General features: G+C 35.9%; 1 protein-coding gene, 1 non-coding gene and 1 pseudogene across 7 annotated transcripts; 1 reads left to right on the top strand and 2 right to left on the bottom strand.

Moving 5' to 3' along the window:
- Nucleotides 1–2,873: 2,873 nt before the first annotated feature.
- LOC141684852 (uncharacterized) lies at nucleotides 2,874–67,859 on the bottom strand (annotated as a pseudogene).
- LOC141709918 (small nucleolar RNA R71) lies at nucleotides 5,355–5,461 on the bottom strand. The gene has a single exon (XR_012570472.1). It is a non-coding gene; the product is annotated as a small nucleolar RNA R71 (small nucleolar RNA).
- A 28,723-nt stretch (nucleotides 67,860–96,582) lies between the features above and the next one.
- On the top strand, nucleotides 96,583–102,945 carry LOC141706816 (putative nucleoredoxin 1). Of its 6 annotated transcripts, none has more exons than XM_074509664.1 (9): nucleotides 96,583–96,706; nucleotides 97,321–97,389; nucleotides 97,470–97,706; nucleotides 97,799–97,867; nucleotides 97,969–98,184; nucleotides 98,572–98,735; nucleotides 98,980–99,528; nucleotides 101,599–102,093; nucleotides 102,306–102,944. In XM_074509664.1, exons 2-9 carry the CDS (start codon nucleotides 97,347–97,349, stop codon nucleotides 102,798–102,800), a joined length of 2,268 nt encoding a protein of 755 aa, XP_074365765.1. In that variant the 5' UTR covers nucleotides 96,583–96,706; nucleotides 97,321–97,346; the 3' UTR covers nucleotides 102,801–102,944. The 6 variants fall into 6 exon arrangements, with proteins under 6 accessions (XP_074365765.1, XP_074365760.1, XP_074365762.1 ...); XM_074509659.1 differs by having other exon boundaries at nucleotides 96,595–96,770; nucleotides 102,306–102,945; XM_074509661.1 differs by having other exon boundaries at nucleotides 96,595–96,770; nucleotides 97,969–98,105; nucleotides 98,571–98,735; nucleotides 102,306–102,945.
- Nucleotides 102,946–144,179: the final 41,234 nt, after the last annotated feature.

Genomic DNA, 144,179 nt, shown 5'->3' on the forward strand with positions numbered 1-144,179 from the left:
AGATTATGTCACGGTTAATCTAAAGCGTTTCATGAAAATGCACATCACATTGGAGTATCATGCTTCTTGTATTTACACCATGGAAATGTTTAGAAGAATTCAATATTAATTGGTTGAGTCTTCAAAACACTTTGTTAAAAAAAACCGATGAGCTTGTGAAGATGGGGATAGACGAGGGGATGTCTACACGTATTATGGTTGTTATAGGCCCATGTCCGAGCCTACGAGAAGAAATGTTTATTTTGTTGCATTCGACAAAGCAAGCTTGTTGGGAATGTGTATGTGTAGAATGTTTGAACATTCGGGGCTACCTTGTAGACACCTACTGGCGGTCTTTACTAAGAAATAGATATTGGAAATTCCCCCGTATTTCATACATTCGAGGTGGACAATGCATGCCAATAGAGTTGATGGTGTCTTGCCTTACGATATTGATGTTGGACAAAGTCATGAGATGACCTCAAACGATCGATTTAATAGCATGACAATGCTAACCATTAGTTTTTGTCAAAGTAGAATTATATCTAAGGGATGGTATGATTATGCCGTTGGAGTGATGAATCGAGAAATACCAATTCACGAAAGAATGAGCCTTGATGTAATTAATTCTTTCGAAAGCAATTCTCATGCTCCAAATGCAAGTGCTCATGAAGAACCAATTCTTGACCCTATTATTTCCCAAACTAAAGGGAGGAAAAATGACGTTTCTTTTAAAAGTCCCATAGAATCGGTTGGTAAAAAGGAGAAGCCCCCAAGAAAGTGCACCTATTGTCAAAGGGAAGGCCATGATAAAAGAAAGTGTGCTAGTAGACTAGAAGATCTTAAAAATGCTCAAGAATCATAATATAATTAGTAGTGTAGTATTTGTAACATAATGTTGTAATATTTTAATGAATTTGAATTTTTAGTATTTATTTTCATATAAATGTGTTTAATTGTCATATAATTGTGTTTTATTGTGATAGGTTATATAACTAGCGAATATAGTGGCAGCAACAACTCTGGTCATAGTTGTGATTTGGTTTCCTATGTTAGCAACACATTCTCGGACTCCCAACCAAGCGACTCGTGGTATGAGGACAATGACGAGGAAGTTGTGGTCTCACCAATCTTTAGTGAGATGGAAGATGCATGTGGTGAGTTGATGCTCCTTGTGGACAATGATGAGCCGCCCCATGTGGAGGAAGAGGAAACAGATTGTACCCTCCCGCTGAGGAGGCTTACAGGGATAAAAATTGGATCGAGGCATGCAATTAGATGGGGGTAGTGAACTGTGGACATTGGTGAACTCTCATCCAGATCCTTACTTCCTTCTGATCTTGAATTTAGGCAACAACACGCCCGATGGCAAATGGAAAAAATTTGGATGGGATGGCGGCAAACTAGTTAAATATGATCGGATTGCCGAAATTATAAAGTTGAGGCCTCGTGAGGGTTGTAATATGGATAAAATGCGCATTGAATATGTGAAGGGTTGGGTTTCACACCTAACGGGAGGGAAGGAGAGGGAACACGACACATGTTTTGCAATATTTCGTCTATATGATGGCTCAAGTACCATTCTTGTAACCATTTGGAACGACTCCAACCCTTACCTATGGAAACTTACGCAAGGGAATATCTGTGATGGTTGTGTACTTGTTCTTTACCACATTACAAACTTCGTGGATACTACGCAATGAATTGCTCATCACCGGTTATCCGGGGGTCTTTCTAACATACTAGGTATCTTTGGTTAGAGGACCAAATATAATAATTTATTTCTATCTATTTCGTAATAATTAGTGGATTCTGGTGATCATGTAATTTTCAGTCGTTTCTATGTATTTCATAATTTTCAGTGAATTTGAGTAGATTGTATGTATTTCGTAACATTTCAAGTATAAAATTTAAGATTGAAAGTGTACCTATAAATTTAAGATTGAAAATGTACCTATAAATTTAAGATTGAAAATGTACCTATAAATTTAAGATTTAAATTAGAAATTACAAGTCCAAGTATACATTAGAAATTTTTATGAAACAAAAAATTGTTTTTTTACCTTTGGACAAAATGTTGACTTTTTTGACTTTTTCACGATTTTTCATTTTAATGTAAAAATTGAAAAAAAAAATCTTAAAATCATTTAATCATCTATTTTAAGAACTTTGAGAGTGATTAGGAATTTTGGAAGTTAGTTTAAGACTAACTTCCAAATTTTAAGCAAAAATTGCAGAAGCCCCCAAATGATTTTGTGAATTTCCCTTGTTTTTTGCTCTGTTTCTGGGCTGGAGAAAAAAAAGCTGTAGGACGGACCGCGGAAATTGTCTGTGGTTGGGGCTGGAGCTTTTTTTTTTCTCCAGTCCAGAAACAGAGCAACCTGCCAAATCCAAAAACCTAACATAAATCCACCAACATAAAAACCTACAATCCAATAATTTACCATTAACCAACAATCCAAAAATCCACCAAAAATTAACAATCCAAAAATCCACCAAAAATCCAAATATTCACCAATAATCCAAAAATCCACCAAAAATATTCCGACTACACAACCAAAATAAATCAAAGTAAAATTCGACTACATAACCAAATTCGAACTACGACTACGTAATTCCCACTACATAAATCCGACAACATAAATCCATAAATCCGACAACTACGAATAAAAGCTAACAACATAAAAGGTAATCCGACCACATAAATCAAAATGAAATTCGAATAAAAGCTAACTACTAGGGAAGAAATCTAACTACTACAAAGCTTCGTGACGTCGCATACGAATCCCGGGAATTCCCCTTGTCTTCCCCAGCTGAACCTCCCTGGCTATCCGTTACTTGAAGGTATCCACCTCCTCTTGTGACCAATTCGATACTGCGGCTAAGTCATATCCTTATGTGAAGTAGTCCATGTATTTCATCATATAAACACCGCAATCATTACAGTTTCGTTGCTTTGGTCTAGACGGTAGAGTTAGGACCTCGGCTGAAGTAGGGTCACGCCCCTCGACTGGCTGTATCATATGCAATAGCCTCAGCAACAACCATGACTGCAATGAAATCATGATCATATAATGAATACAATATACAATTGGTAAGGACTATATAGAAGTCATTAAAAGTTTAAAAGACCATACCACCATTCGTATTTCCTCCCGATATGATGGCTCGTCATTCATTGAATCTAGGATAAGCCCTTCAAATCGTCTAATACTGAACATGAAAAAAACCCAATATGTTGAGTGGCATTTATGACACTTTATAACGCTCCACTAAGCTTTGAATTGATGTTTTTGTACTCAAGTTATTGGTGTTTTAATGTGTTTTTATTGTTTTTGCATTTCAGGCATTAATCCGGAATTCAGGTGAATTAACATTGATTTTATGCTAATATGGTGTTAGGACGGTGTCCAAGGAATAAAGCTCGGGAAACCAACTCATTGCAGCAAGAAAAGAAGGAAATTGGATTTTTCTCTAGAAGGCTAGCGCGGTCGCGCTGTCATAGCAAACGGCCGCGCTGTCATAGCACGCGGCCGCGCCTAAACTACAGAGACACAGTGCGCCCGCGCTGATCAAGCGTGCGACCGCGCCGGGTCGGGAACTTTGTATCCTGATTCCATTGGGGTTATGATTGGAGGACTTCTACTTTGTGTGGACTGCTATATATACATAAATAGAGGACGTTTTTCACAAGGAGACGTACCAGAGTACAAGGAGAAGGCATAAGAAGATCGTTTTAGCACAATTCAATGAATGCGAAGAAGATCTAGTTTATACTTGTGATTCTTTGTTCTAAGTTGTAACTTTGGATGCTAGTTTTCTTATTCGTGAACCTATACTCTTGTTTCGTACTTGGATTATTATTTATTCAGTATAAAGACTACGTTTATTATACCATGCTTTCATTGGAACCCACATTGATGATGAGTCCGATTATGGGCTAATCGTTATCGTGGGGTTCTGGCGGATTTATTTATGGATTTCTTTAGTTAATTTATTTCGATACCTTAATGTGTGGTGATTGTATGATAACCTAGTATTGGTTGTGATTATTCGTCTTATGAGTGTCGCGAACTTATAAGATAGCGTGTTAATCTTTAATGAAGCGATAGTGAATTTAAGGATTTAGAAATTGCCATGCTAACATAGGTTCATGTGTTATTGTTATGCATGATTCGTAGGTAATTTTAACCATCTTACTTGCCCTATATAATCATGATAGATAACTTGTGCATTAAGGCATTATGTTGTCAAATTCTATAGACATATAGGGTCTTAATATAATTGGTGTCTATTCAGCTTCTATCTCTTTTGTGGATGTCTGATAGTATGTTATTCATGCAACGAAAGTTGGCGTTTAGCAGTTTCGTGTTATCTGATTAGTATCATCACCATTGCATGCTAAGGTTAATATCAATAAGGCTATTGAATGAAGTATTTAATGAAGTTAGAATCCCATGTTTGTGTCATATAATATTCAACCCTCTTTAATCTCTTAGTTTATGTTAGTTAATCGTAGTTATAATCAAAACCCAAATTGTTATCGTTTTAACATTGAATAATAGCCATATCATTGTTGCATAAGTGCATAAATCAAAAAGTTAACCTAAACCAGTCCATGTGGGAACGAACTAGAAATAATTCTATATTACTTGCGATCGCGTATACTTGCGTGAATTATTAGCGCGTGTTTATCCCTAACAAGTTTTTGGCGCCCCTGCCAGGGAACTCGGTGTTAACTTTTAGTTTATATGTTTGTCATCCGTGATCGTTAAAGTTCATTGACTCGGACATTGTTACTTTCTTACTTTTTTCTTGTCGTGTTTCAGATACTCTAGCGATCGTGTATGCATACGCATTCTCGGCATCGTAAGAGAATTCTGGATAAAGCCGAGGAATAAGTTGTAGTGGACCAAAGGGAAGATTTTGAGGATGAAGGGAAAGTAGAAGAAAAAGAGAAAATTGAAGAACCGGCTTTAATAGAGATGGGAGATCAAGCAGATAACCCTAAGGCTTTGATGGACGATTCTCAGCCTAAGATCAATGATATTCAGTCAAACATCATCAGACCAGCCATCGTGGCTAACACTTTTGAGATCAAGTCGAGCATGATTCAGATGATACAGAACTCAGTTCAGTTTGGGGGTTCTCCTATTGAAGACCCCAACATGCACATCAGGAATATCATCGAGATCTGCGATACTTTGAAGTTCAAAGATGTGACTGAAGATGCTATCAAGCTATAACTTTTCCCATTCTCTCTGAGGGATAAAGCGAAATGCTGGTTACATTCTCTACCACCAAGGTCTATCACCAGATGGGAGGATCTTGCTCAAAAGTTTCTCACTAAATTCTTTCCTATGGCGAAGACTACTGCAATCAGGAATGCTCTTACTCAGTTTGCGCAACAAACTGGTGAATCTCTGTGTGAGGCTTGGGATCGATACAAGGAGATGCTAAGGAAGTGCCCACACCATGACATGCCTGATTGGATGATTATAAACTATTTCTACAATGGTTTAGGCGCATAATCTAGACCTATGCTCGATGCAGCATCTGGTGGAGCCTTATGGGCTCAAAGCTATAATGAAGCTTATGAGTTGATTGAGCTAATGGCAGCTAATGAATACCAGAATCCTATGCAAAGAATGTTGTAAGGCAAAATATCAGGAATTCTGGAAGTGGATACAGCTACTGTTATAGCTGCTCAACTTCAAGCTTTGACGATGAAAGTGGACTCTCTGGCTAATTATGGAGTTAATCAAATCACTAGTGTTTGTGAGCTTTGTGCGGGGGCACATGACACTGAGCAATGTGCTATTTCTAGCGAATCAGCTCAATTTGTGAGCAACTTTCAGAGAACACAGCAACAAGCTCCAACCACTTATCATTCAAATAACCACAATCATCCTAACTTCAGCTGGAGCAACAATCAGAATGCGGTGCAACAGTCTTATCAGCCATACACAGCAAAGCAGTATAACCCTTCTGGTTTTCAGCAACCGCAATATGCCCCGAGGCAACAACTTCAACTTCAGCAGTTACCGCATGTTAATGAAAAATCTGAATTGGAGGAGTTGAGGCTCATATGCAAGAGCCAAACTGTTTCTATCAAGACCTTGGAGAATCAGATTGGGCAAATTGCTAATGCATTACTGAACCGTCAACCTGGCACTACGCCATAGATGACCTATCGCAATAGTTTGATCATAAGTATTACAAATTTATGTTACATTAGCTATGCTCGTCTTTGTCTACCGCAACATCGCACATTTGATGTTACCATAGACTCAGGAATATGTTTCTATAGAAAGAAAGTGTTACACACTGCAACATCTGTGAACTTGTGTTATCATAGGGTATTAACGGATAAAATATTATCATTTTACAAAATAACTAAATATATACACATACATATAATATTTGAATTCAAATTAATTAACTTTGTATTATATTTAAATAGAAATTAAAAAATTTAACTTCAATCAAATAAGTGAACAATTCTTTTTGTTTTAAATATTAAGGTAATATTATGTTTTTAACATGTTTTAATATTTATATTTTATCTTTAAAAACTCTATGTTATAATTAATTATATTGTAGTAAGTGATATTTAAATAATAAAGAATTTGGTTACAATTTTAATAAAAAAATTTATTTCAAGAATAAAATAAAATGCAAAACAGTGAATCAGAGCGGTGGGAAAGTTATTTGGGCCAAAATTTGAACAAAAGGGCAAAAATTTGGATAAGCGGGTTAAATTTTTGGAAAAGTCAAAATACACACACTCTCTCGCCTGGTTCTCTCTCAATCATTTCTGCAATATTCTACATTTCTCTCAGATTTAAGTGTAAATTAAAACTGGTTTCATTCAATTCATAGATAAACTTTCACAGGATTTGGAAGCTGCTTGAACTGATTCGAGCTTCGAAACAAACTAAGGTTTTTATATTTGATTTGGGGTTTTTTGGTTTTTTTACACAATTCTCCTTTTAATTTGTTTTATCTCTTTGTTCCAGTGTTGATTTGTTTTGCTTTGAGGTCTAATTCAATTTCACAGCTTGCGCTTAGCTTGCACTTCTACATCAAGGTACTCCCTTTTTTCTATATATTCTCTCTCTCTCAATCTCTCTCTGTAAACATATATTTTTATGTTACAAGTTTCTTGTTAAAAATATCAACCCAATTCGACTTAGTTTCGTGATATTTAGTGTTGTTAGTTATTAGTTTTGCATTTTTTTATTATGTTATCTCGAGAATTTTGGTGTTGTTGAATTGAGATAATTATGGTGCATTTGTAGTGCAGATTTTAGGGATTTTATGATAATTGTTTATGTTTATACGAGTTCGTTAAGATTGGTAGTAGTCTGGTTTAAAATTTAGGTGGTATATTTGGTTTTCTTATTGTTTGAAAAGTGTATATTTTGCCTTATCCATGTAAATTTAAAAATGACCAGATTTTGTAGTTTACAAGGGAAAAGATAGCGTAGAGGATGACCGCAGTATTTTGCAACTAAAGATTTTCGATGACCTGCGATGGAGGAACAGGTTGAGGGTTATACATAAACACATGTTTTATAATCAGGTATTATGTTATGTTATTATAATCCCATGTTCTTGTTCTTGTTTGATTATAATTTCCTCAAAACTGCTTTCTTTTTAGTACTTGCATATATACAAACATGCTCAACTTCATAATTCTTCAGCTAGTAAAACTGAATTCTTTTATTATATCATTAAACATGATGGGAACATTATCTAATTATTTCTATGATAACTCTGTTGTCGAATATTGTCAGATTAAAAGAATTCCCTATAACAATTTTATCTTTATTTTCATCCATTAGAAATTTGCTCTTTTTTTCACTTACGGGGCTAGCAAATTGATGTTTCATTATTCCACCAAACACGTACTTTCAAGTCATATATTACATTCAGTAACAATAAATTGATATCCGTACGAAAACTTTAATTGAACTTGAAAAACTACCGATTTATGTCTAGCATAAAACTTTGTCTTCGTAATTGTTGTCAGTGTTCTAAAAATTAGTAAGCACACATGGGTGGTGGCGCAATGCACCTGATTTGGGATCAATCACCTTTTCATTTGGCATTGTTTCCTAGAGACGAGTGTCTAGGAGGCTGGAAAAATTGAAATGTTAGATGAGCACTTGGCGCCTTTCTGGAAACCTGGACGAGATGGGATTCTTTTAACCCTGGTAATGCTATTACCATATGCTTATAGTTTTCAGAAGGATATATGCATCTTAGGTTGTAATATTAATCCCCTCATTTCTTGCAGTCAGTGCCACTAATTGTAACAGAGAAGTAAAATGTAAAGATATGCATATGTTTTGTAATACTAATCACATGAAGCTGAAGTATGTTGCCATATAAATCCTAAATTGACATAAACAGATTCAGTACTGTCTATTGCACACCAGGAGCCATGTATGCTGCCCTATCTACTTTTGCTAATTAGATAACTATTTAATAATATTAAATTTTCTGGATATGCTAGTTATATATTATCTTTATGTTGGTCTTGTTGTGATTAATTTATGATCTTAATGCAGCTACACGAAATATGACAAATAAAAAGGAGTTCCTCTCCTGCTCCTGCCTTCAAAAAAGATATAAAGGTTGCTCATTTTGTATCTTGGTAATATTGATCGGTGTTGCTGACTTGATATGGAATATTATGGTTTAAATAGGTACGCCTAATCTGGGTGATTACTTTCCTGTCTTAAAGAAGATGGACTTGCAAGGTATATTACAGAGGATGACAGGTAATTTTGGGAATATATTAATGATATTAGATGGTTTAGTAATAGAGCAACTGGCTTTAGAGAGGTCAGGCACTCTGGTAAAGAAGAATGACGCGCTTGATGAACTAATCAAGATCTCTCTAGGGAGCCGAGAAGAATTTGACAAAACTCATATTGAACACCTTTTGATGGTATGTTAACTCTCTTCTCTCGTTTAAATGAATTTAAGTTTTATAATTTTGTAGATCAAAATAAACAGTAACCTAAAATATTGAAGATGAACTAAGTGCTTATTGAACCAGGATAACCTTCCATATCAGTCACTGATTTAATATGTACAATATCACTAAAAGATATTTGGGTTCTTTTCATATTGAGGAGTGGGTATCCAATCTACAACATTGCAGCCCTTCGGAAGAAATACATGATCTATCCATGACCTGTAACTATCCAGCAGACACTGAGGGCAAAGTGTCAAATGGTTTGTCAACTTCAAAATAGGATAGCAAGATTACGCCTGGCATAGAAAGTGTCAAGAAATATATCTCTTCACCGAGTGCTACATCCACTAGTGCACAGCTTGCTAACCATGGACTGGTTGTGATACCTTTTCTCTTAGAGCTTAAAAATATGTGTCTGAAGGGCAATTTAGTGTTTCACTACCTTGTGATTTTTGGGAAGGTAGATGTTTTCCAGATAAGTAATATCTATATAGGTCTTATGAAATATTCCTAACACATCAGAGTGTTTTGGAGTTCTTCAAATCAAGTCATACAATTCATCATGTTGTTATGGCATGTTCAATTTACAAATAAAAGCTGTCAATTTTTTTTGAGATATATGTTATATTAGGTACTTAAATGTTACAAACAAATTAGTATAATATAATACAATTAATTATAAGCTTCTTTTTAGATAGAGTTGTCTGATTGTGGTGCAATGGTGTCTGAGCAGGAGCATTTTATTCCTGAGGAGCACACCCAGAGTTACGAGGTCAAGGAGCAGCTTTTCAATTTTCAGAGAATGAGCAGCAAATAAAACACAGAGAAATATCAATTATTGTGTGCAAGTTACAAAATCTTGATGAATAAAATAATTATTGTTATCATGGTTTTAGACATGTGATAGTTTGAATGTTTGAGTTGGTTTGGATGTAATACATTTTGTGGCATGTAATGATATTTTGGGATTGCTCAATTTCGAATAGCAGAATTTGCTTTTTACGTATGAAAAACATGTTAATGGTATATATGTTCAATTTACAAACAAATCATGTTGAATTAATATAATACAAATCATTATAAAAATGGGGCCCACCTGTGGGTCCCAATATGGGCCCCACAAGTGGGTCCCATTTTTTTTGCAAATTCAAAGTCCAAAGGTAACATACATAGTGTGATACTATAGACATATATTGATGTTACCTTTGATATCTATTGTAACAAAAAAGTCCATGTTGCACCAGGGCAAATGAAATGTTACCTTAGGGGCCAAAGGTAACTCGAAAAAAAGCAACTTAAATTTTATGTTACCTTAGGTCTTTTGGGTGGCTATGGTAACATTTTTTTGGCCTGTTGTAACATTTTTTGGGTGTTGCTGTAGGCCATCTATGGCGTAGTGTGGCACGCTTCCAAGCGATACTGAATTTCCAGGCAAGAAGGAAGCCAAGGAGCATGTTAAGGCAATTACATCGAGGTCTGGTAAGGTTGTGAATCCTGAAAAAGCTAAGACTCCAGATCTTGAAGTTGAGACTGAAGAAGAAGAAGTGCAGAAGGAAGCAGAAGTGGAACCAAGGAAGACTACTGTTGAGCACACTCCTCCTTAGGGTAATACAGGGGAGAAACAGATCTATCCTCCACCTCCTTTTCCTAAGAGGCTGCAGAAGAAAAAGCTGGATAAGCAGTTTGTGAAGTTTCTGGAGGTGTTCAAGAAACTTCACATCAACATACCTTTCGCTGAAACTCTTGAACAACTGCCTTGTTATGTGAAGTTCATGAAAGGTATTCTCTCTAGAAAGGTGAAGCTTGATGACTTAGAGACCGTTGCTCTCACGGAGGAATACAGTGCTGTGCTGCAACAGAAATTACCTCTGAAGCTTAAAGATCCTGGAAGCTTCACTATTCCTTGCACCATTGGAAATGTGTCATTTGACAAGTGTCTATGTGACTTGGGAGCTAGCATCAATCTGATGCCGTTGTCAATCTTCAAAAAGTTGGACTTGCCTGATTTAAAGCCTACATACATGACCTTGCAGTTGGCCGATCGTTCTATTACATATCCGCGAGGTATTGTGGAGGATGTCTTGGTCAAGGTGGATAAACTCATCTTCCCTGCTGATTTTGTAATTCTTGATTTCGAGGAGGATAAGAAGATTCCCATAATCTTGGGAAGACCTTTCTTGGCTACTGGCCGAACCTTGATAGATGTGTAGAAAGGTGAGCTCACCATGCGAGTGATGGATCAGGATGTAACTTTTAATGTGTTCAATGCCTTGAAATTCCATACGGAAAATGAGGAGTGTCTTAAGGTGGAGATGGTCGATTCTGTGGTTAATTCTGAACTCGATCGATTGCTAAGGTCTGATGCCTTAGAGAAGGCCTTGTTGGGGAATTCCGATAGCGAAGATGACGAAGGTGATGAGCACTTGCAATATTTGAATGCTTCTCCCTGGAAGCGAAAGATGAATATGCCTTTTGAATCTCTTGGATCGGAGGAACTGAAAAGTTCTCCAAAGCGCCTCAAGCCATCTATTGAGGAAGCTCCTACTCTTGAGCTTAAACCTTTACCTGAACATTTGAGGTATGCATTTTTAGGTGATGCATCCATTTTGCCTGTTATTATTGCATCTGACCTTTCAGGTAGCGATGAGGAGAAGCTTTTGAGAATTCTTAGAGAATTCAAATCGGTAATTGGTTGGACTATAGTAGATATCTGTAACGACTGGGAAATTTACGTTTATTTTATATCATAATTATAATAAAATATGTGTATTACTATGTCATTTATGTGTGATTATCTGATAAACCCTAACTGTTATGTGTTACGTGTATTCCATGTCATTTCTGTATTTTAAGGTATTTTTTTCAGATATTTTATTATGCATTCATAGGTTTTATTTCAAACGTTTTACGACCCAAACAATGATTTTAAAGCCAGTATTTCAAATAAAATAATGGGCCTTATTTTTCATCAAATGGCTTTTACAATCGCAATATTCTGAACATCTAGATATTTTATAAATTTTCTCGTTTTGCGAAAATTGACTTTTCCGGGCCCATTGGGTGTCAAAACCCCCACAAAAATCACATTTTTATTTTTATAAAATTATAAGACTTTCATTTATATTATTTCTTTACATTTTTGCATTATTCACAATTTTTGGGAATTTTTGGCATATATATTGTATATATAAAATATTTATAAATTAAATTTTAATACTCAAAAATTATAAAATTAGGGGGCTACTAATTTTAAAAAGTGTAGAATTAGGGCCTTAATTTTAATTAGGAGTATTATTTTTACTACTATAAATAGCCTAATTTTTATTTAATTAATTATAATTAATCATTAAAATCTGCAAAAATACACAAAATTCTCTGAAATCGGGTCGGGAAGAACAGGTTCGGGTCGAAGAATCAAGTCGTGATTTCTCTCTGATTACAGCATCAAATCGTGTGATTCAAGTACTCAAATCGAAGGTTTTGATCCGTTCTTTCTGTTTCTTGCATCAATTTCACGTTTTATTGCATCGTTTTTGATTTTCGATTTCTAGGGTTTATGTTCGAATTAAGACTTTTTAATTCTGGGGTTATTTTGATATTTTGATGATTGATATAGTTTTGTTAGATGATTTACAGTCGATTCATGGTGTTTAATTGAACAAATGATGCCTGGATAGTGATTCACGATTTCTAGGGTTTATACCGAATTTTCAAAACACAACTCGATGATTTCTGTGAATCTTTGGTTCCTGAAAGTTTAGGGCTTTGATTGTATGTATTCATAGCTTTAATTTGCACTATTAAATGTTAAGTTTCATGTACAAACGAATGATTTCATATTTTGGCCGGAGTTGAAGTCGGTTTTGACCGGAGATGGTGATTCCGTGATGTTTGTGGTTTGTTTTGGCCTGAGTCAGATTGGGGAAGTTGTTTTGAGTTGAAACCCTGTAAAAATCAGTACAAACGGTACTGATTTTGGCCTGAATCGTGGTTGCCGGAGTCCGGGGAACCCACCGGAATCTGGAAAATTTCCGGGGTGTTCATCCCGACCCGGATTGTTCTTGGCAACCCGGTTTCTGACCCAATTTCAACCCGCCTTTGATCCGTTTCTGACAAATTCTGGTTTCTGACAAATGTATCTGTAATTTATTTTATTTTTATTTTTATTTTAATTCTAAAAATTAGATTTATTTATTTTATAAATTGTTTAATTAATTGATTTATATTATAAATAATTCTGAATTATTTTCTAAAAATCAGATTGAATTATTTTCTTAATTATTTATCATTTAATTATTATTTATTAATTATTTAAAAGTGATTAATTATTTTGACAATTAATCAAATAATTTTCAATAAATCATAATAAATTTATTTTAATTCCAAAAATTATAGAAAAATCATTTTTAATTCTGATTTTTCTTAAATAATGATTTAAAAATTATTTTTGAATTTAAAAAATTAATAATAATTATTTATAATGATTACTAAATGGAATTATCAGTATTTAATTGATAATAATTTAACCGTTAGTCCGATTTGCGTTACTTTTTTGATTATCAGTCGAGTTACGTGCCGAGATAAGTCCGAAAAATTCCGGAAAAATGGGAAACGAGTCAGATAACGATCAGTTGAGCGATCAGCGAGTCGATTTTGGTTTTAAAAATTATTTTAACCATAAAAATGATTATGTGCTTATGTGTATTCCGTGGTTAATCGAGTCTTACTTGCTTATATGTAATACATGAGTCAGTCATAAACGCATGGATAGATGTTAGGAACGGTGTGAAGTCGATTCAAGATACAATTAAAGTACGATGTGACTTAACCAGTCTGTTTTGCCAACAGAAGCTAAGCCATCCAGGCAAGTTAAGTCGGTAATAGTCCAAGGTGATAGACAGAAGTGATTCAATTGCAGTGAGTCGCGCAGAAGGCAAGTTTTTCCCCTATTCTACTTTCAGAATAGTGATATTGATTCAAATGCTTATCACAGTTGCACTCTTTTGATTATTGTTCTTAATCACTGATACACACTTGCTATTCCTTTGTTCATATTTCATTTCGATTCTTGATTTCTCCGTTTCTTTGAATACTTGGTTCATATTCCATTGATGATACATTGAGATTGATATATTCTGGTGATTAGTGTAACACCCCCAGATCCGGGGTCAGGGATCCAGGTCGTCACGGTCTTTCTTTCCACAATTATCACTTAACTTAATTAATAATAAACAACCTCATGCTGTGACCCCACACTAACACACACCACTACACGTCATAGTCTCAGAGATGAAATTGAAATAAGTACAAGTCCTTGAATCCACAATTAAAAGTTACTACAACCCAAAATGATTACTTGAGAAGTTTACAGTTAATTGCCATTATCTGCCACAAGTTATAATTATACATAATTGATTCTCGAAAGTAGAATGTCTGATCTACAGATAGATCTACCTCTGCAGCTATGGCAGCTACGATCTCAACGGGAAGGCGCGGGGTGCTTCCCACGCTCTTGCGCTGGGTCTGCTTGAGCCTGACCATCTTTCCTAACTGTTGTTGTGTGATGAAGAAATGAAGCAAGAGTGAGCATTACAGCTCGCAAGATAATATATAGTGTAAACAATAACGCAAGCATCTAAATGGATAACTTGCTGGAAACCTTTATCAGGTGAAAGATAATTACTTACGGGATATAAGCAAAAATAAGGGATGAAGTTATCAAATACTTCACTATACTTATATCATTTATAAAGCTACTTGAACTACCACTGTTCAAAGTATTATAGGTTTCAAAAGGGTCATCCCATAGATGAGACCACAAGTTAAGACTTGAATAAATTCAATCTTTAAAATATTATTGAATGAAATAAAGTTACGAGATACTTTATTTAGTCCTGATATATATATCCACATATATATCTCTTAAACATTTCCTGGAACCTCTGTTATGCAAAGTATGAACAGAGTTTGAAACATCCAATGAATTTTGGAAAGGAAAAGAATTTTAGCATAAACCCGATATCTTGCTGATCAGGCAAAGATACCAATAAGTAACCTTTTTTACTAGTAGATGGATGAATCCCCCACCGGTCATCACCCTGGCCACATAAGGACCTTATGCTGGACCGCCACCCGGCCTCTTACGCGTTGATGGACTGCCACCCAGCCACTTACACTTTGATAGACCGTACCCCGGCCTGTCGCTTATGCCGACTCAATTAGATGGGCTTACTTCCCGAACGTTGGGTAAGTAATCAATTCATTTGTCAAAATAACAACCTCGTTGTGAATATAATATACACCACAGAGCCGGATACCTCAGGTTTTGAGCGAGTATTTAAATCCCCTTCGAAAGGAGGATCTTAAATATAAAAATGAGTTTTGGGATCCGCCCTAACTTTTAAAAGTCATTTTGAAGACTCGAAAACATTTTTAAGAATGTTTGGAGTACTGTTGATTTATTAAAATAAATCAGTCCCGATATATTAGAAATATCTGAATATTATTATTTAAATAATATTCTCATAAAGATAATCCTTATAAAAATATTCGAAGTAGAAGTTGTAAAACTTATATTTGAAATGAGTATTAAATAACCAAAGATATACTTATTCGAAAGTATTATCTTTATTTGAATAAAAAAAATAAGTTTGATTATCGACACCTTATTCTTTAATAAAATAAAGTATATATATCTCAGCAAATAATCGGAGTCATAGATCCTCAAATGAATATTCAAATAATATTCATTAAATAATATAACTGAGTCATAAGCCCTCGAATGAATATTCATAATAATATTCAATAAATAAAATAAAAGGAGTCATAAGCCCTCGAATGAATATTCGTAATAATATTCATTAAATAAAATAAAAGGAGTCATAAGCCCTCGAATGAATATTCGTAATAATATTCATTAAATAAAATAAAAGTTATCGAATAAACCTTATTCGATTAATAGTTTTGAAAACTATAACAATATATATATATATATATATATATTTAAATATGTATATATATAATATACTCGGGAACATCGACTCCCGGTTTTAGAAAAAAATTCACCTTTTTATCCCCTATACTAAGGGTATACTCATATACCGCTTATCTCTAGCATAGGTATTATGCAACTACATGCATTTGAACCAACAGATATATAAATCAAGAATATGAAACAGGCATGCATATATACCATATCACATGCTACAATATATCGCAAGAATTTGCTAATAACAAATATGCATTTATCACAAGATCATGCATATATACATATACATCACAACAACAGTATAACGGGTAGAAAACTTGCCTGAGCGACTGGGGGTTATTAATGGCTTGGGACGAGTCTGGTAACCTATAAACAACATATAAGTTGGAATTAAACCAAAGTCACTTGTAAATCTATACTTTAACCAATTTAGACTCTAACGCTCTCTTTGCGCTTAATGATTCTCTTAAGTCGCTCGAGTACCCTCGGCTCCACCATTTTTAATAAATTAACCATTACGAGTTTTAAGGCGATTCCTTCGCGAATGTCTTACCAACTGCCTATTACACTTTACATAAATGTTTCATACTCCAATTAGCCGTTTAAGGTCTTTAACCTATGTTTCAAAGTAAGGCGAGGGGTAATGTTTCGTTCGCGAAATGTCGTTACTTAAAATGGCCGTTTCTTCTAAACCGTACATCGGAATCAAACGAACCACATATCAAAATGAAGCTCGTAACATGAACTATCTAAACATGGCAATGGTCAAAACCTAGCAGGGAGTTCTCGGGTCCTAATGTTATGAACAAAAGCAGTCTAAAGTAAATCGGACATTACGACGACTATGTTTACGCGATTTCCCAATTTTATACCATTCCAATTCAACCACCAATCAATCCCAATTCATTCATACAACCAACATCCATCCAAAACACACTACAACAGCCCCAACACCTCAAGTTCTTCCAATTTATGTTATTCTCATCATGAATTTAAACTATACTTAATTCCTTTAACAAATCAACAAGATTGAACATTCATTTCACTACCACTCCAACCCAAACTCTAAACAAACAAGCTTCATGCTTCACATATACTATATCAATCATAACCATTCCTAAATACTTAAAACTTAAAGCTAGGGTTTGGATTTTATACCTTCTTGAAGCTTCTTAACACAACACAAGAGCTTTGAATGCCTAAAGAACCTTGATCCTTGCTTGTATAACCTTAAACTTTCATAAAATTCAAGAAAACTAAAGTTATTTTTTTGAAAGTTACTATTCACCATATTCTTCCTTGAATTATTGGAAGAGATTGTGAAGGAATTTGAAGCTTAAACTCATGGAATAGCTATATCTATGCATAAGGAGTACTAGATAATTATCTTACCAATTAAGGAAGCTTGGAACTTGAATTTTGAAATTCTTCTTCTTGAAAATGGGGAAAAGCCGAGAGCAAGCTTCTTGGTGAAGAGAAATAAAATTTTTGTTTTGATGAAATGATTTGTTTTGGCTTGGTGGATGTAGTTTTGTTTGGATTTTTGGTTAATTACCTTATTAACCTTGTCTTTGTGTGGTTATAAACCAACCACACCTCCTCCCTCCCTATGTCATGCTTACATCACCTTATTGTGTCATCATCCCTTACTTGTCCTCTCCTTATTGGTTGGATGACCTCATCATCCCTAACCTCCTTGATTAACTTCCTAATTGTTTGCCTAATGACCGCTGATCTGTTATACGGTTCGCTTAACTTTCGTTTTCGTTTATCATTTGAGGGATCATACCCGGGATCTTATTACTTGGGTTTCCTTAACCTTTCTCAATACATTCTAATCCTTTTATGATCCTCTCCTATAATCCTTTTATTTAAATCCTTTTTATCCTGTTACCTTATACTCAATTCTTTCCGTATCTTGTGGATTTCTGGGAAAAATCAAAGTGTTCGGAATTGGATTCTGACGATCTTTACATACACTTATATACCATATAGAGTACTAATAAAATCTCAGAATATCCATAACAGAACCCCTACATAGTGTGGCATGAAAAGTTTTCTCATTCAGCAAAAACACTATTCATAAGGGTTACAAAAAGTTCAAAATTTTGGGGGTTATTACAGTCTCCCCTCCTTAAAAGGATTCCGTCTCGGAATCAAATAGAAAACAAATGGGGGTACTTTTCTAGCATTGCGCTCTCTAGTTCCCAAGTTGATTCTTCCACATTATGATTCTGCCATAGCACTCTGACTAGCTTGATTACTTTGTTCCGAAGCACCTGCTCCTTCTTATCTATAATCCTTACTGGCTTCTCCACGTAAGTCAGATCTAGTTGCATATCCACCTGCTCGTACTCCACTATGTGTCTGGCATCCCGATGATACTTCCTTAGCATTGACACATGGAACACATTATGAACTTGTTGCAAGTTAGGGGGTAAGGCTAGCTCGTACGCTAGCTTTCCAATCCGTCTTAATATCTCAAAAGGTCCAATGTATCTTGGGCTTAGTTTTCCTTTCTTTCCAAATCTCATTAATCCCTTCCAAGGGGATACCTTCTGCAGTACTAAGTCCTCTACTTCATATTCCTTGTCCTTTCGGGCTAGGTCTGCATATTTCTTCTGTCTGTCTTGGGCTGCTACAAGCCGCCCTCTGATAAGATCCACTATGTCTTTGGTCCTTTGGACCACTTCGGGTCCGAGCATCTTCCGCTCCCCTACTTCATCCCAGTATAAGGGAGATCGACACCTTCTTCCGTACAGGGCCTCATAAGGCGGCATTCCGATGCTAGCATGAAAGCTATTGTTATAAGAAAACTCGATCAACGGCAAGTGATCATCCCAACTTCCTTTAAAGTCTATTGCACAGACTCTCAACATATCCTCTAGTGTCTGGATGGTCCTTTCACTCTGCCCATCCGTCTGGGGATGGTACGCGGTACACATATTTAACTTGGTCCCCGCACATTCTTGAAAGCTCCTCCAAAATCTGGAGTTGAACCTGGGGTCTCGGTCTGAGACAATGGACGCTGGGACTCCATGTCGCGTCACTATTTCCTTAAGGTAAATGTCCACCAGTCTATCAACTGTGTATCTCTCATTGATAGGAATGAAATGAGCTGACTTTGTCAGTCGGTCTATAATTACCCATATGGCGTCATAATTGGCTTTCGTCCTTGGCAAGACTACAACAAAATCCATCGCTATCTGTTCCCATTTCCATTCGGGAATCTCCAGGGGTCGTAAAAGTCCACTGGGTCTCTGGTGCTCTGCCTTTACTCTTTGGCAAGTCAAACATTTGCTTACCCATTCTGCTACGTCCCTCTTCATGTTGGGCCGCCAGTAATATTCCTTCAAATCCCCATACATCTTGGTACTTCCCGGGTGAATGGAATACCTTGAACTATGGCTTTCATCCAAAATCTCATTTTTAAGCTCTTGAACGTTCGGAACCCAAATCCGGTAGGAGTACCTCATTATCCCTTTATCATCTTTCTCAGTATGGATCTCCTCTCCAGTCATTGACTTTCTGCCTTCATTCATTATTTTCTCTTGGCACAATCTGATCTTTTCCAATAACTCTGGCTGCATTGAGATCTCAAAAAGCTTTTCAGTTCCGGTTCCGGTTACCTTTACTTCTATTTCCATTCTCTCAAAATCCCTTATCAATTCTTCCGAAGTCGTTATCATTCTGAGTCTTTCCTTTCTACTAAGGGCATCAGCCACCACATTGGCTTTCCCCGGATGATAGAGAATCTCACAATCATAGTCCTTGATTAGCTCTAACCATCTCCTCTGGCGCATGTTGAGCTCTTTCTGCGTAAATATGTACTTGAGGCTCTTATGGTCTGTGAAAATCTTGCACTTCTCTCCGTACAAGTAGTGCCTCCAAATTTTTAAGGCAAAAACTATTGCCGCGAGCTCAAGGTCATGAGTAGGATATCTAATCTCGTATTACTTCAGTTGACTCGATGCATACGCAATCACCTTACCGTGCTGCATAAGCACACACCCTAATCCTTTGTGCGACGCGTCCCTATATATCACAAAATCTCCTTTTCCGTCTGGCAATGCCAACACCGGGGCCGTTACCAACCTTTTCTTTAATTCCTGAAAACTGTTCTCGCATTTCTCCGTCCATTCAAACTTCTCTGTCTTACGAGTAAGTCGTGTCAAAGGGGCTGCGATCTTCGCAAAGTACTGCACAAATCTACGATAGTAGCCGACCAATCCTATGAAACTCCTTACCTCTGTGGGTGTGGTTGGCCTTTCCCAATTTGAGACCGCCTCTATCTTGGAGGGGTCGACCAATACTCCTTCTTTATTGATCACATGTCCTAAAAACTGTACTTCATTCCGCCAGAATTCACACTTTGGAGAATTTGGCATATAACTGTTCCTCTCTGAGTATTCCTAGAGCTATCCTCAAATGCTCTGCATGTTCTGCCTCAGTCCTTGAGTAGATCAAAATATCATCGATAAAAACTATCACACACTTGTCCAAGTACTTCTTAAATACTCTATTCATTAAATCCATGAAAGCCGCTGGGGCGTTGGTTAATCCAAAGGACATTACCAAGAACTCATAATGCCCATACCTGGTACGGCACGCTGTCTTGGAAATATCTTCGGGTTTAATCTTTAGTTGGTGATATCCAGTTCTCAGGTCAATCTTGGAAAAATAAATAGCATCCTTTAGCTGGTCAAACAGATCGTCTATTCTAGGTAATGGGTACCTGTTCTTTATGGTTAGCTTGTTCAACTCTCGATAGTCGATGCACAGCCTCATGCTCCCATCTTTCTTCTTAACAAATAAAACTGGTGCTCCCCACGGAGACACACTGGGTCTTATCATACCCTTATCCAAGAGTTCCTGCAATTGGATAGCTAATTCCTTCATTTCTAACGGGGCTAACCGGTAAGGTGCTTTTGAAACTGGCGCCGTCCCTGGGGCCAACTCAATAGCAAATTCAATCACTCTATCCCGTTACCTTATACTCAATTCTTTCCGTATCTAGTGGATTTCCGGGAAAAATCAAAGTGTTCGGAATTGGATTCTGACGATCTTTACATACACTTATATACCATATTGAGTACTAATAAAATCTCAGAATATCCATAACAGAACCCCTACATAGTGTGGCATGAAAAGTTTTCTCATTCAGCAAAAACACTATTCATAAGGGTTACAAAAAGTTCAAAATTTTGGGGGTTATTACAATTAGAATATGTCAAAGCATACCGATTGTTCCGGTTGCTAAGCGATGGACTGGATAATGATATTTTGGGATTGAGTGTGTCTTAATCCTGAGGACCGGGATGATTGGTGGCTCGACGTGGGCCATAGTGCCTGGGGACCTGACTGGATCTATTTATTAAGATATGGATCTGCATTATATTCTGACTGATCAGCAGAATATAGATGCGAACTTGTGTCCAGTTTAGTTCATTTGTACTCGCCAGTAATGGCCTTCTTTCTATTCTCGTGGGGTTGATATACTCGGGATGACGGATTCATTTAAAATGCTTTAACACTGTTTATATTTTGTGGACTTGTTGAGCAATTTTTGGCTCACCCCTTTGTTGTTATTCACCTTATTGTTTTCAGTTAAGAAGGAATATGAAACCAATCAGGACTCGAGTGGTAAAGAAGCGGGTCAAGCCTCGGGATCCTCTCATACCCAAGGTGTTGATCCCAATCCAGGAAGAAAGCTTTGAGTTGCCCGAGCAGGTGGAGTGTTGATAGATAGTGTGTGTGTTTGAATAAAAGCTGAACTTAGTTAAAAATGAAATAGATAATGGTTTGTAATAAAGAGAGTTTGTGAGACTTTGAATGTTGGTTTATAATAAAAGTAGTTAGTGGTTCTTGTTTTCATACTTCAACCTAAAAATATCATGGTTAGTGTTAAAGGGGTTTAATTTCATTTCTTTATTAATTGTTAATCAGATTGAACAGGTTTGGTGATTAGCTAGTAACCCCCAGACTTATACCCCGGGTCTGGAGGGCGTTACAATATCAAGAGAATCAGCTCTTCGTATTGCATGCACAAAATTCTGGTAGAGGAAGGAAGCAAGCCTACTGTTTAGCAACAGAGAAGGCTAAATCCGATCATGAAAGAAGTTGTGAAGAAGAAAATCCTCAAGTGGCTAGATGCAGGGATCATCTATCCTATTTATGACAGTTCATGGGTAAGCCCAATTTAGTGTGTGCCAAAGAAATGTGGTATCACTGTGGTAGAAAATGAGAAGAATGAGCTTATTCCTACACGAACAGTCAATGGGTGGAGAGTTTGCATGGATTATAGAAAGATAAACAAGGCTATAAGGAAGGATCACTTCCCTCTTCCTTTCATTGATCAGATGATTGATAGATTGGTCAGGCATGATTACTATTATCTTCTGGATGGCTATTCAGGATATAATCAGATCTGTATCGCTCCATAAGATCAAGAGAAGACTATATTCACATGTCCCTTTGGTACTTTTGCTTTTCGAAGAGTTTCTTTTGGACTATGTGGTGCGCTAACCACTTTTCAGAGATGCATGATGGCTATCTTCTCTGATATGATTGGAAATAATATAGAAGTATTCATGGACGATTTCTCAGTCTTTGGAACTTCTTATGATAAATGCTTGCACAATCTTGGGTTAGTGCTAAAAGGTGCGTTGAGACCAATTTGGTTCTCAATTGGGAGAAATGTCATTTTATGGTGAGCCAATGCATCATTCTTGGTCACAAGGTTTCTAGTAAGGGTCTTGAGGTGGACAAAGCCAAGGTGGGGGTTATTGAAAATCTTCCTCCACCAATTGCTGTTAAGGGAATTCGCAGTTTTCTTGGTCATGCGGGTTTCTATAGGCGTTTCATCAAGGACTTCTCTAAGATTTCGAAGCCGTTGTTCAATTTGCTAGAGAAAGATGTTCCTTTCCAGTTTGATGATGAGTGTCATGCTGCTTTTGAGACACTGAAGAAGAGTTTGATTACGGTACCTGTCATAACTGCACCTGATTGGGCTGAACCATTTGAAATGATGTGCGATGCAAGTGACTAGCAGTTGGAGCAGTTCTTGGGCAACGAAAGAACAACATATTTTATGTAGTCTACTATGCTATTAAGACTCTTAATGGTGCTCAACTGAATTACACCACTACTGAGAAAGAACTTTTGGCTATTGTCTATGGCTTTGAGAAATTTTGATCTTATCTACTTGGGACGAAGGTGACAGTTTTCACTAATCACGCTGCCATTCGATATCTCGTCTCAAAGAAGGACTCGAAGCCTATATTGATTTGATGGGTTCTTTTACTTCAGGAGTTTGAATTATAGATCAAGGACATAAAAGGGACTGAAAATCAATTCATTGATCATCTTTCGCGTTTAGAGGATCCAGTTGCTACTTCACAAGATAAGTCTTTGATAAACGAATCTTTTCCCGATGAGCAATTATTTGGAGTACAAGCAGAAGAACCGTGGTTCACCGACATTGTGAACTACCTTGTGAGTAACATTATGCCTCCAAAGTTGACTTCAGCTCAAAGGAAGAAGTTTCTGCATGAAGTGAAGTGGTATATGTGGGATGAGCCGTTTCTCATTTCTTTTTCGACAAGGAGCTGACCAAATCATCAGGAGATGTATTCCTTACAGCGAAATGGGGGGGGGGGATCTTGCGAGATTGCCACTCAACGGCTTATGGAGGACATTATGGTGGAGAAAAGATAACATCTCGTATTCTTCAAGCAGGTTTCTTTTGGCCGACCTTGTTTAAAGATGCTCATCAGTTTGTTTTGAAATGTGATCGATGTCAACATGTGGGTAATATGTCCAAGAGGGATGAGATGTCTCTTAATGTGCTTCTCAAGGTTGAAGTCTTCGATGTTTGGGGAATTGACTTCATAGGGCCATTTGTCTCATCTTGTAACAATTAGTATATCTTGTTGGCAGTTGATTATGTCTCGAAATAGGTTGAAGTTAAGGCGTTGCCAACAAACAATACGAATGTAGTGCTTAATTTTCTTCACAAGCAGATATTCACAAGATTTGGAACTCCAAGAGTCATAATCAGTGATGAGGGGTCGCATTTATGCAACCGCAAGTTCACGGCTGTGATGCAAATGTATAATGTGAATCATCGCATTGCTACGGCTTATCATCCTCAGATGAATGGTCAAGCTGAGGTATCTAATAGAGAGATCAAGCACATTTTAGAGAAAGTTGTGTGTCCATTGAGAAAAGATTGGTCTTTGAAGCTTGATGAAGCTATTTGGGCGTATCGAACAGCATACAAGACTCTGCTAGGGATGTCACCGTATCAGTTGGTTTATGGTAAGAGGTGTCATTTACCGGTGGAGCTAGAGCATAAGCGTATTGGGCTTTAAAGAAGTTGAATCTTGATTTGGATGCAGCTGAAAAGAAGAGGATGCTTCAATTGAATGAGCTCGATGAGTTTCAACTTCAAGCGTATGAAGACAACAAAATGTATAAGGAGAAAGTCAAGAGGTGGCACGATTGGGGTCTAGTGCTCAAATCATTTGTGCCGGGGCAACAAGTTCTTTTGTTCAACTCTCATCTCCGTCTTTTTCCTGGAAAGTTGAAGTCAAGATGGTCAAGGTCATTTATTGTCAAAACTGTGTTTCCACATGGAGCGGTGGAGATTTTTGAGAATGATCTGGACCAAGCATTCAAGGTAAATGGTCAGAGGTTGAAGCATTACTATGGTGACACGGTAAACTGCGAGGTGGTTAGTGCCATTTTGTTTTCCGTTTGATCTCGAGTTTCTACGTCAAGCTAACGACGTAAAGCAAGCGCTTCTTGGGAGGCAACCCAAGTTTGTTGTACATTAGTAGATAGAGGAAGAAGAAAGAAAGGAGAAAAACACAAAAAATTCAAAAATTTGAAAAATTTCGGGGCCAACTAAAGTAGCACGGTGCGCCCACACTGAGGAAGCGGGGCGGCCGCGCCAGTTATCCAGAAGTATAGCGCGCCCACGCTGCCTAGCGGGGCAGCCGCGTTGAAACAACAGAAGCACGGTGTGGCCGCGCTGCCCCCCGAATTCTGAAAAAAAATAAACAGTTGGGAATTAAGAAAAAATCGGGGACTTCTTTTAAAAATCAACTCATACCCGAATTTTACTCTTCCACATCCCAAATTTCCCTCTCCAAATCAAACCCATTATTCCCACTATTTCCATAATCAATTCCCACTTCTATTCCATATCTAATACTCTTCTCACCTCCTATATATACATACACTTATACACAAACTTCTCCACCACTTCTCAAATTCTCAAACACAATTCTCTCTCAAACACTTATCTCTTATTCTCTCTTATTCAATCCCAATGGCACCCAAGAAACAAAGAACTCAAGTAAGTAGCAGCATTATCGATTCTTCGAGTGAAGGTGGTGTGAGTCCAAGGTTTTCTACTGCTAAGGCTGAAGCGGAGTATACGAGGCTTCTCTCGAAGCCTATAGCCAAGGAGCGTGGTTTTCTGCCATCGGGGAAGGATGGTAGGCTATTGGAAATGATCTTGGAGATGTGCTGGGTTTCTTTTTGCGAGGCACCCGCTGCCGTGCCCATGAGTGTTGTTCGTAAGTTTTATGCTAATGCGAAGGTGGAGAAGAATGGTTTCACAGTGGTCAGGGGGTGACGGTGGAGTATAGTGCTGATGCGATAACGAGGGTGATTGATCAGCCTGCGAGGAGGTCCGGTTAAGACACCTGGTACGATAAGACTCCGGAGGAATTTGATTTGGATTTGATTGTTGCTACTCTGTGCATACTTGATACTCACTGGAAGTTCAAGAGGGGCACGAATAAATATTTCACGTTCCCTGCTTCGAGCATGAACAAGTTTGACCGTGCATGGAATGTGTTTATTTGTGCGAATGTCATGCCATATTCTCATGTGCATGATGTGACTGTGGAGCGTGCACAGCTGTTGTGAGGCATTCTTCAGGGTGATTATGTGGATCTTGGGATGGTTATTTACCAGGGGATTCTGAGATTTTTGCGAGGGAGTACTACGGGTTGTATACCCTATGCGTCCATTGTGATGAAGTTGTGCTTGGCAGTTCGTGTCCGTTAAGCTGCACATGAGCAGCTTCAGCTTCCTAGTTCTGCTATTGATAGTTCGACTATATTGAATATGGTGGAGTGGTATGGTGGTAAGCCCAATCCTAAGGGGCTTGGTTATTCATTTGATCTTCTTCCGGGCAAGTGGCCTTATGATCAGATGTATGCTGGTGGTTCAAAGTTTGCCCGTGAGGCGGGTTAGAGAGCTCAGTTGGGTGAGGAAGTAGAGTCGTCCCAGTCACAGCAGCCATCGCAGCAGGAGCATGAGGAAGCATGAGTGGATGTTGGAATTGGTATGAACATGACGCAGTATAGGCGTCTAGCGAGGAGGATGGATGCGATGCTTGACATCCATAGTCGGTTTGCACGTGATCTCACCCAGGCATTGAGGACTGCATTCAGAGCCACATGTGTTGACATCTAGTGGCCAGTATTTGGTGAGGACTCCGTGTATCCACCTCTAGACACGCCTGACACTCCACCCGTTGAGGGTGAGGATCCCGATTCCGAGTAGGTATGCCTGATTCCTTACTATTACCTTCACCGAGGACAGTGAAAATTTTAAGTTTGGTGGGGGTAGTAGTTGAAGGATTATGTTTGTTTGAGTCACATATAGTTTACATATTCATGATAGTTTAGTTTATATAGTTGCATTTTTGCCATGTAGAAGTTTTTTTTATTTTTATAGTTTTTATGATAGTTTGTTCATATAGTTCATGCATTTGCATAATAACATGATCCCTTAGATCAATTTTCCGATTGATTTGTGATATTGTTAGGTCCCAATATGTTTGTAGAAGGGGGGGGGTTGAATACAAACTATACCATTTAATCGAATTTAGTGCGGAATAAAAATTGAAACAAAATTCAAGTTAAATAAAAATATTATTAAACTTGAAAGGTGTTACAACAACGGTATCGATTACAAGAGATTAATCTCAAATTAATTATCACAAATCTCGAATAAATTCGACATGAACTTTTTCTATTTTTGCAATAAAAAGAATCAAATGCTAAACGCAATTTGAGATTAAGTTCTAGGGATTTGATCCGCTAGATAGTTACACAAGAACAAGAGAATGATTTCTAGTGGTTTGAATTTAACTTTAATAACTAGAAATTATTGATCTTGAAGTTGCAGTTTGAGAGATGATATGTTTTTCAGCTGCTTTATTTCTTGTTCTTGAGTAAGTGATTGTGTTGAATGTCTTTTGCTGCTTCCTCTTTTATATTTCAATCAACAGAATCCACTTGAACTAGCATGACTATCTGAGAATTGGCATGACTTTCGGTGAGACAATCCGTTGAGCTAGCAAGACAATATGTTGAACCACCATGACTTTCGGTGAGACAATTGAATGAACTAGCAAGACTATCAAAATGAACTGGCAAGACAATCCTCCTTCCAGTAGAACTTTCGGTGAGACAATCAGGAATGGCCTGGCATGACAATCGGTATGAGTCATGCCAGTTCAATCTCAATTGTCTTACTGAATTAAAACTGATTTTAATTCAATTATAATTCAGAAGGCTCTGATACCAATTGTTAGGTCCCAATATGTTTGTAGAAGGGGGGTTGAATACAAACTATACCGTTTAATCGAATTTAGTGCGGAATAAAAATTGAAACAAAATTCAAGTTAAATAAAAATATTATTAAACTTGAAAGGTGTTACAACAACGGTATCGATTATAAGGGATTAATCTCAAATTAATTATCACAAATCTAGAATAAATTTGACATGAACTTTTTCTATTTTTGCAATAAAAAGAATCAAATGCTAAACGCAATTTGAGATTAAGTTCTAGGGATTTGATCCGCTAGATAGTTACACAAGAATAAGAGAATGATTTCTAGTGGTTTGGATTTAACTTTAATAACTAGAAATTATTGATCTTGAAGTTGCAGTTTGAGAGATGATATGTTTTTCAGCTGCTGCTATTTCTTGTTCTTGAGTAAGTGATTGTGTTGAATGTCTTCTGCTGCTTCTATCTTTTATATTTCAATCAACAGAATCCACTTGAACTAGCATGACTATCTGAGAATTGGCATGACTTTCGGTGAGACAATCCGTTGAGCTAGCAAGATAATCTGTTGAACCACCATGACTTTCGGTGAGACAATTGAATGAACTAGCAAGACTATCAAATTGAACTGGCAAGAAAATCCTCCTTCCAGTAGAACTTTCGGTGAGATAATCAGGAATGGCCTGGCATGACAATCGGTATGACAATCCAGTTTGTCATGCCAGTTCAATCTCAATTGTCTTACTGAATTAAAACTGATTTTAATTCAATTATAATTCAGAAAATTCTTAATATTAATTCAGAATTAATTAATCAATTAATTCAATTAATCAATAAATTAATCTTTGCAGATTTAATTTATTTTTTTAATTAAATTATATGACTTAATTAATTAATAGAGAATTAATACTACTCTTGAACAGCAACCATTCTTCTGAAAATCTTCTGAAAATCACTGTCAATTATGAATCAATTCCACCACTTCAATGTTGACACTCGATGTACTGTCTGGTTCATGAGTGACTAACTTCTGTGACGTTTCTTCATGTCTTGACTTTGATAACTTGATTTTCTTCAGATTAAATCCCTGTAATTATCTAATACCCTGACAAGATCTCTGTCACTTGATTAAATCCACAATCTTGATTTATATCACTGAGACTTGATCAATTTCTTGAACTTCTTCCAGTGAAGTAATTCCTCAAGTCTGTAGATGAACCTTGTTTCTGAATCCTTTGACAGATGTTACTTTGTGAGATCTCTTTGACGGTAGATCCACTATTTACTTGTTACATTCTTATTTGAGTTGAGTTAAATCCTCGAATAAACAAATAGGTTATGACATATGCCTTTCAATCTCCCCCTATTTGTTTGTTAGACAATAATAACAAATACCTAGAGGATAACTCAACTAACAAATAATAAAAAGATGTAATCAGAAATGCAAAGTAAATAGCAGAAAAGTTCTGGATTATATTTAACATTTTCCAGATTCCAAATAGATGTTCCTCTAGACTGAACATATCTTCAAGTAGTTTCATCTTCTTTTGTACAACCACATTTCCTGTTGAGAAGCACATATCTCTCTTGCTTCTCCCCCTATGAGAATCAACTGCTTAAAGGAGATCACCTTCGTTTACCACATCTTCCGTACAATAGGATCCGCAGATAAAAACCAATGGTACTCCCCTTTTGGAAAACATCTTATTCCCTTACTAGGAAATCACCTTGTGTTTACCACCTCTCCCGTACAATAGGATCCGTAGTTACAAACAACAATGGTGTAGTGTAGTGTACATGTGCTTTACCTTTTTCTTCCTCCCTGCTATTTCTCCCCCTTAGTTGAGGAATCCTCCAAACTATTACTTAAGCTTTTATCTCCCCCTTAGAGAAGGAATGTATGCCGTTGTCTGAAGGAGTTCTCATATTTCACTTGGTTGGAAAAGAAATAACAAGTAGTTTCATCTTTCTTCCTCATTGTGAGTGTATGATTCTGTTTAGTGTACCTCACATGTGTTTCACTCTTCTCTCCACTCATGCTTACACTCATTCTCACAAGTGTATCACTCCTCTCATAGCTCCAAAATTCAGCTGTACGTGCAAGGAAAATCACCTTAGCCATCCTTAAGGAGGTCACAGGAGGTGCAATGGGAGTTCGCAAATCCCCATCCTTGTTAAACTCGTCAGATAAATCTGAGTCATAATCTACAAGTTGCTAGTTTACCTTTTAGGGTTCCAGATTTGAATTCTGGGAAGGTAAACAATGATCCAACGAATTTAGCATAAAGATCAAAGTTCCCTTCTAATGTCTGTGAAGACATTTCCTTGTGACTCATCAGGTAATATCTGAATCATTGTCAACAAGTTGCCGATCTGCGCCTATGTTAGATCCACTATCCGCAGATACATCCAGGGGATTTAAGCCTGGGGAGGTAGACACTGACCACTGACATATGGCTTTTGGATCAGTATCCTCTCCTAACACCTGTAAAGGCAATTGGTCCATTAAGGAACCTTGAACAATCGAATCTGACCTTAAAATGGTCGAAACTCTTATTTCCGTCAACTCCTCCTTTGTATGTGTAACCTTTCCTTGTGCATCAAGAATTGTTTATGTTTGAGGTACCCTGTTGAGAGAATGAATCTAGTAACTATTTTTGTGCCTTTTCAGCCATTACATCTTTTTGAGAAGATGTATGGGAGCTAGCAGTTGTCTCGGTTTAAAATACTACTCATCTTTATAGGAGACAGAGCTGCTGGGTTGACTACAAAACCTTCCTTATGTGGTGCACTAAGGCACTATCTCCCTCACGCTCACTCATACTTCATTTTAGTGGTAAGAGAGTGTTGGTTGGTTCTGTTTCTGTGTTTGTCTTTACAGTCTGGGATAGAAGTTGTGGGTTTTCAACTTCATGATTGTCAATGAAAGAAAGCCATTGGAGGCTGAACCTATATCACAGAACATATGGCAATATAGAGATAAAATGTACTTAAGATCTATAATGAATGAAAATTATACATTTAATCTTTTGAGAGAAATGATGTACAATAGTGATTTCAAAAGATTTTAACTGAAATAAGAAATCACTAATGTTGAAAGAAGTTTGAGTTCAATGATAACATTACCAGCTTGCAAACAGCCATATCCCTCAGTTAAACCTTTGCTGTTATCTCCAAAGGTAACCACTGGGCCAGCTTTCTCAACCACATTTGATAGCAGGGCTCTATCTCCGGTCATATGTCTTGACGATCCACTGTTAAGAATCCACACTGCCAGTTCCACCTATTTAATGCCCTGCAATACAAATGGATTAAACCTTCTTCGGAACCCAAACTTGGTTGGGCCCGACATACTTGTAGAATTGACCTTTGTCAGGCAAAACAACATTCTTAACTTTAATGTTCTCAACTTTCTCAATGACTGGACATTTGGCCTTGTAAACAGCCTTAACAAATTTCTGTTTAGGCTTAGGCACAAATGTCTCCTTTCTAGCCTTCAAAGGACTAGCAGTCTTAGACCTATCATGCTTCCTATTATTCAAATGCTGACGAGGAGTAGTCTTATCACTAGAAACATGCTTACCATTAAAATAAGCATACATCAAATTAAAAGCACAAGACATACAATTAGGAATACCACATACTTTATGAGAGGGATAAACAATAGGAAAAATATGCATGGTAGACATGGCATTTTTGTTATCCAACTCATGTATGTCTGAGTTAGTCTCAGTTGCTTTCACAACTTTGACTGGAACTTTCGACACACTTGACTTGGAAACAACCTTCTCATTAGCAAGATCTTCAGCACGTATTTCTTCTTGAATAATAAAGGAGGTCTCATCAAATGGTTCAGCAATTGATCCTTTATAGAGGGGTTTATCAACACCCTTAAGCACATGTGGTACTTCCCTACCTTTAGCACAAACATGAGGAGGGGAGTTTATGCCTAATTCTCCAATAGCAACATTGTAATCAAAACCCATTCCTGATGTTTGATTAACAGCTTGCTTACTGTAGAACTCTTTAGCCTTCGAACAAGAATTAAAGTAAGCTTTAACCTTAGTCTCAAGACCGGTGATCTTATCTTTGAGAATAGTTTCGAGTTGTCTATAACAGTTAACTCTATTCTCTAGAAAAGATACTTGTTCTTTTAATTTGTCTTGATTAATGTGCACAAGTCTTAATTCATTGACCTCTTTCTCAAGGTCTTTGATCTGCTGACTTAACAGTTCATTATCACGACGAGCACAATCTAAGGAACCTCCTAGATCATAAACTAATTCAGCATCAGTAAATTTTACCTCTTTTCTTGACGATGAAGTATTTCCATCAATAGCCATAAGAGCAAGATTCCCTTCTTCTTCATCTTCACTATCAGTATCATCCCAGCTTCTTCCCTTTACCAGATAAGCCCTTTCAGAGTTACTCTTCTGATTTGAATCATAAGAGTTCTTTCTTACTTGCTTTGGCTTTCTACATTCTGTGGCAAAGTGTCCCAACTCATTGCAGTTATAGCATCTAATGGTGCTCCGATCAACCATCCCCGTTTTGTATCCACCACTGCTGGTGTTAGAGGATGAAGATCCATCTTTCTGGAATCTGTTGTAGTTGGACTTGTACTTGAACTTGGGATTTCTCTTGAATCTAACATTGGAGAATCTCTTGACAATCTGGGCCATTGACTCATCTTCCAATTGCTCCAGCTCTTCCAAGGAGTAAAAATCATCACTGGATTGATTTATAGCAGGAGGATCATATTCTGCTACTAACACATTTTCCTCAGCCTTGGAATACTGTACCATTCTCCTTGACTGTTGAGATTGTTGTTGTTGTTGTTGACCTACAACTATTAGAGCAGTAGATGTGTTGACCGCTCTATCTTTCCCGTAGACTTCCTTCTGCTGAATATGCTCCAACTCATAGGTTTTTAACACACCATAGAGTCTATCCAAAGAAATCTCACTCAGATCTCTAGCTTTTCTTATGGAAGTGATTCTATGTTCAAGATGAGTTGGCAGTGTTAAAAGGAACTTTTTGTTGATCTCCCTGATTGAATAATATTTTCCATTTTTGTTCAGGTTGTTGATCAATGCATTGTACCTCTCGAACACTTCAATAATTCCTTCTCCTAGATTGGATTTAAAATGTTCATACTCAGAGGTTAGGATCTCTAACTTGTTCTCCCTAACTTCCTCTGTACCTTCATTAATCACCTCAATAGTTTCCCAGATGTGTTTGGAATTTTTACAGTTTATCACATATCTGTTCATCAAGTAATCAAGGGAATCAACTAAAATTAATTGAAGGCTGACATCCAAGAAGGCTTCTTCCTTTTCAGCAGGAGTAAAATCCTCAGGCTCTTTTGCATAGGTTCTAGCCTTGGTAATTACAACATCATCTTTTATCACCTCTGGTTCAATAACCATCGGAATTTTTGGACCCTTCTTTAACAAGTTCAGATATTTGGGATTTGCAACTTGTAAAAACAAGAGCATCTTCTTCTTCCACATAATATAATTTTTTTTATCAAATAATGGAATTTTAACGGTTCCAAATTTTTGTGAAGTCATTATGAATTTTTGAATAAATAAAAATTCAAGGAGTTGAAAAATCACAAAAGTCCAGGATCTTGATTTTTTCGTTAATCAGAAGGCTCTGATACCAATTGTTAGGTCCCAATATGTTTGTAGAAGGGGGGTTGAATACAAACTATACCGTTTAATCGAATTTAGTGCGGAATAAAAATTGAAACAAAATTCAAGTTAAATAAAAATATTATTAAACTTGAAAGGTGTTACAACAACGGTATCGATTAAAAGGGATTAATCTCAAATTAATTATCACAAATCTGGAATAAATTCGACATGAACTTTTTCTATTTTTGCAATAAAAAGAATCAAATGCTAAACGCAATTTGAGATTAAATTCTAGGGATTTGATCCGCTAGATAGTTACACAAGAACAAGAGAATGATTTCTAGTGGTTTGGATTTAACTTTAATAACTAGAAATTATTGATCTTGAAGTTGCAGTTTAAGAGATGATATGTTTTTCAGCTGCTGTTATTTCTTGTTCTTGAGTAAGTGATTGTGTTGAATGTCTTCTGTTGCTTCTGTCTTTTATATTTCAATCAACAGAATCCACTTGAACTAGCATGACTATCTGAGAATTGGCATGACTTTCGGTGAGACAATCCATTGAGCTAGCAAGACAATCTGTTGAACCACCATGACTTTCGGTGAGGCAATTAAATGAACTAGCAAGACTATCAAAATGAACTGGCAAGACAATCCTCCTTCCAGTAGAACTTTCGGTGAGACAATCAGGAATGGCCTGGCATGACAATCGGTATGACAATCCAGATTGTCATGCCAGTTCAATCTCAATTGTCTTACTGAATTAAAACTGATTTTAATTCAATTATAATTCAGAAAATTCTTAATATTAATTCAGAATTAATTAATCAATTAATTCAATTAATCAATAAATTAATCTTTGCAGATTTAATTTATTTTCTTAATTAAATTATATGATTAATTAATTAATAGAGAATTAATACTACTCTTGAATAGCAACCATTCTTTTGAAAATCTTCTGAAAATCACTGTCAATTATGAATCAATTCCACCACTTCAATGTTGACACTCGATGTACTGTCCGGTTCATGAGTGACTAACTTCTGTGGCGTTTCTTCATGTCTTGACTTTGATAACTTGATTTTCTTCAGATTAAATCCCTGTAATTATCTAATACCCTGACAAGATCTCTGTCACTTGATTAAATCCACAATCTTGATTTATATCAGTGAGGCTTGATCAATTTCTTGAACTTCTTCCAGTGAAGTAATTCCGCAAGTCTATAGATGAACCTTGTTTCTGAATCCTTTGACAAATGTTACTTTGTGAGATCTCTTTGACGGTAGATCCACTATTTACTTGTTACATTCTTATTTGAGTTGAGTTAAATCCTCGAATAAACAAATAGGCTATGACATATGCCTTTCAGATATTGATGCTAATGTAGTGATTTCGTATTTAGTGATGTTAAGTCATATCGAGTTGATTTGCATGCTAGAGACACTTGTATTTCCCTAAGTCTTATAGGCTGCTTGAGTGCTATATTTGTAAGTAGAAAATATTAGGAATATTGTTAATATTTCTCTATTATATGATATCCCAAACCATTAAAAGCTAAATCTTTTATAACATTTTTAAGAAACATGGTAGGATAAATGGATAATGTTAGACTTGCTCTTGGGCGGGGTTCCCTTATTTTAGGCTTGTTCCTTTTATGTGACGAACAGTGTTCTAAAAAGCGCATTAAATGGTCGTCTAAGTTGCCGTTTTAGCGGTATCAGGTCATAAAGCGCTTCTATTTATACTAATCGGATGATTAAGCATTTTTAAAGATTAAGCGACCTTTTAAACGGATTAAGCGCTTATTAAACGGATTAAACCGTCATTAAGCGGTCAAACTGATTTTGACTTGTCAAATTTTTAATTGTAAATATTAATATTTATTTTAATAAAACAATGATCTTGATTAAAAAAATATTATTGATATGTGATTTTTTAAGAAAAAATCTATTTTTATATTCTTGATACTTTATTCATTTTCATTGTTTTAGTATTACACATATTATTACTATATTTAAAGTTTTAAATAAATATTTTTTATCCGCTTATAAATCCGCTTAAAATTCCGTTTAAGTGTCCGCTTAACCGTTTAAGCGCGAGATCTTTCCACCTCTTATGGCCGATTTACGCTTTTTAGAACAGTGATGACGAGTTTTTGAGTTACTTATTGTTACGGTATTTTTGAGTTACTTATTGTTATCTCGTCAAGATTTCGACTTCGAATTTATAGTACAAATATTGGCCATTATAATTTGAATCCTTAATGTTTGGATACAAATTTAATTGGGATGCAGTTTTTATTTGGTTGAGCATTGGATATAGTTTGTTGACTTAGATTGAGTTTAGTTTTTGGATCTGAATTCAATTTGATATGCAGTTTTGGTATAGTTTTCTATGATTGCAAATTTGTTGCTTTGATGACTTGTTTGCTTTATTTTGTTTTGGATTGTTGCTGTGAAATTCTCTCTTTTATGTGTTTTTATCAGTTATTACTATTACTTGTCTCTTTCCCATGCACCCGGTATGAATGGATTTAATTAGTGAAGTAGGAAGTTAAGTTTACGAGGATTATTGAAAAAATGACCTCCTAAATATTTTAGAGCTAACTTAATTCTATTATTTTAGAGAAAATGATACTCCGTATGTTTTTAAATAATTATCGTTTGATTTTTTGGAACACATATTTAGAAATTTCGATTATCTAATCAAATTATCATTTTTGATTTTTTTAAATTAAAAACAACAATTTTAATTAAGTGACCAAAACTCCTAAAAATGCATGTTAAAAAATTAAACGATAATTATTTTAAAAAAGAGGGAGTAAGAAATTGGAATGCCATCACAAAGATTTTTACTAAACTCACGTGACTGTTTCATTATTTCAAACATCCTATGTGTAGGAGATTTGATACATGGAATCGCTTGATCTTCCTTACCCTACTTTTTCCTGTGGAACAACAAGATAGTATACTTTACTGTCCCCACTTTGTACCGGGCACTTATTTGATGCAACTGCCTTTGTGCAAAAGAGCAGACCTTCTGCAAACCATTTCTTTTGCAGTCGGAAAGTAAATAGGTCCACAAAAAATAGCACATGACCCTTTTCGTCGAGGATGCTCCTCCTACTTGGTTTGAATTAAAATTTGAACGTACTAGAATCAATTCGGCGATTAAGTATGTAAAATATGATTATATATTAAATATCAAATATAATAATATGTAAATAGCACGCATTATATACATAAAAACAGATTATATATAACACAAGTTCGGTTATGCTCGTGAACCGAGTTAATATGAAACTTGAGCTCGAGCTCGTCTTGGTAGATTATTATAATAGCATGCATTCGAGCTCGATTATTTGCAAGACGAATTAAAAATATTTTATAACTCGAATATTTTAGGAATCGTTCTTATTTATCTTGTATTAGTAGTCTCATAATGAATAATACATTCGTTAATTTTTTTAAAATACATTTTAGATTCTTATACATTCATAGTTAATTTTAAAATCTATTAAAACATTTTTAGGAGTACAGTTTATACATTATGAAGTGAATTAGGGTTAAAAAGATGAAATAGAGTGTGTGGTAGGTAGAGATGAGCAAAATCAAACCGAAAATCAAAACCAAAATCGAAATCGTATGAAATCGCACGTAATTGTACAATTAAAAATCGCACCAATTATAAACCTAACCGAAAAAATTGAACAAATAATATACCTACGGTTTGGTTTTGATAAATTTCAAAACGAATACAAACCGAACCGAATCATAATAAAAATATTAAATATATGTTATTATATACATTAAATTAATTATATAAATTATATTCTATATATTTATAATATTATGTATTTGTAATCCTCGGTGGAAACGTGTACATTATTTTAACACTTGTATACTATTCAAACATAATTTGTATTACCTATATAATGTAGTGAGTAGTGAATTGGAAAACATAATGGGTCTGTATCGCCATCACGTATAAGTGGCTTATTTACTAATAAGTCCATAAGTATTTATCGACGGTTGTTTCTCGACCTAACTTATAAATTTAGAATTTAGAATTTATAAGTTATAAGTTATAAGTTGAATATTAGTAAAGATGTACTTTTTCTCAACTTATTTTGATTTTTCATTTTTTATTAACTTTAATGTTATAATATATGTTTATAAATGGTGTTCTAATTTTAAATTCACAAATTAAGATAATTATATCTTAAAATTATTTTATTTTTCATTCATTTAAGTGAAAAAAATTCCAACTTTTAAGTAAAATTATTGAAACACTTATATAAGTTATAAATATCTATCTACTTATCACTTGTAAGTCACTTATTCGTTTTAAGTCGTAAGTTATATATTTTAAAATTTCCTTGACGGGCGCAATATAGTGAGTCTTCTGTTAGGCTGAAACTTGAAAGCATATTTCATTCATTTCTTTCTTTTAACTGTCTTCTGCTATCTCAATTATGTTACCAAAGTTTATTGTTACAATTCTTTCGTTACTTAGGTATAAACCTGGATAAATTGTCAACTCTATAGAATCAGTTGGTGGAGAGAAGTGAAGAAAACATAAAAATAAGAAATACAATGTGATTTTTTGTCATTATTGCCTAGGCTGATAGGGGTTGAAAGGACAACACATAACACAAGGTGATTTTTGTCACATTCACTTCTTTTCATTGCTTTCTCCTCTTCAAATTCTTAGCCACACTCACTTTAGTTTGATTTTGTTTAAACACCCCCCTCACATGCTTTTACAAGAGTACTAAAATTTCGTTAATTTATAACCAAATTAACTATAAAGTTCGGGACCAAGGGTATAAACTATAAAGTTTGTTAACTTTTTATATAATCACAGTTGGTAAATATAGTTATTAGTATTCAATATTATTTCAAACAACGAACTACGCAAGTCACATAGCATAACAAAATTAGATGTAATCTTAGTATTTCTCTAGATGATAATTTTTAGTATAATTATCTTGTCTGCATATTTCTTTTCATTTTCAAATTTATCAAATAACTGAAATTGATCCGATAATAATCAAATCGAGTTATTTTAAATCAAAATTGAGTCCAAATCCGAATCATTAGTTGTGATTTTCGATTTTATAGATGGAAAATATAAAATTATGATTTCAATTTTATCTGAAAATTGAATCGGACCTGCCCATACGCTCCCCTAATCTTAGGTTTGTTCCCTTATGTGACAAGTCACCTTCTAATTACTACTTCATCAAGATTTCGGCTTTGAATTTATAGTACAAATATTTTCCATAATAATTTGAATCTTTAAAAAGAAAAATAGTTTTGTAATTTTTAATCATACTCCTGTGTCGTTTCTTTAAATTCAAATATTTCTCTGGAACATATAGTTTCTGAGCTTATAATATTTGTTCATTGTGAAAAATGAACACTTCATTATAATTATTACTATTACTAGTATTATTATTTCTTTATTTCCATGCACTCAATATGGATGACTTTAATTAGTGAAAGTAGGAAACGAGTTTATGAAGATTATTGCCAAAAAAACCTCCTAGATATTTTATAGCTAACTTAATTCTATTATTTTTAGAGAAAATTCTAGGAAATTGAAATGGTATCACAAAGATTTTTTAGTAAACCACATTACCGTTGCATTATTTCAAACATCTGTCTCCATCTGTCTTTCGAGCATAATTTCTTCTCCATTTGTCTTTCAAGCACATATCTTTATCTTCTTTCTTTATATTCATCCACAATGATGCTCCGAAAAATCAAATTTTCTTTCCGGAAAAATTCGGTCTTCACCATTGATAATGTAGGTTTTTAACAGAAAAAACTATTATCGACATAACAAAGACGCATACCGTGAACTTGAAAAACTGGTTTTCATGCCATCAATTTCTTTTTTTTTGTGTATAGAAATGGCTGTGAAGTGAGCTATTTTTGCAGACAGCCATCGTCAACTCTATCATTAGATTCGCAGGCCGTAGTACTATCTGTTTGCTCACTTCGGTATATTACTTGGGAACAACAGACCAGGGTGACGGAGGTGGAGGTGGCGCCATCAGCATTGGAGGAGGACGAAATCTCTTGTAGCTCTGTTTCGGTGGTGGAAGAACGAAGGACAATGGCGGAGCTGGGCGGTAGGAAGGTCGGGGAGGCGGTCGAAGGATAGCCTGCTGTTGAAAACCCACATTATCAATGGTGAAGACTGGATTTTACCGGAAAAGAAATTTGAGGCATCGGAGCATCATTGTGGATGAATAGAAATAAAGAAGATAAAGATATGTGCTTGAAAGACAAATGGAGAAGAAATTGTGTCTGAAAGGCATATGGAGAAAAAAATATAAAGAGAGTGATTAAAGAGAGAAGTATATATATAATCAAAAGGGTCATTTGAATCTAGTACTTTCGAGTTTTAATTCGAACAAGTAGGAAAAGCATCCTCAACTAGAAGGGTCATTTGTTATTTTTTGTGGACTTTTTTTACTTTCGGACTGCAATAGAATTGGTTTGCAGAAGGTTTGCTCTTTTGTACAGAGTCAGTTGCATCAAATGAGGTAGAAAGTAGGGTCACCAAGATCCCTTCACGTGATTTCATGTATTAATATCAAATGTCCTGCATGACAGATGTTTGAAACAATGCAACGGTAATATGGTATACTAAAAAAATTTGTGATACAATTTCAATTTCTTAGCATTTTCTCTAAAATAATAGAATTAAGGTAGCTCTAAAATATCTAGGAGGTTATTTTGGCAATAATCTTCATAAACTCGCTTTCTGCTTTTATTAATTAAATTAATTCATATTGGGTGCATGAGAAAATAGAGAAATAATAATAATAGTAGTAGTAATAATTTATAAGGGAGTGTTCATTCTTCACACTCAAAAAGCATTCTAAGCTCAGAAACTATAAGTTTCAGAGAAATATTTGAATTTAAAGAAACGAATTAAAAATTATAAAACTATTTTATTTTTTAAGAATTCAAATTATTATGACAAATGTTCGTACTATAAATTCGAAGCCGAAATCTTGACGAGGTAGCAATTAGAAGGTGACTCGTCATATAAAGGAACAAGCCTAAGATTAGGGGAGCGTATGGGCAGGTCTGGTTCGATTTTCAGATAAAACTGAAATCATAATTTTATATTTTTGATTTATAAAATTGAAAATCACAGCTAATGATTTGGATTTGGATTTAGTTTCGATTTAAAATAACTTGATTTGATTATTATCGGATAAATTTCAGTTATTTGATAAATATGAAAATGAAAAAAATATGAAGACAAGATAATTATACTAAAAATTATCATCTAGAGAAATACTAAGATTACATCTAATTTTGTTATGCTATGAAAATTCAAATTATAACATGCTAATTGTTGTATGAAAAATATGAATTTACAATACAATACGTGCAGAGAAAACATTACCAGTAGAGCAATCAATTTGAGTGTGACCATTATCACACTCACATGCACCATTAATCAGGCATTTGCCATGCCCACTTCAATTGCGTGGACAGGAACCTGCAGATAAAAATTTAATAAGGATCTGAAGACAAGGAGTCTGGACTCCAGAATACAAGGTTGATCAAGGTAAAAAGGCTAATTGAATATAAGTAACTGATGTTTGCCACAATCAGGAAGCCTTATGCCAAGAAAGCAATGACATCTCTCATGGACGGTCTCCAATAAAAATAAAGAATTTGGACACTGACCAGACAAATGAACATGATCTATGCTACAGAGTTCGTGATAAGTTGAACAAACTAGTTCACGTGAAGAAAGATAAAGTAAAATATCAATAATAAAGAATCTTCAAAGATGCATAGATACGGAGATCGACTAGGACAAATATAAGATGATTGGTTACTAAATTACCATTAAATCCAAAAAATTGAATTGGTCCACCTGTTTCAAGAACCATCAAGAACAATCTAAAAAGAGCACATTTACCATGATATGAATGAGTAAAAGTTTAAAGTTATATGAATGGTAATTATGCATGTTCAGTTGCTAACGTTGAAAACTTACGCTTTAAGGTGGAGTTCAGTCATATGTGCTAACATGTATTCACCTATCTAAGTACTGAATTAATGCATTTGTGATTAAAAAATTATGCAGGCTAAAGAGAGCAGGGATTGTACATAAAATAAGATGACATGACTTAAGAAACTACTTAATCCTTTTTAACAGAGACTTGATGAAAGTAACTCCCTTTTCGAAGAAAGAATTGTTGTGCCCCTTATTCTACATTCTCGTTTACCTTCTACCAGAAAAAATGTGTGGACCTTACCGACATAAGTATGTTTAAGAGGACTTCTTCTATTATTATTTTGATGTTTTTTTAATGAATAACACAGAGAAAGTAGAGAACTTTGGATGTCATTATATTGCAGAGCATAAGATTATAAATTCGATTGGTATTGCTTTTAAAATAATTGTTACAATACTATTTTCAATACATTAGCCCCAGCCCTGTCTTATTGTGGGTTGAGTAAGCCTCCAGTTCCAATTAGTAACTAAAGAATTTATAAGAGCCTAATATCACAAACATGATATTTCATGCGGGTGCGGATTCACACACTGAAAATTAAGAGAGTCTACCTCTAATGAGTTGTTCCTGCAACTGTGCTGATAACATCCATTCCCTTGGGTACTAGAACCCCTTACAAACCCTGCACGAACTAATGAAGAGGGCATACACCTATAGAGATCAATGCAGAGGATAACTATCAAAATTAATATTCAACTCTAATTTTATTTATTTATTTAGGTTTTAGAGCAAATTTTACTTTGAGATGCTCCCCCCAACTGCACCCGACATCCTATCAGGCGACCACGCACTGTTAACATCTGTACATGAACCATTTGAATATGAAACAAAAAAAGTACAATAATCGGCCAAAGATTATTGTCCGCCTGTAATGGGACCAGTTTCAAAGGTATTAAAATAAACAGCTAGTCAAACATATTGCATGATTCAAACTGTAAAATATATAAACAATAAATAATATTATCTCATACACATATAATCAAACATAACCAGTCTATCTTTCTCAATCGGAATAGAGAGGATGTTTCTGTAACAACCGTCTGCAATATACACATAAACACACAAACACGTATAATAAAAAATGATGCATATTGTAAACATGTCCCCGAACTCGAAGTAGTAAGAGATCTTTTCCATGGAAACTAAAAAAGAATGGTCTAGAATCAAATTACTTAGTCCTATATTCTGTTACATAAGATTGTTAGTTAAAGCAGAAGATTAAGAATATATTAGATCCGCTTGCTCAGTGTTTCTATTGTCTCAATAATTTTAAATAATTGGTATGCAATGCTTAGAACGTCAAAAGATATTTACTTAATTTGTGAACCTTAAAATAGATGTACCGCAATGAATATACAAGAAATTTGAAATTAGTGCAAATAAGGGTTCCGGTTTTCTCAAAGAGAAGAGTTAATAAACTATAGACAACTACCAAAGGCAAAGATAACATTAGAAGATATAGCAGGTACATATAAATCACTAAGTGTGTAATTTAATGCAAGTCATACATGCATCAGTGGACTTGTTCTACTCATTTTCAATGAAATGTGTGCCTGTGCATTCATCATCAGTGGATTATGTGTTCAACTCATTTTTTGATAAAATGTCTATGTGTCTATTATCATCTAAGTCAATACAAAACAGTATTACTACACATAAAATTATGGATCGTCGTGATTATTGTATTTTAGTTCAATAAATACTGACCCACTTGCGTAATCCTTTTCATATATGGGAAACAACAGTGGGATCATAAACATATAAAAGAGAACAAGAATCAAAATGGGAAATACGTGAACTTCAGAACATACCTTTGTTAGATTACGGAAAATAACGAGCCCAATAGGGAAGGTCATCGCTGCAATATAAAATTGGGTAGTAACCTTCAGCTTCCCTGTTAAACGTACATCCAGATTATTGTGTTGTATTGCAATGATATGCGCCCTTCCACAGGTTGCAAGGGGAGGTAACTGACTCAGTACCTTGATTGTGTCCCCAATCAAGCCGATCAGCCATATTATAATTAGCTCGGTGCCACCCACTATCCTCTAATAGAGCCAGTGTCATTCGTGAAACAAAAGACCTTGTATCCACCGAGCTTCAACAACAGACCTTGTATCCGTCAAAATGTCGGTTTAAGTCGCTCCTTCCCATTTTATTTGAGATGGTTTGACTAGCACGTGTTTTAAAAAAAATTAATACTTGACTTCAATTTAGACTATAAAAATTAGATAGTGGATGTTAAAGTAAGTGTATTATATTGATGTGTGGTTGTAATAATCTTAAGTGATTGCTATAAATCGGAGGTTCGTTATTTTTGAGACATCCAAATAAAATGGGACAGGGGTCTATATTTTATAATTAAAGGATTCTTAACTCCCAATTTTTGAAAGATGCCAAAGTGGAGAAACTAAAAAATGTGTTCTCATAAATGCATGCAAATGTAACTGAACCCGTCTTTGCAAGAAAATGAAGTACTTAAAAGTGAAAGCAATGCTAATCAATGAAACAAGTAATTGGAAGATTATGCGGGTAATAAGAAATTCGTTTGACCGACCTGATGTTCCGCGGCCACCTCCATCTTCTAAATATAGAGCAGTGATTAACATAATGGAAATATGTTTGATGTATAGTCTGGGAACTTGATGTTGAAGTGAACATAGAGATTGGCGTTCATGAAGCCCTTCTGATACATTGGCATGACCTCATCACTGATAGACTTGAATTGATCAGCCTTTGATAAATTATTCAGGATTATACTTCATAACCAAGTGCCTGTCATCCCGATGAGTCAAGAGAATAAGTATATACTGAAGGACATTTTCATATTACCTTTTATGTATTAATATGGTAATTGCAGAGCTAACATGAGAATTACTATATACTAAAGGACATTTTGTTTTGGACCAATATTGCAGATTTGAAAATATCACAACATTCACAAAAAATTAATAACATTATCAAATTCATTAGCATATAATAACAAACATTAATATTTCAATTGTGATTGTTAAGGCTCTGAATGGACATGCTAACCTGATGAGTTTTTAACCAACTTCCTGCATACAATTTAGTGGATATATCTAGTTTCCTTCGAGATGGGGTAGGAAGATCTACATGAGCGACATAAATTTCAGAAAATATCAATATTAATCACCGAATATATGCAAGTGGAATGTGTTAGCCAAAATTGCATAAAAAATTATTACATCAAACTTTTTTTGAACGTTTATATTTATCCAAACTTGAGCATGTTACTACACTTGTTTGAGAACAATCATCACTTCTTACTGTTTTTAAATGTGAAGTAGTTAAATTTTCCACTTTATGATCTGAAAGTCATAGAACAAATATGTTAACATGGATCACTATCATGTTTTTTAGTATAAGAAATAGGGCACTTTTTAATATTGTTACTTGAAAATAAGTATACAAAGAAAAAGAAAAGAATAAGTACACTATCGATTAACTTCTGTAAAATGACAAATGGAATTGACAAACTTATATTATATGGGGAACAAACACTGGAATCTTTATTTTGAGACACTGTTGATTTTTGCGCAGGATTCTCTTTACTGATGGATGTGTTTGATAATTTACTTATTTTGTTTAATCTTGAACCTACAGAAACAACAATTTAAATATAAGCATTAAAGCTTAAAGAACATTTAAAAGTTGCATAGTTGACTGACATACCATTTTGAAAAGGCATTCGTTTATAACCTTGAAACACAAAACATTATAACATTAATGAAAATGTTTTTTACAATGTAAAAACAGATTGAGATGATGTCTTACTCGATCTTTCCATGATTGTGGCTTGAAAACCACTAAAGTTAAAGAACTATCACAGTCGAGAAGAATTGCTTAGTCAAAACATGGTAAACATGAATTGCTAAGCAAGTATAAGGCTATAATTCAGTGATTTCCATGTATGTCTGCAGAGAGTGTTTTTTTTTAATTTCAAAATTACATGATTGAGGCAGAAATGTCGTGAGGAAGGTCGTTATTAAAGAAGTTAATCAATTTTCCTACAATCACGTCATATTGATAGGAAACTGACGGATGTGAATCGGGTTAATCCATAAGGATGGATAGTCCAAGTGAAAGTGTTGGGAATATGTTGCGAACTTGATGATTACATTAACAAAACACCTTAGTAGATTTAACTTAGTAAAAAATGTACTCGACGAATGATCAAATATAGTCCCGACGGATGACTCAATATAGTCCCGACGAATGATGATTTGACATCCATCGAGTGAGTAGCTTATGTAACAATAAGTATTATAACACATTTCTGTGAACAACTTTGTATAGATCCTGTAGTAGCATATGAGTCATGTTGACTATTATTAGATATGCAGAATAGGCTGATTAATTGTAAATATAAGATGTATTATAATTCTGCATAAGTGAAATGAAGTCAAGTGTCAAATAGCTACCCGACGGATGATCAACAAAGCTACCCGATGGATGATCAACAAGGAAACCCGATGGATGACAAGCATGTACCCGACGGATGATCAATTCAAGCATCTGTTGACAGTGACAAGACAGTCACATACATTGGGTGTTTACAAAAGGAATGTGGGAGCCTGTTTAACAGGAAATGAAGAACAAAGAAGCATTACCATTTCCATGCAAGTTAAGAAGATTTTCAAAGATGCTGGAATAGAGTAGTGAAGCAGCGTCGAGTTTGACTTGATAGTTTTGTTTTATTATCCTGTCTTATTACCATGTAAACTTGGTGATATATAAACCAAGTGTAGCTAGTGAAACAAATAACTAAGCAAACACTTTTAGAAGAGAAATAGAAAAAGCTGTAACTGTTAAGAATTTCTCTGTAGTTTGTTTGTTCACTTGTAAAGCAACTGTGAGATAATTTATTCTTCACAAAGTTCTTAAATCGATTTATATATATATATATCTGGTGGATACTTTCAAATCCACCAGAGAGTTTTAAAAGCTTGTGTTTTTTATTACTTTGTGTTTGTGATTCACTTAACTTGTTATTCCGCAACTTGCAAATCAAAACACTTATATATATATAGTTTAAGTTAAAACATTTTATAGTTCAAAAAAAGGTTACTAGAATTACATTCAACCCCCCCCTCTTCTGTAATTGTTGCTGCATTGTTAGGGACTAACAATTGGTATCAGAGCAAGCTCTTGAAGCACAAAGAGTTTAAAGATCACAACAAACAGCGAGATGAACAAGAAGGATGTTGGAGTCAAGATTCCTTTTCTGGACAAAGATAATTACCATCACTGGAAGGTAAAGATGCATCTTCATTTACTTTCTCAAGATGAGGCCTATGTGGATTGCATAGAGAGAGGTCCTCATGTACCAATGAGAGCTGCAACTGGAAATGAACCATCAGTTCCCAAACCAAGGCATGAATGGTCAGATCCTGATATTGAACAAGTCAGTAAAGACAAGAAGGCCATGAATATTTTATTCAATGGAGTTGATGGTGACATATTTGACAACATCATCAATTGCAAGACAACTAAGGAGGTTTGGGACACCATTCAAATAATTTGTGATGGCATTGAACAAGTTAGAGAAAATAAGATGCAGTTACTAATTCAGCAATATGAGCATTTCCACTGTGAATAAGGTGAAACTCTCATTGATATCTTTAGTAGATTTCAAAAGCTACTAAATGCTCTGAAGCTGCATGGAAGAGTCTACCAAACCAAAGATTCTAACCTCAAATTCCTGAGATCCCTTCCAAAAGAATGGAAACCAATGACAATCTCCTTGAGAAATTCACAAGAATACAAGGAGTTTACTCTAGAGAGACTGTATGGCATTCTAAAGACTTATGAGCTTGAAATAGAGCAAGATGAAAGAATGGAGAAAGTGAGAAAGAAAGGAGGGTCCATTGCACTGGTTGCTGAGTTAGAGAAAGAGAAGGAGATGAAGATAGAAGCTGTTGAGTCCACTTCAAAGGTCTGTGAAAACAAGGGCAAGGGGCTGGTAGCAGAAAATGAAGATTCTTTGAGCCAAGATGATATGGATGATATTGATGAACATCTTGCATTTCTTTCCAGAAGATTTTCCAAGCTCAAGTTCAAGAAGAACTTTGGGGCAGCTAAGCCAAATAGAAACATGGTGGAGAAATCAAAATTCAAGTGTTTTAAATGTGGCTTGGCAGGGCACTTTGCCAGTGAGTGTAGAAAGTCAGATTCCAGCAAAAAGAAGTTTGAGCCTGTGGATTATAAACAAAAGTATTTTGAGTTGCTCAAACAAAAGGAAAGAACTTTTATTACACAAGAAAATGACTGGGCAGCAGATGGTTTGGATGAGGATGAAGATGTCAGCTATGTCAATCTAGCCCTAATGGCCAAGTCTGATGAACAGAGAGAAGTTCTTCAAATAATCAGGTAATCACCACTAACCTTGCACATTTATCTAAAGTTGAGTGTAATGATGCAATAAATGACATGTCTACAGAATTATATCATTGGCGTGTTACACTTAAGTCCCTCACTGAGGAAAATGCTAAAATCAAAGAAAACAATTTATTTTTGAGTGAAAGGAATAATGTGCTAGAGTATCAGTTTATTGAATTTGAAAAATTGAGAATAGAATGCAAGATTGCTAAGAAGGAATTAACTGAGTCCTTGAAGAAAGAAGAAATTTTGAAGAAGCAGCTTGATCGTGAACAGAAGGTGATTAAGGCATGGAAATCATCTAGAGATGTCCATGCTCAAATTACCAAAGTTCAAGGTATTGAGTCCTTCTATGATGCAACCTGGAAAAAGAGTAAAGAGAAGCTGGAATCCAATTTGGTTGAAGGATTGCTAACAGATGTAGATTCAACGGATGATGAGAGTCATCCGTCGGATAATCAAAAAGGTTATCCGTCAAGTGACATAAATCCTCATCCATCGGCTGTGAGCAAACCTGTGAGTAAATCCAAACTTGCCAACTTAAATGAAAAATATGGATCAGTTTCCAAAAACTTTATTTCAGGAGAATCGAGTCAAGTGAAGAAGGAGAAGAAAGTGAATGTTGGTCATCTGATCATCAAGCAATTGAATGACAGATTAGAAAAGATTGAGGTTAAAACAGAGGGTAAAAAGAAAAACAATAGAAATGGGAAGTAGGAATTAATAAACATAACAACTACACACCTGATAAATATGCTCCTAGAAAAATCTGTGCTAAGTGTGGTAGTGTTAATCATCTGTCTGTTAATTGCAAAATTGCCATACCTACTTCTATGACTGTATCACCTTCTTTTCCTAATATGAGTGTTATGCCTTCTATGCCTATGAATGTTATGTCTGCACAGAGTATGAATGCACAATTTGCTAAAATGCCATTTGCACCTAACCCTTATTATGCTGCATTTAGAATGCCTCAAATGCCACTTAGAATGCCCTACTGGAATAATATGTTTGCAAATAGCATGTCATTTCCTGTTAGTCAAAATGTGCATGATAATTCTGTTTTAATGTATGGTTTCAAAGGTCCAACTCAAATGACTAAGGATGAATATGATATTCCCAAGTCAAATGAGATCAAACCTAAGAAACAAAAGAAGAAAGCTAACAAGGCTGGACCCAAGGAAACTTGGGTACCAAAATCAACTTGATTTGATTTTAATGTGTGCAGGGAAACAGAAAGAATCTGTGGTACTTGGATAGTGGCTGTTCAAGACACATGACTGGAGATTCTACCCTGCTCACAGAGTTCAAGGAAAGAGATGGCCCAAGTATTACCTTTGGAGATGACAGCAAGGGTTATACTGTGGGATATGGCTTGATTTCAAAAGACAATGTCATCATTGAGGAGGTTGCCTTAGTGGATGGTCTCAAGCACAATTTGTGAGTATCAGCCAACTTTGTGACAAAGGCAATTCAGTAACCTTCAATTCAGAAGCCCGTGTTGTGACAAACAAGAGGAGAAACAAAGTGGTTCTCACTGGAGTGAGAAAAGGAAATGTGTACCTAGATGACTTCAACTCATCAAATGCAAAATCTGTTACTTGTCTTCTCAGTAAAGCAAGTCAAGATGAAAGTTGGCTATGGCATAAGAATCTATCACATCTAAACTTCAAGACCATGAATGAGCTTGTAAAGAAAGAACTGGTTAGAGGTATTCCTCAAGTGGAGTTTTCTAAGGATGGACTGTGTGATGCTTGCCAAAAGGGAAAGCAAATCAAAGCATCATTCAGAAAGAAGCTTACTTCAACAACTGAAGAACCTTTGCAGCTGCTACATATGGATTTGTTTGGACCAGTCAATATGTTGTCCATCTCAAGGAAAAGATTTTTCCTAGTAATTGTAGATGATTTCTCAAAGTTCTCTTGGACTTATTTCCTAAAGTATAAAGATGAGGCTAGTGAAATCATCATCAATCACATAAGGCAAGTCAACAATCATCCTGACTTTAAAGTTAGAAGAATCAGGAGTGACAATGGAACTGAGTTCAAGAACTCTGTCATGTGGGTATTTTGTGAAGAGAATGGTATTATGCATGAGTTTTCAGCAGCAAGAACACCACAACAAAATGGAGTAGTATAAAGAATGAACAGATCACTTATTGAAGCTGCAAGGACAATGCTTGAAGAATCAAAGTTACCAACATACTTCTGGGCTGAAGCTGTAAATACTGCATGCTATAATCAGAATATTTCTTTGGTTAATCAAGCAAAATACATGACTCCCTACCAATTGTTCAAGAACAAGAATCCAACTCTAAATTTTCTTCATGTCTTTGGCTGCAAATGTTATATCTTGAGAAATCAAACTGATCAAAATGGGAAGTTTGATGCTAAAGCAGATGAAGGAATTTTTGTTGGATATGCTGTTGGTAAAGCATACAGAATCTATAATTTGAGAACCAACATTGTTATGGAATCAATACATGTTGTGTTTGATGATAAAAAGATTGTAGGACTACAAGATGGAGATTACCATGAGAGCCTCAAATTTGACAATGTGGAGATGGTTAGTGATGACAGTGATGATGAAAGTGATCAAGAAATTACAACTAAGGATAGTGCAGAAAAATCTACAACCAATGAAGCTAATAACTCAACATCCATCGAGTTACAAAATGCTTCATCCGTCGGCAGACAATCTGCATCATCCATCGGGTGACAATCGGCTTCATCCGTCGGAACTCAAAATACACCATCTGTCGGGTTATCAAAAGAAGCTGAAAGTCAGAATAGATCACTTACAGAAAGTTCCTCTTTCTCAAATCATAGATTCACAAACTCAGGGGGAGTTTCTAATAATCAAAACTCAATCACACATCAAGACAACAATGAGGCCTCTTCATCTAGAGCTGATCTACCTCAACAAAGAAAATGGACGAAGGATCACCCCTTTGAGCTCATCATTGATGATGTATCTTCTAGAGTTCAAACAAGGAAAGCAACTTAAGAAGAATGTCTATATAGCAGTTTCCTATCTAAGGAAGAACCAAAGAAGGTAGAAGTAGCTTTGTTGGATCTTGATTGGATTTTATCTATGCAGGAGGAGCTAAACCAATTTGAAAGGAACAATGTATGGAAGTTGGTACCCAAGCCTAAAGGAAAGAATTCAATAGACATCAAATAGGTATTCAGAAACAAGATGGATGAAAATGGCATAGTAGTCAGGAACAAAGCTAGATTGGTTGCTAAGGGCTATTGTCAATAAGAATGAATAGATTTTGATGAAACCTTTGCTCCTATTGCAAGACTTAAAGCCATCAGAATTTTCTTAGCCTATGCAGCCCGTGCCAATTTCAAGGTCTATCAAATGGATGTCAAGAGTGCTTTTCTAAATGGAGATTTGGAAGAGGAAGTCTATGTCAGTCAGCCTCCTGGTTTTGAAGACCCAAGTCTACCTGATCATGTATACTATCTTTTGAAAGCACTCTATGGATTGAAGCAAGCACCTAGAGTCTGGTATGACACTTTGTCAAAGTTTCTTTTAGAGAATCACTTCACTAGAGGTACTGTAGACAAAACTTTATTCTTTAGAAATGTTAATGGCTCTAGCATACTTGTTCAAATTTATGTAGATGACATTATTTTTAGCTCTACTGATGAAAAAGTTTGCAAAAAGTTTGCCAAATTGATACACAAGTAAGTACGAAATCAGCATGATGGGAGAACTAACTTACTTTCTTGGTTTGCAAGTTAAGCAAGTTAGTGATGAAATATTTATTAGTCAAACTAAATACATTTATGATCTTTTAAAGAAGCTTAAACTAATGGATTGCACATCTGCAAAAACTCCCATGGCCACTGCAACTAAACTTGAATTAAACTCTACTGAAAAGTATGTGGATATTTCAAGTTATAGAGGCATGGTTGGCTCACTTCTATACTTAACAGCTAGTAGGCCAGATATAATGTTTGCTACATGTCTTTGTGCTAGATTTCAGGCTGACCCTAGAGAATCTCATTTAATTGCTATAAAGAGAATCTTCAGATATCTCAAAGGTACACCAAAACTTGGCATTTGGTACCCTAGAGATTTTGGTTTTGATCTAACTGGTTATTCAGATGCAGATTATGCAGGTTGTAGAATTGATAGAAAAAGTACAACAGGAACCTGTCAATTTCTAGGAAACAAGCTTGTGTCTTGGTTCAGTAAAAAGCAAAATTCAGTTTCTACATCTACAGCAGAAGCTGAATATATTGCTGCTGGCAGTTGCTGTGCACAGATTTTATGGATGAAAAACCAATTGCTAGACTATGGTCTGCAAGTGGAAAGAATACCTATTTTCTGTGAGAACACAAGTGCAATTGCCATCACTGAGAATCCAGTACATCATTCAAGAACAAAGCACATAGACATCAAGTACTACTTCATAAGGGAACATGTAATGAATGGTACTGTGGAACTACATTTTGTTCCAAGTGTAAAACAGCTTACAGATATATTTACCAAGCCACTTGATGAATCCACATTTTCAAGGTTGGTAAGTGAGTTAGGTATGCTTAATTACTCTTGAATCTTTTCAGATATTTTGCAAGTTGTAATGCAGCCAGAAATTCAATTGATTTTCAATCCTGGATGAAGTTTTTGCTAAGTCAAAATTTACATCCCGACGGATGATCATTATCCATCAAGTTCGATCATCCGTCGGAATACAATTTGTTAATAAAATTAATTAAGTTTATGGAATTTTTATAACTCGACGGATAACTGTCTTTCCTCATCCGTCGAATTGTCTAAATCTTAGCCGTTAATTTTCTGAACATTATCCATCGAGTATACTTACAGTTTGTAAGCATAACTGTTAGGTCCCAATTTGTTTGTAGAAGGGGGGTTGAATGCAAACAATACCGTTTAATCGAATAAAATGCGGAATAAAAAGGTGAAACAAAATTCAAGTTAAATAAAACTTTTATTAAACTTGAAAGGTGTTACAACTACGGTATCGGTTACAAGGGATTAATCTCAAATCAATTATTACAAATCTAGAATAAATTCGACATGAACTTTTTCTATTTTTGCAATTAAAAGATCAAATGCTAAATGCGATTTGAGATTAAGTTCTAGGGATTTTAATCCGCTAGATTGTTACACAAGAACAAGATAAATAATTCTAGTGGTTTGGATTTAACTTTACAATCTAGAATTTTGATCTTGAATAAAGCAGATGAAAAATGAAATAATTTGCTTTTGTTTCTGCTGAGTTCTTGACTTGTGTTTTCTGTTGAATTATTGCATGAATGTCTTCTGCTGTGTTTTTGTTGTTTAAGTAAATAGAACAATCCAGTTTACTCAGCAAGACTTTCGGCAAGACAATCAAATGAACTGGTATGACAATCCATTTGAACTGGTAGGACTTTCGGTGAGACTATCCTTTTGAACTAGCAAGACAATCCCAATAGCTAGCAAGACAATCAGAATGAACTAGCAAGACTTTCAGTATGACTATCAATTGTCATACCGATTGTCATAGTAGTTCAAATCACATTGTCTTACTGAATTATTAATTGATTTTAATCTAATAATAATTCTGAAAATCCTTAATATTAATTCTGAATTAATTAATCAATTAATTCAATTAATCAATTAATTCAATTAATCAATAAATTAATCTTTGCAGATATAATTTATTTTCTTAATTAAATTATTTGACTTAATTAATTAATAGAGAATTAATACTAATCTTGAGCAGCAACCATTCTTCTGAAAATCTTCTGAAAATTACTGTCAATTATGAATCAATTCCACCACTTCAATGTTGACACTCGATGTACTGTCTGGTTCATGAGTGACTAACTTCCGTGACGTTTCTTCAAGCCTTGACCTTGATACTCTTGATTTTCTTCAGATTAAATCCTTGTAATTAATTGATACCCTGACGAGATCTCTGTCACTTGATTAAATCCACAATCTTGATTTATATCACTGAGGCTTGATCAATTTCTTGAGCTTCTTCCAGTGAATTAAGTCTTCAAGTCTGTAGATGAATAATGTTTCTTAACCCGTTGACAGATGTTACTTTGTGAGATCTCTCTGACGATAGATCCACTATTTACTTATTACATTCTTATTTGAGTTGAGTTATATCCTCGAATATACAAATAGGCTATGCCATATGCCTTTCAATCTCCCCCTATTTGCTTGTTAGACAATAACAACAAATACCTAGAGGATAACTCAACTAACAAATAAGAAAAAGATATAAACAGTAATGCAAAGTAAATAGCAGAAAAGTTCTGGATTATATTTAACATTTTCCAGATTCCAAAAGAAATTTACAAGTGAATACAAGATAGATGTTCCTCTAGCCTGAACATATAACTACATTAGACTATCTTGATTCATAAAGCTCTAATCATATTACATTGAGTTTTGAGCTAATTGACTTCAGTTGTCTTCTCTTCTAACTTCACCTTCTTCTAAATCTTGAAGCAACTCTTTGTCAAAGACACGATCCTTTTCTGAAGTGAAGCTTGCTGGTCTGACTGGTTGAACTCCAACTGACTTCAGCTTATTCTTGATCTGATTTTACCTTTTAATATTCTTTTCACAATAAGCTTGAATCAAATCAGCAGCTTGAGTCTTCAACATGGATGAGTATCCAGCAGTTCTTAATTGATGTTCCATCCAGACCAGATGCTTAGCTGAGTAGTCTTTAAGAGATTGTACATCTAGCTGACAGATTTGAAGACAATCAGACTTAAAGAATCTCACCTGATGAGGATTGTTGGCCACTTGAGGACTAGCCCTGCTGGCAAACTCTTTAAGCCTTTCTCGAAGAACTTCATTCAATTCTGAGCTTCTTTTTACCTTGTTGAGAAGAACCCAAATCTCTGACAAAGAACAATTCTCAAACAGATGAAGTGACACCTTGAAAGATCCTTCACTCTGACAATATACAAAAATGCTCATCTCATTTAGGGATCTATCAAAAGCAGCTGTGATCCTTGAGACTTCAGTCTTGATAGCATTCATGTACATGTCATTGTTAGGATTTGAGATTTCCAGCTTGTCAAGAAGATGTCGGAACTTCCTATCATTGTTAGTGCTCAGCTGAGGCATATCAAGTACTCTCCTAGCTTCATCCCATTTTTCACCAATCTTCAGTCTGACATCTCTTCTCCTTTCTTGAGCCTTAATGTCATGAAGACGTTGCTTTTGAAGTGTTTCTGTTCTTTGTATGTCTTTCCTCATGTCAATGATCTGGGAGACCTTTTTGAGTTCAGCTTCTTTTTTTTTCATCTCTGACTGCTGCTGCTGAAACTCTTTCTCAAAGATAGGATCCATTGTAGCTTCCTCTTCCCATTCTCCAAAATCACTTTCCTCTTCAGCTTCAAATAAACCATCTTTATCTTCCAAGACTGGTTCAGTGGGAATGTCAAAAATATCAAAGTCATCCTGTTCTCCACTGTAATAGACATCATCAGCCTTTCCTTTGTCCCCAGCAGAGGTATCTTTTTCTTTCCCCTTTCCACTACTCCCTTTCTTCTCCCCCTTAGTTGAGGGATCCTCTACTGACTTTCCCTTAAATCCTCCATGACCTCCATCACCTCCCGAGCCTGAGCCTCCACCAGACGGCCCTTCAAAGTAAGTCCTTTGTTCTTCATTGGGACAGTGAGAATTTTTGATCATGTAGTACAGGTGCTTCATCCCTTCATTCAGATGTTCCATACCTGTCTCTATCTTCAGAAATCTAGAGGAATCCAGTGAATGATTCATTTCAACCAAATCTTCAAGAGAAGTCATCCTTGTATGTAGAGAGCAGAAGTTAGAAATGTCATCAGCTGATAAAGTTGGAGTTTCCTGAATGGAATTGAGCTTTGGTGTGACAGTGTTCTTGAGATCTGAGATATCATTCCTTATGAGTGCCAGCTGATTGTTGACAGAGGTGGAAGAAGAAGACCGTTCAACCACTTGTGCTTTGAATGCTTGAGCTTCAGCTTGGCTTTTAGCAAGTTCTTCTTTTAGAGCAGTAATTTGAGCTAACAGGTTTTCAGTATCTGTGTCTGTGTGTGCTCTCACCTGAATTTCACTCGTGTTTGGTTCACTCACCTCACGTGCTTGTGTTTCTCTCAATATAATTGCTCGTGAGGAGTCTTCCTGTTGCTGTTCTTCTGTACCTGCAGTTAAAATCACCCTAGCCTCTTCAAGAGAGGTCAGTGGTGGTGCAATGGGAATTCGCGAGTCCCGATCCTCAGTCAAACCTATCATTTCATGTGAAATAGATGTCTGAATTGCTTCAGGGATAGATTGACCGAGTTGCCCTCCACTTTCTCCAGATAAATCTGCGAGTGGAGAATCCCGTGAGGGAGCCAGAGGTGTTTGATCTGGGGGGGGGGAGAAAATGACTCTATTAAGGGTGGCTGAGAGTCAGATTTTCCCTCAGAAGCATGTGACTGCTCTTCTGCCGTAACTATGGCAGGCACTGTAACAGACTCTATGTGCACTCCTCGCTCTGTGTCCTGAGTATCATCTGTGGGTATGAATGGTTCCATTGTGAGTAATGGAATTGTGCTTGACTCAGTACAAGATGCCATGGCCCTATGGCGAATTTCAATAGATTCATCCTGTTGAGAGAATGTCTCTAGTAACTGTTCATTGGCCATTTCAAAGTCCATGTCCTGTTGGGAGGACAAGGATGGGCTTTCAGATGCCTCAATATAAGTTCTTCTTTTCTTTGGAGGAGGCAGAGCTGAGGGTTCACTCACATTTAACAATGCACTACTTCCTATTAATCTTCTGGGTAACATTTTAGACAGTGGGGGAGATGTTGAGATAGAATGTGACTCTGTGTTTGGCTCTATGACCTGGGATTGAAGCTGTGGTTCTACAACTTCATGGTCAGCCCTATCAACCACTGGGGGTCTTTCAACAGAAGTAGGAATGGAGTGAGAGTGAGGAATTACTACCTGTAATGGAAGAGCATCTGATGTTGGAGGAGCCTGGGTAGCTTGAACCACTGGAGGTTGAGGTTGCTGTTCATGACCGGGAAGAGTGAAAATAGGTAAAGGAATATAAGTGGCCATGAAAGCAGATACAAGTACTGGAACTTGCATGAATTTAAAGGTTGTGTCTTGGCGGGTGTAAATCTTTTTGCTTACTGGAGGGGGTTCGGTTACGGCAGAGTTAGCAAAAAGGGCTTTGTGTTCAGGTGTGAGAAGATGATCTGCTATAAGCATGAGAAAACGAGCATAGTAACATGATACCCTACGATTTGTAGAATGATCACGTAAAGCAGTAGTGAGACGTCTCAAAAGAATGGGAAAAAGTAGTTTGCCAAAATTGATCCTTTGATTGAAAACAACCGCAAGACCAATATACTGCAGAGTGGAAGTGATGTTGTGAAAGTTGGATTTAGTGCAGTTGGCAAACACTTTAGAAAGTGTATCGAAGAAAATATCCCATTCAGACACCAAATTGGATTTTGAAAGTTTGGTTAAATTGATCACCCCCTGATAGTGAATAGCATGGAAAAAGTTTGTGATATCATTTTCAGAGGGTAAATTACAGAAATTGTCCAATGGAAAATTTAACGCCTGATTGATGACTGATTCATCAACTACATACTGTGTGTTTGCCATGGTGAATGAAAAAGATTTTGAATCATCGGCCACAGTAGAGGTTGTGCAAATCAGTCTAAGCAGATCGACATTTAAAATCACATTTGATTTAATAGCAGAGCTAACAATCGAATGGTCATTTAAAAATCTAATCCACGGCTTAAATTTTTCTACATCACATTTTTCTGGATTAAAATAACCAACCTGATTATGCGCGACAATTTGGAAATTGAGAGCCATTTAAAATAATAATAAGACACACACTTTCAGAATTTTAAGAATACTATTAAGAAAATTTGAATTAATTAAATTAATTTAATAATTCGAATCAAATTAATTATAATCGAAAAATTTAGACAGAAATGTATCTCGTTAAAATTCTTAACTCACAAACGCAGATTTGACAAGCCAAAAGACACAAATCAGAAATTAAAAATAAAATAAAATAAAAATACCCAAAATCAACAAACAGAAACTGATTTTTTTTTTAACAAAAATCCAACAGCACTTCTGTATGTATATACTTGTATGTATATATCACAGGAGTGATGATTTTTGTATGCTGAGTAAAAACTCGAGCAAGGAAGATAAAATGGCGAATTGGGAGTAGCTGTTCGAAGAGAGAGAGAGAGAGAGAGAGAGAGAGAGAGAGAGAGAGAGAGAGAGAGAGAGAGAGAGAGAGAGAGAGAGAGAGAGAGAGAGAGAGAGAGAGAGAGAGAGAAGGAGACTGTTAAAATTTTGAAAGAAAATGAACTGATGAAGATTAAAACAGCCATAAAAATGATTAAGTAGTATAACTGGTATGACAATCCGGGATTGTCATACCGATTGTCATACCAGCTAAAAACAGAAAATATATATATATATATATATAATTTTTATAACTGGCAAGACAATTGATAGTCATACCGATTGTCTTGCCAGTATAAAACTATACTGAAAAACACTAAAATGACAATTATATACTGAAATGACTTTCAGCAAGACAATTTCAATTGTCTTGCCGATTGTCATTCTGGAAATAAAACGTTTACAAACAGAATTAATATGTATATATGTGTATATATATAAGTACTGAAATGATTTTCAGCAAGACAATTTTAATTGTCTTGCCCATTGTCATTTCAGTAGAAAGACAATCAAATATGTACAGAAAATATGGAAAATTGAAATAAAGTCTTATATAAATAGTAGAAATTCAGAAAATATTTACAAAAACAAAGACAATATTTCAGAATTTATTATTTTTATTTCAAAAATAGATTTCTGTTGAATTTTAGCAAATAAAATTCATAGAAAAATATTTTTTTTTAGAGAAAATAAAATATTCTTAGATATTTGAAGTTAACAAGTCGAGTAAATAAAACAGATAAGATAATAAAAATTCCATAGAAATAAGCAAGAAATATGATAGAATGATAAAACAAATTTGCAAATGAATTTTTCATTTATGAAAAATTCATTTATAAATTCATTCAAGAACAGATCTCAGATATTAACTAAATTAATCACTAAAACTATTCAACATGCCCAATTTACCAACTAATCTGGTAAATGTGGATTCATCAAGTGGTTTAGTGAAAATATCTGCTATTTGTTCTTCTGTTGGAACAAAGAATAGTTCAACAGTACCATTCATGACGTGCTCTCTAATAAAATGATACCTGATGTCAATGTGCTTTGTCCTCGAGTGCTGCACAGGGTTGTTGGTGATGGCTATTGCACTTGTATTGTCACATAAAATAGGAATTTTGTTCAATACAGAGCCATAGTCTCGTAGCTGGTTCCTAATCCACAAGATCTGAGCACAGCAGCTTCCAGCAGCAATATATTCAGCCTCGGCCGTTGAGTTGGAAACTGTTTGCTGTTTCTTGCTGTACCATGAGACTAGCCTGTTTTCTAGGAATTGACAACTTCCTGAGGTGCTTTTCCTATCAACAACACTTCCTGCGTAATCTGAATCTGTATATCCAACAAGGTTAAAACCAGATTCTTTAGGGTACCAAATACCTAGATTTGGTGTTCCCTTAAGATATCTTAAGATTCGTTTAACAGCAACGAGATGAATATCTCTAGGATCCGCTTGGAACCTTGCACATAAACATGTAGCATACATAATATCTGGTCTACTTGCAGTAAGATAGAGTAACGAGCCAATCATACCTCTGTAGCTTATGACATCTACCTTAATGGAGTTTTCACATGGTCCAAGCTTAACAGCTGTAGTTGATGGAGTCCTTGCTGATGCAGAATCCTCTAGATTGTACTTTTTGAGGAGTTCCTTGAGATACTTGGATTGACAAATAAATGTTCCATCTAACCTTTGATTTACTTGTAATCCAAGAAAGAACTTCAGCTCTCCCATCATGCTCATTTCAAACTTGTTGTGCATTAACTTAGCAAATCTCTTACAGAGATTATCATTAGTAGACCCAAATATTATATCATCCACATAGACTTGGACTAATATAGTATCATTCTTATGTTTTTTAGAAAAGAGAGTTTTGTCTATGACACCTCTAATAAAGCTATTTTCAATAAGAAATTCAGAGAGAGTGTCATACCATTTTCTTGGAGACTGTTTTAGCCCATAGATAGCCTTGAAAAGAAAGAAGACAAAATCCAAATGATCTGGATCTTCAAAACCAGGAGGTTGCTCTACATATACCTCTTCATCCAGCTTTCCATTCAGAAAGGCGCTCTTGACATCCATTTGATAAACTTTAAAGTTTGAGAATGCTGCGAATGCCAGAAATATCCTGATGGCCTCAAGTCTAGCCACTGGAGCATAGGTTTCATCATAATCAATGCCTTCAGCTTGAGAATACCCTTTTTCTACCAGTCTTGCCTTGTTTCTAGTAACCACACAATCTTCATCTAGTTTATTCCTGAATACCCACCTAGTACCAACAGCTTTCTTGTATGTAGGTCTAGGTACTAGTTTCCAGACTTGTTGACTTTCAAACTGATTGAGCTCATCTTGCATAGCAATCACCCAATCTGGATCAGTTAGTGCTTCTTCAATCTTCTTAGGTTCCATCTCAGAAAGAAATCCTAAGAACAGACACTCATTTTGAGTAGCACGTCTAGTTCTGACTCCAACATCTGGATCACCAATAATCAACTCAAAAGGGTGAGCTTTATTCCAGACAGTCTGTCTTGGAAGATTTGATCTTGATGATTCGCCTTGAAATTCATTGTGATGTTGTGTCCTACTAGATGATCCTTCAGCATCTCCCTGAGTTGTTGCCATGTTGACTTGAAGATTCTCCGTCAGTAGCAGTGGTATCTCCATTGTTGCCAAAGTTTCCATCACTATTACCTTGAGTATCATCATGATTCACAGGTTCTTCACCAGCAACAACCTCAGGTTCTTGACCATGTTCTGATTCTGAATCTGACATATCATCAAACTTCAGTTTCTCAGAAGGATCTTCAGTTTGGATACTAGGGAGTTTAGTGTCATCAAATGTAACATTGACACTTTCAGTTACTTTGTGTTGATCAATGATATACACTCTGTATGATCTTCTTCCATATCCAACAAAAATACCCTCATATGCCTTTGCCTCGAACTTACCACGACGATCATCTCCATCCTTGAGCACGAAGCATCTGGCACCAAAAACATGAAAGTATTTGATAGAAGGTTTCTGTTCATTCAAAATCTCATAAGGAGTTTTCATGAAGTCTTTGTTGATTAGAGTTCGATTCTGAGTATAACATGCAGTATTGACAGCTTCAGCCCAAAAGTACATTGGAAGACCTGATTCACTTAACATCGTTCTTGCCGCTTCAATCAATGTACGATTCTTCCTTTCTACCACTCCATTTTGCTGAGGGGTTCTAGGAGCTGAAAATTGTCTGGTAATCCCTTTGTCTGTACAGAATTCATTGAGAAGTGCATTCTTGAATTCTGTCCCATTATCTGACCTTATTACTCTAACATGGACGTTAGAATCTAACTCAATCATCTTGATATGATCAATCACAACTTGTGGTGTTTTATCCTTAGAGTGAAGAAATAAAACCCACGTATACTTGGAATAGTCATCAACTATCACAAGACAGTAACACTTCTTTGACATCGAAAGGACATTAACTGGTCCAAATAAATCCATGTGCAATAATTGTAGAACACCAGTTATGGAAGATGTGTTAGTGCCTCTGTGACTTGCTTTCTTTGACTTTCCTTTCTGGCAAGCCTCACATAGTCCTTCTGGAGAGAATTCCAGCTGAGGCAGACCTCTTACTAATTCTCTTTTTATAAGAGAATTCATTGTTTTAAAATTGAGATGAGAAAGTCTCTTGTGCCATAGCCAACTCTCATCTGACGATGCCTTTGCATATAAACAATTGACTTCAGGATTGCTTCCAGAGTTCATGTCAGCTACGAACAGATTTCCTTTCCGGATTCCCATTAAGGAGGGTTTTTCACTTTTCTTGTGCAGAATCTGACACTTTAGCTTGTCGAATAAAACATTGTAGCCATTGTCACAGAACTGACTAATGCTAAGCAGATTGTGTTCAAGTCCTTGCACAACATATACATTTTCAATGATAACATTTCCAGCTAGCAAACAGCCATATCCCTCCGTTAAACCTTTGCTGTTATCTCCAAAGGTAACCACTGGGCCAGCTTTCTCAACCATATTTGATAGCAGGGCTCTATCTCCGGTCATATGTCTTGACGATCCGCTGTCAAGAATCCACACTACCAGTTGTACCTGTTTAATGCCCTGCAATACAAATGGATTAGACCTTCTTCGGAACCCAAGCTTGGCTGGGTCCGGCATATTTGTAAAATTGGCCTTTATCAGGCAAAACAACATTCTTAATTTTAATATTCTCAACGTTCTCAATGACTGAACATTTGACCTTATGAACAGCCTTGACAAATTTCTGTTTAGGCTTAGGCACCAATGTCTCCTTTCTAGCTTTAGGAGGACTAGCAGTCTTAGACCTATCATGCTTTCTATTATTCACATGCTGACGAGGAGTAGTCTTATCATTAGAAACATGCTTACCATTAAAATAAGCATACATCAGATTAAAAGCACTAGACATACAATCAGGAACACCACATGCTTTATGAGAGGGATTAACAATAGGCAACTTATGCATGGTAGACATGGCATTTGTGTTATCCAACTCATGTATGTCTGAGTTAGTCTCAGTTGCTTTCACAACCTTGACTGGAACTTTTGACACACTTGATTTGGAGACAGCTTTCTCATTAGCATTATCTTCAGCACGGATTTCTTCTTGAATAATAAATGAGGTCTCATCAAATGGTTCAGCAATTGATTCTTTATAGAGGGGTTCATCAACACCCTTAAGCACATGTGGTACTTCCCTGCCTTTAGCACAGACATGAGGAGGGGAGTTTATGCCTAATTTTCCAATAGCAGCATTGTAATCATAACATATTCCAGATGTTTGATTAACAGCTTGCTTATTGTAAAACTCTTTGGACTTCGAACAAGAATTAAAGTAAGCCTTAACCTTAGCCTCAAGACCAGTGATCTTGTCTTTAAGAATAGTTTCAAGTTGTCTATAACAGTCAACTCTATTCTCTAGAAAAGACACTTGTTCTTTTAATTTATCTTGATTAATGTTCACAAGTCTTAATTCATTGACCTCTTTCTCAAGGTCTTTGATTTGTTGATTTAACAATTCATTATCACGACGAGCACAATCTAAGGAACCTCCTAGATGATAAACTAATTCAGCATCAGTAAATTTTACCTCTTTTCTTGACGATGAGGTGCTTGCATCACTAGCCATGAGAGCAAGATTCCCAACTTCTTCATCTTCACTATCAGTATCATCCCAGCTTCTTCCCTTTGCCAGGTAAGCCCTTTCAGATTTACTCTTCTGATTAGAATCGTAAGAGTTCTTCCTAGCTTGTTTTGGCTTCCTGCATTCTGTGGCAAAGTGTCCCAACTCATTGCAGTTGAAGCATCGAATGGTGCTTCGATCAACCATCCCTGTTTTATACCCACCACTGCTGGTGTTAGAGGATGAAGATCCACCTTTATGAAATCTGTTGTAGTTGGACTTGTACTTGAACTTGGGATTCCTTTTGAATCTGACATTTGAGAATCTCTTGACAATCAGGGCCATTGACTCATCCTCCAATTGCTCCAGTTCTTCCAAGGAATAATAATCATCTCCTGATTGATTTGTAGTAGGAGAATCAAATTCTGCTACTATCACATTATCTTCAACCTTGGAAGACTGTACCATTCTTTCTGACTGTTGAGATTGTTGTTGATATTGTGGTTGTTGTTGTTGTTCATCAGCTACTAGAGCAGTAGACGTGCTGACCACTCTTCCTTTCCCGTAAACTTCCTTCTGCTGAATCTGCTCCAACTCATAAGTCTTTAACACACCATAGAGCCTTTCCAAAGAAATCTCACTCAGATCTCTTGCTTCTCTTATGGCAGTGATTCTATGTTCGAGATGAGTTGGCAGTGTTAAGAGGAACTTTTTGTTGACCTCCCTGATGTCATAGTATTTACCATTAATGTTCAGGTTGTTGATCAATGCATTGTACCTCTCAAACACTTCAGTGATTCCTTCCCCTGGATTGGATTTAAAGTATTCATACTCAGAGGTTTGGATTTCTAGCTTGTTCTCCCTAACTTCCTCTGTGCCTTCATTAATAATCTCAATAGTTTCCCAGATATGTTTGGAATCTTTACAATTCATCACATGTCTATTTATCAAGGGATTAAGGGAATCTACTAAGATTAATTGAAGGCTAGCATCCAGGGAGGCTTCTTCTATTTCAGCAGGAGAGAAATCCTCAGGATCTTTCACATAAGTTCTCGCTTTGGTGATCACCACATCATTTTCTATTACCTCTGGTTCAATAACCATAGGAATTTTTGGACCCTTCTTTAACACTTGCAAATATTTGGGATTAGCAACTTGTAAAAACAGTAGCATCTTCTTCTTCCACATAACATAATTTTCTTTATCGAAAAGTGGAATTTTAACGGTTCCAACTTTTTGTGTAGTCATTATGAATTTTTGAGTGAATAAAAAATTCAAGAATTGAAAGAAACACAAAAGTCTAGGATCTAGATTTGTACGTTAATCAGAAGGCTCTGATACCAATTGTTAGGTCCCAATTTGTTTGTAGAAGGGGGGTTGAATGCAAACAATACCGTTTAATCGAATAAAATGCGGAATAAAAAGGTGAAACAAAATTCAAGTTAAATAAAACTTTTATTAAACTTGAAAGGTGTTACAACTACGGTATCGATTACAAGGGATTAATCTCAAATCAATTATTACAAATCTAGAATAAATTCGACATGAACTTTTTCTATTTTTGCAATTAAAAGATCAAATGCTAAATGCGATTTGAGATTAAGTTCTAGGGATTTTAATCCGCTAGATTGTTACACAAGATCAAGATAAATAATTCTAGTGGTTTGGATTTAACTTTACAATCTAGAATTTTGATCTTGAATAAAGCAGATGAAAAATGAAATAATTTGCTTTTGTTTCTGCTGAGTTCTTGACTTGTGTTTTCTGTTGAATTATTGCATGAATGTCTTCTGCTGTGTTTTTGTTGTTTAAGTAAATAGAACAATCCAGTTTACTCAGCAAGACTTTCGGCAAGACAATCAAATGAACTGGTATGACAATCCATTTGAACTGGTAGGACTTTCGGTGAGACTATCCTTTTGAACTAGCAAGACAATCCCAATAGCTAGCAAGACAATCAGAATGAACTAGCAAGACTTTCGGTATGACTATCAATTGTCATACCGATTGTCATAGTAGTTCAAATCACATTGTCTTACTGAATTATTAATAGATTTTAATCTAATAATAATTCTGAAAATCCTTAATATTAATTCTGAATTAATTAATCAATTAATTCAATTAATCAATTAATTCAATTAATCAATAAATTAATCTTTGCAGATATAATTTATTTTCTTAATTAAATTATTTGACTTAATTAATTAATAGAGAATTAATACTAATCTTGAGCAGCAACCATTCTTCTGAAAATCTTCTGAAAATTACTGTCAATTATGAATCAATTCCACCACTTTAATGTTGACACTCGATGTACTGTCTGGTTCATGAGTGACTAACTTCCGTGACGTTTCTTCAAGCCTTGACCTTGATACTCTTGATTTTCTTCAGATTAAATCCTTGTAATTAATTGATACCCTGACGAGATCTCTGTCACTTGATTAAATCCACAATCTTGATTTATATCACTGAGGCTTGATCAATTTCTTGAGCTTCTTCCAGTGAATTAAGTCTTCAAGTCTGTAGATGAATAATGTTTCTTAACCCTTTGACAGATGTTACTTTGTGAGATCTCTCTGACGATAGATCCACTATTTACTAATTACATTCTTATTTGAGTTGAGTTATATCCTCGAATATACAAATAGGCTATGCCATATGCCTTTCAATAACACGACGGATAATTGATGGAATTTTTACAGTTTATCTTTTTAAACAGCTATTTTGGGCAATTTTTTTTGGTCACTTTATTTTACTTTATTATATTTGACAGTTTTTCTTTGGGGATCATTTTCATCTATTTTCTTTTATCATTCTCAATTCATCTGCTCTAACTTCTTTCTTTCTCAAAAGCAATTACCCTCTCTCTGCAATTTTTACTCTCTAACAATGGCACCAGTCGTCAAAATCATGTCTCAAACTGGCTTTATCAATGAGAAGAACAATTTCACGGCCCTAGTGAACAAGGGGATTCAACAGTCTGGCGACTACCACAAAATGATGGATTTTGTGCAAGGCTATAAGCTCAAATATGCCATGCTAGAGTCTCCCACTATCTACTATGTGATTGTGGAGGAAATATGGACGACTGCAGTGTACAACTCAACTGACAAGACCATCACTTTCACTATTAAAGGTAAGGAATTATGTGTTAATAGTGACATTGTTAAAGCATGTTTTAGGATTCCTGATAATACTGTTTCTACTCTACACGCAGACACTGATATTATTAACATGTTAAACTCCATGGGTTATGCACTCACCATCTCTAAATTAAGTGAAATTAGGAGATTGGGTCTTAGAAAAGAATGGAGTTTCCTGTGTGATGTAGTTACTAAAGTAGTTTCTGGAAAAATTAGCAACTTTGATTCTGTTAATATCTCCATGCTCAACATGCTTTACATGCTAGTAACTGATAAATACTTCAATTTTAGTGATCTAGTCTTGTTTGAGTTGGGGTTTAAGTTAGGAGAGCTTAATAAGAGGGGTATGAGTGTTTATTATGCTAGATTTTTCATGATGCTTGCTAACCACCTCTCTGAGGACATTGTACTTGAGAACCCAACCAACAAGTTAAACTGTTGGGTTCAAGAGAGAAGAATTATTGCAGATCTCAATAGAGCAGATCACCACAAAGAGGTGTCACTATTCTACTTTCCAGTAATAGAGGCACCTCATGTAAGTGAGGTAATTTCAACTATCCCTACTCTTCCAACCTCAAACACTTCTTTGCCTTCTAGTGTAGCAGTGGCATCTGTGTCAATGACCAGACAGATGCCTACCCAAGCTACCAAAACCAAAGTTTCAAAACCAAAGACAAAGAAAGTCCCCCTGGTGTCTCTCAAAAGATGCCAATTATAAAATCCACTAAACACAAAGAGGGGAGTGTGAAGGTGGGAAAGTCAGGTGAGGGACAGGGTAAAATTCAGAGAAGCCCTAAAGATAAGGATGGTGAGCATAGTGTACCCAAACCAAGCCACGCCACAGTTTCCCAACAAACTGTGGTTGTTAATAAGGATAAAAGCTCAATTCTAGTTTCATCCTCCCAAAAGGATGTAACTATTGAAACAAGCTCTCAACCAGGAGCACAGAACAAAAGGGGTAAGGACACAAGTTCACCACAAACCTACACAAGAAATAAGAAAACTAAAACCCTTGGGGATGCACAGGGTACACACACAGTGCAAACTGGAGCTAAATACCCAGTCACTGCACCATCTCAAAGTCAAATTGATGTGGCTCCAACAAATGTGGAGTCACAACCAAAATCTGTACAAATTGAAAAACCTCAAACTCCAAATTCTCCCACACACTCTTTGGATGTTGAAATGATTCAAACATCACAACCATATTCTCCATCTTTAACTCTGTTGGAGAAGCCAAAAATCCATGCAAGTGAGCATCATCTTCTAGATGATTTGTTGGCTCACTTGCCATATGAGACTGTTGAGACATCTGTGCCAAAATTTTCATCAATCTGCACAGAGTCCACAATAGTCTCCACTCCAAACTCATTCATTTCTACTCACTCGATGGATATTGTTCATCCGTCGAGTAGTGATTGTATCCCAATGGATGTGCCTAACAGCAGTCATCCGTCAGATAGTCAAATTACTAACCCGATGGATATTTCTCATCCGTCGGGTATCTCTGCACAACTCCAAAGTTCAACTATAGTTACAAGTGCAGATGACTTAGTAATTGTGCAATCACTATTGCGGAGGACCAAGAATTTTCTAGACCTTACACCGAAAGAGACTCTGAATCTTCGGATGACGATGTGGCTCCAAGGAGAAGGCGTGCTGGTAAAGAACCCATGGCTGATGCTAACCGACGCCCCAGAAACACACAAGGGACGAATACCCAAGAAGTGCAGGAGAGGATCAGGGATCATGAAGCTGAGATTTAAAGGCTGAAGCGTGATCTGGAGACGCACCTAAGGCCCCCACTACCCCCGGGGAGGAGAAATCCTCTGGTCATAGACCTGGATAGTCCAATACCAAGAAGGGCTGCTGTCCAAAGGGCTTATCCAAGTGATCTTTTGCCCCTAGGAGATCCCGATGATCCCACTCCACCATTCACTGAAGAGATAATGAATGCCCATATCTCAAGGAAGTTCAAGATGTCCACCATCAAAGCTTATGATGGCACTGGAGATCCCGTTAATCATGTGAGGACGTTCTCTAATGCCTTGTTGCTGCAGTCCGTGAATGACACCATTAAGTGTCGGGCCTTCCCTCAAACCCTGTCGGGAATGGCTCAAAGATGGTATCGCCGTTTGCCTCCGAATTCTATTGGATCCTTCAGGGATCTAAGTCAAGCTTTTATTAAGCAGTTCATCAGTGGGAGAGTGCACGAGAAAAGTTCAGCATCCCTCATGAGCATAGTGCAGGGAGCAAAGGAATCCTTGAGAGACTACCTGAATCGTTTCATAAAGGAAGCTTTAAAAGTCCCGGACCTTGATGATAAGGTGGCTATGATAGCACTACAACAAGGAACTAGAGACGAGTTCTTCAAGATGTCATTAGCCAAGTGCCCCCCTGAAAGTATGTTACAACTCCAAGATAGAGCCGTAAAGTACATCAAGGTGGAGGATAGCATGAGAAAGACAGTAGTGAATAACGAGTCTGCTGGGAGTAAGAAGCGAAAGACTGATGTAGAATATAATTCTATGGACAAGTATCCTAGAGCTGAGGCAAACACTGATTCAGCCCCAAAGAAGGGAGGACCTGGGCAAAAGTTCACCGAGTATTCCAAACTGAACGCCCCTAAGAGTCAGATCTTGATGGAGATCGAAAGAGATAGGGAAGTTCATTGGCCTAAACCCCTAAAAGCAGATCCTACTAAGTAGGATAAAAGCAAGTATTGTAGGTTTCATAAGGACACAGGACATGACACCGACGAGTGTAGGCAATTGAAAGACGAAATAGAGTTCCTAATTCGAAATGGAAGGTTAAGCAAGTATACTGGAGATGGAGGAGATAGGAATAGTAACGGAAGAAGAAATTTTGATGATCGCAGAAGGGATCATGATGATCAGGGGCGAAACCCCCAGCCAAGGGGACCCGTGATTAACATAATTTTTGGGGGACCACAACCCCGAGGGCCAGTGATAAATACAATTTTCGGAGGTCCAATTGCTGCCAGACCATGCAAGAGTTCAAGGAAGGCATACACTAGAGAAGTTATGCATATTGTTGGGGAAGCCCCGAAGAGGGCCAAGAAGTGGCAATGACGTTTGATAATTCTGACCTGGAGGGTGTGAAATTCCCTCACGATGACCCACTAGTCATAACACCTATAATAGGAAATAGCCCGGTAAAGAGAGTCCTAGTAGACAATGGAGCTTCGGTGGACATCTTACTCCATGATACTTTCATAAGGATGGGTTACAACGATACTCAGCTAACCCCAACTGATATGCCGATATATGGATTTGCTGGAGTAGAGTGCCCCGTGGAAGGGATAATTAAGCTGCCAATGACTATAGGTCAGGAACCAAAACAAGCAACACAAATGTTAGACTTTGTAGTGATTAAGGCCGGATCGACTTACAATGCGATTATGGGAAGAATGGGAATACATGTTTTTAAGGCAGTCCCCTCTTCTTACCATTCAGTAATGAAGTTCCCCATCCGGGATGGGATTGGAGAAGAAAGAGGAGATCAAAATATGGCCAGAAGTTGTTATGTGGCCTCCCTAAGGGAAGATGGGGCTGGGGGGCAGGTTCTGCCTATTGAAGATCTGGACATCCGTGAGAACGATGAAAAAAGGGGGAAGCCAGCTGAAGACTTGATTTCAGTTCCTTTGGCTCCTGAGGATTCTGAGAAAGTGATCTTCATTGGAGCATCACTAGAGGAGCCCCTTAGAGGGAAGTTGGTGAAATTTTTACAAGAGAACAGTGATGTGTTTGCATGGTCAGCAGCTGATATGCCAGGGATAGACCCGGAGCTGATTACTCATAAGTTAAATATGGATCTGAATTGAAAGACTGTGAAGCAAAAGAAGAGAAGCTTTGCTCCAGAAAGGCAAGAAGCTATCAAGCAAGAAGTAGAGAAGCTCCTAGAGGCTGGTTTCATTGAGGAGATACAATTTCCGGAATGGTTAGCAAATCCTGTAATGGTTAAGAAGGCAAATGGAAAGTGGAGGATGTGTATGGACTTCACAGATCTAAATGATGCATGCCCAAAGGATTGTTTCCCGTTGCCAATGATAGACGATACTGCTGGTCATGAGATGCTGAGCTTCATGGATGGATTCAGTGGATACAACCAGATTAAGATGCACAAGGGTGACATCCCAAAGGTATCATTACTGACTTTGGTGTTTTTTATTATCTTGTTATGGCGTTTGGTCTCAAGAATGCAGGAGCCACCTATCAAAGGTTGGTAAATAAGATTTTCAAGGATCTTATTGGCAAGACCATGGAAGTTTATGTTGATGATATGTTAGTCAAGAGTCTAGTAAGGACTGACCACATAACTCATTTGAGGGAAGCCTTTGAGGTCTTAAGATATCACAAAATGATGCTACATCCTGCAAAATATGCCTTTCGGGTAGGATCTGGAAAGTTTTTAGGCCTGATGGTCTCCAAGAGGGGAATCGAGGCCAATCCTGATAAGATAAAGGCTATTCTAGATATGGAACCACCACATTCCATAAAGGACATTCAGAAACTCACTGGAAGAGTTGCAGCTCTAGGATGTTTCATCTCCAAATCTGGGGACAAATGTTTGCCGTTCTTTAAGTCCCTGAAGAAGGTTAAGGATTTCGTGTGGACTGAGGAAAGCCAGAAGGCGTTTGAAGGTTTAAAGAAATATATGGTTCAAGCCCCGTTATTGACCAAACCATCTCTGAATGAGACTTTGTATTTATACTTGGCTATTTCAGAAAATGCTTTGAGTGATGTATTGGTTAAGGAGGAACTTAAAGTTCAGAAACCTGTATACTATGTTAGAAAAATTCGGCATGGAGCTGAGTGAATTATTCAACTATTGAGAAGTTTGCCTTGACGTTGGTAATGGCTTCAAGGAAGTTGCGTCCCTACTTCCAAGCTCATAAAATTAAGTGTTAACTAGTCAGCCATTGAGAAACATCATCCATAGTCCCAAAGCTAGTGGGAGGTTGATTAAGTGGGCAATAGAATTGGGAGAATTCGATATCAAATACAAGCCACGGACGGCAATTAAAGCCCAGGCACTGGCTGACTTCGTGGTAGAATGTACCATACCCAACCAAGAAGTCGGGGGGCAGGGAGATACTATCCAGCAAGACACATAGGTTGATAAAGGAGACAAGGAAAAAGAGTATTGGGTTTTCTATTTTGATGGAGCATCAAAAACAAATTCCAGCGGAGCAGGTCTAGTATTACATAGCCCAGATGGGTTCTTGATTGAATATGCTATGAAACTAGACTTCCCAACTACAAACAACGAAGCAGAATATGAAGCTCTGTTAGCTGGCCTCGACCTAGTAGGGACGTTGAGAGTCAAGAACTTAAAAGTCTGTGGAGACTCGAAGTTGGTCGTATCTCAGGTCAAGGGAGAGTTTGAAGCAAGGGATGATACGATCGCTAAGTATGTTCACCTAGTAAGGGCTGTGATGACTCAGTTCGATGAATGCCATGTTGAGCACATTCCAAGGGAGGAAAATGCTAAGGCAGATGCGTTGTCTAAATTCACTTCATCAGAGATAGAGAAGAGCTCAAGAAGTGTGTACTTCCGTGTTTTGAAGACACGAAGCATTGATGTTAAACTTGTAGCTCCCATAGGGCTGGGAACATCATGGATAGATACCATAAAGGCCCACATTCAGACTGGTTGGTTGCCAAATGATGTAAGTGAAGCACGGAGATTGATTGTCCGAGCACTGAGATATTCTTTGATTGATGGGATTCTGTACAAAAGATCTTATGTGGTTCCTTACTTAAGATGTCTCAGGCCCGATGAGGCACGCTTGGCTCTTGAAGAAGTACATGAAGGAATTTGTGGGCAACACCTGGAGGGCAGAGCGCTGGCTCATAAGATAACCCGTCTAGGCTTTTATTGGCCAGAAATGATGTTCGATGCCAAAGAATATGTGAAGAAGTGTGATCGCTGTCAGAAACATGCACCGGTTGTACGACAACCCCCTGAGATGTTGACTTCTATCAATTCTCCCATTCCCTTTGCCATGTGGGGAATGGATATACTTGGGCCTTTCCCCATGGCCACGGCACAAAGGAAGTTCCTTATTATAGCCATTGATTATTTTACTAAGTGGATTGAAGCTAAACCTTTATCCAAGATCACAACTAAGCAGGTTGCACAATTCCTGTGGGAAAATATCATGTGCCGATATGGAATTCCCTGTATTCCGGTTACCGACAATGGAACACAATTCAACAATGAAGAATTCAAGAAGTATTGCGAGGAGAATGAGATTGAGTTGCGGTTTACCTCCGTAGCTCACCCGCAAGCCAATGGGCAAGCGGAAGTGGCAAATCGAATAATCCTGGATGGACTGAAGAAGAGGATCGAGAAGTCAAGGAATAACCGGGTGGATGAAATACTCCCAATACTATGGGCCTATGGGACTACCTGTAGAGTCACAACAGGAGCAACTCCCTTCGTGTTAGCATATGGGGCAGAAGCGGTTGTTCCTGTAGAAATATCACATTCATCTCCCAGGATTCAAGCTTTAATGCTGAGGAAAATGAGGAAGGGAAAAGATTAGCCCTGGATTTGATTGATGAAGTACGAGATGAGGCACATGCGAAGATAGTGGAATATCAGAATAAGGCTTCGTTCTACTACAACCTAAGTGTTAAGGAAAGGTTCTCCAAGCAAGATGACTTGGTTCTGAGGAAGGTGGAAGCTTCCGGTGTTGGGAAGAAAGGAAAACTTGCCCCAAATTGGGAAGGGCCATACAAGGTCAAAGGTGTTCAAGGAAGAGGAACCTACAAGCTGGAGACTATGGATGTTTTGAAGTCCCGAGAACTTGGAATGCACAAAACCTGAAGATTTACTATGTTTAAGATGGTTGAGCACGATTCTCACTGGTCAAGATGACGAGTAGGTTGAAAAGCACCTTAAAGCTTTGCTTGCTTAGGATTACATGTTTTATTTTTATTCTTTAAAAGTTTGAGCATTTTTAAGACTTGTGTAAGGGATGGATCCCAACAGTTTATAATATCAGAAAATTTCTGAAATATGTTTAAAAATCCCTATGGCATGGCAAGTAAACTAAGTGCATGAAATAAAAGCATAAAGTTGATAAATAAGACTGATTCAAATAAGCAAATACAAGAGTCTGATAAATAAAGAGAGTCTCAGAAATAAAGTAAAATAAATAAGCCACGCAGGGCTAGAAAAGCTCTAAGGAGCAGAGGTGCCCTCGGCATCCATATCATCGTCTCCGCTACCCTCGCTGATGCCTCAGTGGTCCCGGAGGAAGAAGAGATACGATCATCTGCAGAAGGCCGAGAAGATGACTCGAGAGGAGGAAGAAGTAAGTCAAGTGGGGTACGATCTGAGACGACCACTCGGGTACGAAACCTCTGTAGTAAGGCCTCGTCGTCAGGGCAGACGTAGTCCGCTGGGTTAATATCAGGACAAGCCTCGTTCACGGTTTCAAGGGCCGTGTCCCAGCCAGTCCTAAAAAATCCAGGGAATACCGAGTCTTCCCTCACCCTCATAGACTGAGTGAACTCCTCCGAGTCCAAATAATTGGCGATCGCCTTGTCCTTCTCATCCCTTAGCACCACTAGCTCAGCGTTAGACTCTCCGAGCTCCTCCTCCTTGTGTTTGAACCTTCTCTCTAAAGCAGCATACTTCCTCTGTTGCTTCCTAAGGGAATTATCAGCCTTATCCGAAGCCCTCCTCCATGATTCATCTTGCCTCACAGCGGCTTGGAAGTAGGCGTTAGACTGAAATGAACAAAAAACGCATAAAAATATAAGACAAGGGAATGCTACAAGTAAAGAGAGAGTAAAATTTTGAGAAAGGGACATACTGAGGCCAGGGACTGAGCAACCATGAGCTTCACCCTCTCCAAATATGGGGTAGCCACAACATCAATAAAATCTTTGGGGGTCACACCATGGTAGGACCAATCCCACACATGCTTAGTGGATCCAACCACGGTGTCCCCGCGACGGAATCCCCAAAGAGGCTGGAAGGACCCAGTGGCAACATATGCTGGAGCCAAATCAACAATAAGGGCAGTCGGGGTTGCAGTTCCCCCAAAAGAAGCCTCCACCATGGGCTCCTTGTGCTTCCTTAAGAAGCTAGGCTCTGTAGCCTTTCCCCGAGTGTCCAGTCCCGCGAGCTGAGCTTTCTTCATCCTCGCGGTTTCCTCAACGACAGACACATTATCCTCATTGATTTCCTTAGCAGCTGCAAAATAAGAGAAAAACAAAAATAAGTGGTGTCAATAATGTATGGAGGAAAAAAAACATAATGGGAAGAAAAATACCCTAAGGAGAAACCGAGGAGAGCCCCACTTGTATAAGGGAAAACTCCTCTAAAAGAGTCCAGCTAGTGGTGGCACCATCGTCCCGAATAAGCTCGTTATAAATAGTAGTCTCCTCTGGAGTTAGGTGAATGGATTTGAGGCTACCGTCACTAACCTTCCCGAAGAGGGTGCCCCAGTCCCCATTCTCCCACCTTAACCCGACAAAACTACTCCTCCAGTGTAGGTTATTATCGGGAATAGAAGCACCATTAAATATGTGCCTACACTTGGGCCTTTGTTTAATGTAGACCCAACCACAGATACTGGAAGAACTGTTATAACACTGGAATATTTTCCTAAAAACTGCTACTGATAAAGAAAATCCTCCCCTAAGTCAACAGACCATAAAGCATAAAACATTTCTCCAGGCGTTGGGAGGAAGCTGACAAGGGCTAATTTGCAAGTCTGCTAAAGGTGGGGAATGAAAGGGTGAAAAGGAAACCTAAACCCAACATTAAGGGCATCTGTGTAGAGAAAAAGAGTGTCGGGTTTCCAGTAGCAAGTACGATCGCCACTGTCAACGGGAACTAGCCTTAGAGGGGGACGAACATTATAGCGTGCGTTTAACTTATCATAATCTATATTGTGCCATGTGTTGCAATGATCGAAAGAGTCAAGATGTGCAGTTGATGGATATTCGTCCCCCCTAGTGTTAATCATATCTAACAAAGACATGTAAGAAGAGCGGATTTCGATATCCTTACCTCATTTCGAAGCTGATGTAATCTTAGCCGCTCTCTCAGAACCCTTGTCTGCCATTAATGAAGGTAGAAGAAAGCTTGAAACCTTGAAAGAGGGAGGAAGGTCGGAAAAGACTAGCCGGAAAAGCTTCTAAGGAGAGGAGGGTTGGGAGTGTTTGAGAGGGGAGGAGGTTTGGAGAAATGATAAGAAGTGAAATGAGAAGTGCGAGGAGATCACACTCCCACCTCACTCTTATATAGCCACTTGGAAGGCTAGTTGGGCCTAGAAAAGCCCATTTAAGCCCAAGAAAAGAATATTCTAGAAGAATCCAGAAATATCTAAAAATAAAATTTCGAAAATTCCAGCAAAAACCTCAGAAATTCCAGAAGATTCTAGAAATTAGGCTTAAGAATGGAGGCCCAGTCCAAAAGTTATTGGGCCTGGGGGTATGAAAAGCCCAGTGTAAGGACCCATGATAAAAATGCATAAATGGAAACCCAAATATTTGAATTGAAGACCCATGTAGTTAAGAAAGAGCCCAGAAAATCATGGGCCCAAGGAAGCCCAATTCAGAAAAAGCCAAAAAAAGGGTTCAATAAATCAAGCCCATAAAATAGATGGGCAAAAAAAAATGGATAAAAATCTTGGTTGAAATTCGACCAGGATTCCAGCTCGAACACTCCTGCCCGAAATTGGCATCGACCTGGGCTTACTAAGCCCTAATTCGACCAGGATCCTGGTCGAACAGGATTCCTAGTCGAAAAGGGGGAGGATTTAAATATATATATATTGATAAAATCCTAGCCGAAATTCGACCAGGATTCCTGCTCGAAAGCTCCTACCCGAAATTGGCATCGACATGGGCATCATGGGGGTTAATTCGACCAGGATCCTGGTCGAACAGGAGTCCTGCTCGAATTATATATATATATATATAAAGAAAAAAAGAGGAAAAAAGAAGGAATAAATTCCTGAAAATTCAGAAAATTCTAAGGAATAAATTCCAGACAATTCAGAAAATTCCTGGAAATTAAGGAATAAATTCCTGAAAATTCAGAAAATTCCTGAAAATTAAGGAATAAATTCCTGAAAATTCAGAAAATTCCAGAAATTAAGGAATAAATTCCTGAAAATTCAGAAAATTCCAGAAGTTAAGGAATAAATTCCTGAAAATTAAGGAAAATCCCAGAATAAAAGGAAAAATTCCTGAAAATTAAGGAACAATACCCATAAATTATGAAAAAATAAGGGAAAATTCCAGGGAATTAGGAAAAATCCCTGAAGCTAGTACAAAGGCAAAATTGTTGTAAATATGTAGGTCGCTCCATAATTTACGATAAAACGATACCCTGTAAGGGAAATAATGAACTTAACTCCCGCGAAATCTTTTTACGATTTCTTAGGAGTTACAAGGGGGCAAATGATAGGAAATAAAATAAATCCTGATTGCGTAATTAATATCGCATTTATTGTACGTGGATTGGGTTACAAGGCCCAATGAGAAGATGTATGACATTCAGACTAAAAAAGTCAACACATTGATCTGGTCTGATGGACCAGATCAGGCCTGATGGAACAAAGAAGGCCCAGAACCTTGAATATTAATTAATTTCGTAATTAATTAAATAAGGGAGAAATCATCTATCAATATGAGTCATAATGAAGATATAAGTCCTTGTAGGTCAGCTTCCAAGGGACCTAATTGAATAAGGAATCAACCTCCTATTTCCTAGGACTCCAAAATCCATTCTAACTCTGAGACTTGTCCACCAATAGGGATGGCAATCGGGTCGGATCGGATCGGGTATTGCAGAATCCATATCCAAACCCGAAAATTTTATCCATACCCGAACCCGATCCGAACCCGAAAAATATCCGAAAATGAATACCCAAACCCGATCCATCGGATTTCGGATCGGATTCGGGTATACCCGACACTCGAAATTTTTTAAATTGGATATTCATACCCGAAACCCGAACCCGGATCCGAAATATGAAAATTTGTATAATTATTGATATTTTAAGTGCTTGGGATCGAACACGCGACTTGTAGAGAAAGAGTTTTAACGTGTCATCTTCAACCACTACACCACATCATTAATTGTGTTATTATATATATAGCTAATATTTGAAAAATCAACTCAATTGATACCCGATTTTTTAGATTTATTACTAAAAAATGTTTTGTTAACCTTATAAACTGTATCACCTGTTTAAATGATTGAATAATTATATTTAATTAAACTTTATAATTAGTTAATTTTTAATATAAATATAAAAATATATGTTCTAAAAATATATAATAATATGTATAATGTATATTATTAATATATATTTATATTATAATGTGTAATATATAAAATTCTAATATTATATATATATATAATTCGAGTTTTTTTCGGATTTCGGGTTCGGATAGAGTTTCGGATTTCGGATCGGGTTTCAGATCGGTATACCTAATATCTTAATCCAAATCCAAAAATTTTCGGGTTTAAAAATTAAATCCATATCCAAATCCAAAAAATCGCGTTCGGTAAATCCAAAATTTTGGGTTTCGGATCGGGTATCCGTCGGATAGGATTATTTTGCCATCCCTACCCACCAAGTCTCCTAGATCAAGTCCAATTCAAGGACTCTCAGCATCTATATAAGGGGTCTCACCCCACAAATCAGAACTACATTTTTTAATTTGATCATTGGCAATCAACAAGGTACGTAGGTATCTTGTTAAGGCAGATCGAGTCACGAGACACAAGAGTAGTCAAATCGAGCCTCGAAGCTCACGAACCCTAGTAATAAATACATCAATTATTATACACTAGTTTTTAATCAATAACACCTTACTAACTGTTAGGTCATACACACTGTCAAATATATCTAACACTAATCCAACCGAACCCGATTTTATAATTATAGTATTATTATTTAAAATTTTAATTTATGTATTTATTGTAATAAATAATATATTCAAAATAAAATATTTATTTTACGGGTAACATACCATAAGTTATTGACTTTTAACAAAATGAGTACACGGTACATATATTATCCAATAATATTTATCTTCTGTTAAATTATGGGGTACACTTCAATTTTTAATTAAATTTATTTGTAATTTTAACTCCTAAAAATATTTAAATAATTTTATTCGAGTTTTAACCCAAACCAACCCGAACTACCCCGGCCTAATATATAAAGGGTAGGGTTGGATTGAATATAATTATTTTGGTTAACAGTTTTATTTTTTAGAAAACCGAATTAATTGGGTTGGTTCGATTTATTACCTCTAAACCGCCCAACCCGACCCGCGTTCACATCTATGTAGCATAATGGTAGAAACATGCAATTTATAAATTGTATGGTAGATGTTTGATTTTTGGTATTTACATAAATTCTTCTTATTTTTAGAGTAAATTATAACATGATTTTTCTAGTGTGTGCCTTAAGAGCCAGTGAGGTGTCCACAAAATATTGGTGGAGATATTATTAATAATGATGGATCTCCACTAAAATCTTGACCAATAAATTTTTTATAATTTATCAATCACAATTTCTTAGTATGTGCTCATGTGCACATACCAGACAAATCAATTATAATAAGGTGGCGTTTGTGTAATTTTTTAAAATAAAAGGGCAAATTTATAATTTCATAGTCATTAAAATGGCTCAATTTACCCCATTTAATATATAGAAGGAGATTTCTTTTTCGGTGCACATGTAGATAGTAACATACCCATTTTTAGGTCAACTAGGGACCTTTGCCCGCGCGCTTCGCGTGCTAGCCAAAAAAATTATAATTTTGTTATTTATTACGGTTAGCACCAAATAAATTATTTTACCATTTCTTTTTATAATTTGAATATTTTATTTTTTGCTGGAAATCATGGTGTCGAGTTTAGGTAAAAGTCAATTGTCACGAATAGTTGCAGTATGATGTTAGTTTTATTTTTTTTGTTGCAAATATATAATAGAAAAACAAAAACTTCAAATTACAATAGCATAAATTAATTACGTGGTTGAATTTTATGAAAAAGGGTATATATACCAAATTGTGTCCAAATTGAAATATAATTGACACATCTCCTATTATTTTATCAGGCTTGAGCACCAAAAAGTTTCAGTTATCATTATTTTATACAACTACAGAGTAACCATCACTTGAATAAAAATCGGAGGTAATATTGTTATTCACCGTGTCCATTTCGTTACTTCCTACTTTACATCATTGATTTCTTTTTCACATATGGTATTGCATATATAGTTTTGTGTATATCTTTAGGTTTGTTGAACATTAGTAATAAGTTTGATTAAGTAATTTTCGAATATGATTTTATTCATCCATTGCATTTTCTTCATATCATAAAATCAAATAGCTATTAAGCAAACATATAAAGATTTAATATTTATAGATGAAGATGAAGCATATTTAAAACTTGGGGATCGAGTCTGAGTTGAAAGAATATTTAGTACCAAATATTACAATCATGAATTTAGCATTCCATAAATTAGTTATACACATAACAAATATGTTACAATCCAACTTGTACTTATGATACACATACAATATTTGTATTGTGACATAGGCATTTAATAAATCGAGTTTGGAAGAAAAAATTTAAGTGCTACATCTTATGAAGATGCATATTTTTTATTTTTTTAATTTACATGCAAAGTGTTTACCGATTAGACTGCAATAATCGAGTACGTTCTGACAACGTTCTATGATCTTGTAGCGGAGGATATGGAGAACAACAAAACAGAAAATGGGTAAGATAAAGATGTCAATGACATATTTTACATTTGAGATACTAATGTAACATATTCATCTATTCCAAACTTCCTTATAGTACTAAAACCCTTTTTTGTTGTGTGTAGATGATGCGGGTTACCTACGATAAAAAAAAATTGAATGCTTAGATGTTACATGATTCATCACTATTCTCGATCCTTATTAAGACGATAATAATGTTATGGTATGCCTATATGTACATTTAAGAAATCCCTATATATTAAATAAATGTATAATAAATCCTATAATTTAATGCCTTGGAAATATGATCTCGTACTATGTCAAATGAATTTTTAAGTACTGAATATATGTATATATATATATATATATCTTAATATGTATATTTGAAATACTAAAATATGTATATTTAACAAAAAATATGAATTAAAGATTAATTCAAAATTTTGTAGTTCACAATTTCGGTCATTACATTTTATAAAAATAAGATCATATCAATTTTTTGCTTTTTTTTCTCAATACTTATTTTTCCATATTTTGAAATTAAAATAAGATATTTACTGAAAGTTTCTCGGCATCGCCTTTGACGACGCCTCGTGTTATACAACTAAAAAGGTATAATAGAGGATACACAATAATTTTGAAAAAAGTTTGTACAGTTTTAATATAAAAATTAAGTATAAAAATAGGTCCTCTATTTGTTGCGGGTCCCTTCCCCGAGAAATCTCTGATCAAGGATAGTTATATTTTTATATTTAAAAAAGTATGAATAAAAAAAAAGAATGAGAAATTAATGGTACACAATTTCGATTATTACATTTTATAAAAATTAGATCATATTAAATTTTTGCTTCTATTTTTTTATCAATAATTTTGAAATTAGAATAAAATCAAATTAAAATTTTTATTGACGGTTTCTTGGTGACGCCTCGTATATTATAATTAAAAAGATATAATAGAGAATATACAATAATATTGAAGTTGGAATAAAATTAATAATGTTGAAGTTGAAATTAAAATAAGATATTTATTAGTAGTTTCTCGGCGTCGTCGAGACGACGCCTCGTATTCTGTAACTAAAAAGGTGTAAAAGAGGATGTACAATAATTTTAAAATTGCACTAAAATCAAAAATAAGATATTAATCTACTATTTCTCGGCTTCGTTTTCGACGACGCCTCATATTTTACGACTAAAAAGGTATAATTATGTTTGTAAAAATCGGTGACTTACCCAATAAATCGGTCGACTAAATCAGCGAGCTACCGATTGATTACGCAAAAATCACCAAAAAAAATGTTTTCCGGCTAAATAGGGTCAAACTTGTTAAAAATTGGGTCAAACTCGGAATGAATCTGAAAATTGTATTCGAACTACATGGAATTGTGAAATTTATATGATGTATTTGGACTTTGATAACTTTGAATAATGGGGAAGATATAGATACAGAAGAACTGCAGAGCTCAGATGGAAGAAGTCACGACACAGGTACCTAGACTTGTATTTTCAAGTTTACAATGCAGTAAATACAAATACATGAACCTAATCATACTTTTTTACTTTAGGGATAACGATGGATGTACAATCCTGTATTATAATAACCTTGTTAGATTATTTTTCTTTACACTGTATCATGAAGTAAAATTGTTACAAAATTTTAATTATAATTGTATTAATATATTCATATGAAATTTTTGGACAAATAAAATTTTTACATCAGAATGTTACTTCTATTTTTTAAAGTTTAATGTAATCTAAATACTTTCATAAATATTTAATTATTATAATATATGCCCGATTAAAACCTGATTAGCTGATTAATCCCTAATCGTTACCTCAACCGGTTACTACTACTGGTTTCCAATTTTTACAATCATGGGTATAATAGATAATATACGGTAATTTTGAAATTAGAATAAAATTAATATAAGATATTTATTGACAGTTTCATGGTGTTGTCGGTCGAGACCTTGTATTCAACAAATAAAAAGGTATAAAAGAGAATATACAATAATTTAGAAATTAGAATAAAATCAAATAAAATGTTAATTGACTATTCTTGGCGTCGTCTTAGACAACGGCTCCTATTCTATAACTGTAAAATATATTAAGGATATACAATAATTTTAAAACTGAAATAAAATTAAAATAAGATATTTATGTGCAGTTTCTCGGCGTTGTCGTCGACACTTAGCATTCTACTAAAAAGTATAAAAGAGGGTATACAATAATTTTGAAGTTTGAATAAAATTAAAATAAGATATTAGTTGACTTTTTCTTAGTTTTGTATTCGACGACTCCTCGTTATCTATAACAAAAAAGTATAATGGATGATATACAATAATTTTTAAATTGGAATAAAATCAAAATAAGATATTAGTTGACTATTTCTTGGCTTCGTTTTTGGCGACGCTTTGTATTCTGCAACTAAAAAAGGTATAAAATAGGATATACAATTGAAATTGGAATAAAATCAAAATAACATATTAATTTACTGTTTTCGGCTTCGTTTTCAACGACACCTTGTATTCAATAACTAAAACCGTATAATAAAGAATATACAATAAATTTGAAATTTGAATAAAATCAGGATAATATATTTATTTACAGTTTCTTGACGTTTTTATATATGCAACTAAAAAGATATAAAAGAAGATATAAAGTAATTTTGAAATTGCAAGAAAATCAACTTACCAACATTTTCTCGTTTTCATTTTAGATGATACCCCGTTAACTATAACTAAAAATTATAATAGAGAATATACAATAATTTTAAAATTGGATTAAAATTAAAATAAGATATTAATTGATAGGTTTTCGATTTTATTTTCGATGACGCCCTTCTATAAATAAAATGTATAATAGAGGATATACGATTATTTTAAAATTGGAATAAAATAAAAATAAGATCTTTATTGATCGTTTCCCACCGTCGAAGACGCCTTGTATTCTGCAACTAAAAAGGTATAAAAGAGGATATATCCTGATTTTGAAATTGAAATAAAATGAAAATAAGATATGAATTGACTGTTATTCTGTTTCTTTTGTGACAACGCATCATATTCTCTAACTAAAACAATATAATAGAGGATATCTAATAATTTTGAAATTAGATTAAAATCAAAATAACATATCAATTGACTGTTCCTTGGTTTTTTTTCAACAACGCACCGTATTATATAAGTAAAAAAGTATGATAGAGATTTTATATATTACCATCTTTAATAAAATATAAAATAACCTAAATTATATATGGTTCGTCTTTATCATGTTGATACCACACTATATATAAATGTAAAATAAACATGATTCACGTTCTTTAAAAATCTTAACATTCTATAGCTTTAACGATATAATTTCTCACTCGTGAAAGTTTGAAATAACTGTCATTCAAAAATTTCACATTTTGAATTCCAATTTTTTTTATTTCTTTAAATGTTATATTATGCTATTATTTATGAATTAAATTTTGAAATGAAATTTAGTTAAATGCATAATGTCACATATGTGAGAAAATTTAATTATATAAAAAAACCTTATATAAGAAAAATAATATTATTATAAAAGTATTGTTATTGGTACTATATCATAATAGTTGCAATATTAAAAATAAATAATCGGTCGGTACTCGTTGTTTTTACTTAATTTCTGTATTTAACTATCTATATTTTTTTTAACTAAAATACCTTTCTTTTTCTATTTTTCCTCATTTTAAAAATATCATGAAAAAATCTATTTAAATCGTACAATAATTTGATATATTTTTTATATAACCTCATAATATTTTTTAAATATTAATTTTTTTATTTAATGTAATTAATTATATTATGAATCAAATGTTATATAATAATCAATAAAAAATTTAATATTTATTATTGACAACCGTACATTGCTGAAGCATGTGTAAAAATTTATAAAATTCTATATATTTTGAAGTAACTGATTAAAACACAATTAAATATAATAATATCTTACCTAAATTCCTTGAAGAAATTTCAAAATATTGAAGAAAATGCACATTCATGTGAAAATCATTTCTAAATTTTTACATATTCTACGTTGTACTAGTTACGATTGGCTAAAAAATAAATTATGTGTATGCACGGATTCAATATTTAAAATTTTATTATAATTTTGGAGAAGTGACATTTGGAATCAATTTTAATATTATTGAAATTTATTTAAAATATTCTTATTACTTTTCACATTATTCAAATTCATTTTAGTTACCAAATTGATATTTTTAATAATATTCTTATTACATTTTATATTTTATCAACTTTCGAGTGTGGTCTAGAAGAAAATAATTATTTTTATAACATACATTGTAATTTAAAAAATAATTACATTACTATTATTTGAAAATAATATTGTTCTATCAAATTTTTATATCATAATATTAATGATCATAATTCTTTTATTCATTGACAATTTATAGTGATTCCATTTTCTTAAGTCAGTTTTAAGTGTTATAGTCTAAAAAAATTCTATTTTTACAATCTCAAAATTTTGTATCATGCATATAAAAATTATATATATATATATATATCATAGCTAATTATTAAATTTAACAATAATTTTAAATTGAATTTAAATTGAAATATAATTTTTCTCATTGACATATGCCTTACGAAAAAAGTAATGTACGCCTCATTAAAATTTTATGGGATTTTTTTATTTAAAACTTATAATTGAATTTATTATTTTAAATAAAATACATATAAGTAGCAAATATTTATGTTTGAATTTCTCCATGTTGTATAGTTTAAAATAACTTATAATCATAAACTATACTTTTAGATTTAGATTTATTTTTTCTTATAGTATTATATTATGCTATTATTTTTAACCAAAATTTTGAAAATAAATGTTGTAAATTGCAAATTCATATATCTATACACTCCATATGAAAAAGAATTTTAAAAAGAATTATCACTGAAAGATTTCTTGATAATTAGAATAATAATTATTACTATAATTATAATAATAATTATAATTATAGTAGTATCTATTAATAGATTAATGTTATGAATATTATGCATAAATATTAAGCCATTTTCGATGAAACAAATTTAACGTAATAATTGGATTTTAAACTATATGATGCAAATTATCATTTCTTTATATTAAAAATAAATTAGGAACATTTCATTCAAAAAACAAACTTCATAAATATATTATTTAAGGTTTTTTTTTATTATAATAAAATCAGAATGTGATAAATAGAAGAAAAAAAGAGAGCAATGTTAGTAATTTTCTTGATTTGTATAAAATATAATTTTATCTCTTAATTAAACAATTATATTTTTAAAACTTTTTGTTTATATGATTAAAATTAGGTTAATTTAAAAGAAACAATGGTCAAAGTAAGAAAATATGTATACAAATAATTCACATATCTATTACAATCATTTAAAGGTATGCAAGTGTCACATGTACAATGGAAGATCTCAATCTAATTCTTTGTTTGTTATTAAGCTATCAAATGGAAACTCAATCTCTCATGTGCATCGTGCATCAAAAGGACCTAGCAAGGGATCATCTTATGCAAAAAGAAAAAATCTCCTCAAAAAGGCAAAGCAAAACAGGAACATCAAACCTGGGAGCAAAATGGAAGTATTGAGTTCAGACTTTTAATCATGGTTAGTTAGCTCTAAATTTATTGTAATATTGTGGTTTTGCCAGTGTATCATATGCTAAATACATGGAGCACATAACTAATATTTTGCGTAAAGGAAAACCACAACATAACACAACACTTTGGTAGAAAAGTTACCTTTAATTTTTTGCCAAACCAAAACATATTGAGGAAAGGAGCTAATCCTTAATTTCAATATATCACTAAAATCATAAACTCCATCACCACAAACACAACTTCTGAACACATATATAGAACCATACCCATACTTAACTATAAGATAAACATTAATAAGAACTAAAAATGGACTATGATATTAATCAATCACCAAGTCGATATGCTTTTGCCACATATAACTCTTCATAAAAAGCAATTTTCAAAAGCAAATGTTCAACCTTCTGAACTCATCTTCAATCCGCTTTGCATACCCTTTTTTCCACAAAATTCTATTGCTTTCTTCCCCTAATGACCTTCTAACTTTTCCCTCTGAGGGCAACAATCTGCCTGTGACACTTCAGTGTCATATATATCACCACACACATGTTATACAATAATAGATATTCAATAATTTCTCAAGGCAACAAAATCACATAGGTTGGTCTTACACTTGATGCAAAATAAATTGACTAAAACCATTAGTACCATCTGAATTATAGAATGCTCTAAACCGGCACCTCATTGCAATATCAGAATACTATTTTTTTATTCCAGTACCCCATATGAGCTTGCATTAAAATAATATATATAAATTCAGTTAGGCACGTAAGAATTTAGATCATCAGACAGTTTTGTTTTGACTTGGTTATAAAACTCATACTTCTAAAATAACTAAACCTATCAATATCCTTCTAAGCCTTCCCTGGATTCCTCCAAAGTTTTTTATTCCTAAATTTCTTACCAACAAAATGAAAAATAATAAAAAAAGGAAATTCTTTTTTCTCTAAAAAATTAATAAGATAAACATATATGTATGAGATAAACATACTTTATTTATTATTATTAAAGACATGAAATATAAAAATTTTATAACAAAATTAATTATACCTTAGCTTTCCAGGAAAATACCGAGAATTATGATCCAGCGATGACTGTACGCCATCACTAATTATAGAGGTAGGCAGAGAAGGTGGATTAACCCCATATTTATCACCTGATCTTACTTTAAGTGTTAATATTCCAGTTGACAGAATATGAGAAATCTTGGGCACAATATTAATCTTTGTGAATACAATCTGCGATTAATACATATACATATAAATCAAATAAGTGTGTGCGTGAGTAAACGAAATCGAACAGAGAAAGAAAGAATATAACCAAATGGAAATCCTCGAGTCCAGTTGAAACTGTCTCCTTAAAGCTATTTCGCCTCTCACCGTATGTGCGAGTCGATAGCCTCCCAGGATAAAACGAGATACCAGTATAATCGATAGATCGAATATACTCTCAGCGAACTTGAACTAAGCCCGAGAACTATCACCGGAGTATTGGAAAATTTAAGACTAAAGAGACCGAGAATGAAAGAGAGGACTCTTATTCCCTTGACTTAATAAAACTGATGCCCTAAGACTCTATTTATAAAGAGAGGCTTGAAAGGACTTGTTTTTCTTTTCGATGTGGTACATGGTATTTATAAGAAAAACTAAGGAATAGTTTTGTGCTACTCTCGATGTGGTACAAAACCACTTTTCATATTAAAAGGTAAAACTTTGGAACATCAGTTCTCATTCACCTTTTACTCATTTTGAGCGTGTAAATATGCGTTGGAATCCCCTCGAAGAGGAGAATACGTTCCAATAAATATACACCACTAACACATAATATGTCTCACTCATATAGAGTCTCAAAATGATTCACAATTTAGTCTAAAATACTAAGTTTGTCCAACAATCCCCCACAAATGAGATTGATGGTCCAGTAGCACGCACCACATAGACAGACAGACGCAGAGCTTGACTTGGTGATAGTTCCGGCGGTCAGATATAGCATACGATAGGTAGAGAATGCTCCTTGAACCTTCGCTCGAATAAGTATATCGACTTTACTGGTAGACAGTATGACGCGATGTCCTTGAACTGTTCGACCGTTTATGTAAACGATGATATACTCATCACTATATCTTTCCTGACTCATTCAGTTCTCATGATTATGTCCATTTTGGCCATGGAACATCGTCCTGGTTCTGCAGAAGTTTTTTAAAGAATTGTGCCTCGCAATTCTCCTTTGAAGCGGCCCCACTTCTCTCCCACATAGGTGATCTTTATCTTATAGAGTAACCCGCGTTTACTCAACTGAATTCCATGCGTTCACTCCTGAACTCCATGTATTCATCAAAGATCATTAAAAGCTCAAAGCTTAACCTCGTACCTTACGGGTCTCACTGTTTCCTCATCATAGGAACAGGCCAGGGGTTACCCCCACAGTGATTTGGTCATCATGATTTAGTTTTCCCATTGAACCAAGTTCTTGGGATCTCCAGTCAGCAATGGTTGGGTGTCCACCATGATGCCGTTAAGCAATAGGCTTAAGGCCCATCCCTCTCGATGATTTCTCAACCACTTCTTTTGATAACCCTTTGGTTAGTGGATCCGCGATATTATCTTTTGACGGTATATAGTCAATAGTGATAATTCCGGTTGAGATCAATTGTCTAATGGAACTGTGTCGTCGTCGTATATGACGAGACTTTCCATTATACATCGTGCTCTGCGCTCTGCCAATAGCGGATTGACTATCACAATGAATCCCTATTGCAGTTACAGGCTTTGGCCATCTTGGAATATCCTCCAGAAACTGAAGTAGATATTCAGCCTCTTCGGCGCATTTATCTAGTGCCACAAACTCAACTTCCATCGTGGAATGAGTTATCACCGTTTATTTTGAGGATTTCCATGATATTGCCGCTCCAGCTAATGTAAACACATAGCCGCTCGTAGACTTAAGTGCTTTCTTGCTAGATATCCAATTTGCGTCAGTATATCCTTCTAATACTGCTGGGTATCTACCATAGTGCAGTCCATAGTCTCGAGTTCCCCTCAAGTACCTTAGTACCCTTATGATCGCTTTCCAGTGATCAGCTCCCGGATTACTCGTAAACCTACTCAACTTGCTAATTGAGTATGCAATGTCTGGTCTTGTACAGCTCATGAGGTACATCAGACTACCAATTATCCTCAAGTATTCCAATTGGGAAACAGCTACACCTTTGTTCTTGGATAGATGCAAAGTCATATCCACAGGTGTCCTAGCTTTCTCAAAGTCATCCTTAAGAAACTTCTCAAGGATCTTGTCAATATAATATGGTTGACTTAATGCGAGACCCTCTGATGTTCTAGAAATTTGAATTCCCAGAAGTACATTTGCTAGTCCCATGTCTTTCATGTCGAATCTTGATTTCAACATGTCCTTGGTAGATTTGATCACTTTATCATTGCTTCCGGCAATAAGTAGATCATCTACATATAGCGTCATCATGACATAGCCACTCTCGTTATCCTTATAATAGGCACAGCTATCACATTCATTGATTTTGAAGCCATTAGCCAGCACGACCTCGTCAAATTTTTCATGCCATTTCATAGGCGCTTGCTTCAAACTATACAATGATTTCACCAATCTACAAACTTTCCTTTCTTGTCCTGGGACAACAAACCCTTCGGGTTGTTCCATATAGATTTCCTCATCTATGTCCCCATTTAGGAAGGCTGTTTTCACATCCATTTGATGTACAGTTAGATTACGCATTGCAGCAATAGCAAACATCATCCTTATGGACGTTATTCTCGTTACAGGAGAATATGTATCAAAATAATCAAGGTCTTTTTGTTGCTTGTATCCTTTAATCACAAGTCTGGCCTTATACTTATCAATAGTGCCATCAGTTTTCAACTTCTTCTTGAAAACCCACTTGCTACCTAATGGTTTGCAACCAGTTGGCAAGTCCACTAGTTCCCAAGTATGATTCTGCATAATTGAATCGACTTCATTCTTGATGGCCTCTTTCCACATAGGCCCATCAGGTGAGGTAACCGCCTCCTTATAGGTTTTTGGGTCACCTTCTTCGAGCAAATAGGTCATAAAATCAGACCCATAGGATTTCTCCGTTCGTTGTCTTTTGCTCCTTCTCACTACCCCCACATTTTCGTCTTCACTTTCGTCACTCTCATTATCGTCATCTACAGACTCATGAGATCGTTTAGACGTCGTAGGTTGTTGGTTTCCTGGATTACAGGGAAACATCGTCTCAAAGAATGAGGCATTCCTTGATTCCATAATGGTATTCTTTTGAATATCAGGAATCTTGGATTCATGAACAAGAAACCAATATGCAGTACTATGTGGAGGATATCCGATGAAGATACAATCCACAGTCTTAGGACCTATCTTCACCTTCTTCGGTGTAGGGATCAGTACCTTTGCAAGGCACCCCCACACTTTCAGGTGTTGGTAACTTGGTTTCTTTTTCTTCCACATTTCATAAGGACTTACATCCTTATTCTTGCGCATCGTAATATTTAAAATATTATTTGCGCTTAAGATGGCTTCTCCCCACATCGATTGTGGAAGCCCAGAGCTTAACAACATCGCATTCATCATTTCTTTCAGAGTGCGATTCTTCCTTTCAGCCACACCATTTGACTGAGGGCAGTATGGTGCAGTGACCTCATGGATTATACCATGTTGTGAACAGAATTCTCCAAATGGTTCAACATATTCACCTCCACGATCACTTCATATCGTTTTGATTTTCTCAGTCTGTTGTGTCTCAACTTCTTTATAGATTTTAAATTTATCTATAGCTTCGTCTTTGCTTTTCAACAAATATACGTAGCAGTATTTTGTACAATCATCAATGAATGTAATAAAATACTTGTTTTCTCCTCTTGTTGGAGCGAATTTTAAATCACATATGTCGCTATGTATTAGGTCTAGCACTTTGGTGTTCCTTTTCACACGTTTAAATGATGATCTCGTAAATTTTGCCTCAACACAAGTCTCACACTTATGTTTTGAATCGATAATAAGTTTAGGTATGTATTCTTTTGCACTTAACCGTCGTAAAGTGTCATAATTTACATGTCCTAATCTAGCATGCCATAAATTAGGAGACTCAAGCAAGTAAGCAGAAGAATTCTTCATTTCATTATCGTCCTTAACGGACATTACATTGAGCTTAAAAAGCCCATCGGTTAAATAACCCTTGCCTACAAACATACCACTCTTAGACAAAATTACTTTATCTGACTCTATTACAATGCAAAAGCCATGCTTACTCAACAGAGAACCAGACACAAGGTTCTTGCGAATATCAGGCACATAAAGTACATTCTTCAAAGTCAGATTCTTCCCAGAGGTCATCTTCAAGATCACCGTGCCTTCACCCTCAATGGTAGAAGTTGCTGAATTCCCCATGTAAAGCTTCTCACCAGCATCGGAAGCTTTGAGGCTAGAGAAAATCGCCTTGTCTAAGCAAACATGCCTAGTAGTATCAGTATCAATCCACCATTCACGTGGATTAGAACCGACCAGGTTCACTTCAGAGACCGTAGCACAGAGGTCTATATCACCCATATCCTTGGATATATTCTCTACCATGTTTGCTTCTTTCTTCTTGTTGGGCTTCTTGGGCTTCTTGCAGTCAGAAGACCTATGACCAACTTTATCACAGTTGTAGCACTTCCCCTAAAATTTCGACTTCGAAATCCCTCCCTTGGGTGCCAGCATTGCCCCTTTACTAGAATTAGTCTTCTTGGGCTTGGAGCTTTGAGCGTGCTCCACCATGTTTGCCTTCTCAGTGGCAACATTAACTTTCTTCTCGGACCCTCTGTTGTCTTCTTCAATACGAAGTCTAACAATAAGATCCTCCATAGACATCTCATTTCGCTTGTGCTTAAGGTAGTTCTTGAAATCTTTCCATCTAGGTGGAAGCTTTTCAATAACAGCAGCAACTTGGAAAGACTCACTTATGACCATTCCCTCAGCATAAATGTCATGAATGATCACCTGCAGTTCCTGCACCTGACTGACCACAGTCTTAGAGTCTGCCATCTTATAATCAAGAAAGCGGCCAACAATCCACTTCTTTGCCCCAGCGTCCTCGGTTTTATACTTATGGTCAAGTGACTCCCATAAGACCTTAGCTGTTGGCTTCGCGCTGTATACGTTATACAACGAGTCAGACAAACAATTTAACACATAGTTCCGACAGATGTAGTCGGAGTGCTTCCAAGCATCAGCAGCATACACAGTCTGCATGTTACTCTCAGCAGTGAGCAACGATGGTTCTTCCTTAAGGAAGCGATCCATATGCAACGTGGTCAGATGAAAGTGCATCTTTTGTTGCCAACGTTTGAAGTTCGTTCCGTTGAACTTCTCAGATTTTTCAGCATGTGCAGCAGGCACAGTTGGCATAACAGGTGCAGCAGGCACCACAGGTGGAACAGATGGTACGTGCGTCTGTACTACAGGTGTATGCACACCAGTAGGCACCGCAGGTATGATCGGAGGAGTGAATCCTGCCGATATTTGTCCAAGAGGAACACTAAACTGTCCAATGACAGTGTGTCCCACATGCACATGTCCCGAAGGCACATGTCCAACAGGCGTTTGACCCCCATCAGATCGTACGATCCGTGCGTTAGGGTTAATCGGCTGCTGGTGAACCCCATCAGATCCAGTGATCTGTGCATTGGGATCAGCCGTCATGTTCATCGGATCGTTCACAGTTTGGTTCTCCATCGATCTGTTACTCAACAAAACAAGCATATACAGATGTATCAGTCACAGATGTATATATAAAAAAACATAGCTTTAAGATTGTGAATACAATCTGCGATTAATACATATACATATAAATCAAATAAGTGTGTGCGTGAGTAAACGAAATCGAACAGAGAAAGGAAGAATATAACCAAATGGAAATCCTCGAGTCCAGTTGAAACTGTCTCCTTAAAGCTATTTCGCCTCTCACCGTATGTGCGAGTCGATAGCCTCCCAGGATAAAACGAGATACCAGTATAATCGATAGATCGAATATACTCTCAGCGAACTTGAACTAAGCCCGAGAACTATCACCGAAGTATTGGAAAATTTAAGACTAAAGAGACCGAGAATGAAAGAGAGGACTCTTATTCCCTTGACTTAATAAAACTGATGCCCTAAGACTCTATTTATAAAGAGAGGCTTGAAAGGACTTGTTTTTCTTTTCGATGTGGTACATGGTATTTATAAGAAAAACTAAGGAATAGGTTTGTGCTACTCTCGATGTGGTACAAAACCACTTTTCATATTAAAAGGTAAAACTTTGGAACATCAGTTCTCATTCACCTTTTACTCATTTTGAGCGTGTAAATATGCGTTGGAATCCCCTCGAAGAGGAGAATACGTTCCAATAAATATACACCACTAACACATAATGTGTCTCACTCATATAGAGTCTCAAAATGATTCATAATTTAGTCTAAAATACTAAGTTTGTCCAACAATCTTCACTGGAACATTGGACTCAGTAGGCATTACTTGATGTTACTCACTTTTGAACTCTCATGTTCTGTCAACGCAAATTCTCTTTTGACACCAAATTTAACTCTGAGTAATCGATTTCCTTATATCCTTATGATGATAATATGAAAAAAAATAGAGTTAATAAAAAGAAAAATTGCTCATGTTATTGGAAACTTGGGTAAGTATGTACTTAACAAAAAGAATGTTAAAAAACATAGTCATAGGCTTAAGAGCAATAATTTAGAATAAATACAATAACATTTTCTGAGTTGACTTGCAAGTCTCTCAACTCTCAAGTAAGGTTCTTGTTGACATATTTCTTGTATTTCTCTCAACTCTCAAGGTTCATATTAAAATATTTATGGTAATTCTATTCAGTTTGTTTCAAAGTGGCTCAAATTATTTGGTATTATAAAGTAGGAAAAACACAACTGGTTTTTGCAAATAAAATAATAATTCTAATATCAATGGTCTAAATTTATATTGCGACTGTTGTTCTTCGCCATATGTGAGAACTATACAAAGAATTTACACTGTCATACTTATTAAAATGAAGAGAATGAAATATAAGTAGCCCGTTTTCTTGCTAATTTGAACCTGATCAAATGGTGTAAAAGATAATTTACTTCAGTTTGACAGGTGACCCTGATATAAGGACTAAAACTTGCAGATCCTCTTGTTCTCCACTATTTAAAATCTATTATAACAAAATTATTTTCAAAAATCATATGAAACAAACATTAGTTATAAATTTACAAACATGTTTATCTTCTAATAAATGTCTACAATACAATTCTCTCATTATCCCATTAATAAATTTCTTAAAAATACCTGCAGCACATTAAAGATTTTATGGCAAGTATGTATATTTGACCTCAACTATCAATTGTATACATATTTAAAACGTTTAGACTTTAGTGGAAGAGAATGTTTTACTTAAGTCATTCTTAAAAATATCCATCATTCACCCAAAAAAATTCGGGCAAAGAATAACATCAAAGTATGGATAATTAAAATAATAAGAGAGCTTCTCAAACACTTGATAGAATATATCAATGTCAAATTTTAAATATCTAAAAACAAATTATAATTAGTTGAAATAATAAAAAACTCGTCTAGTGACTATCTCTAGATTGCTGAAAAATACAAACATACATAATATCAATAAAACTACACTCGTTAACTTCATACCATAACCAAAATACATACAATAACAGATCTGTACCTCATCAAATAGAGCCGAGATATCTTATTCCACTTCATCATCTTTCATTTTAATACCATTCTGCAAGAAAACAACAAAAAATAGTTATTTAGAACTAACATCAAACAGTTGGAGTGCAAAACTTAAGTTTTTACATAATCAAAAAAATTAATTGAATCGTGATAAGAATAAAAGGTCACCCGATTGTGCATCCCAGTCGCAATCGAGATATATGAAAAGATTCACAAAAAAATAATAACAAAATAGCATATTAAAAAAACAAAGGTAAAATAAGCATACTTTTGAATCATTAATGAAATATAATGATTACACGCTTCTCACAAGCATCCATTGACAATTATCTGCAAAAATACGATTCAAAATTGTGAAAATGTGAGTATCATATAAGCAAATGAATCAAATACATGGATAAACATATATGTGAGTATCATATATGTCAAATACATGAAGAAATTGCAGATTCACATAGATAATAGAGAAAAAATTGTGAGAGGTAATACAAATTCATGAATTTTAATATTTTGGGAAGGTAAAACTGATACAATAATATGGCACTGGTTTCAATTCAAAAAAATTTAAACGTAGTAATCAATTGCTATAATTAGGAAGCAGTTTACTTGTATAGATAGACATGTGAGGTTAGTTTATATATTGATTGAAATAGATTTAAATGTGAAAGATCAATGGATATTTGTATAATATAAAGCTTTATGTGTAAAAAAATAAAGTGGGTCATGGATCATGGGTCATGGGTAAATTAGTGGGTAAATGCTATATAGGCAATAATAACCTTTAAGATAATATAGATTATACCATAAGTCTCATTACTTAGTTAAATTAAATTATATCATAAAGATATATTTTCATCATATCATAAATTATATGATGAAATATTTTGATGAAATTTGATAATGTTACATAAAAGTATCTAAAATTTTAACTAACATTGATTTGATCAATATAACGTAACAAGTCCTTTTCGCGTCTCAAATCAAGTCTAACTGCCCGATTTCCCCTCTTTCTTCTTATCTTCAATTCAAGTATCGGGTCGTGTCCGTTACTTCTGTTTGAAAAGTTAAATCTTTTGATGGCTAATCGTCCAGAATTTTGAATTGATTTAGAATAATTGAGTTTGTAATTCTCAATAACGAACACAAACATGATCGAAACGTGCATTTTTGTGTTTCTATCTGGTAGTTTCGAAATGCAATATTGCAAGTGATGATGACCATATACTACTCTACACTCTATTTAGAGCATCTGCAATGGTATAAAATCCTTGGTTAAAAGTCTACGTGGCATTCGATATATATTATTATAGAGATTATGTAAAAAAATGATGCACTCCAATGGTACAAAACCATCAGCTAAAATTTTAACCAACCACTTGATGTTGGCCATATTTATTGAACCTCTAAAGACCTGTAGCCATGTGCCAAATCAGCTGTTACCATACTGAAATAAAATATTCTATTTATAACAAACATAAATAATAATAACATGTTATTTTTAAAATATAGCCAAGCATTATAGCCAACTTCGCTGAAATACAATTTCTTACATGTTCACTAAAATTTAGATAATCAGTATTTTATATTATTTAGCCAACCATTTTAGCCAAGAAACATTGAAGATGCTCTTATGAGTTATTAGGTATATATTGTACACTTTACACTCTACTATTGGTCTGGTTGGTTTAAATTAATAGTACCACAGTTCTCGTAATTACATTAAGAATGAGAATCTAACCAAAAGTAATCATGCGTCTGTCATTGAATCTAATCCAAATTGAGCCAAACCGATATACGATAAATAAGGTTAGGTTGAGAATTTATTTTTTATGGGTCGGGTTAAAAATATTAAATCAATTAAATTGGATTGGGTTATTAAAATGGCTCGAACGTGACCAACCCGATCCGTGTGCACCCCTAATTTAATTTTACTGGTATAAAAATGACATTTTTTGCCTTTGTGTTCTATTTAATACTCCATATGTCTCACTGGATTCTTTATATATATTTTCCTCTGGCACGCATTTTAAGGAATTATAAAATATAATTAAGTAATTTATTTTTTAGAATTTTTATTTTATATATAAAAATTTAAATATTATATTTTTATTTAAAAAAAAATAAAATTATTTAAGAAACTATATTTTATAATAAATGTCATACCTTAAGGTAAACAACTAAGTGGGACGGAGGACCGGTTAGTAAACCGGTTAGTAAAGATAATTACTAATGATACATAATGACATATATAGCCCTGCCATAACACGTTTGTGTTGGAGAGTTCCTCTGTTCCTCATTCCGTAGGTTCACAATAACGATGGCATTGAGCGGGGGCTATTCGCGTGGGATTCGCATATTATTGAGATCAATTGTATGTAACAAGTCCTTTTTGCGTCACAAATCAAGTCTAACTGCCCCCAAGCTATTCGTCAGCGGTACATATGTATATTTCTCCCCAAGCAAGTCTTGAGTCGGGTCGGGTTGCTTTGTTTTGATTTGATGCATCTCTACTTCTGTTTAACAAGTTAAATCACTTGATGGGTAATCGTTTTTATATCGTTTTGTAGAGGAGTCCGAGATTTTGAATAAGTTGATTTCGTTAAGAATTGAGTTAGAATAATTGAGTTCAGGTGACCGGACTATAGGCGAGCAAGACTTGGGACAGCGAAAACGTTAACTTCTCTAAATAAGAAAATATGAATTTGTAAGCCTAGGTATTCCAGGCCTCGTAAAATGATTTAGACTAGAGTCTCTCGAATCTCGGGTCAATTGAGTTTGTTAATTCTGAATGATGTTTAACACAAGCAGGATCTTGTAGTTTTTGAAATGCAATATTGCAGCTTGCAAGTGACCATGCATGTACACTCTATTTATGAGTTATTAGGTATATGTTGTACACAACTACTGGTATGGTTGGTTTAAATTTATACCACATGTCTGGCAATTACATTAAGAATGAGAATCTAACTAGTTCAACAATTGCAGGGGTCTCTCTTTGGACTACCGATGAAATGATTAGAGAAGCGTTTGCCCGCTTTGGAAATCTTGTTGAGGGTAATTCTTTTTCAAAAATATAATTTATCCTGTTTTTAGGCATTTTTGTCTCAGTTGCTGTCAACGTTTCGATTTTGCAGCAAAAATTGTTAAAGATAGATTCTCTGGATTATCAAAGGGCTTTGCTATTGTTACCTATGATAATATTCAAGAAGCCGAGAAAGCTCGTACACGAATGAATCATAAACCTCTGGGGGGCTCTGTTCTTTTTGTCCAATCGGAGAGTGAATTTTTGAAGCAAGAACCCGAACCCGTCCCCATTCCTAAATCCGGCTGCTCTGTGTATTTGAACTTAGATGACTTGGATGAATCTCAAGGCATTATATCATTCTATTTAAATATGAGATATTATAGCAATGCATAAGTTTTCCTTTTCGAAGAATGACTAGTTATTTTGCTTTTTATGTAGGGGTGTTAGATTTATCTACCGAGGATAAGCTTCGAGAAGCATTTGCCCCTTTTGGGAATGTTTTGGAGGGTAAAACCCTTTTAAAATAACTTACTTTTCCAGGCTTTCCCAGCCCTGAAAAAAAAATTATGTTGTTCTGTCAAATTAATGGCATACTGTTGAATTTACAGCAAGAATCTTGAGAGCCAGACCACCCTACACACATTTAAAGGGATCAGCTTTCGTTAGATATGGTACTAGAGAAGAAGCCGAGAAGGCTCAGGATGCACTGGATGACAATCATTTGGGCCACCACACTGTTGATCCTGTTGAGCCAAACAAGTTTAAACCATCTGAACAAGAAAAGATGCATTCTGATACCAGCTATATAACACACTGGACTAGTGGTTAAACTACTTGATCAATAATATTTTTTTTACTTTAGTTTCCAGTCCTATAATATTTTGGTTTCTTCTTTGTTTTTCATAAAATTTGTAGAATGTATCGCATGTGTGATGTGTCCATATGAGTATAACTTTAATTGCAAAGAACACAGAAAGATATACATTGTAGGCTCTGCGTAGTTTTTGCATAACCTTTGCTTTATTTCATCAATTTTGTTTTTCCTTCTTTATTTTATTGGTAACATGAAAAATGTATTCTGGTAAAACTTGTTTGTTTTTTAACATTTACAAATAAACCTCGATTAATGTAATGGCCAACCATGCAATGGGGTATTTTACCCTATAGTTATTAAGTCTTGTAAAACTGAAACATTAAACTTTTGTGGACAGGATATACCAAAAGTGTACACTACCATACAGAAGCTGAAGCTGGAAAATATACTGCTAAGGCTGAAGTGAAGAAACAGATTATTAGAAAAGGAGACATCATTAGTTTGAAGGACCTTCTCTTCACCAGTAACAGGGATTACCTGGTCAAGAATAACAACGAACATGTATGCACTGTTTATTATGGCTTGTGGTTCCTATGTTTATATATATATATATATATATATATGCGTGTGTGTGTGTGTATCTTAAAGTTTGTTTTGGTGTCACTTTGCATCATAAAGTTATAGTAGAAACAATATGGCTAAAAGTGTAACCATTTGAGTTGCATTTTAGGAATAATAATGCTAGCAGGCAAGGTGTAATCCGCATTATCATATTTTCTGATCATATTTATGACACTCTTTTTAGATCAAAGCTGAGAAGTTGGAAGGCAAAGTCATTGTTATATACTTTCTGCCATTGTATGTTGATTGTCCAGAACAATCGGAATATTACACATCATTCCTGGAAGACATCTACTATGATCTACTGCCATATAATAATTTTGAGGTGGTTTTGGTGGCAAACCACTATCGCCATGTCGGGTATAAAAGACACATTATTGGTCAACCTTCTCATGTGAGGGATCCTCAAAAGCTCTTTGAAAATTTATTCTCTAGAATGCCATGGACCGCAATACCATATACAGATGAAGTAACCAGGAAAAAATTAAAAAGATTATTTGTGCATAAAGAACATCCTCCTACAACAAATTTTGTTGTTGACTCAACCGGCATGGTTTTGCAATGTGATGATTGGATTTTTTTTGATGATTTTGGAACCTCCGGTTATCCTTTTACCGACGAAAGATTAGAAGTTATTAGAGCAGAAGATGAAGCAGCAGCTAAGCATCCTTCCTTGAAAACATTGTTGGCAACCCCTGAGCGTGATTATGTCATTTCTAACAAAGGAGATAAGGTTTGGTTATCTTTGATGACTTGATGTCTTGATTATGAGTTAATTGAACTTCTCTTTTGTTATTATGCTATATGCCTATTTGCAAGACCCCTTTGGTACATTTAATTGAACTTGTATATTATGTATATTAACAAGGGCCTGTGGAAATTAGGCAATGACAATGTCAAATGTACTAAACATATTACAATTAAAGGTATATTTTCTTAACAGAGTGTCCCTCTGCTGATAGTTCATCAGATCATATTAAACTGAAATGTATTTGTTCGAAGATTAGGGTTTGATTGAAATATCATGAAATCTCTATGTTCCAATGTTAAAATATGCTTACTGCTTCTTTTTCCAATCTTGACTTTGGAGATCGTGATGATTGAATACTTCCTACAGCCTCTTGTAGAATTAGCCTGTTCTCGAATACTTGCTTGGATGCCTTTAAGGTTCTTGGATTTTTATCAAAGAACACTTCGAGTAGTTGGCCATGGCGAGATTTGTCCACCCCTGCAGCGAAGTAATGTATTGCAAGTTCTTCTATGAGATTTGGGATTTCAGAGATTTCGGCTCTGAAACGAGTCAATGATCTCTGTGAGGTTCATCGCCTCTTGGCCTAGTAGTCGTCAGCAAAGTTGTTATTTTACTTCCTTGTTGTTTTATTCGGCTCGCGAAGCTCGTTTTCTTTGTACTCCATCGCTGTGACTCTTCCTTGTCTGAAATATCCTCATCCACTGTTGGACGTCTTCTTCTACGCCTTGATGAGAATGATCCGGAGGATTTCTCAGGGAACGAATTTCATCCTGGTACTCGGAAGAAAATCAACCTTCTGAGACCTCACTGAGTTCTCTTTGCAACCTTAATATTACCTTTTTCTTTGATTTTTTCAGCTAGAGTTCTTTGTTCCTTCTCTACATTTTAGAGCTCCATATCGACGTCGTTAGTGTTGACCGGAGCTTGCTCTTTCGTAGCTCATTTGTTTTTTAGCTTTATTTTCTCCAAGTGAAGTTGTACTTCACTCAACAAAACTTTTTTGCCTTGAGCCGTTTCTACCAACATTCTTTCATCCTTTCGAGGCCTTTTTCTTCCATGAGGCGGCTCCAATTGAGTCGGCCTCTTACTGGAAATTGTATCTGCGTCACTTTGAAAGAAGGCTTCTGGTTCAATATTGTGCGCAACACTTTTGTCGTGCTTCCTCGCCAAACTGACAATATCTTTCATTGGCTGTGGAGACTTTTACTAGGACCCAGCCCGTCATCGGCCATCGCTCACCGGAGCTTTTGTCAACCTGTTAACCACTGGGAATCAAGAGATTCAAGCCCCATCTAGTTCCAATGTTGAGAGTACATCTACCATTCTATTCCTTATTTGCCAACCCTCATACTGGAGGGTATCTGTTCTAAATATGGAGTTTCTTCACTGGGCTTTTGGTCTGGGGCTCTTGCTTTCCTTTCAGGCCCATAATATATAACTCCGCATAATATAACTTCTTTTCTTTACTGGGCCTAGGGGCCAGGACCAACAGTGACCATACCTGTAACAGTAAAATTACAATAGAATTCTCTTAGATACATCTTGATTAAGTAGACTTGGCATAAAAAAACACGAAATTTGCGTGACATTGGTTTAGGATAACAGTCACTGTAATCTCATGAAATCTCTATATTTCAATGTTCAAATATTTTTAGCTCCATTAATCCCAAGCTAATGATCTGATGAAAGGTGTGCTGTATTCTAAGTTCTGAGAAGAATTCTTACTACAGTATATTTCATGGATTTGTGGTAAAAAAAAAATTTTTTTTTTGGAATTTTATTCTCTTCTTTTCTATGCCTATTACAATTTTCTTTTACTAGTATAGTCTGTTAAAATATGTAGGATAAATCTGTTGGAATTGTAATCTTGTTATTGTTAAAAGGCCAGATCTCACTTTACAGTCCTTTATTTTGCTGAGAACAGCAAAGTTCAATAGTAAATTCAACCTTTGTATTTTCCTTCCCCCCCTCCTTCCGTTATACGAAAGGAGGAATAGCGAATTTTCATTATTATTTACTAATTCTATTTTCGCGATGTGCTTGTACTGACAGGTACCAGTTGACGCTCTCGAGGAAAAGATTGTGGCCCTTTATTTTTATCATGCTAAATATGCCAACCATAATCTTACCGAAACTCTTAAGTTTGCGAAAACGAAAAATAATGACAAATTTGAGGTTGTGCTCATCTACGTAGTAGATCCAGGCCTCTGTGATTGGAAATGTAACAGTAAAGAATTATTTTGGGAAGTGTTCAAGACTATGCCTTGGATGGCGCTGCCATTTAGAGATGAGTGTTGTTGGAAGTTGAGGCGTGTTTTCAAGCTCTCATATGATTATGAAGGGGATCCTAATGAGCTTGTGATCATTGGCCCCCATGCAGAATACATTGAACCACATGGTGCTAATATCTTGTCAGAGTATGGTATTTCAGCATACCCATTCACATTTAAAAAAGCTCTGGAGTTGGAGACTGAAAAGATAAAGCATCTGAAGCTGGAGATGCTGTGGGATATGAACACTGTGTTTAGAAGGAACAATGGGTCCCAGGTGAGTTATTTTGATCTTCTGGTGCATGTTTTAAACTTGTTAAGCTATCTTTATTTAGCTCAAACTAAGTTCTCAGAAAAGTCCATAGTTGAGGCTGTACGTAAGTTGCAATTTACAGATACACAACTTATAGCTTCAATAGTTTTCAGATTGCAGCATTTCTTTTTAGCTTTTTTTCCCTCCAGACTAACTTGTCAATCTGATTCTGAAAGGTTTCCTTTTCTGAACTTTCTGGGAAAAGAGTCATTCTGGTTCTTGAAAGGATCTGCATGAAGCGCGATTTTTGTGAAAGTTCGCCAAATGCCTATTTCATAAATATGTTAAGAGGAAGGTATCTCCTGACGAAGGGTACAGATGATGAGTTCGAAGTGATCCGCATTTTAGCAGACAATCTGGAATATTCCACTAGTCTACCCTTTGGCCTTGAAGATAAGCGTTGTTTGGCATCACCTGAAAGGGACCTTGGACATAATGATTGGATATCGTGCCTTGCAAGTGAGTTGAAAGAAAATATATGCTCATCTGATTATTGGTATGGCAGGTCCATTGATGAATTATACGTATTTCTTCCCATCTTGGCCTTCAATCGGGATGGAAGAATTGTAAGAAAAGCAATCATTCCTTCAGTTGAGGATATGAAGTTCCCCTTTTATGCTGATGGTTTAGAAAAAGAGATTTTATCTCAGTTAACTAAGGTAATGATTTAACTATCGACTCTTCTACGAACTGTGTCATTGTGCCACAGAAACAGTGACAACTTCCCTTGCAGGGGGAACTATTAAATTATGTAATACTTATAAAATTCTCTATGGTTAAGTCCTTATTTTGTAGTTAACTATATAATGTTTTAACTAGTCCTCTTCATTATAATGTTTTGAAGTTTGAGAACCTATTGTGGTGAGTATAATGTCACCAAAATTCCTAAACAGTATCTTGAATACAAAAACATTGTTGCTTTGTCACTTGAACATGTTTTTTTAGCAGACTGGTAGCCCGTTTTTAAGGCTACAAACTAGGAAATTTATAAACTGACGTACATCTACAAATGAGGGAGCAAATGGGATTTATAAACTAGCAAAGGATCAAGAAAGGAGACAACGAGATTTGAGATTTGTCTGATTTATTAAGGATGAAAATGTACGAGTGTTAGTTAAGGATGATGATATTAAATGTAGATGGTATCACTATTTCAGACAGTTATTTAACGAGTCTCGTATAAGTGGAGAGGAGATTGAGTGGGAAACAGTTCGTCAATCGCATTGCGATTCTAATATACAACCTATAAATGGTGAAGAAATTGAGTGGGCATTAAGGAAGATGGGTAAAGGTAAAGCCACGGGTCCAGACGAAATACCGTATGGTGGTGTTTAGGTAAGGAGGGTGAGCGGTGGTTTGCTCAACTCTTCATTCTTATTTTTCGGACTAGTAAGATACCACATGAATGGAAGCTTAGTATGGTTATTCCAATTTACAAGAATAAGGGTGATGCTCAGGATTGTAGTAATTTTCGTGGTATTAAACTTTTAAGTCATACTATAAAATTATGGGAGCGAGTGATTGAAATTAGGCTTAGAAGCAAGGTTACAGTGTCAGGAAATCAATTTGGTTTCATGTCTGGAAGGTCGACAACGGAGGCGATTCATCTTCTTAGGCGTTTAATGGAGAAATATAGGGAATGTAGGAGGGACCTGCACATGGTGTTTATAGATTTGGAAAAAGCTTATGATAGTGTTTCGCGCAACGTAATTTGGACAAGTTTGGAGAGTAAAGGTGTGTCCTGGATATATGTGACAATTCAAGAAATGTATTCTCAAGTAATGACTTGTGTCAGGACTCATGTTGGTGATACTCAATATTTTCCGGTCAAGATAGGACTTCATCAAGGATCATCATTAAGTCCATTTTTATTCGCAATAATTATAGATGTACTCACTAGAGGAATCCAGGATGTTGTACCGTGGTGTATGCTTTTTGTGGATGACACGGTTATTATTAATGAGAAAAAGTCAGAGATTAATGAGAAGTTAGAACAATGGAGAGTTATATTGGAGACTTTGGGCTTGCATGTTAGTCATTCAAAAACTGAATACATGTGGTGTAATTTTAGTAACGAACCAGATTAGGAGGGGGTTGATGTTAGTGTTATGAATATGTTGTGAACTTGATGATAAATTAAACAAAACACCTTAGTAGATTTAACTTAATGAATTTTGTAGCACTCGACGGATGATCAAATATAGTCCCGACGGATGATTCAATATAGTCCCGACGGATGATGATTTGACATCCACCGGGTGAGTAGCTTATGTAACAAATAAGTATTGTAGGACATTTCTGCAAACAACTTTGTATAGATTTTGTAGGAGCATATGAGTCATGTTGACTACTAGTAGATATGCAGAATAGGTTGATTAAATGTAAATATAAGATGTCTTGTAATTCTGTATAAATGAAGTGGATTCAAGTGACAAATAGCTACCCGACGGATTATCAACAAAGCTACCCGACGGATGACAAGCATGTACTCGACGGATGATCAAATTCAAATATCTGTTGACAGTGACAACACAATCACATGTGTTTGGTGTTTGCAAAAGGAATGTGGCAACCTGTTTAGCAGGGAATTGAGAACAAAGAAGCATTACCATTTCCATGCAAGGTATGCAGATTTTCAAAGATACTGGATTAGAGTAATGAAGCAGCATGGAGTTAGACTTGATAAGTTTTATTTTATTATCCTGTCTTATTACCATGTAAACTTGGTGATATATAAACCAAGTGTAGCTAGTAGAACAAACAACTAAGCAAAAATATTTTAGGTGAGAAATAGAAAAGGTTGTACTTGTCAAGAATTTCTCTATAGTTTGTTTGTTCAACTTGTAAAAGCAGCTGTGAGCTAATTTGAGCTTCATAGAGTTCTCAAATCGATATTTATATATCTCTGATGGATACATTCAAATCCACCAGAAAGTTTTAAAAACTTGTGTTTTTATTACTTTGTGTTTGATTTATTTAATCCTTTCATTCCGCACTTTGCAAATCAAAACACATATATATATATATATATCTGTCGAGTTAAGAACTGTTTTTAAAATCTTGAAAAAGAAGCCAGAATTACATTCAACCCCCCTTCTGTAATTCTTATTTTATTGTTAGGGAATAACAATTGGTATCAGAGCAAGCTCTTGAAGTACAAAGAGTGTAAAGATCACAACAAACAGCAAGATGAACAAGAAGGATGTTGAAGTTAAAATTCCTTTTCTGGACAAAGATAATTATCACCACTGGAAGGTGAAGATGCACCTACATCTTCTTTCCCAAGATGAGGCCTATGTGTATTGCATAGAGAGAGGTCCTCATGTACCAATGAGAGCTACAACTGGCAATGAGTCATCTGTTCCCAAGCATAGGCATGAATGTCCAGAACCTGATATTGAGCAAGTCAGGAAAGACAAGAAGGCCATGAATATATTGTTCAATGGAGTTGATAGTGATATGTTTGATAACATTATTAACTGCAAAACAGCCAAAGAGGTTTGGGACACTATCCAGATTATTTGTGATGGTACTGAGCAAGTAAGGGAAAATAAGATGCAGCTGCTAATTCAGCAATATGAGCACTTCCATTGTGAAGACAATGAGTCTCTCATTGATATTTTTAGTAGATTTCAAAAACTACTAAATGCTTTGAAGTTGCATGAAAGAGTCTATCAAACAAAAGACTTTAACCTCAAGTTCCTGAGATCTCTTGCAAACCTTTTTATGTTTTCAACAGTTGAAAAGGAAATTGTTGGTAACGAGGATTCCCAGTCCGGTGTGCGAGGTAGGATTCCAGGTTAAGTTGGATCGAGCTAACAGGAGCTTTATATTGTAGATGAGTTATGCAAGATTGTAAGAACGATATTATTATTAGTTGTAAGTTGAACTAGTTGGGATTTGGTACGATGTAATAAAAGTTAAGGTTGTGGCTTGTTTTCATACTTTAACCTGTTGCGATACATGGTTGTATAAAGAAGGGTCAATGTATATAATATTTAATATACAGGTTTATATATTGGGTGTGTGTTGTGAGCCCCAAACTTCTGACCCGGGTTTGGAGGGTGTTACACTCTAGCATAGCATACTTTAATTTACAACTTTGAATGAAGTCCATCACACCTTTTATATCAATCAGCCCTGCCTTTCCTTTCCCCTCACTTTTCTTTAATGACTCGTAAAAGAGCACCTTGTGTCCCTTAATATATCCTTCTCCGCAACACAAACAAGAACATTTACATATTCCAAATTTTCAAGAAAGCATCATATTTTCCTTTATCCGATGGGCAAACGAATGGACATCATTTGTCCACCATAGCCTTCCGAAAAGTGTTCAGTCACTTCTGATCCAATAGGCCCATTACCATAAAAATACAGATTATATCAGAATCATCCCAACAAACTTCATCATCATCTTCTCATCTCTACTTCGAATCATCATTTGGTGCACGCTACCTGTTCCAGCACTATCTCCTTCCAAGAAAACCCTGTCAAAGTCCACATTGCAATTAACCATGGTTCAAGTACAACATCATAGGGACATGCAAAGCTCCTCACTTGACCCATGAGTCATCAAATATTACAAGAGGAGGATGCTCAGGAGCCTTTCGATAATCCACGGAAACAAGAACCATATTTGTTTCATAAACTAGCTTACTAGCTTATTTAAAGAGTTGTGGTAGGTTGGATCCCAAGGTGATGAAATCAAATAAGCTCCACCATGAAAATAAATTATTGTTTTTGACCTTTGTGTTATTCCCAAACAATGCAACAAGAATTACAGAAGGGGGGTTGAATGTAATTCTGGCTTCTTTTTCTGATTTTAAGAATGTTCTTACTTAATATATAATTGTGTTTGATTTTGCAAGAAGTGCGAAATGAAAGTAAAATAGAAATCAAAACACAAAGCAATAAAACACAAGGCTTTAAAACTTTCTGGTGGATTTGAAATTATCCACCAGGTATATATATATATATATATATATATATATATATAAAGATGAGAACTCTGTGATGTTTGAATAGCACACAACTGCTTACAAGTTGAACAACAAGAACAACTGAGAAATTCTTTACAGATTTTGCTTTTTCTATTTCTCTAGTTTTTCTTTCTAACTTCAATAATTTTTAACTTGCTACTCTTGGTTTATATATTACCAAGTTACATGATAGTAAGACAAGACAATAAGACAAACTAAATCTAGTCTAACTTCATGCTTCTACATTACTCTATCCAGCATCTTTGAATATCTTAATAATTGCATGGAAATGGTAATGCTCTTTTGTTCTCTAAGTCCTGCAATTAGGATGCCACATTCCATTTGCAAATACCCGACACATGTGACTGTGTTGTCACTGTCAACTGCTATTTTGAATTTATGATCATCCGTCAGGACTATGTTGGTCATTCGTCGGGAGTCTTGTTGATTATCTTTCAGGAGCCTTTGTAGATCATCCGTCGGGAGTCTTTCTGTCACTTGACTCTATTTGACTTATACAGAATTACAAGACATCTTATATTTACAATTAGTCAACCTATTCTACATATCAATCTAGTAGTAAATATGACTCAAATACTCCTACAACATCTACTCAAATAAAACATTGTTGTTTGCAGAAATATGCTACAATACTTATTGTTACATAAGCTACACTCTCGATGGATGTTCAGAGGTCATCCGTCGGGACTATAAAGATCATCCATCGGGACTATTGTAGAACATCCGTCGAGAGCTACAAAAACACTAAGTTAAATCTACTAAGATATTTTGTTCAACTTATCATCAAGTTCACAACATATTCCTAACAATCTCCCCTAATTTATGTCTACTGGAATTGTAGCCATAAATTAAGAAAAACTTGATGATAACAAAACACCCTAAATGTACAGATTGAATTATGCTAGATAAAACTAGTAAGTGCTACAGTTTATTTGAAAATTGAACAAAGTAAAGTATACAAAGAGTTCTCACAATCATTATCAAGGTGCTCCTCTAGTCTGAGCAGATGTTTTCTATAACCTTGATTGTCTTGATTTCTTCCCAAGCTTCCAGTTATTTTCTTTTATTTGATTTTGGAGTTGTGTGTGAAATTCAAATTCTTCAACATTTGATAGATCCAGCTTTCCTTACATTTCCAATAGAGTCTCATTGCTTGAGATGCTCAATTGGTCATCTAGTCTGAAGAATCTCCTAACACCTTTATCATCCATGAATTCCATCATCCAGTAAGGCCTCAAGTACACTGTATTTCCTGTGAAGGGAATTGATAGAGTCCTTGGGAGTGCATTTGAGGATTTTCTGCTCCTTAGTTCTTCTATCTTCTTTAGAACCAATTTCTTGGAAGTCACATTAAATCCAAAATTTTTCTTGAAAGATGAGAAGATCTTTATCAAAATTATACAACTTTCTTGAAAAATCCTGTGAAGGGGCCATTTGATCTCTTTGTCACCCTTGTATTTGAACATCAATCTTTCAGGGAGATTTCTGTGAGCATCAATTCCCCTCACTTCTTCTAATTCATCCATGTAGAGATTGATATATGAAAATTCCTTAATATCACAGATGTATAGAAGATCTCCCTTGTTGACAGTTGGTTGAGCTTTGGTTAAGGTTTTGGTTTTGAGTTTCACAGGCTTGACCTTCTTGATTGCTCTTGTCTTTGTCTTCTTCAGCTTGTTGAAGATTGGTAAATTAAGTTCAGGACGAGGAAAACTTTCCCAGTCTATTGGCTCATCCTTGGGAACTATAGGGTCACCATGAAAATTCTTTGTAGGATCCACCTTAAATTCCTCATGCACCACTGAGGGCTTGGATGTTTGAGTTGTAGATGTAGACTGGCTGGGAATGTAATCTTCCATATTGTCATCATCAAAATCCAACATTCTTTTGGGAAGGATTTTGTATCTGAACTTCCTTTTCTATTGAGGTTCCTTGTGCATTTTCTGATCTTGATCTTCAGCTACCACAGGTTGTTTCTCAGAAATCTCAGTTGCAGTTTTCACAGCTTGAAGCTTGGCTACAATAGCAGCTTGCTTTTTCTTCTGTTTGAGTTTCTTAGCATCTAAAGCAGCTTGCTTCTTTTCTTGCTTGATTCTTTCTTTTTCTTCCTTCTTTGCTTCTACAAACTGAGGGTGTCCAGCCACCACACAGATTTCTTTCCCATTCCTCTAGATCTTAGAAATCCTTCTCTTTAGCACTGAGTTAGTTGGATCTTTGAAGAATGCAATGGACCTTGCCAACAGCTTCTTTTCTTCTGGCCTTGGAGTCTCAAATATAAGGTCTAAGGGATTCTTGTCAGATGACTTTGGATCATTTCTTTTGGGCTTCAAAACCAAGTTGGCTTTTGGAGACTTTATACATGAAGGTTGGCCCTTTACCAAGTTACACAGACTCATTTCATTTACAGATAGTTGTCTCAATTGAGAGAAGTGAGAAAAGAACTTGTCTTTCTTCTCAATTGGACCAAACTTCTTTGCTATCTCTTCATCAATTTGCTTCCATTTATCATCCAGGTCCCTCTCAACTGCTACAACATCAAGCTTTTTAAATTTTTTTCATTTGATTCCAATTTAGCAGTTACTATCTGGATCAGATCAATGCTGTCCAAGACTGGTGGCTTAAGAAAAGTAAATTCTGGAACAATTACTTGACTGACTTGTATGTTTAGCACATTCTCCCCCTCACTTGTTGGCTCCTCTCGGCTAACTTGAACAATTGAGTCTTTCTCCCCCTTTTTGTTAGCATCAAGTTGAGTAGAGGTAGAAGTCTGTGGAGCCACTAGCTTTTGAAGCAACTGAGTTTGTTGAGCTTGATGTAAATGAATTGCAGTGATGGAAGCTTCCGAGGTTTTGAGTCTTGTGTCCAAGGAGTCCACTTTGCTGGCAAGATTAGAGTTTTTCCTTAGTTGTCTGTTGATGTCAAGCAGGGTTGTGTTAGGAAATTTAGCATCCAATCTCTCATAAACATCCTTCTTGACTTGATCAATCTCTGTTTTAATTATAGTGACATCAAGATTGTGTTGAAGAGATTGAATTTGGTGCAGTTGAAGAAAATTGAGATGTGCTTGAAGAAGCTTCTTGGTGTTGGCATTGGTTGTAGCTTGAAGAACTGTCTGAGTTTGTTGAATGATATGAAAGAGAGTAGTCTTGAAGTGTTGCTCATCACATTCTTTGGAAAACACCCAAGATGGAATGTTTGACCTGGAGTTAGGGACTGCTTCTCCCCCTATGTTCATAATCTCTTCCTCATCATCATCTTCATCCCCAAATATGTCTTCAGAACCACCAGTTCTATAGTCAACATCATCATCAGCTGTGGGTGGCATGGCTGCGATGACATCTTTGGCTCTTTGCATGGAGGCTGTTGTATGCACCAAATTTTGCATCCTTTCAGCAGCCACATTGTCCTGTTCAGCTAGAACTTGATAAGCTGAAACGGGGTAAGTAAATGCCTCAGCTTCATAAGAAACAGAATCTAAGACAACTTGATATTCTTGCTGAATTAGTTATTTCTTTTCAGCCTCATTGACATCCATTAACTCACTTACAATGGGCTCTTCCCAAATTTCAGTACTTGTATTTCTCTCATTTTCTCTATTTTCTTGCATCAAGGGCTCCCCTTGGCTCACCACCCTCACACCCTCACCTTCACCTACTAAGGTAGAACTCCCCTCACTCACTTTTGCCAGGCTGGAAGAAATAGCTTGCATAATTTCTCTCTGTTCCTCTCCTTTTGCCTGAGAGCAACTCAGCCTCTCACTCTGTTCACTCCTTTCCCTCAATCCTATGAATGATTGTACAACTACTAGCTCATCTATACTTGAAACAGTTTTTGAAAATTCAACTTGTGTAGTGAGTACCAACGGATAAGGAACATCCGTCGGGTAGTAGTTAGGATAGCGGACGGATGACTACTGTTAGACACATCCGTCGGGATACAATCACTAGCTGACAGATGAACAATATCCACCGGAATAGAAGAAATGATAGAGTTTGGAGTGGAAACTATTGTGGACTCTGTGTAGATTAATGATAATTTAGGCACATAAGTCTCAACAATTTTTGAAAGAATTGGCAAGTGAGCCAACAAATCATCTAAAAGATGATGCTCACTTGCATTGAATTTTGGCTTCTCCAACAGAGTTAAAGAAGGAGAATCAGGAAGTGATGTGTGAATCATGTCCACATCCAAAAAATTGGTAGGAGAGCTTTGTGTGTTTGGTGCTTCTATTGTTAAATATTTTTGTTGTGACTCCACATTTATTGGAGCCACATCAAACTGAATTTGAGAAGGTGCAGTGACTGAGTTTTTAGCTTCAGTTTACACTGTGTGTGATCCATGTGCATCCCCAAGTTTTCTAGCTTTCTTCTGTCTTGTATAAGTTTGGGGTGAATCTGTGTCCCTAACCCTTTTGGCCTGTGCTCCTGGTTAGGAGCTTGTTTCAATAGTAGCATCCTTTTGGGAGGATGAAACTAGAGATGTGCTAATTTCCTTATTAAGCACCACAGTTTGTTGGGAAACTGTGGTGTGGCTAGGCTTGGGTACACTCACCTCACCATCCTTATTCTTAGGGTTTCTTTTATGTTCACCCTATCCCTCACCAATCTCACCACCCTTCACACTCCCCTCTTTGGTTTTGCTGGCTTTTGAAACTAGCATCTTTTGAGAGACACTAGAGTGTGGTTTCTTTGATTTGATTTTTGAAGTTTTGGATTTTGTGGCTTGGGTAGGCATCTGTTGGGTCAGTGACACAGATGCCATAGCCACAGTCAATGGCAAAGAAACTTGAGAGATGGAAGGAGTAGAGACAGAAGTATTTACCTCATTTACTTGAGGGCCCTCCATGATAGGCAAATAAACAAGGGGTACTTCCTTGTGGTGATCAACCCTGTTTAAATATGCAATTACTCTTCTTTCTTGAACCCAACAATTCAGTTTGTTGGTTGGGTTCTCAATCACATGATCCTCACAAATATGGTTAGCAATAATCATAAAGAATATAGCATAATAAACATGCCTAGACCTCTTTTTGATCTCCCCTAACTTGAAACCCAACTCAAACATGATAGCATCACTAAAATTATAGTAATTATCAGTAAGCAACATGTAGAGCATGTTAAGCATAGCAGTATTGATAGAATCAAAGTTACTTATTTTACCAGAAAACACCTTGGTAACTACATCACACAGAAAACTCCACTCTTTTCTAAGACCTAGTCTTCTAATCTCACTTAATTTAGTGGTAGGAAGAGCATATCCAATAGAATTAAGCAAGTTAACTAAATCAGCATCTGTGTGTGGTTTAGTAGTAGTGTTTTCAGGAATTTTAAAGATTTCTTGGATAGTATCACTGTTAATGTAGAATTCCTTACCTTTAATGGAGAGAGTTATTGTTTTGTCAGTTGCTTGATACACAGCAGTAGTCCACATCTCCTCCACAACTTCACAGAAGATTGTGGGTGATTCCAGCATGGTATAGCTAAGCTTGCATCCCTTCATAAAATCCATCATTTTGTGATAATCCTCAGAGGCTGGAATTTCTTTGTTCACAAGAGCTACGAAATTGTTCTTCTCATAAATGAATCCTGACTGAGACATGATCTTGACTACTGGTGTCATTGTTAAAGAAAGGAAATTTGCAGAAAGAGAGAGGGTTTTGCCTTGAGGAAGAAGAGAGAAGTTAATTGCAATAGAGAAAGATAAAAGCTAAAATAAACTTGAAGTGAGGCTTTTATGTATTCTCAGATAAAATGGGGTAAAAAATTAAAGGTAAAAATTAAAGACCCAATTAGAATTGCCCAAAATAGCCATTTAAAAGTAAAATAAACTGTCAAAATTCTGTCAATTATCCGTCGTGATATACTTACAGACTGTAAGTATATCCGATGGATAATGTTCAGAACTTTAACGACTAAGATGTAGATAATTCGATGGATGAGAATAAAGCAATTATCCGTCAGGTTTAAAATAATCCAGAAAAGTAATTGATTTTTACCAGGCTATTCTATTTCGACGGATGATCAAATTCGATGGATAAGGGATATCCGTCGAGATGTAAAATTTGACTTAGCCAAATTTTCATCCAAAATAGAAAAATTAATTAAGTTTCTGGCTGCATTTCAACTTGCAAAATTATCAAAAATATTTTAAGAATAAATAAGCATACCTAATTCACTTACCAACCTAGTGAAGGTGGATTCATCAAGTGGCTTGGTAAAGATATCTGCAAGTTGCTTCTCACTTGGAACAAAATGAAGTTCCACAGTACCACTCATTACATGTTCCCTAATAAAGTGATACTTGATGTCTATGTGCTTTGTTCTTGAATGCTATACTGGATTTTTAGTAATGGCAATTGCACTTGTGTTATCACAGAAAATAGGAATTCTGTCCACTTGCAGACCATAGTTCAACAATTGGTTTTTCATCCATAGAATTTGTGCACAGCAACTGCCAGCAGCAATATATTCAGCCTCAGGTGTAGAAGTAGAGACTGAATTTTGCATCTTACTGAACCAAGATACTAGCTTGTTTCCTATAAATTGACAGGTTCATGTAGTGCTTTTTCTATCAATCTTGCACCCTGCATAGTCTGCATCTGAATAACCAGTTAGATCAAAACCAGAATCTCTAGGGTACCAAATGCTAAGTTTTGGTGTTCCCTTGAGATATCTGAAAATTCTCTTTATAGCTATTAAATGAGATTCTCTAGGATCAGCCTGAAATCTAGTACAAAGACAAGTAGCAAACATTATATCTAGCCTACTAGCTGTTAAGTACAAAAGTGAGCCAGCCATGCCTCTATAGCTTGAAATATCCACAGACTTTTCTGCAGTGTTTAATTCTTAGTTGCAGTGGCCATGGGAGTTTTTGCAGATGTGCACTCCATTAGATCAAACTTCTTTAAAAGATCATAAATATAAATGGTTTGACTAATGAATATTCCATCACTAACTTGCTTAACTTGTAAACCAAGAAAGTAAGTTAGTTCTCCCATCATGCTCATTTCATACTTACTTTGCATCAATTTGGCAAATTTTTTGCAAAGTTTTTCATCTGCAGAGCCAAATATAATATTATCTACATAAATTTGAACAAGTATGCTAGAGCCATTAACATTTCTAAAGAATAAAGTTTTGTTAACAGTACCTCTTGTGAAGTGATTTTCTAAGAGAAACTTTGACAAAGTATCATAACAGGCTCTAGGTGCTTGCTTCAATCCATAAAGTGCTTTCAAAAGATAGTAGACATATTCTCGAAAATTTGGATCTTCAAAACCAGGAGGCTGACTAACATAAACTTCCTCCTCCAAATCTCCATTCAGAAAGGCACTTTTGACATCCATTTGATAGACTTTAAAATTGACACGAGCTGCATAGGCTAAGAAAATTCTGATGGTTTCAAGTCTTGCAACAGGAGCAAAAGTTTCATTAAAATCTATTCCTTCTTGTTGACAATAGCCCTTAGCAACCAATCTAGCTTTGTTCCTGACAACTATGCCATTTTCATCCATCTTGTTTCTGAATACCCACTTGGTGTCAATTGGATTCTTTCCTTTAGGCTTGGGTACCAGCTTACATATCTTGTTCCTTTCAAATTGGTTTAGCTCCTCCTGCATAGCTAGAACCCAATCGGGATCCAACAGAGCTTTTTCTACCTTTTTTGGTTCTTCCTTTGAGAGAAAGCTGCTATATAGACATTCTTCTTGAGTTGTTTTCCTTGTTTAAACTCTAGAAGATGCATCACCAATAATGAGCTCAAAAGGGTGATCTCTAGTCCGTTTTCTCTTTTGTGGTAGATTAGCTCTTGATGAAGAGGCCTCATCATTGTCTTGATGTGTGACTGAGATTTGATTAAAAGAAACTCCCCCTGAGTTTGTGGATCTTTGATTTGAAGAAGGGGTTCTTTCTGTAAGTGATCTGTCTTGACTCTCAGCTTCTCTCATTTTTCAGACGGATGATGCACTTTGTATCCCGACGGATGAAGCTAATTGTCTATCGACGGATGATGCATTATGTAACTCAACTGATGCTGAATTTTATGCATCATTGTAGATAGTCTTTTCTACATTATCCTTAGCCACTGTTTCTTGATCACTATCATCACAAATCATCTCAACATTATCAAATTTGAGGCTTTCATGGAAATCTCCATCTTACAGTCCTTCAATCTTTTTGTCATCAAACACAACATGTATAGATTACATAACAATGTTGTTTCTTAGATTGTAGACTCTATATGATTTTCCAACAACATATCCAACAAAAATTCCTTCATCTGCTTTGGCATCAAACTTTCCATGTTGATCAGTTTGATTCCTTAAGATATAACATTTACAGCCAAAGACATGAAGAAAATTTAGAGTTGGCTTCCTATTCTTGAATATCTGATATGGAGTCATGCCTTTTGCTTGATTGATCAAGGAGATATTCTGAGTATAACATGCTGTATTTACAGCTTCTGCCTAAAAGTAAGTTGGCAGCCTTGATTCTTCAAACATAATTCTTGCAGCTTCAATGAGTGATCTATTCTTCCTTTCCACTACACCATTTTGTTGTGGAGTTCTTGCTGCAGAATACTCATGCATGATTCCATACTCTTCACAAAATACTCTCATCACAGAATTCTTGAACTCAGTTCCATTATCACTTCTGATTCTTCTAACCTTGAAGTCAGGATGATTGTTAACTTGCCTTATGTGATTGGTGATGATTTCACTAGCCTCATCTTTGGACTTTAGAAAATATATCCAAGAGAACTTTGAAAAATCATCCACAATTACTAGGCAATATCTCTTCTTTGAGATAGACAACACATTTACTGGTCCAAACAAGTCCATGTGAAACAACTGTAAAGGTTCTTCAATAGATGATTCAAGCTTCTTTTTGAATGATGCTTTAATCTGCTTTCCTTTCTGGCAAGAATCACACAATCTATCCTTTGAAAACTCCACTTGAGGAATACCTCTAACCAATTTTTTCTTGACTAGCTCATTCATGGTCTTGAAGTTTAGATGGGACAGCTTCTTGTGCCATAGCCAACTTTCATCTTGACCTGCTTTACTGAGAAGACAAGTTACAGATTCTGTATTTGTTGAGTTAAAGTCAGCTAAATATACATTGCCTTTTCTCACTCCAGTGAGAACCACTTTGTTGCTCTTCTTGTTAGTCACAACGCAGACTTCTGCATTAAAAGTAACTGAGTTGCCCTTATCACAAAGCTGGTTGATGCTCAACAGATTATGCTTGAGTCCATTCACTAGGGCAACCTCTTCAATGATGACATTATCCTTTGAAATCAAGCCATATCCCACAGTATAACCCTTGCTATCATCTCCAAAAGTGATACTTGGGCCAGCTCTTTCCTTGAACTCAGTGAGAAGGGTACAATCTCTAGTCATGTGCCTTGAGCAACCACTATCCAGATACCAAAGATTCTTTCTGTTTCCCTGCACACATCAAAATCAAATCAAGTTGATTTTGGTACCCAAGTTTTCTTAGGTCCTGCCTTGTTAGCCTTTTTCTTTGGTTTCTTAGGTTTGATCTCATTTGACTTGGGTATCTCAGATTCATCCTTTGTCATTTGAGTTGGACCTTTGAAACCATTCATTGAAGCAGAATTATCATGCACATTTTGATTAACATGAAAAGGCATGCTATGTGCAAACATGTTATTCCAGTAAGGCATGCTAAATGGCATTTGAGGCATACTAAATGCAGCATAATAAGGATTAGGTGCAAATGACATATTAGCAAATTGTGCATTCAGATTTTGTGCATCCAAAACATTCATAGGCATTGTAGGCATGGCAGTCATATTGGGAAAAGAGGAAGGTGCAGACATGGGTGCTGGCTTAGTAAATTTGCAATTAACAGACAGATGATTAACACTACCACACTTAACACAGATTTTTCTAGGAACATATTTATCAGGTGTGTAGTTATTATGTTTGTTAATTCCTACCTTCCCATTTCTATTATTTTTCCTTTTTGATTCTGTTTTAACCTCAATCTTTTCTAATATTTCATTCAATTGCTTGATAGACAGATGACCAACATTGACTCTCTTTTCTTTTCTCACTTGACTTGATTCTCCCGGAACAAAGTTTTTAGAAACTGATCCATATTTATCATTCAATTTAGCTAGCTTAGCTTTGCTAACTGGCTTACTTACATTTAACGGATGTGGCTCAATGTCTTTCGACGGATAATTTTCATCATCCGTCGAATCCACATCCATTGAAAGTCCTTCAACCAGATTGGAATCAAACTTCTCCTTGTTCTTTTTCCAGGCTGCATCACAAAAAGATTATATACCTTGAACTTTAGTGATTTGAGCATGGACATCTCTAGATGATTTCCATGCCTTAATCACTTCCTGTTCTCGTTCAAGTTGCTTTCTTAAAATCTCTTATTTCTTTAAAGATTCAGTTAATTCATCCTTGGCAGTTTTACATTCAATTCTCAATTTTTCAAACTCAATGAATTGAGACTCTAGCATATTATTCCTCTCACTTAAAAACAAATTGTTTTCTTTAATTTTAGCATTTTCCTTAGTGGGAGACTTAAGAGTTACACGCAAATGATACATGTGACACCCTCAATCTCGGGGTTAGGAAATGAGGACCCCCACACCCTTAATCCAATAATTAAATAAGCATAAACCCCGATTAACTACTATTAGTCCCTTAACAATGAAACAAGAATTACAGAAGGGGGGTTGAATGGAATTCTTGAACCTTTTTCTTGAATAAAAATATTCTACTCGAACATATAAATATAAGTGTTTTGACTAGCACAATGCGGAATAAGATTTAAGTGAATCAAAACATAAGTAATTAAAAACAAAGGCTTTTAAAAACTTTCTGGTGGATTGAATGTTTCCACCAGAGATATATATATTATATATCGAAAGAACTCTGTGTGCTTAAAGCTCACAGCTGCTTACAAAATGAACAACTAAGAAAACAGAGAAATGCTAGGAATACATCTTACAAAGGTTTCTCTCTCAGTTGGTTTTCTTCACTCTCTTAGTTGTTTTCTATTTGCTACTTCTTGATTTATATAACATCAAGATTACACAGTAATAAGACAGAATGAAATAAGACAAAACGAAGTAAGACAAAGTTCATTAAGTCTAATACAGTGTTGCTTCATTGCTATGTTCCAGTAGTAGTCAACGTTTACACTTTAACACCGGAAATGGAAATGTTTCTTTTGTCCTTAAAACCCTGTCAATGGGCTCCCACATCTCTGTTGCATACATTTGGCGCATATGACTGGAATGTCACTGTCGACTGATATTTGAATCCTTTATCCGTTGAGTACAGTATTATCCGTCGACAGCTTTTTGATTATCCGTTGACAACTACGTTGGACATCCATTGATAGCTACATTTGACATTCGTTGATAGCTGTTTAGTCATCCGTCGAAGCTTTGTTAATCATCCGTTGATAGCTCATTTGGCACTTGGCTTCATTTCACTTATGCAGAATTACAAGACATCACTTATGTACAATTAATCAACCTATTCTGCATATCTAGTTGAAACCAACATACCTTGTAACCTACTACAGAATCTAAACAAAGGTGTATGCAGAAATGTGCTACAAGACTTAGTATTACATAAGCTACTCACTCAATGGATAATAGAGAACATTATCCGTTTGGACTATATAGTGTTATCCGTCGGGACTAGTTTCCATATCCGTCGAGTGCTACATTATTTGCTAAACAAAATTAATTAAGGTGTTTTGTTGAACAAATCATCAAGTCCACAACATATCCACAACAATCTCCCCCAATTTATGTCTACTGGAATTGTAGGCATAAATTAAGAGAAACTTGATGATAAAAAAACACCCTGAAGATACAAGTTCAAAAGAAAATGGACAATACTGAAAAATGCTTCAATTGAAATTTTGCTCACAGTCATTTCAAGGTGCTCCTCTAGCCTGAGCAGATTAATTTATTTCCTTGAAGATCTGGATTTCTTCCCAAGCTTTCTGTTGTTTTCTTCTATTTGATTCTGGAGCTGTCTGTGGAATTCCAGTTCATCAGATTCTGAGAGATCTAACATTTCTTGCATTTCCAAAAGAGTTTCATTGCTAGAAATACTCAATTGGTCTTCTAATCTGAAAAACCTCCTTACTCCTTTTTCATCTCTGAATTCCATCATCCAGTAGGGCCTCAGATGCACTTTACTTCCTGTAAAAGGAATGGTTAGAGTCTTTGGAAGTGCATCCTTGGCTCTAGTGCTCCTTAGTTCTTCAATATTCTTTAGAACAAGTCTTCTAGCTGTTGCATTGAATCCAAAGTTCTTCTTGAAGGATGAATAAACCTTTATCAGTACAGTTTGGCTTTCTAGAAGAATCCTATGAAGTGGCCATGTAATCTCCTTTCATCCTTTGTACCTGAACACCAACCTTTCAGGTAGGTTCCTGTAGGCATCAATCCCTCTCACTTCATCTAGCTCATTTAGGTAGAGGTTTAGATCAGAAAATTCTATGATGTCACTGATGTACAGTATGTCTCCCTTGTTGACCTTGGTTTCAGCTTTAGTTAGAGACTTGGATTTGAGAGTTGATGGCTTCACTTTCTTGACTGCTCTTGTCTTTATCTTCTTTGGCTTCATGAATAGAGGCAGATTGAGTTCAGGCATTGGTAGGTTATCCCAGTCTATTGGCTCATCCTTTGGAATGATAGATTCACCATGAAAGTTCTTGGTTGGATCTACCTTGAATTCTTCCTGAGCCATAAATGGCATGGATGTTTGAGTTGTTGCAGGTATAGACTCTTTAGGAAAGTACCCTTCCATCTCCTCATCACTGAAGTTCAACTTTCTTTTGCTTCTTTGCTTGTACCTTGGCTTCTTTGACTGTGGGGGTGCAGTTTGCATTTCTTGATCCTGAGGTTCAATGGTTTCAGATGGTTGTGCAGGAATTTGTTGTGAGGATTTCAGTTTGGTCAAGATAGCAATTTGCTGTTTCCTTTATTTATCCTTTTTAGCCTCTATGGCAGCTTGCTTCTTTTCCTTCTTCAATCTGGCCTTTTCTTCTCTCTTTGCTTGTGCAAATTGAGGATGTCCAGCCACCACACAAATCTCTTTTCCCTTTCTGAACACTTTAGCAATTCTTCTTTTCAAAATTGAATCAGTTGGATCTTTATAGAAAGCAATCGACCTTGACATAAGCTTTTTTTCATCAGGCTTAGGTGTCTTAAACACAGTATCCAAAGGATTTTTCAAAGATGACTTTGAGTAGTGCACCCTTGGTTTCAGAATTATTTCAGCCTTTGGGGACTTGATGCAGGATGATTGCCCTCTTTCCAGATAATTCATGCTCATGTCATTCACTGAGATTTGCTTGACTTGATAGTGATGAGTGACTGACATTTCTGGTTTCTTTGCTAATACAAACTTTTGTTGAATTACCTCATCAATTTTCCCCCAGTTGAGTGGACTCAACTGCTTCTCCTTAGCTGCTCTCAAATTGGCTACTGCTACTTTTATCAAATCTATACTGTCAGTTGGTGGCTTTGATATGGCAATTGAGGGTACAATTACCTTGCTGATTTGAATGTTTAGCTGCTCCCCCTCACTTGGTCCTTTCTCCCCCTTACTAAGTTATATCTCCCCCTTTTTGTTATCATCAAGTGGAAAAGAGGAGTGAGTTTGAGCAGCCGCCAATTTCTGAAGTAGATTTGTCTGTTGGGCATGATGAAGATGAATGGCTGTGAGAGATGCTTCCATAGCTGACATCCTTGTATCTAAAACATTTACCTTTGTAGCTAGATCAGCATTCTTTCTTAGTTGCTTTTTGATGTCAAGTAAGGCAGTATCTGGAATTTTGGAATCTATCTTGTCTAAGACAGCCTTTTTCACCTCATCAATAGAACCCTTGATGGTGTGTATATCTCTAGTGTGTTGAAGACCTGAGATTTGATGGAGTTGCAGGGAGGCTAAATGTGCTTGAAGGAGCTTCTTGGTGTTGGCATTGGTAGTGGCTTGAAGAGTAGTATGTGTCTGATTGATTAGTTGGAACAAGGTGGTTTTAAAATGATGTTCATCACATTCTTTTGAGAATACCCAAGAGGGCAGTCCTGATCTTGAGCTTGAGCCCACTTCTCCCCCTATGTCCATGGATGCATCTCCACTATCTCCACTTTCATCATCAAAGAAATCAGCTAAACCACCAGTCTCATAGTCCACATCACCAGCTGTAGAGGGTAAAGCTGTGATGGCATCCTTAGCTCTTAGCATAGACTGAGTGGTGTGCACCAAACTCAGCATCCTTTCTGCATTATCATTGCCATGTTCAGCCAGAAGTTGATAAGCTGGAACAGGGTGAGTAAATGCCTCAGCATCAAGGGAGGTGGAATCTATTACAGCTTGAGGTTGCTGAGATAGTCCCTCCCTGTCTGCATCCTGGACATTCATTAACTCACTAGCAATGACATCCAACCTTATAGCTCCAGTACCTGCATTTCTCTCATGTTCTCTCTTTTGTTGCATCAGGGTCTCACCCTGGCTCCCCACCCTCACACCCTCACCTTCACCATCTAAGGTGGGACTCCTCTCACTCACTTTTGCCAATCCTGAAGAAATGGATTGCATAATTTCACTCATTTCCTCTCCTTTTTCCTGGGTGCAACCCAGACTCTCACTCAAGGCACTCTTCTCTCTCAATCCTAAGAGTGATTGTACAACTGCTAGTTCTTCTGCACTTGAAATAAATGAAGTTTGAGATGGTGCAGATAGACTCGACGGATGAGTGATATCCGTCGATTGAGCAGTTTTGTTATCCGACGGATGACTGCTGTTAAGCTTATCCGTCGGGATACAATCACTACTCGACGGATGAGCAATATCCATCGAGTGAGTAAAAATGAATGAACTGGGAATGGAAACTATTGTTGACTCTGTGCTGATTGAAGATATTTTTGGCACAGATGATACAACAGTTCTTGAAAGAATTGGCAAATGAGGCAACAAATCATCTAACAGATGATGCTCACTTGCACTGAATATTGGCTTCCCAAACAGAGTTAAAGAAGGGGAATCAGGAATTGATGTGTTAATCATATCCATATCTAGAGAATTTGTGGGAGAACTTTGTGTGTGAGGTGTTTCTATGACTAGAGATTTTGGCTGTGACTCCACATTTGTTGGAGCCACATCAAACTGAATTTGTGAAGGTGCAGTGACTGTGTCTTTAGCACCAGTTTGCACAGTGTGTGTACCCTGTGCATCCCCAAGGTTTTTGGATTTCTTCTTTCTAATATAAGTTTGGGGTGAGCTTGTGTCCCTAACCCTTTTGGCCTGTGTTCTTGGTTGAGAGCTTTGTTCAATAACTGCATCCTTTTGGGAGGATGCAGCTAGAAGTGAGCTTTTATCCTTTTTAAGCATTGCAGTTTGTTGGGAAACTGCAGTGTGGCTAGGCTGGACATCACTCAACTCTCCATCCTTATTCTTGGGGTTTCTTTTATGTTCACCCCTTCCCTCACCTTTCTTACCCACCTTCACACTCCCCTCTTTGGTTTTGGTGGATTTTTCAACTGGTATCTTTGGAGAGATACCAGAGGGGGCTTTCTTTGACTTGGATTTAGAAATAGTTTTGGTAGCTTGGGTAGGCAACTGTTTGGTCATTGACACAGTTGCCATTGCTACACTTGAGTTCAAAGAAGTTTGTGAGATTGGAGTAGTAGTAGGGATAGATGAACTTACCTCACTTACCTGAGGTGCCTCCATTACAGGAAAGTAGAACAATGGCACATCCTTGTGATGGTTGGCCCTGTTCAGATTTGCAATGAATCTTCTCTCTTGAACCCAACAATCCACCTTGTTGTTAGGGTTATCAAGCACAATCTCTTCACAGAGGTGGTTAGCTAACATCATAAAGAATCTAGCATAATATACATTCTTACCCCTCTTGTTCAGTTCACCCAATTTATAACCCGACTCAATCAAAACAAGGTCACTGAAGTTATAAAATTTATCTGTAACTAGAATATAAAGCATGTTAAGCATGGAAATATTAACTGAATCAAAATTACTGATTTTACCAGAGAAAACCTTTATCACTACATCACATAAGTAACTCCATTCTTTCCTAAGACCTAATCTCCTAATGTCACTTAACTTAGAAGTAGATAGGGCATAGTTTATGGAATTAAGCATATTGATTATATCAGTGTCAGTGTGTGGTGAGGTTACAGTATTATCAGGGATTTTGAAACATGCCTTTATAATGTCACTATTGATATAGAATTCTTTACCTTTAATGGTAAGTGTGAGAGTCTTATCTGTTGAGTTGTAATTGGCAGTGGACCACATCTCTTCAACAACTTCACAGAAGATAGTTGGAGATTCCAGCATGGCGTAATTAAGCTTGCAATTCTTCACAAAATCCATCATTTTGTGATAGTCACCAGTGTGGTGAATGTCCTTGTTTACCAGTGCAATGAATGTAATAACCCCAATTTTTGGAAATTTTTGAAACCCTTATGAATAGTGATTTTGTTGATTATGCTGAATAAGAAAACTCTTCATGCCACACTATGAAGGGGTTCTTTGATTGATATTCTGAGATTTTATTAGTACTCTATGTGGTATATAAGTGTATGTAAAGATCGTCAGAATCCAAATCCGAACACTTTGATTTTTCCCGGAAATCCACCAGATACAGAAAGAATTGAGTATAAGGTAACAGGATAAAAAGGATTTAAATTCAAGGATTATAGGAGGGGATCATAAAAGGAATATAATGTATTGAGAAAGATTAAGGGAACTCAAGTAATAAGATCCCGGGTATGATCCCTCAAACGAGAAACGAGAACGAAAGTTAAGCGAACCGTATAACAGATCAGCGGTCATTAGGCAAACAATTAGGAGTTAATCAAGGAGGTTAGGGATGATGATGTCATCAAACCAACAAGAAGAGGACAAGTGTGGGGGGATGACATCACAAGATGACCTAAGCATGACATAAGGGGAAGGAGGTGTGGTTGATTTATAACCACACAAAGTTTCAAGGTTAAAAAGGTAATTAAACAAAACAAAAAGCTAGTAACCAAGCAAATAACTCACAAAACATAAAAACACAAAGTTCATCTCATTTCTTCATCTTGCTCTCGACTTTTCCATGAAAAGCAAAGAAGAAAATTTCAAAATTCAAGCTACACACCTTCATAATTCAAGAGGTTTGTTTCTTTAGCTTCCATAATTCATAACTTAGACGAGCCATAAGTTTAAGCTCAAGATTCCATGTCTAACATGGCTAATCAATTCATCAAAGTTCTTGGTGAATAGTGTTTTCAAGAAACTAACTTGTGTTTTCTTATGTTTTCTTCAAGATCCAAGCTTAGTAGAGATAGTTAGTGGTTACTTAAGGCTTCCTAAGTGATTCTCCACTCTCCGAGGAAGGTATAACTTCTCAAACCCATAATCTTAAGTTTTGTTGGTTTGGATTTCATAATGTTTAGATGATGGGTTAGTGTAGTGGGTGTGTACTCATGTTTAAAGCTTTGTTTAGTAAGTGGTTTTGTTGATTTTGGAGTTGTAGTGATTTGGAAGTTGTAAATCTTGTCGATTAGTTAAAGAACTTAAGTAAAGCTTTTAGATCATGTTTGGAAGTAGTATAAATTTGGAAATATTGAGTTGTTGGGGCTGTTGTAGCATTGTATGTATGGAGATGGGTTGTATGGTTGAATTGAGGTTGATTGGTGGTTGATTTGGAATGGTATAAATTGGGTAATCGCGTAAACATAGTCGTCGTAATGCCCGATTTACTTTAGACTGTTTTTGTTCTTAACATTAGGACCCGTGAACTCACTGCTAGGTTTTAACCATTTCCATGTTTAGATAGTTCATGTTACGAGCTTCGTTTTGATATGAGGTTCGTTTGAATCCGATGTATGGTTTAGGAGAAACGACCGTTTTAAGTAACGGCGTTTCGCGAGCGAACCATTACCCCTCGCCTTACTTTGAAACCTTGGTTAAGGCCCTTAAATGACTAATTGGAGTATGAAACAATTATGTAAAGTGGATTAGGCAGTTGGTAGGGTATTCGCGAAAAAATCGCCTTAAAACTCTTAATGGTTAATTTATTAAAAATGGTGGAGCCGAGGGTACTCGAACGACTTACGTGATTCATTAAGCGTAGAAGTGACCATAAGCGAATGTTAGGGTTCAATTGGTTAAAGTCTAGTTTCTTAAGCGACCGGGGTTTAGTTCCGACTTATGATTGTTGTTCATAGGTTATCGGACCCACTCTAAGCTTAAGTCTATCCGGGAGCACTCAGGCAAGTTTTCTACCCGTTATACTGTTGTTGTGATGTATATATGTATATGCATTATCTTATGATAGATGCATGTTGGTTAATTAGCAAATCTTGCGATATATTGGAGCATGCTGATATGGGTTATATGCATGTCTGTTTCGTAATCTTGATATATATATATATATCTGTTGATTCATTTGCTTATAAGTTGCATAATACCTATGCTAGACATAAGCAGTAGCTGCGTATACCCTTAGTATAGGGGACCCAAACGTGAACATTTTCTAAAACCGGTAGTCGATGTTCCCGAGTATATTATATATATATTTTTATATATATGGATATAGTTTTCAAAACTATTAATCGAATAAGGTTTATTCGATAACTTTATTTTATTAATGAATATTATTTTGAATATTCATTTGAGGACTTATGACTCCGCTAATTTTATTAATGAATATTATTTTGAATATTCATTTGAGGACTTATGACTCCGTTTATTTTATTTAATGAATATTATTTATAATATTTATTCGAGAACTTATGACTCCGCTTATTTTATAAAATAATATTCTTTATTTTATTAAAGAATAATGTTTCGATGATCAAACTTATTTTCGATTATTCAAATAAAGATCGTACTTTCGTATAAGTATATCTTGGGTTAATTATTATTATTCATTTCAAGTATGAGTTTTAAAACTTCTACTTCAATTATTTTTTATAAAGATTATCCTTTATGGGAATATTATTTAAATAATAATATTCAGATAATTTCTAATATATCGGGACTGATTTATTTCATTAAATCAGCATTCCTCCAAACATTCTTAAAAATGTTTTCGAGTCTTCAAAATGATTTTTAAAAGTTAGAGCGGATCCCAAAACTCATTTTTATATTTAGATCTTCCTTTCGAAGGGGATTTAAATACTCGCTTAAAACCTGGGGGATCCGGCTCAGTGGTGTATTTTACATTCGCAACGAGGTTGCTGTTTTGAGAAAACATCTTGATTACTTGCCCATCGTTCAGGAAGTAAGTTCATCTATTGAGTCGGCATAAGCAACATGGGCTCAGTGGGCGTCCATGAAAGTGTAAGTGGCTCAGTGGGAGTCCATCAAATGCGTAAGTGGCTGAGTGGCAGTCCAGCATAAGGTCCTAATCCGGCCAGGGTGATGACCAGTGGGGGATTTGTCCATCTACTAGTAGAAAAGGTTACTTATTGGTATCTTTGCCTGATTAGCAAGATATCAAGTTTATGCCAAGGTTTTCTCCTTTCCAAATTCATTGGATATTGCAACTCTATTTATAATTTTCATAACAGAGGTTTTCAAGGAGTGTATGAAATGAATATATATAGGTGTATATATATATCAGGAATTAATGAAGTATCTCGTAACTTCATTTCATTCAATAATATTTCAAAACTGGAATCTATTCAAGTCTTATCTTGTGGTCTCATCTATGTGATGAACTTTTGAAACTGATTATAACTTGAACGGTGGTAGTTCAAGTAGTATTTGGAAAAGATATAAGTATATTGGAGTATCTTGTAACTTCATATTTTCAATTTATATCTGGTTAATGATTATCTTATGCATGACAAAGATTTTCAGAAAAACGTTGAGACAGGGTTAGATATATGAGATCACCTTGCAACGATATTTTTTTATACAGTTATAAACTGGAACTCTGTGTATATTATACATGGCAGAGGATTTCAAGATTTTGAAAAGTATATATACATATATACTAAATATTTTGTGACTTGGTCACATTAAGAGATCAAACTTGGTTCATTTCTTTTTGACCAAGACTTTCATGAGTATTATAAGAATGCTCATATATTGTAAATTATTGTACATATTATTTCGGTGGGCTTGTTGCTCACCCTTGCTTTCTTCTTTCATCACACAACAACAGATAGACAAGATGAACAGGACCAAGCTCCCAATTCGTGAGCGGATAGGAAACGTTCCGCAGTTTCCTGTAGGCATTGATGCCGTTGTGGCTGAGGTAGGAACTACCAATAGGCTAGGCTTTCAACTTTTGTTGTACGAGACTTATGTATATTTATGAATTGTAATAATGGCAAAGAATATGTAAATTTATTCAGAAACCCTTTTGAGGTGTAATGACTTATAATTGTGGAATAAAATGACTTGTGTTACTTTTGGTATTCATCTCTGAGACTATAACTTGTGGTGTGTGTGTATATTATGGGGTCACAGTACACAGTATTTGGTTGATTATTAAGAGTAAGTATTATTAAGGGAAATGAAACTCGTGACAACCCGGATCCCCGACCCCGGATTTGGGGGTGTTACAATGAAGTTGTTCTTCTCATAAATGAACCCAGTTTGAGACATAATCTTGACCACGGACGCCATTGTTAGAAAATGAGAACTTGAAGAAAATGATTAAGTGCTTTGAGAGAGAAACGGATTAGAGCAGTTGAATTGAGAGTGATAAAAGAAAAGTAATTGAAGAAAATAGGCTTTTATACTTTCTCAAAAATAACTGCTAAAAAAATAAAGTAAAATAAAGTAGCCAATGAAAATTGCCTAAAATAGCCGTTAAAAAAAATAAACTGTAAAAATTCCAACCTTTATCCATCGCGTTATACTTACAGACTGTAAGTAAACTCGATGGATAAGGTTCAGGAAATCAACGGCTAGGATTTAGACAATTCGACGGATGAGGATAAACTGTTATCCATCGAGAAGTAAAATATTCCAGAAAAATAATTGATTCATTTTTCAAACTGTACATCGACGGATGACCGAATTCGATGGATAAGAGTCATCCGTCGAGGTGTAAATTTTGACTTAGCCTAAATTTTCATCCAAGACAGAAAGAAAACAATTAGATTTCTGGCTGCATTACAACTTGCAAAATATTCCAAATAGATTTAGGAAAAATTAAGCATACCTAGTTCACTTACCAGCCTTGAAAAGGTGGATTCATCTAGTGGCTTGGTAAATATATCTGCAAGTTGCTTCTCACTTGGAACAAAATGTAACTCAACAGTACCATTCATTACATGTTCCCTTATGAAATGGTACTTGATGTCTATGTGCTTTGTCCTTGAATGTTGTACTGGATTTTCAGTAATGGCAATTGCACTTGTGTTATCACAAAAAATGGGGATCCTTTCAACTTGCAGACCATAATCTAACAATTGATTTCTCATCCATAAAATCTGTGCACAGCAACTGCCAGCAGCAATATATTCAGCTTCAGCTGTAGAGGTAGACACTGAATTTTGCTTTTTGTTGAACCAGGACACAAGCTTATTTCCTAGAAATTGACAGGTTCCTGTTGTACTTTTTCTGTCAATTCTACAACCTGCATAATCTGCATCTGAATAACCAGTTAGATCAAAACCAGAATCTCTAGGGTACCAAATGCCAAGTTTTGGTGTTCCCTTGAGATATCTGAAAATTCTCTTAATAGCTATTAGGTGAGATTCTCTAGGTACAGCCTGAAATCTAGCACATAAGCATGTAGCAAACATTATGTCTGGCCTACTAGCTGTTAAGTACAAAAGTGAGCCAACCATGCCCCTATAGTTTGAAATATCCACAGACTTTTAAGTAGTATTTAATTCAAGCTTAGTTGTAGTAGACATGAGAGTTTTTGCAGATGTGCAATCCATTAGATCAAACTTCTTTAAAAGATCATAGATTTATTTAGTTTGACTATTGAAAATTCCATCACTGACTTGCTTAACTTGTAAACCAAGAAAGTAAGTCAGTTCTCCCATCATGCTCATTTCATACTTACTTTGCATCAATTTGGCAAACTTTTTGCAAAGTTTCTCATCTGTAGAGCCAAAGATAATATCATCTACATAAATCTGTACAAGTATGCTAGAGCCATTAACATTTCTATAGAATAAAGTTTTATCTACAGTACCTCTTGTAAAGTGATTTTCCAAGAGAAACTTTGATAAAGTGTCATACCAGGCTCTAGGTGCTTGCTTCAATCCATAGAGTGCTTTCAAGAGATAGTAAACAGAATCTGGAAAATTTGGATCTTCAAAACCAGGAGGCTGACTGACATAGACTTCCTCCTCCAAATCTCCATTTAGAAATGCACTCTTGACATCCATTTGATAGACCTTGAAATTGGCATGGGCTGCATAGGTAAGAAAATTGTGATGGCTTCAAGTCTTGCAACAGGAGCAAAAGTTTCATCAAAATCTATTCCTTCTTGTTGACAATAGCCCTTAGCAACCAATCTAGCTTTGTTCCTGACTACTATGCCATTTTCATCCATCTTATTCCTGAATACCCACTTGGTGTCAATTGGTTTCTTTCCCTTAGGCTTGGGTACCAGCTTCCAAACTTTATTCCTTTCAAATTGGTTTAGCTCCTCCTGCATAGCTAAAATTCAATCAGGATCCAACAAAGCTTCTTCTACCTTCTTGGGTTCTTCCTTGGAAAGAAAGCTGCTATATAGACATTCTTCTTGAGTTGTTCTCCTTGTTTGAACTCTAGAAGATGCATCACCAATGATAAGCTCAAATGGGTGATCCTTTGTCCATTTCCTTTATTGAGGTAGATTAGCTCTAGATGAAGAGGCCTCATTGTTGTTTTGATGTGTGACTGAGTTTTGATTGCTAGAAACTCCCCCTGAGTTTTTGAATCTATGATTTGAAAGAGAGGGATTTTCTGAAGTTGATCTGCTTTGACTCTCAACTCTTTGTGATAAATCGACGGATGGTGAGTTTTGAGTACCGACGGATGAGGCTGATTATCTCTCGACGGATGATGCAGATTGTCTACTGACGGATGAAGCAGTTTGTACTTTGACGGATGTTGAGTTAACAGCTTTATAAGTAGTAGATTTATCTGTATTATCCTTTGGAACCGTTTCTTGATCACTTTCATCATCACTGTCATCACTGACCATCTCCACATTGTCAAATTTGAGGCTCTCATGGTAATCTCCATCTTGTAGCCCTTCAATCTTTTTGTCATCAAACACAACATGTATTGATTCCACAACAATGTTGGTTTTAATATTGTAGACTCTATATGCTTTACCAACAGCATATCCAACAAAAATTCATTCATCTGCTTTAGCATCAAACTTCCCATTTTGATCAGTTTGATTCCTCAGGATATAACACTTGCAGCCAAAGACATGAAGAAAATTTAGGGTTGGCTTCTTGTTCTTGAACAATTGATAGGGAGTCTTGCATTTTGCTTGATTAATCAGAGAAATATTCTGAGTGTAGCATGCAGTGTTTACAGCTTCAGCCCAGAAATATGTTGGCAATTTAGATTCCTCAAGCATTGTTCTTGCAGCTTCAATGAGTGATCTATTCTTCCTTTCCACTACACCATTCTGCTGTGGAGTCCTTGCTGCTGAGAATTCATGCAGAATCCCATTTTCCTCACAAAATGCTCTCATAATGGTATTCTTGAACTCAGTTCCATTGTCACTCCTTATTCTCCTAACTTTAAAATCAGGATGATTATTGACTTGCCTTATGTGATTGATAATGATTTCACTAGCCTCATATTTAGACTTTAGGAAATATGTCCAAGAGAACTTTGAGAAATCATCCACAATTACTAGACAAAATCTTTTCCTTGAGATGGACAACACATTGACTGGTCCAAATAAATCCATGTGTAGCAGTTGTAAAGGTTCTTCAATTGCTGAATCAAGTTTCTTCCTGAATGATGTTTTAACCTGCTTCCCTTTCTGACAGGCATCACACAGTCCATCCTTAGAAAACTCCACTAGAGGGATGCCTCTTACCAGCTCTTTCTTCACTAGTTCATTCATGGTCTTGAAGTTTAGATGGGATAGCTTCTTGTGCCATAGCCAACTTTCATCCTGACTTGCTTTGCTAAGAAGACAGGTAACAGATTCTGCTGTTGATGAGTTGAAGTCAGCTAGGTACACATTTCCTTTTCTCACACCAGTGAGAACCACTTTGTTGTTCCTCCTATTTGTCACAACACAGGCTTCAGAAGTAAAAGTTACTGAGTTGCCTTTATCACAAAGCTGGCTGATACTCAACAAGTTGTGTTTGAGACCATCCACTAAGGCAACTTCCTCAATGATGACATTTTCCTTTGAAATCAAGCCATATCCCACAATATAACCCTTGTTGTCATCTCCAAAAGTGATACTTGGGTCAGCTCTCTCCTTGAACTTTGTGAGCAGAGTAGAATCTCCAGTCATGTGTCTTGAACAGCCACTATCTAAGTACCATAGATTCTTTCTGTTTCCCTGCACACACCAAAATCAGATCAAGTAAATTTTGGTACCCAGGTTTCCTTGGGTCCTGCCTTGTTAGCTTTCTTTTTGTGTTTCTTAGGTTTGACCTCACTTGCTTTAGGGATCTCAGATTCCTCCTTAGTCAATTGAGTTGGACCTTTGAAACCATTCATTGCAGTAGAAATATCATGCACATTTTGGTTAACAGGAATTGGTATTCCAATTGGGCATGCTAAATGGCATTTGTGGCATGTTAAATGCAGCATAATAAGGATTAGGTGCAAATGGCATGTTAGCAAGCTGTGCATTCATATTCTGTGTAGACATAGCATTTATAGGCATAGAGTTCACAGACATAAAAGGCATGACATTCATGTTAGAAAAATAAGGTGGCACAAACATGGAAGTAGACATGACAGATTTGCAATTAACAGACAAGTGATTTACACTACCACACTTAACACAGATTTTTCTTGGAGCAAATTTATCAGGTGTGTAGTTACTATTTTTGTTAATCCCTACTTTTCCATTTCTATTCTTTTTCTTTTTTAGCATTTGTTTTAACTTCTATTTTCTCCAGCCTTTCACTCAACTGTTTGACTGTCATGTGACCAACATTAGCCTTCTTCTCCTTCTTCACTTGACTGGTTTCTCCTGGAATAAAATTCTTGGAAATAGGTCCATACTTCTCATTCAGCTTGATTAATTTGGCTTTGCTGATAGGCTTGCTTGCAGTCGACGGATGAGGTTTTTCATCATTCGACGGATAACCCTTTTTGTTATCCGATGGATGATCCTCATCATCCGTCGAGTCTGCATCAGTTAGCACTCCTTCAACCAAATTTAAATCCAGTTTCTCTTTGCTCTTTTTCCAGGCTTCATCACAAAAGACTTAATCCCTTGAACCTTGGTGATTTGAGCATGAACATCTCTAGATGATTTCCATGCCTTGATCACTTCTTGTTCACAATCAAGCTGCTTCTTCAAAATTTCTTCCTTCTTCAAGGACTCAGTTAATTCCTCCTTGGCAATCTTGCACTTAATTCTTAATTTTTCAAATTCAATGAACTGAGACTCTAACACATTATTCCTCTCACTTAAAAACAAGTTGTTTTCTTTAAGTTTAGCATTTTCTTTAGTGAGTGACTTAAGTGTAACATGCAAGTGATATAATTCAGTAGACATGTCATTTATTGCATCATTACACTCAGCTTTAGATAAATGTGTTAGGTTTGCAGTAATTACCTGGTTGCTTGAAGAACATGTTTCTGTCTCATCAGACTTGGCCATTAGGGCTAGATTGACGTAGCTGACATCTTCATCTTTATCCATACCATCTGCAGCCCAGTCATTTTCTTGTGTAATGAAAGCCCTTTCCTTTTGTTTGAGCAGCTCAAAGTATTTTTGCTTATAGTCTACAGGCTCAAACTTTTTCTTGCTGGGATCTGACTTTCTACACTCATTAGCAAAGTGCCCTGCCACGCCACACTTGAAACATTTGAATTTGGACTTATCTACCATGTTTCTATTTGGCTTGGCTGCACCAAACTTTTTCATGAACTTGAGCTTTGCAAATCTTTTGGAAAGAAATGTTAGGTGTTCATCAATGTCCTCCATGTCATCTTGGCTCAATGAATCTTCATTCTCAGCTACCAGCCCCTTTCCCTTGCCTTCACAAACCCTTGAAGTTGATTCAACAGCTTCCATCTTCACTTCCTTCTCCTTCTCCAACTCAGCAACTAGTACAATGGACCCTCATTTCTTCTTTCCTCTCTCCATCCTCTCATCTTGCTCTTTTTCAAGCTCATAAGTTTTCCGGATGCCATACAGCCTCTCTAAAGTAAATTCCTTGTAATCTTGTGAATTTCTTAAAGAGACTGTCATTGGTTTCCATTCCTTTGGAAGAGACCTAAGGAATTTCAGATTGGAGTCTTTAGTCTGATAGACCCTTCCATGCAGCTTTAGAGCATTTAGCAGTTTTTGAAACCTGCTAAAGATATCAGTGAGGGACTCACTTTCTTCATTGTGAAAATGCTCATATTGCTGAATCAGTAATTGCATATTTCCCTGACTTGCTCAGTGCCATCACATATAACCTGTATAGTGTCCCAAACTTCCTTGGCAGTCTTGCAGTTGATGATGTTGTCAAACATATCACCGTCAACTCCATTGAACAGAATGTTCATGGTTTTCTTGTCCTTCCTGACTTGTTCAATGTCAGAATCAGACCATTCCTGCCTTGGCTTGGGAACAGATGGATCATTCCCAGAAGCAGCTCTCATTGGTACATGAGGGCCTCTCTCTATACAGTCTACATATGCCTCATCTTGAGAAAGCAAATGAAGATGCATCTTTACCTTCCAATGATGGTAATTATCTTTATCCAGAAAAGGAATCTTGACTCCAACATCCTTCTTGTTCATCTTGCTGTATTGTCTTGATCTTTAAATCTTTGTAGATTAAGAGCTTGCTCTGATACCAATTGTTAGTCCCTTAACAATGAAACAAGAATTACAAAAGGGGGGTTGAATGGAATTCTTGAACCTTTTTCTTGAATAAAAATGTTCTACTCGAATATATAAATATAAGTGTTTTGACTAGCACAATGCGGAATGAGATTTAAGTGAATCAAAACATAAGTAATTAAAAACAAAGGCTTTTAAAAACTTTCTGGTGGATTGAATGTTTCCACCAGATATATATATATTATATATCGAAAGAACTCTGTGTGCTTAAAGCTCACAGTTGCTTACAAAATGAACAACTAAGAAAACAGAGAAATGCTAGGAATACAACTTACAAAGATTTCTCTCTCAGTTGGTTTTCTTCACTCTCTTAGTTGTTTTCTATTTGCTACTTCTTGATTTATATAACATCAAGATTACACAGTAATAAGACAGAATGAAATAAGACAAAACGAAGTAAGACAAAGTTCATTAAGTCTAATACAGTGTTGCTTCATTGCTCTGTTCCAGTAGTACTTAACGTTTCCACTTTAACACCGGAAATGGCAATGTTTCTTTTGTCCTTAAAACCCTGTCAATGGGCTCCCACATCTCTGTTGCATACATTTGGCGCATATGACTGGAATATCACTGTCGACTGATATTTGAATCCTTTATCCGTTGAGTACAGTATTATCCGTCGACAGCTTTTTGATTATCCGTTGACAGCTACGTTGGACATCCGTTGATAGCTACATTTGACATCCGTTGATAGCTGTTTAGTCATCCTTCGAAGCTTTGTTAATCATCCGTTGATAGCTCATTTGGCACTTGGCTTCATTTGACTTATGCAGAATTACAAGACATCACTTATGTACAATTAATCAACCTATTCTGCATATCTAGTTGTTAGATATATTTGATAATGTCATGTTTTATGTGTTTCATGTTTAGTCTTACAGATCTTACTTAGAAAGGAAGATCAGTACTTAACCTGAAATCAGCATTTACTGGAGTCAGTACTTAAGTTATCAGAACTTAAGATATCAGAAGATGGATATCAGAACTTAAGTGCTGAAGGATGAACAGAAAAGGAAAGGCTGATTGAAGGGAAAGAAGATCAAGACAAACATGAGAAGAGATGTGCATGAAGAAGGAATTCTATGAAGAATAGAAGACTTGTGAAAGAAGATCTGATTGATATATTTTAGGAAGCAGAATTATATTCCATATCAATTAGAAGATCTTGTAACTGTGTACTATATAAACACAGACATAGGGTTTACACTAGATGTGTTATCAATCGAGAATATTATACATATAACCCTAGCAGCTCTCGTGATATTCATTCATCACTGAGAGGATACAGTTTCATATTGTAACAGAGATTATTGAGTTTAATAAGATCGGTGTTTTATTATCTGTGTTCTTTAAATCGATTTGATTGTGCTATACACTGTATTCAACCCCCTTCTACAGTGTGTGTGACCTAACAAGTGGTATCAGAGCCTTCTGTTAACACACAAACAGTTAAGATCCAAAAACAATCATGTCTGAAGAACCTAAAACACCAACCAAGTCCACCCCAACTGAAGAAACTCAAAAGACTATAACTCATAGTCGTTATGAGACAATCAGAGTTCCCATTCTGAGGCCATCTGAATATCCCATATGGAAAGTGAGGATGACCATGTTTCTGGAAGCCACTGATCCAAAATATATTGACAGAATCATAGAAGGGCCTCATAAACCAACCATGCTCGCTGTTGTAGTTGCAGGTGAAGCAGCTAAGTATGTACCAAAGGAGAAGAGCGACTACACTGCTGAAGATATTGCTTCAATTGCTAAGGATGCAAAGGTACGACACTTACTGCACAGTGCCATTGATAATGTCATGTCAAACAGGGTAATAAACTGCAAGACTGCAAAAGAGATATGGGATGCTCTGGAGATAAAATGTCAGGGAACCGATTCAATTAAGAAAAACAGGAAGACAATACTCACTCAAGAGTATGAGCACTTTGACTCAAAGTCTGATGAGTCATTAACTGGTCTATATGACAGATTCTGCAAACTCTTGAATGATTTGTCACTAGTTGATAAGGAATATGCTCTTGAAGATTCAAATCTCAAATTCCTGTTGGCTCTTCCTGAAAGTTGGGATTTGAAGGCCACAACAATAAGAGACAACTATAAACTTGAAGAAACAACTCTTGATGAAATCTATGGGATGCTCAAGACTCATGAACTTGAGATGGAACAAAAAAGCAAGAGAAAAGGAGGAAAGTCAAGAACAGTTGCTCTTAAGGCTGAGGAATAATCACTCAAAGCACCTACCTCAAGGAAAAGCATGGAGAAAGCACTTATTATAAAGTCTGATACTGAATCATCAAGTTCTGACAGTGATGATGATTCAGAAACTGAAAGCTTGCCTGAGACGGATGCTGAAGAAGAGATGATGAAGCTGTGTGCTCTTATGGTGAAAGGAATCACGAAGATTGCATACAGGAAGTTCAGGAAGGGAAAGAAGTTTTCCAGGAGAGGTACAAGTTCTGACAAGAAGAATTTCAGAAAATCTGAAGGCAAGGGAGGAAAGTCTAACAAAGAAGATTACTCAAGGGTCAAATGCTACAACTGTGGTGAGAAAGGCCACATATCTCCTGATTGCAAAAAGGTGAAGAGTGACAAATGCAAGGCTCTTGTCACAAAGAAGATCAACTGGTCAGACACCTCAGATTCTGAAAGTGAGGAGAACTATGCCTTGATGGCAAATGCTGATATGGAAAATGCTGAAAGCAGTTCTGAAACTGCTGAATTAAAGGTACCTCAAACTACTTATGCATTTCATACAGATGATATTAATGAGTTGAGAAGATATCTTAAAACCATGTTCATTAGCTATAGAGATCAAACTTTAACATGTGAAAGATTAACTTCTGAAAACCTGGCTTTTAAGAAAAGGAGTGATTTCTTAGAAAAAGAGTTAGTTATGTTCCATCAAACTCAGAATGAGAGAGATGATGTTTTCTATGTTAGAGATGAAGTACTTAAAATGAATGAATCTCTAAAAACTGAGTTAGAAAAGGAAAGAGATATTATCAGGACTTGGACTAACTCTGGCAAAACAACTCAGAATTTGTTAAGTAGTGGAAACTGGAAAGAGGGCTTAGGTTACGGAGATGAAGATGAAACTGTAGAAATTGAGCCAATAGTTGTTAAACAAAAGAGCAAGGTAAAACCTGTTAAGTTTGTAACTGCAAAGTCTAATAATGAAAAATCAGAAGTTAAAAAGGAATTAACTTCTGACAAACTAAAACAGGTTAAACCAACTGAAGTTAACATAGGCTTAATGACTCAGAAGCAGCTTAAGCATAAGCTGAAAGATGTAAAGAATGTAAACAAGGTAAAGTCACCTAGGAAAAATAGGAATGGAAAGGAAGGTGTGAATAAAAGCAATGATTTTAAGCCTGTTCCTAACGCTCCTAGAAAAACATGTCATAACTATGGAAGTTCTAACCATCTGGCTTCTTTTTGCAGGAAGAATAAGAACTTAAACTCCTTACCTTCAACTTCAGGAGTTAAGAGTCAGTCTGTTAGATATAAGCCACAAAATCCTTGTTTTCATTGTGGTAGTTTATGGCATTCTATTTATACTTGTAAGGAATATCATAGTCTGTACTATGATTATTATGAAATAAAACCTTCTTTGAAGAAAGTTAGCATTGTTCCTTCTAGTATAAGTTCTGATTCAAAGTCTGATAGTGTAAATTCTGATAAGACAAATGTTAACATAAACTCTGATGCTAAATCCGCTGCAAATGTTAATAAACTTAATAAGGCCAAAGGATCCAAGCAAGTCTGGGTCCTTAAAACTAATCATTAGTGGTCTTTGTGATTGCAAGGCAACAGGAAAAACATCCTAGTTTTGGACAGTGGATGTTCAGGACATATGACTGGAAATAAAGCCCTGCTATCAGACTTTGTGGAGAAAGCTGGCCCAAGTGTTTCTTATGGAGATGACAACATCGGAAAAACTCTGGGATATGGCAATATCAATATTGGGAATGTCATCATTGGAAAAGTAGCTCTGGTCTCAGGACTTAAACACAATCTGCTGAGTGTAAGTCAAATCTGTGACAGAGGTTATCATGTTGATTTCTTTGAAGAACACTGTGAAGTTGTAAGCAAATCTACAGACAAAGTTGTTCTGAAAGGATACAGGCATGGTAACATTTATGAAGCCAAGCTTTCAAAAAGTTCTGATGGTTCTGCAATCTGTTTGCTGGGCAGAGCATCAATTGAAGAAAGCTAGAATTGGCACAAGAAACTCTCTCATTTAAATTTCAACAATATAAATGAGCTTGTCAAGAAAGATCTTGTGAGAGGACTGCCAAAGTCAGTATTTGCTCCTGATGGCCTTTGTGATTCTTGTCAAAAGGCAAAACAAAGAAAATCTACTTTTAAGAGCAAGACTGAATCATCAATTCTTGAGCCTTATCACCTGTTGCATGTTGATCTATTTGGTCCAGTAAATGTCATGTCTATTGCAAAGAAGAAATATTCTATGGTCATAGTAGATGAGTTCACCAGATACACATGGGTGTATTTCTTGCACACGAAAAGTGAGACTTCATCTATCTTGATTGAACATGTCAGAATGCTGGATAAATTAGTCAAAGATTCTGTGAAAATTTTAAGGAGTGATAATGGCACAGAGTTCAAGAATTTGATAATGGAAGAGTTCTGCAAAGCCTATGGAATAAAGCAGGAATTTTCTGCTCCTAGAACTTCACAACAAAATGGAGTTGTTGAACGAAAGAATAGAACTCTAATTGAAGTTGCATGAACTATGCTTGATGAAGCAAAGTTACCAACCTACTTTTGGGCTGAGGCTGTGCAGACTGCTTGTTTTACTCAGAATGCAACACTTATCAACAAGCATGGAAAAACACCATATGAGATGGTGAAGAAAAAGAAGCCAAATATGAAGTATTTTCATGTATTTGGATGCAAGTGCTTCATTCTTAAGACTCATCCTGAACAGCTATCGAAATTTGATCTAAAAGTTGATGAAGGAATCTTTGTTGGATATCCACTTTCCACAAAAGCCTTCAGAGTCTATAATCTAAGAACAAGGGTAGTCATGGAATCTATCAATGTCTTTTTTGATGATAAGAAGATCACTGGACTTGAAGATTTCGATGATCATGATCAGCTGAGATTTGAGAATGAACTCCTAAGTTCTGATTCTGTAAATTCTGATAGTCTAAATTCTGATAATGCAAACTCTGATGGATTAAACTCTGATGTTATTGAAACTGTGGTGACTACGCCAAAGGAAGATGCACCTGTGCAGGGGGAGCATATTGAAGATTCAACCATGTCTCAAGAAACATTAGAACCAAGAACAGGCTCTTCAAGTTCTGATTCATCAAGTTCTGATAAGCCAAGTTCTGATAATTCTGAAAATTCAAATGCTGAAGAATCCAACTCAGAGAGCATAACTTTAGGGGGAGCATCATAAAATGTTGATGGAGACAGCATGGATTATGGGGGAGCATCCAGTTCTAGAGATAAACTTCCATCTGCAAGGAAATGGACTAAAGCACATACACCTGATTTGATTATTGGAAATCCTGATGCAGGTGTCAGAACTAGAACAGCTATATCAAATGAAAGTCTCTATCATTCCTTTCTCTCTCATACTGAACCAAAGAAAGTGGACGAAGCTCTTCAAGATACTGATTGGGTGCAAGCAATGCAGGAAGAGTTAAATGAATTTGAAAGAAATAAAGTCTGGACCCTTGTACCAAGACCAAAGAACAGATCAGTTGTTGGTACAAAATGGGTATTCAGAAAGAAAACTGACAGTGACGGCATAATTACAAGGAATAAAGCTAGGCTGGTTGCAAAAGGCTACTCTCAACAGGAGGGAATTGACTATGATGAAACATTTGCACCAGTTGCAAGATTAGAAGCCATAAGAATCTTTTTGGCTTATGCTGCTCACAAGAAGTTCAAAGTCTTTCAGATGGATGTGAAGAGTGCTTTTCTCAATGGAGAATTGGAGGAGGAAGTATATGTTGAACAACCTCCAGGGTTTGTAGATCCCAAGTTTCCAAATTATGTCTACAGGCTCGATAAAGCACTCTATGGCCTTAAGCAAGCTCCTAGAGCATGGTATGAGACATTGGCTAAGTTCTTACTGGAAAGTGGATTCACCAGAGGAACTATTGACAAAACACTGTTCTACCTCAACCATGGAAAGGACTTACTTCTGGTTCAGATATATGTTGATGATATCATCTTTGGTTCTACAAATGACAAACTTTGCAAGAAGTTTGCCAAATTGATGCAGTCAAGATATCATATGAGTATGATGAGAGAACTTAGCTATTTTCTAGGCCTTCAAGTCAAGCAGAATGATCAAAGAACTTTTATCTGTCAATCTAAGTACACCAGAAATTTGTTGAAGAAATTTGGAATGTAAGATTGTTCAAGTTCATCCACTCCCATGGCCACAGCAACTAAATTGGACAAGGATACTGGTAAATCAGTAGATATTACTGATTACAGAGGTTGCAAAATTGACAGGAAAAGCACAAGTGGAAGCTGCCAATTTCTTGGAGGCAGATTAGTTTCTTGGTTTAGCAAGAAACAAAAGTCAATTTCCACATCAACTGCAGAGGCAAAATACATTGCTGCAGGGAGCTGTTGTGCATAGATTCTTTGGATGAAGAATCAGTTACTGGATTATGGGTTAGAACTTTGTCAAATCCCTATTTACTGTGATAATCAAAGTGCTATTGCTATGACAGGTAATCCAGTTCAACACTCCATGACCAAGCACATCAGCATAAGGTACCATTTCATCAGGGAACATGTGGATGAAGATACTGTGGAATTGCATTTTGTTCCAACAGATCAACAACTAGCAGATATCTTCACAAAACCACTGTGTGAAGCTACTTTTACTAGACTGGTAAATGAACTTGGAATGATTTCAGGTTCTTTCTCTAAATCTGCTTAGTTTATGTTCTGATGCATCAGATATTATGATCAGTATTTACAGATATTACTCTCCTTGTGTATTCTGTGTTTTCATGAAAATGTTCTAAGTGCTGATTGTTGTTATCTGATGTGAATTTCTTAACTCTGATAGTGATATGGATGTTTCTGTAACTATTCAATCCGATGAGGATAACTGTGTTTGATGTTGACTTAGTAGTCTTTAATTTAATAAAAATCCCATGTTTGAAGTAATTGTTTATGTGGAACCTTCTTAACACAAGCAAATTTTGATACTGAGCTTAGTTGAAGTTTACTTTGTGTATCTTATTACTAAGTCAAAAACTGGAGCAAGTGCTTCTTATCTGTTAAATTCTGATGTTAGTAAATCTGATGAATGCACTAAGTGCTCATAAATCTCACATATCAAAAGAAAAGAAAAGAAAAGAAAAGAAAAGATTCAATATCAGGTACTCCTTTTAGATCTAGAGAAAAATAAATGTGGAAGGGAAGATCCAAGTGCATTTTCTGGTATTAAGTAATATGCATTAGAAAAGCAGAATAAAATTTTCTTGGTGACTTTTCACAATCTCTGATTAATGGAGAAATACTCTGATAAACAGCATAAATTCTGATAAGCAGTCGTGACTCACTTACACTGAGAAGCCACTGTAAAAAGGAATTTCAAAAGATGCATAAAATTAGCACAAGACTGTTGAGGTGGACTCATGCATGACCTCATTCTAAAGTAGACTTCAGAATCATGACAGATTTTAAGCATAGTTCTTAGTTATGTCTTCTTTCTAAGATGTACTGAAGTGAATCGGACTTTACTCTTTGTCTGATATTTCGCTTAATGCACACACTTACACTCCATATGAATGATGAAAATTACTGTGGTGATCAATATTGTTATAGATGAACAGTTAATGTGTCAGTTGCATAAATTCTGAGGACAAGTTCTGATGGAAGTTCCGACGATTAGTTTCTGATGAAAACATATCAGTATTTGTATGAAGAATTACAGGAATAAAACATTCACTTTTCGAGTTAAGAAGTCATATCCTAATGACTGTGAATTTCTGATATAAGTCTAAGTTCTGATCCTAAATCCTGATTCTTTACTTGACTTATTTGCGGTTAAAATCTGAAACAGTCGTGTCTTAACTCAGAATATGTACGGGTAAGATATTAACAGTCAATTCAATTAGGGTTAATGGTACACGTTTTTGCACAGTAATGATTACTTGTTCCTTGTGCGCATTAAACTCTGTTTTATACTTCCAATGACTGTTTTTATTTTCCTAAGTCTAGGGAGATGAGGTATAATTAATTTTACCTATGTCTCTTCATATTCCTTGCGTCTCCTGATAGTTTGTTAGCTATTTAAACCAACATCTCATCTCAGAAAATACATCCTTCATTTTCTCACCAACTCTCTCTAAATACACATTCGAAACCATGGTTATGTACAATCTTTTCATGAACTATGAAACATTCACTGTAGATCTGAGTTGTTCTGAGTGGCAGCAGGAGTGGCACATCACTGCCATTCCTGAAGAGGTGTGGAACTCTGTTCCACAGGAGGTCCATACTGACCTCTTGTTCTTCGAGATGGACTACCAGCTCCATCTTGACAGATTGGAGGAAGAGAGAAGAGCTGATCTTCTTCAGCAAGAACGGATTATCCGTCTTGCAGTGCTTTTCGTCAACAGCAGGAGGAATTAGTCGACTAGATCTTTTTAGGCTAGGACTAAGGCTGTTGATGTTAAGTTTTGTAGCATAGGACTATCTTGTAATGTTTACATTTAATTGTTAATTTCATGAAATGTAATTCTCAAGCATCTTAATGAAATTTCTTTTATTTGCAAGATGTGTTCTGTGTTTCTCAAATTCTCTAACTATGCAAATTATTAATCTTTACTTCATTGATTTTCAATTTATCTTCTGATGAATGTTCTGATTAATTTCTGTTGATTTGAGAAAAGAATTGAAGTAACAGGTTTTACTGTTGAAGTTGAAGCGATATTCTGATGACTTTTAAGTTATGATCAAGTCCTAATGCTGACGTGGCAGTACTTGTTTCATTAATTTATTTTGGTCATTCTCACAAATATATTTTTATTCAGAATATTGGTTTGCAGTGGTTATAATTGTTAAGTGGGAACAGTTGTAAATTTTGAAATAAAACTGACGTATCTCGATTAATGGGCTTACTTGGTAAGTGGGACAGTTTTTCCTTGAAAAACTGCATGTGGTAAGTAATGATTACTATTTTCCCGGACCCATTAACTATTTTTCTACTGCATGTCTGCCAGGTGTCCCAACAGTTACTTTTTGTATAAAAGTAAAAGAGAAGAAAGATTGTCAAATCTTTTAGTTAATTTCATATTTTATCTCTCTCTTTACTTTTTTTTTCTCTCATCTACTGACGATTTTCAGCTAGACATTTTATCAAACACAATACTGGCAACCATCTTTCTCACTTCTTTTCAATGGCACCCAAGGATATAATTTTTGATGGCGCAAAATTTGTCCCCAACAATTATTCTGCCATTCTCACAAAGAATGAAGCTCCTTCGGATTTTCACTTTATCCAGGATTTTCTCACCGCTTCTGATATTGGGTTTGCTCTAACCCAACCTAATTCCATCTCTGGACTTCAAGTGCTGGAGTTCTGGAGGAGTGGTGTTTACGATGATGGTGGTGCTCAAGGGTCCCCGAGTATAATCTTTACCACAGGGGAGGATGAGCATGTTGTAACCTTGACTACAATTCGTAAAGCATTGCATTTACCCGAGAACAGCATCTATATAACTGCTGAGGAGGCTGTTCTTCAGAATTTTATGGCAAGTCTGGGATATGAACAAACTTTGGCAAAGCTGGGTCAGTTAAAGAGAAACAACATTAGGAGGGAATGGAGCTTCTTCTTTGACTGCATCACAAAAGCTTTTGCAAACAAATGTTCGAATTTTGATGCCATTCCCATTCTTAGTCAACAAATCGGGTATGCTCTTGTTCATCAAAAAGATTTTGATTATGCAACTGCAATTTTAGGCTTTATTGGGGATAGAATGACA

This window comes from Apium graveolens, chromosome 2, assembly GCF_009905375.1.
Source record: "Apium graveolens cultivar Ventura chromosome 2, ASM990537v1, whole genome shotgun sequence".
In the NCBI taxonomy this organism is placed as follows: Eukaryota; Viridiplantae; Streptophyta; class Magnoliopsida; order Apiales; family Apiaceae; genus Apium; species Apium graveolens.

What these genes read in the sequence shown, in the direction of transcription:
- LOC141706816 (XM_074509659.1), top strand. Translation starts at nt 96,653, where the DNA reads ATGGCATTGAGCGGGGGCTATTCGCGTGGGATTCGCATATTATTGAGA. An exon ending in TATAACACACTGGACTAGTG is followed by an intron (nt 98,185 to 98,571) that starts GTTAAACTACTT and finishes TTTTGTGGACAG; the next exon opens with GATATACCAAAAGTGTACAC. An exon ending in TCAAGAATAACAACGAACAT is followed by an intron (nt 98,736 to 98,979) that starts GTATGCACTGTT and finishes CACTCTTTTTAG; the next exon opens with ATCAAAGCTGAGAAGTTGGA.